The sequence below is a fragment of the Schistocerca nitens genome, chromosome 9 (genome assembly GCF_023898315.1).
Source record: "Schistocerca nitens isolate TAMUIC-IGC-003100 chromosome 9, iqSchNite1.1, whole genome shotgun sequence".
Classification (NCBI taxonomy): Eukaryota; Metazoa; Arthropoda; class Insecta; order Orthoptera; family Acrididae; genus Schistocerca; species Schistocerca nitens.
In genome coordinates this window covers 309920117-310064295 of record NC_064622.1, presented here as the reverse complement: position 1 = coordinate 310064295, position 144179 = coordinate 309920117, and the positions used below count along the sequence as shown (strand labels likewise).

At 44.0% G+C, this 144179-nt stretch overlaps 1 protein-coding gene across 1 annotated transcript; it reads left to right on the top strand.

Annotated features, from left to right (window-relative positions):
* The first annotated feature begins 62168 nt into the window (after window positions 1-62168).
* LOC126204199 (H2.0-like homeobox protein) lies at window positions 62169-135549 on the top strand. Its single transcript, XM_049938599.1, has 3 exons — window positions 62169-62175; window positions 66698-66942; window positions 135322-135549. The coding sequence occupies exons 1-3, from the start codon at window positions 62169-62171 to the stop codon at window positions 135547-135549; spliced, it is 480 nt and encodes a 159-aa protein (XP_049794556.1).
* Window positions 135550-144179: the final 8630 nt, after the last annotated feature.

The window sequence follows — 144179 nt, the reverse complement described above, 5'->3', positions numbered from 1 at the left end:
GAGGAGGGAGGCATACGCATTTGTGCTAAGCGACTGAGCCACGGTGGCGTAGTGGGTGGTGTAGTGGTCACCACATCTGCATACTTAGCAGGAGATTCAGGTTCAAATCCTTGCCTTGGTAAAAAGTTTCATTTGTTGCTTCAGTTGCAAATATACATCATAAGGTAATTATGACTGCAATGAAAATTAAATATTGAGCGTGAGAGTTAGCCAGTGAAGTCGACTGTACATAGATCAAGAATGTTCTTGGCTGGATTCCAAAAGAACACAAAAGACCGAGGCGAGCACCACATAATGGAAGGTCGGAATTAACCAGCACTGAAAATCGGATGCTAATAATTGTGATGAAGATCAGGACAAAAGTTGGGGTACATCTATTGATATCCGTTTCAAAGGCATAAATAGCTACACCTCTGTTACGAAATTGTCAGTAGTTGCTTTTCAGCCAGAAGTATGCAAAAAGAATTATAGTAGTGCTACATCGTCTCGTGTTTCACATCAATAAATGTGTTGTTCTGCAAGTGAATATGGTTCAAAATGGCTCTGAGCAGTATGGGACTCAACATCTATGGTCATAAGGCCCCTAGAACTTAGAACTACTTAAACCTAACTAACCTAAGGACATCACACAACACCCAGTCATCACGAGGCCGAGAAAATCCCTGACCCCGCCGGGAATCGAAATGAATATGGAATTGGACAAAAAGTAGCAATGCAAAAGTAATTAATGCCTCAAAAATATGCTAGCAAACGACACTGCCTGATGTGAGCAAAAATCGGACATGAAGTACCACTGGAGATGATGTCTCATATCAATAAAACGAAACGCGTTTGGTGACGAAATACGCACTTTCTTGAAATTATTGAATTCTATTAAAAATGAGTCGATTTTCCCTATAGTTCATCTCGCTGTTGCTGCTAGATCTCGCCAGGTTAGTCTGCAGACGGAGGCTGAAGTGGCTATGAAAACTTTCGTTGCTTTCGTAGCAACAACTTGCATCTGCGCCTAAGTTCAAATGATCCGGAAAAATGCCAAAGTCGCCAGCTCATCACGTCTGCTCAAAGAGCCGCGTGGTTGGAGAGACGATCGTCCATAGAGATCGTACCATGATGGCTCCTGGCTGCAGAGCAATTTCGTGCCATCTGCTTCCTACAAGAAAGGCTCGTGTCTCTCCGTTTTTCTGTTCTCACACCACTCTGATTGGCTGAACTATGGATGTTCCGAGTGCCCATCACTGAACAGTTGTCTTAAAAGACGCTGGTCTCCTTACCTTACTCTTATTTCAGATCTTCAACCACTAACAAGCTACCTAACACTTGGCGCTGAAAAACGTTGTCCTATTCTCTTTCTGTCGCTGTCTATGACCAATGAGGATGGACATCTGTAAGGACAGCCGTGTTTCACTCTTTCACTTCTAAACTATTTCCGTTACCCAACCCTAGTGGTTTTTATATCGTGCGAGGCGTATTTTTTGAGTAAGTACCGTTTTGAAATTTTAAAAAAAGACGTGCTAAGATATCTCAATAATTTTATTTTTACATGAAAGCCTGTACCTTAATCTACTTTTCTACATAATTTCCGTCAATATTGAGGCACTTGTCATAACGTTGTACCAGTCTTTTAATACCCTCCTCATAGAAGTCTGCCGCCTGACTTGTTAACCACTGCATCACCACTGTTTTGACTTCGTCATCGTCTTGAAGGCGCTGACCGCCCAGGTGTTTCTTCAAGTGCAGGAACAGAGGGTAGTCACTGGGCGCAAGATCTGGGCTGTACGGAGGATGATCTAGAGTTTTAGAGTTTCCCGTCGAAAAGATGTGATGAAATCTTTGGTCTGATTCGCCACATGCGGACCGGCATTCTCTTGCAGCAAAACGATGCCCTTGCTCAACTTCCATGGACTGTTGCTTTGATTCTGGTGTGACGTAGGCCACCCATGTTTCATCGCCCGTAACAATTTGGATTAAGAGATCATCACCATCATTGTGGTACCGCTTAGGGAGTGTCAAAGCACTGTCTAAGCGTTTGGTTTTGTGCACATTCGTCAACATTTTCGGTACCCAACGTGCGCACAATTTTCGGTAATTCAACTGCTCGGTCACAATGCCATACAAAACACTACGAGAAACATTATGAAAGTCATCCCGCAAGGAGGAAATCGTAAAGCGTCTGTTTTCTCTCACGTTATTGTCCACTTCCTGCACCAATCTTCCATTAACGACCGAAGGACGCCCACTCCGTTGTTCATCATGCACATTTGTGCGGCCATCTTTAAATGTTCTCACCCACTTTCTTACCATTCCATCACTCATAAAGTTTTCTCCGTAAACTGCAGAGATCTCACGATGAATATCGATGCTTTTGGGCCTTTAGCACTAAGAAATCTTATAACAGCCCGTACTTCACAGTCGGCGGGACTCACGATTATCGGAGGCATCTTAAACACTCAGTACACAACGTAAACAGGAAGAATCAGACTGTAATAGCGTCAGTGCGTAGATTAAGGTACAGGCTTTCATGTAAAAATAACATTATTGAGATATCTTAGCACGTCTTTTTTAATTTCAAAACGGTACTTACTTAAAGAACACACCTCGTATTAAATTATATTGCAGGGTCTACGCTCGGAGAACGTCTGCCACGACTTAGGTGTCATAATTGTGCTGTTTCCCATTCCACTTTATGATGTTATCTAAAGCGGTCTGTGTATTTCGACGAAGTCCATCTTTCTACTGATCTGTCCACAGAAGTGCTCTTTCATGTCTTTGCCAAAAATGGCACATAACTCCTACAAGACACAGTCGTTAAAGACTCTAGTGTGCCAGCAAGAAGAGAGATCAACCTTTTTTTTTTTTTTTCTTCAAAGCACAGGCCAGTTTGACTGGCTTTTGCAGGTGTTCGAGAGTGTCTTCTGCGGATTCTCCTCCGGTCGGCTGTGATGGCCCAGTGCACGTCTGCTCTCTCGCAGCCCATTGCAAGACGCTTTCATAGAGGCCTCTTAATCAGGTGAACATGTATATCAGTATGGAAATGTAATCTACATTAGAAGATTAATGGACGTTTCATTTATCGGTGGGGATTAATTGTTCCGATTTGATTTGTCTGTTTCGGGTTTTACGTCAGTCAAGGGACAGTTTGGGAAAAACGTTCGCATAGCTCTTGGTAGGGTTTTTCGTAAGTTTATTTCTAGCAGGTGCTCGAAAACACCCGCTCACATGCGAAATACAAGACCAGCATCATAGGTCCCGCCCACATCCAATTTTGAAGGTTTACAGGAAGAGCGTTCCATCTTCTGCAGGCTGGACAAAGCCCCATCCCCCAGATATCATAAAATGGCTCCAGCGTCCACAATAGACAAATGGATGAGCCTACATATGCGACCCAGTATGATTTCTTACAAAATAAAAAAATCTTTGGTTACCTGCAGTGGTGAAAACATTACTGGATAGTTGAGCAGATAGAAATATAACGTGTAACATTTGCAGTTTAGAATGTGTCGCTGATTATGGAATGTTTACAGAAGCATTTGGCACAGCATTGCGTACGCACAAGAACAGATGTAGGAAAGTCACTATCGCAACAAGCTGATTTTATACACACATTTGCAACCAAATAGTTCAGGTGAGCTGAATATGCAGAAGCCGCCCATTTCAGCTGCGTAGTCCTGTTAACGAAAAAATCGAGTGTATTCACTTAGCCTTAAGTGAAACAACAATTTCAAAAAATTTAAACGAATATCGGGATGATTACGGAAATGGGAAGCGTTACATCATGAAGCAACAGTCCTAAATTTATCAAAATTCGTGAAGATGTTCATCACATGATGGGTATTAGAAGATTAAAATCTCATTCTACTTGGGACCGATACCAATTACCAACATTAGTGTGTGGTGTAACACACACGGACACGAAAGCACCCTTATATTTGTTATGGGATGGAAGCAAATACGCTCTGAATGTCGCATTTTTCGCCATTGCTAAAATATATGTGGATATAGATATGCTTCGTGGTTTCATAAAAATGGGTGGCTGGAGGCGGGTATGAATGTGATACTTTTTATCACTTCCGAGATTTGCTCCATAGACGACAAATCAGGGGACCGGACAGATCAGTCAATGATCCTTACATTCTTCAAGGCGACTGTTCTGTGAACTGCGGTGCGGGATCTAGCATTATCCTGTTGGAGTGTGCTGTTAGGTACTCTCTTCATGAGGAGTACGGCAACAGAGTTTACCATACCCGCCACGTGTTGCCGACCACGCAGCATCCCCTCCACAACTGCCAAATCAGTTCTGCTATCATATCCAGTGGCTCCCCCCCGATTTATTCCAGGAGCCGAAGCCTGGGTTACCTTCTTTGCCTTCCATCAGGCGTCTACGTACATGTCGGCGTAGATCCGACCACCACAAACAGAAGCGAGACTAATGGTGTGCCTCTGGGTGTCCAACCGAGCTGCTGATTCCATTCTCATACACGCGACGTCGATAACCGACTTTCCTCAAATGCTGCGAGCTGTGCAGTTTAGAATGTGTCGCCGATTATGGAATGTTTACAGAAGCATTTGGCACAGCATTGCGTACGCACAAGAACAGATGTAGGAAAGTCACTATCGCAACAAGCTGATTTTATACACACATTTGCAACCAAATGGAGAGAAGGCAGCGTGTAAAAGTCGCACCAGTCGAAGGAGATGGCTTGACGATCGTTGAAATACTATTGCATAAAAAGAAGTCAACAACTTGGCTGTTTATCTGAAATCACACCGTTAATTAATGAGGGGAAGAAAACCAAACAGCTCAGAAGGAAGACTCATTGCTGACCAATGAACGTCCTAGTTGACTGGCTCTACGCCTTGCAAGTGACGGCTGTGATTTGTTGTCAGCGGTAATGACGCATGACAATTCGAAGTCACAACCTTCCACTGTTCTGTTCCTGACTGTTCACGGTGACACAGTGCATGTAATCACGTTACTGATTCTATTAACATTATCTTCCTTATACCTAGTGTAACGAAGTTTTTGAAGTGCTTCGAATGTGTCACTGCAGACATCAGAAACCTTATGATACAGAGCCGCTATTTAAATGTGAAACAATGACTAACGTACGAGGGTCGTTCAATTAGTAATGCAACACATTTTTTCTTTGGCGAGTTTCGGGTGAAAAAAGGAGAAAATTTGTTGTGGGACCGTGGAATATTCCCGCTTCACCCGCTATAGTTTCATGAACTTCCGATAGGTGGCAGCACTATCCGTACCCTTCCCCGCCACCTAACAGAAGACCTTAAAGAGTAACGAGGGACCATATGTGCGGAAATGCTTGCGCTTTACGCGCCTGGTCGTGCCAATTTTTTGTCGAACATCATCACAGCAAGACATTGCCTCCGACAAAGACCAGCAGAGTAGTATCATGACGGCCTACAGGCCCTCCCAGTAAAGTGGCATAAGGCCGTCGCATTGAACGGCGATTATGTTGAAAAACAGGGTTTTATAGCCAGAGTAGTGAGGAATAAGATGGTCTAAAAAAATCCTGAATGAAACCAACCTGCGTTCACAAAAAAAGTGTTGTATTACTCATTGTACGCCTCTCGTGAATGTCTCCAGTTGCTAGTAAGCGCAGTGCAATTGCTAGCCTTTCTTCTGGTTACGTTTGTTGTCGGTAATTAAATTTCTCCTTACATATGTGCTTAGTTTTGGACTAATGTTACGGAAAGCTGGAGCTGCAATTCAGCGATAAGAGCAGCACCTCGATGCGTTTCATTTTTACGTACAAACTGAGCCACCGAAATGCCTCGTTTCCTTCGTTTCTGTTCTCCATCGCGATATAACGCGCGTGCGGAATATACCCTTAGGAGCTTTACTGCGACAAAGTTAGCGCAAAAAAAAAAAAAAAAAAAAAAAAAAAGAAGCAAACACTGCGTATGCTTGGATGTTTGTTCCCTTGCGAACTCTTCCGTTGTCTTCAGTATAAATATTTTTTCGCAGGTTCAAGCCAATGATTATGTTCGCTACTGAATCCACTTTGCATTATTTACAGGGTGTTTCAAAAATGACCGGTATATTTGAAACGGCAATAAAAACTAAACGAGCAGCGATAGAAATACACCGTTTGTTGCAATATGCTTGGGACAACAGTACATTTTCAGGCGGACAAACTTTCGAAATTACAGTAGTTACAATTTTCAACAACAGATGGCGCTGCAAGTGATGTGAAAGATATAGAAGACAACGCAGTCTGTGGGTGCGCCATTCTGTACGTCGTCTTTCTGCTGTAAGCGTGTGCTGTTCACAACGTGCAAGTGTGCTGTAGACAACATGGTTTATTCCTTAGAACAGAGGATTTTTCTGGTGTTGGAATTCCACCGCCTAGAACACAGTGTTGTTGCAACAAGACGAAGTTTTCAACGGAGGTTTAATGTAACCAAAGGACCGAAAAGCGATACAATAAAGGATCTGTTTGAAAAATTTCAACGGTCTGGGAACGTGACGGATGAACGTGCTGGAAAGGTAGGGCGACCGCGTACGGCAACCACAGAGGGCAACGCGCAGCTAGTGCAGCAGATGATCCAACAGCGGCCTCGGGTTTCCGTTCGCCTTGTTGCAGCTGCGGTCCAAATGACGCCAACGTCCACGTATCGTCTCATGCGCCAGAGTTTACACCTCTATCCATACAAAATTCAAACGCGGCAACCCCTCAGCGCCGCTACCATTGCTGCACGAGAGACATTCGCTAACGATATAGTGCACAGGATTGATGACGGCGATATGCATGTGGGCAGCATTTGGTTTACTGACGAAGCTTATTTTTACCTGGACGGCTTCGTCAATAAACAGAACTGGCGCATATGGGGAACCGAAAAGCCCCATGTTGCAGTCCCATCGTCCCTGCATCCTCAAAAAGTAGTGGTCTGGGCCGCCATTTCTTCCAAAGGAATCATTGGCCCATTTTTCAGATCCGAAACGATTACTGCACACGCTATCTGGACATTCTTCGTGAATTTGTGGCGGTACAACTGCCTTAGACGACACTGCGAACACCTCGTGGTTTATGCAAGATGGTGCCCGGCCACATCGCACGGCCGACGTCTTTAATTTCCTGGCCGGCCGCGGTGGTCTCGCGGTTCTAGGCGCGCAGTCCGGAACCGTGCGACTGCTACGGTCGCAGGTTCGAATCCTGCCTCGGGCATGGATGTGTGTGATGTCCTTAGGTTAGTTAGGTTTAAGTAGTTCTAAGTTCTAGGGGACTAATGACCACAGCAGTTGAGTCTCATAGTGCTCAGAGCCATTTGAACCATTTTTAATTTCCTGAATGAATATTTCGATGATCGTGTGATTGCTTTGGGCTATCCGAAACATACAAGAGGCGGCGTGGATTGGCCTCCCTATTCGCCAGACATGAACCCCTGTGACTTCCTTCTGTGGGGACACTTGAAAGACCAGGTGTACCGCCAGAATCCAGAAACAATTGAACAGCTGAAGCAGTACATCTCATCTGCATGTGAAGCCATTCCGCCAGACACGTTGTCAAAGGTTTCGGGTAATTTCATTCAGAGACTACGCCATATTATTCCTACGCATGGTGGATATGTGGAAAATATCGTACTATAGAGTTTCCCAGACCGCAGCGCCATCTGTTGTTGAAAATTGTAACTACTGTAATTTCGAAAGTTTGTCTGCCTGAAAATGTACTGTTGTCCCAAGCATATTGCAACAAACGGTGTATTTCTATCGCTGCTCGTTTAGTTTTTATTGCCGTTTCAAATATACCGGTCATTTTTGAAACACCCTGTACAAATGCGCGTTAACTTATGTTCACTTTGGAGTAAAGGGGGCCTTACATACGAAGGAAATATTTCTGGCTAATTTCTCAATAATTATAACTCGAATTTTCTACCTTCATTCTCCTTGTGTTCCATTCTTGCACTTTAAACTTCCTGCAATCGTTTCCAACATCTTAGTTTCATATAACGTATGAAACTATAAGACTGACTGTAAAATATACAAGTTGCCCCAGAAATGTAGCGACAAACTTCGAAGGGCATTAGAGGGTGTCCTGAGGAACAAATCGAGGACAGGAACCCTTGTCCGGAAACAACGACGCTACGGAGCTTCGAAGTTATAGGCACTGGCCCCTGCTGCTAGGCTACCCCTTTGCCAGCAAACGTAACACTGTACATTAACTGATCGTAGACGGTATGTCTCGGGATGTTTTTTGTTCAGTGATCACGACTGATTGTTACTATCGGTGTTGCTTATGCCGAAAAACATTGGAGACTTTAGAGGGTTACAGGAGAAAAATAAACTGCAGATGGAAACCTGTGTCCCAAACTGTCATCCACTGGGGCTACAGTGCTTAGGATTCATAGGAGAATTTGTCTTTCTACGCAACAGCTAGCTCCATCTTCTCCATAGGCGATCGTGAAAATCAGTCTCTATTACTAATAATCAACAGCGCGAGACGTTCCGCCTATGGTCCATTAGAGTATAGTCACGGCCGCTACCGGAAGAGTGGTCTAGAGGCAGGCGCTCGAGCCTAGAATTTCGACGCTTTGCAGTGTCGTTGGATGACGTTTCTGGACACGGGCTACTATCCAAGATTTGTTCCTGAAGACACTCTCTACAGCCTCTACAAGTCTGTCGCAACATCTCTGGGGTACCCTGCACAGAATTCGTTGCAACGAGACTCTGTTATGCAAATTCCCCACAGGTACATGTTTCACCATTTTTTCTGCAGACAGAAACATAATATTTCCTGCGTGGCATAATTTTTGGATTCTCAATTTTCTGCTCCATTATTTTCTGTAATGAGTTTAGAATTACGTCTTTCCCCGAAAATGACACTGCAATGTCTTTTACTAGACGCCTGTTAGAGTTCAGCTCACTACATCACATGACACTGGTTGAATGCGAAAAGTAGTCGGTATAGAAGAGCTAGAGGATCCTGTATTAGAAACAGAACTTTAAAAAACACTGGAAGACTTAAAATTAAATAAGGCAAGATGGGCAGATAACATTCCATCTGAATTTTTAAAATCCTTCGTGTAAGTGGCAACAAAACGACTATTCTCGTTGGTTTGTAGAATGTATGAGTCTGGCGATATACCATTTGACTTACAGAACAACATCTTCCACACAATTCCGAATATAGCAAGAGCCGGCAAGTTACGAAAATTATTGCACAATCATCTTAACAGCTCAAGCAGCCAAGTTGCTGACAAGAATAATATACAGAGGTATGGAAAAGAAAATTAAGGATCTGTTGGACAACGATCAGTTTGGCTTTAGGAAAGGTCAAGGAAGCAGAGAGGCAATTCTGACTGGCTGGTAATCGAAGCAAGATTAAGTAAAAAAGGAGACACGTTCATAGGACTCGTCGACCTGGAATAAGCGTTCGACAATATCAAATGGTGCAAAATGTTCGAAATTCTGAAGAAAAATGGGGGTAAGATGTAGGAAAAGACGAGTAATATATAATATTTACTAGAACCAAGAGGGAACAGTAAAAGTGGAAGACCAAGAACGAAGTTGGGATTTAAAACGGTGTAAGAGAGGGATGTAGTCTTCCGCCACTACTGTTCAATCAATAAATCGAAGAAGCAATGAGGGAAATAAAAGAAAAGTTCAAGGCTGGAATTAAAATTCAAAGTGAAAGGATATGAGTAATAAGATTCTTTGATGACATTGTTATCCTCAGTGAAAGTGAAGAAGAATTATAGAATCTGCTGAATGGAATGAACAGGCTAATGAGTACAAAATATGGATTGAGAGTAAGTCGAAGAGAGACGAAAGTAATGAGAAGTAGCAGAAATGAGAGCAGCGAGAAACTTAACATCAGTATTGGTGATCACAAGGAAGTCTGCTAGCTAGGCAGCAAAATAAACAATGACGAACGCAGTAAGCAGGACGTAAAAAGCAGACTAGTACTGAAAAAAGGGCATTTCGGACCAAGAGGAGCCTACTACTTTCAAACATAGGTATTAAACTGCGGAAGAAATTTCTGAGAACGTACGTTTGGAGCACTGTACTGTATGGTAGTGAAATATGGATTGCGGGAAAACCGGAAAAGAAGAGAATCGAAGCATTTGAGAAGTGATGTTATAGATTAATGTTGAAAATTAGATGGACTGATAAGGTAAAGAATAAGGAAATTCTCTGCAGAATCGGCGAGGAAAGGAACATGTGGGAAAAACCGACAAGAAGAAAGGAAAGGGCGATAGGACATCTGTTAAGACATCAGAGAATAGCCTTACGGTACTAGAGGGGACTGCAGAGGGTGAAAATTGTAGGGAAAGACAGAGATTGGAATACACCGAGCTAATAATTGAGGACATAGGTTGCAAGTGCTACTCCTAGACGAAGAGGTTGTCACAAGAGAGGAATTCGTGACGGATAGCATGAAACCAGTCAGAAGACTGATGACAAAAAAAAAAGTTTGAATAACCATCGTAAAATTCAAAACACGTCTTTATTGTAAATAATGCATAATCGCACATCACACGCTATCAGTCAACGTTCTGCTGCTACAGAGTCTAACAACACATGTTCAGCTATTTCAGAGAATAAAACTTCCATACACCAAATGACTTCTTCATTTATTTTGTCGTAAGTAGTTTAGTGGCTCAATCCTCGCTATGAAAAGCTCATCTTCATACAGGCCTATGAATTGGAAGCATATGAAATTTCCGCCATTGTTTTCGAATTTTGTGGCCTCTTTACAGTTATTGGGACTGTGATCAAGAACTGTTGATAATGAAGCTTTAGCCTCAAAGTTGTTATGACGAAATAAATGAAGAAGTCAGTTGTAGCTGTAGAAGATTTATTTCCTAAAATATTATCACCTGTGATTCCTCAGAAGTTTGCTAGGTAAGGATGGAGACGATTACGAAAAACATATTTGGGTACTTCGGGAATTGTAGCGTATGAAGATCAACGCGAAGAGTTCGAAACGCCATTGTGGATATCGTAAAATAATGTTACTTTATGACCGAAGGCGACGGCTGCAAGCACATTCTTCCAGCTACGGTCATATAAGGAATAATGCTTATAGAATGAGATTTTCACTCTGCAGCGGAGTGTGCTTATGCTTGGACGACGTTTCATGTTGAGAACGAGTTCAGGCAGTATTCAGGCAAGATAAGACAGTTTACAGAGAAGGGCCACGCTCGCGAGGCACGAGCCGTGAACGCGCGGCGCGGCAAGCCAGTCTGTTCTGCAAACAGACTGCCCTTTCTCAGGCTCGAGGCGGACGCATACCGAGGTCGATGCTGCCTCACTGAGGCTGGGGGGCCGACACCCGGAGCGCGTCTGTTGTTGTTGCGAGGGCCCTGAGCCGGCGTTGAATGGGCTGGCCCTATTCAGCCGCGACACAGGTAAAGTAGCCAGTTAAACGCGGCCAACACGCCCCGGGGGCGCGGGCCGGATTAGACTTTGCGCAAACCCGTATAATAAACTCCCCGCTCTGTGCTATAGACCGGGCGGCCGCCGCTGCGGTCGCTGAGCAAACATTTGCCCGCACGCGGCTTAACGCTCCAATCGGCCGCTTTATTTCTCTCTTTTCCTGCTGCACGGTCCTCCCAGGTTTTTGTGGCTGTCTCGATATATTTTCTGCGCGGTATGTTTCCATCAGTTCCCCCCGTGGAACGTCTTCGGCACTTTTGTAGAGACGCAAGACTTTTGCGATTGTTAGTCCACACACATAGCACGCACAACTCAACAGTTCCGCCCTCCTGAATGCTGGAGTTTGCACTTTATTCTGCACAACACTTCCAGACATCTCGTTTCACAGTTCCCTCGATTGCCAGCAATTTATTTCATAAAGAAAATTATTTTCGTGGCAGTGGAATCAACTGTCATGCACAGTTTGAGCGTCTCCTGCTTAAGAAAAATGAAGCTATTGAGAATTTAGCAGTGCATCTTATCATCATCCGCAAGCAGTTTTTCGACTTAATATCCTGCCGTTCCCAAGACAAACTGCCACTGAAGCTGTTAACAATGAGATTGAGATAGTAGCGCATGTGCAATATACAAACTGTCCTCTTTCAGAATGTGACAGTTTCGGAAATATTTAATTAGGTTTGGTTTCCTCAGTATTTCCTGAGGAACGGTATGTGCACACCTACATAGTCCTCGTCTTAACCCTTCCACAACCTTTCTAAATTGACGCTGTTTCGAAAGTTTCTCGCCACTGCCATGGACTCTCAAACATGTTGTTTTCGAATTTAATGAAAAAGTGCGCTAGAAGTCGTTCCTAGGCAACTGAATTGGGCCCTTCCGCTGTTTCAGTCTCCTAACATCGAGTAACTCAGTGTTTTAATATTTTTACTAAAAAGGTATCAGCTTTCCAGTGTATTTTATTAGACTTCACATTTTACAAAATACCAGTACTGAGTAACGACGTGAAAACATAATGTAACGACTTAAGGCTCTGTCTCATACATTAAACGAAATTACCTACGCCGTTAATTCATGAATGAATGCCGCTTTCGCGTTGACGTTGTCCACACACATTATTACATATACTGCTGTCAGAAAGTAATATTTAATTATTTGCTGCATATATTTTATTCCGTTCTACACCTTACATATAATACCTTACGTAAGAACATCTAAAAAAATTAGATTACCTACTGTTATATCAATGAAGAATTCCATGAATTTTAAAGTGATAGATATGCATCACTGGTTTTCACATATAAAATACCGTCTGGAAAAGACATTGCTGAATACATTGGAGCATCAATCTTACGTAAGATAGCCGCCGCCCAAATATTGTTCTTTATTACTGCAGCATTTATTACGTTGCGCAGTTCTGGAAATTTTGAGCATTCGAGAAGCAAAAAGCTTTGCTCGTTGTGTGAAACCTTACAACACATCGCCACTCGCACCACTTTTTTGATAGTCAGTACTGGATGTTCTGCCAGTCTCGGAAAGAGTGTGACGCTATTTTTCTTCTGTGTGAAATTTGCCCACATGCATTTGAATTCATCGATCTCATCAGTCGGGCCGCAGTGTCATAGCTTTCTCCGCAATAGACGAGTAGCCTGCTAATTCTAAACACAGATGTTATAGCAGACAGATAAAAATATTCAATCCTGTAGCCAATTTTCCTGAAAAACTGTTCAGTGTCCTTGCTGATGGACATTCGCGCGCTGACACGTTACTTGCGTCAGCTGCTTTCCCACCCGAGCGTTGAAGTCTCCACGTGGATCCCTTTGGTGGTCGTGTAAACAAGCTGTAAACAATTCAGCCGATAGTTGCAAATGGTTCAAATGGCTCTAAGCATTATGGGACTAAACTTCTGAGGTCTTCAGTCCCCTAGAAGTTAGAACTACTTAAACCTAACTAACCTAAGGACATCACACACATCCATGCCCGAGGCAGGATACGAACCTGCGACCGTAGCGGTCGCGCGGCTCCTGACTGTAGCGCCTAGAACCGCTCGGCCACTCTGGCCGGCAGCCGATAGTTACAGCGTTACCTAATGAAATAAAATATAGGTTGTGCATCGGAACACATTGGACGTAAACTGCAATACTAAGCGCAACAACTGACGTGCAAACTGAGAGAGCACTGTCATTTAATTGCCCAGCTCACCAGATACTGTCCTTCGAGCCGTCGGAGACGGTAAGCTTAATCATTTTGCAGATTGTGCTAGGGGTCAGACTTGATGTGCACTGCGCCTGTTACTCATCATTGATGGGCTCGCGTATGCTTTACCTAGACGCATTACTTTTGTCAGTGATTGTCTTACAGACCTAGTAATTATAATACAGGGTGATTCAAAAAGAATACCACAACTTTAGGAATTTAAAACTCTGCAACGACAAAAGGCAGAGCTAAGCACTATCTGTCGGCGAATTAAGGGAGCTATAAAGTTTCATTTAGTTGTACATTTGTTCGCTTGAGGCGCTGTTGACTAGGCGTCAGCGTCAGTTGATGCTAAGATGGCGACCGCTCAACAGAAAGCTTTTTGTGTTATTGAGTACGGCAGAAGTGAATCGACGACAGTTGTTCAGCGTGCATTTCGAACGAAGTATGGTGTTAAACCTCCTGATAGGTGGTGTATTAAACGTTGGTATAAACAGTTTACAGAGAATGGGTGTTTGTGCAAAGGGAAAAGTTCTGGACGGCCGAGAACGAGTGATGAAAATGTAGCACGCATCCAGCAAGCATTTGTTCGCAGCCCAGGAAAATCGACTGTATGGAGAGTCCTACGAAAAAGCTTAGTTATGAAACCTGAACGTCAACTACCCGAGGCGATGGATCGGCCGCCAGGCAGCCCCTGACAGAGCACTTCATCGCTGGCCTCCAAGAAGCCCTGATCATACCCCCTGCGATTTTTTCTTATAGGGGTATGTTAAGGATATGGTGTTTCGGCCACCTCTCCCAGCCACCATTGATGATTTGAAACGAGAAATAACAGCAGCTATCCAAACTGTTACGCCTGATATGCTACAGAGAGTGTGGAACGAGTTGGAGTATCGGGTTGATATTGCTCGTGTGTCTGGAGGGGGCCATATTGAACATCTCTGAACTTGTTTTTGAGTGAAAAAAAACCTTTTTAAATACTCTTTGTAATGATGTATAACAGAAGGTTATATTATGTTTCTTTCATTAAATACACATTTTTAAAGTTGTGGTATTCTTTTTGAATCACCCTGTACATTTGTAGTGATCTATAATAATCTGCCACTCTTCAAAACGAATCTGCAGTTTAAATCAGTTTAGTGCTAGTTGCTTTACACCTGCCAAATCGAATCACAAACTATGCTGTAAAAGTTTCAAAAAAGTGTTGACCAATATTGTGCCAGAGTAATGCACAGACGGTGCATCGGGAGGCCAGATTCATCTGTCGCTATGGTCTTTAATACGAGGACCAACTGTAAAATAAATATCCAAATGTAATGAAAACGCAAGAGGCTACGAGCGCGTGCTGTAAAGTAAAGCTCCGAAGTTTTCATCTGAAAACTCTTAAAGCTTTTTAATAAAGCAAACTTTATTAACATTCTATATCTTTATTCTTCATGTCTACATATTTGCAGCCCCCTGCCCAGTAGAAGGCTCCGAACAGTAGCGTGCTACATGGCGCAGTGTAATGTAACTATGACGGTGCGTTAGAAACAGCGTGCTGTAATAGAGTTTCGAATTCGTAGAGTTCGTCCACACATGTGCAAGCGCTGTGACGTCTGCGACAATCTTCACTGTCATCGATCGATCTCCATACAGTACTGTCCTGGTACCATCGGATTTTTATTTGCTTCCAAGACTTAAAGAACATCTTCGAGGACTTCACTTTGACAGCGATGAAGCGGTGCAAGCAAATGTAAAATTGTGGCTGCGTCAACAAAGGCAAACATTCTAGAGTGATAGCATCAAAAAACTGGTCTCTCATTGGGAGAAATTTGTTGGTCGCCTGCATGACTATGTTGAAAAATAAATATTTACACAACAAGAATAAAGATATGGAACTTCAATAACGTTTGTTTCGTTTGAAAAAGTTTTAAGGGTTTTCGCATAAAATATTACGAGGCATTAGTTTTTAGCACGCCCTCGTATTTCTTTACAGTTGGGAGCATAGTTCCTTCTTTGGAGTGCAAGACATTTCAAAATGCGTCATACCTCACTTGTATTCGAAAAACGTGGTCCAAATGGCTTTAGGGTACCATATCCAGCAATGCACAAAGTTATTTAAGCAAGTAATGTTCTGTACACTAAGTTGGAAACAGAGGTCTGTCACATCATCTTTATTTCTGGTGGGAAATGTTATGCTTCTATTTAGTGCTCTGCGCAGCAGTTTCAAAGGCGCAACCAGCTGTTTGAGTGCTCCTTTTAGATTGCTGATGCTGGTTCGTTTGGCTCGAACAGTCGAATACATCTGTATCTGTTTCTCCGTAAGCCGCAATATGGTATGTAGCAGAGAGGACATTGTGCAGAAGTATCATTTGCCTCTAGTTTGGGCCAAAATGGTGGTCGCTATGCGTCCATCTAAAATCAGTTTTTTTTTAATTTTTCCAAAGTGGTCGTTACGCGAGAATATCATTAACAAGAAGTAAAACGTTGTATTCACTCGTCGAATAGAGTATCCTCTACGAATTTCAAGAATATTCTCTTACATGACGCACAGTACACAGTTTCTTCAAAAACATTATAATCACCGCAGACTGCGAGTTCGAAGGCCGCTTGGTGACTTTAGGTGGCGTAACGTGGAAGAAAAGTACGCAAGTGGAGCAAAGAGGATTGGGGAGTTCCTCTAGTAACGATACGGGCCGCAAATGGCGAAATTAACTGACATAAACAGCTTTAACAAAGGGCAGATTATTACGGCCCAGCGTTTAGCAACGAGCGTCTCTACATGGCGAAGCTGGTCGGATGTTCTCGTGCTATTCTCGCGAATATCCACGGAAGATAGTTGAAAGGACGTGCAGACCGGATACTTGCTCGCTTTACTAAGGAGGACAGGCGGCAGTTTGTGGCAGCTCTGACGACAGAGCACAGTGCAGGTGTAGGCACGAGTGTAACGTAGCACACTATTCAGCAAACATTGTTGAATAAGGGGCTCCGAATGTTGACCCAATGCCGTCAGTTACTATTACAGAGGGCACCGCATTATCGAGATTGAAAACGTGTCACATCGTCGGATGAAACACTTTCTTGTTACACCAGGTCTATGGTCCTACCCACGTACACCGTCATCCAGGGATATAATTGTACCGCACCTTGGACGTAGGCCGGTGGAGGCAGTATAATACTGTGGCAGGCATTCACCTGGGCTTCCATGGGGCCAGTGGTAATAATCGAAGGCATGATGACAGCTATGGAGCCGCGCGGGGTAGCCGCGCGGTCTTGGGCGCCTTGTCACGGTTCTTGCGGCTCCCCCCGGTGGAGGTTCGAGTCCTTCCTCGGGCATGGGTGTCTGTGTTGTCCACACCGTAAGTTAGTTTAAGTTAGATTAACTAACGTGTAGGCTTAGGGACCGAAGACCTTAGCAGTTTGGTCCCATAAGACCTTACCACAAATTTCCAAAAGCAGCTATGGACTACGTGATAATTATTGCAGACCACCTACGTCCCTTCACACTGTTTTCCTCCCTGACGATGATCTCATCTCTCAGCAGAATAACTGACCGTATCGCGCTGCTATGATTTGAGTGGTAGTGAATACACGGTGATGTCTTGGCTACAAAATTCGCCTGCTCTGAACCCGGCGGAACACAGCTGGGACGTCAGTGGGTGCTAGCTTGACGCTGACAAACAACAGGCCCATAACTTGAGGGGATTTTATGACCTGCGCAGAGGTATCTGGTGCCACATACCTCCACGAACGTACCAAGGAACTGTCGAATCCATCTCACGTAGAATTGTTGCTATGGTACGTTCCACAGATGAAGCAACACGCCATTAATCTGTCGTCATAATGTTTGGCTCTTCCGTGTACGTTTTCTGTAATATCTCCCATAGACAATTACTGAGCATTTCTGAAACGCTGTCGTGCTGACTGAATAAAATTCTGACAGTTCTTCTGTGACTTGTATGTGCCTCTTCTGTTCATGAAACTTCGTACGGGTCCTAGACTCACGAACTATTTTTGCTAAATGGAAAACAGCCTAATTCTTGGATGAACTATATTCCTTTATGATAACTCCGCATTCACTGACGATTCCGTCATGTAGGCTAAATGCGCTAATTGGTCTCGTCATCGATGGATTAGAAGTGCTATTGGTGATGGTGGGAGAAGGCGTAGTAGCCCGTACAATGTCAGCGGTGACCGCTCAAAAGACTGAATCACATATATATGCAGAAAGGATTCAAGTTGAACTATAATAGCAACAGTTTTTAAATTTCGTACTCTGTTTCTGATGTTTACTGTGAGACGCTCTCATAATTGTGTCAAGCAAAGCAGTGAAAGCTGTTGCATTTCTGCTTGGTTGAAGGTTCTGTATGTGAATTTTGAAACTTCACATCAACGAAGGACGAAATGACAATAACGTGGACAAATGATTCACTTAATTTCATTGCTGCCTAAATTATAAAACCAGCTAGTAAGCGCCTACCTGGTGCATATGTTTGTAGCATTTTTGTTTATCATGTTGGTTTTTCGGTTACTATAGATTTATTTTTCGATTGTCGTTTTTCATTTGTACACTACTGGCCATTAAAATTGCTACACCACGAAGATGACGTGCTACAGACGCGAAATTTAACCTACAGGAAGAAAATGCTGTGATATGCAAATGATTAGCTTTTCAGAGCATTCACACAAGTTTTCCGCCGGTGGCGACACCTACAACGTGCTGACATTAGGGAAGTTTCCAACCGATTTCTCATACACAAATAGCATTTGACCGACGTTGCCTGGTGAAACGTTGTTGTGATGCCTCGAGTAAGGAGGAGAAATGCGTACCATCACGTTTCCGACTTTTATAAAGGTCGGATTGTAGCCTATCGCGATTGCGGTTTATCGTATCGCGACACTGCTGCTCGCGTTGGTCGAGATCCAATGACTGTTAGCAGAATATGGAATCGGTGGGTTCAGGAGGGTAATACGGAATGCCGTGCAGGATCCCAACGGCCTCGTATCACTAGCAGTCGAGATGACAGGCATCTTATCCGCATGGCTGTAACGGATCGTGCAGCCACGTCTCGATCCCTGAGTCAACAGATGGGGACGTTTGCAAGACAACAACCACCTGCACGAACAGTTCGACGACGTTTGCAGCAGCATGGACTATCAGCTCGGAGACCATGGTTGCGGTTACCCTTGCCGCTGCATCACAAACACAAGCGCTTGCGATGGTGTACTCAACGACGAACCTGGGTGCACGAATGGCAAAACGTCATTTTTTCTTATGAATCCAGGTTCTGTTTACAGCATCATGATGGTTGCATCCGTGTTTGGCGACATCGCGGTGAACGCACATTGGAAGCATGTATTCGTCATCACCATACTGGCATATCACCCGGCGTGATGGTATTGGGTGCCACTGGTTACCTCTTGTTTGCATTGACGGCACTTTGAACAGTGGACGCTACATTTCAGATGTGTTACGACCCGTTGCTCTACCCTTCATTCGATCCCTGCGAAACCCTACATTTCAGCAGGATAATGCACGACCGCATGTTGCGGGTCCTGTGCGGGCCTTTCTGGACACAGAAAATGATCGACTGCTGCCCTGGCCAGCACATTCTCCAGATCTCTCACCAATTGAAAACGTCTGGTCAGTGGTGGCCGAGCAACTGGCACGTCACAATACGTGAGTCACTACTCTTGATGAACTGTGGTATCGTGTTGAAGCTGCATGGGCAGCTGTATCTGTACACGCCATCCAAGCTCTGTTTGGCTCAATGCTCGGGCGTATCAAAGCCGTTATTACGGCCAGAGCTGGTTGTTCTGGATAGTGATTTCTCAGGACCTATGCACCCAAATTGCGTGAAAATGTAATCACATGTCAGTTCTAGTTTAATATATTTGTCCAATGAATACCCGTTTATCATCTGCATTTCTTCTTGGTGTAGCAATTTTAATGGTCAGTAGCGTAGTTCGCTGTTGCTATTTGAGTAAAAGTATTGCCATTTTGTCATTTGGAGATAGTGAGTGGAGCTATGGGCGTTAGAAAATGGATGCGTGGTGCTGAAATCGGAACGTTTTCGACATATCCTTCTGTTTGTGTTCATTAGAAAGGTGACAGAAGCGGTGCCAGCCAGAAGCATTTGCCTTGTGTATGGTGATGATGCCATTAGACAAAGCACGACGTGAAAATGGGTTTCTCCTTGTAAGGGGGATCGTTTTGATATTAGTGACTCTCTGCGCTCAACAATACCTTCCGTGTTTGAAGAAATTCGTTTAAATCCATTCATTCACAATGATTCATGTTAGTGTATTTAAGAACTGACAACTGTGATGGACTGTGATCATTCCACCATTGTGTGGCGTTTCCATGCAATGGGAAAGGCTCAGATGGCGGGTATATGGGTGCCGCATGCTCTAAACCAAAGTCGCTAAAATCAGCCGTTGCCCATAAGTGCGTCTGTGATTGCTCGTTATCGATTGACTTGTCAACAACACCGAACATTCCTATTCTGTTTAGTTACTGGTGACGAGAAATGTTGCTTTATGCTAACGTAAGGAAAAGAAAGGAATTGCTGATCGCAAGAAAAAGCCGCAAATCCCCGTACAGAGATCTCTGCGCATCCACAAAAGATAATGTTATGCATCTGGTGGAGCAACGACGTTGTGGCCGGCCGCGGTGGTCTAGCGGTTCTGGCGCTGCAGTCCGGAACCGCGGGACTGCTACGGTCGCAGGTTCGAATCCTGCCTCGGGCATGGGTGTGTGTGATGTCCTTAGGTTAGTTAGGTTTAAGTAGTTCTAAGTTCTAGGGGACTTATGACCTAAGATGTTGAGTCCCATAGTGCTCAGAGCCATTTGAACCATTTTTTGAACGACGTTGTGGTGTACTACGAATTTCCGAGGTGTAACTATCACTATTGACATTTACTGAAAACAAGTGAGACGTCTAGGAGACGGAATCCGAGAACAACGACCAGGAAGACTGCGCTAAGTGATGCTACTCCATGATAACGCCCGCTGCCGCATTCTGGTACACAGACAAAAAACGCTATGCAGGACTTGCCTATGGAAATCATTCCACGCCCGCCATGTTCACCTGATCTTGTGCCCTCAGATTTTCATCTTTTCCGCTCTCTATCGAACAGTCTTCAAGGAGGTTTCTTTCCGGAAGAAAATGCGCTCCGTCTCAAAACTACGTGATTTCTGCAGTCGCGGAATCGAAAAGTTGCCGCAGCGTTGGCAGACTGTTGTAAAGAGTGAAGGAGAATATATTATTGATGACTAAAGCCTCTATTATCTGTATCTGTCGTGTTTGGTTGGAGAAACAATACGAACTTACGCATTAACCCAGCATGTAGCCACAAGATAAAACCTATCGGTGCATCGCGCGTAGAAAACTGTATCTCTTGTAGTCTTTGTAGTGAGAACATTTTGTGCGTCTTGACACTGCACCTACTGAATATCACTTGTTAACACTGTTGAAGTAACAACGGTGCTAATGTGTTTGGAAGAGCATCACTTATGTTCTATTAACTCTATCCTAAGGCATGGACATCAAGTGATTTCTAAACTTAAAAGTTACTGAAGGAATGTGCTAAACATTCAACGCGTTATAACGAAAATAAAGTGCTTTGGAAATATTTTCTATTTTATTTATTTAATTTATTGATAAATAGTAATGAATAATAATGACAATTTCTATTTGTTTCTGTGCAACCTTACAAGACGTAGCAAACAGCGCCCCTTCAGTTACGACGCTCTATTTTTCTGTGTAGAAGCGGGTACAGCACTCCGAAAGCAGTGGGGGAGTATCATCCTGTGCCGAGAAGCTGGGAGGTCGTTATGGTCTGACGTCCACAGTTCACAAGCAGGCAAGTACAGTACGCAAGGAGTGGAGACGTGCAGTCGTTCATCTTACTCCTAACAGCACATCATATGTGTCGGCAATATTTGAATTTCCGTGGAGGCGGTATTTGGTCTCTGCCACCCGGGAGCTTATTCAAATGTAAACTGTAATTTTCTTATTTATTGATGGATAAAATTTGTCTACAAGAGAACAGGAAAGGTGATGTCTGGCAGGCTAGCATGCGAACGTGATTACGGGAAGTACTAAACGTTCCGGCAATTTGAGTCTTGTACCACGTGTATGTCAAAGAACAAAAATAAAGTTTCTTTAAATAATTTCCTTGTACCTGATAATACCATAAATGTAATTTAAATAAATAGGTGGGCAATATTAATGAAAGTAATTAATTTTACAATACATGTTTGCAATGTGAGATGTATATTCTCGCCGTAGATCCATTTAGAAATACTGATTATGTGTTTTATACTGCCACAAGTCACGTATATATTTATTATCTTTTTAGATAACTACAAAACTAAGCGTTTCGAACATGTTCCGCTAATTTTCAGACGTGTGTACTTACAGAAATATGTGTTGCTTAATGATAAAATGCTTTAATTAATCTAAACTGACACACAAATGTAAGGGCTGCAATTTTATGCACTCTTCTGCAGATAAAGTGACTATTGTGGGATAATCGGGAGGAGGGGAGGGGGTTTGAGAGGACGGGGGGGGGGGGGCAGAAATCTATGTCCAGTGTTATATGCTGCAGTTATAACTTGATGTGGATCTAAGCAAGATGCATGTCGTCTGTAGAGTTGGAAAACGCAGCTTATGTGGGATGCATGCAGATAGTTGTACATCAGTTGCTATGGTGCATTACATGTGTGACTCAATTTTAACAGTTGCTCACTTACGATTTCGGCGTCCTTTAGCTTCATATGCAGTGTAATTGCTTCTGGAAATCAAGCGATATTGTTGTGTAACGTTACACTCATGCTCTGGCACTGCGTTGGGTGTATTTCGCAGCATATATTGTTTTCAGTTGGAAGTAAGCGTTACACTCTGATAGAAATATTCTAAGATACGCGCGCAAATGGATAAAACATCTGAACTGTCTTCTCAAGCCCAGGGTGTTACAACAGTCATTCTATATAAATATGAATCTGGCCCTGTAAGGTAGCTAATATTAGGTGCGAATCGAAACAAATTAATTAGAAATGCTGCTGTCACGTAACTAGAATGCATGAATTAATAAAAGTGAAAGTTTGGGATCTATTCTAGAAAGACAAAACAGCGGTTCCCTTCCTCATTCTACATATAATTTATCAACTGTGCTTTTAGGGGTCAAGTGACACTCAACAATCATGTTAAATTACTTTCAACACTCAATAACAAAATATTTAACTCTTGGACGTATCGAATTGGCAATTATTAAATCGTTATCTCTACAAATGAAAATGTTATCACAGACAAGAGTTATCAAAAACCTTCATCTATTAAATTTAGTTCTACTACATCGTAGCTGGTCAATGCACTAAGTTGGTGGAGAATACATTTACCTTTTAAATCTATGAAAAATCTCTCATGTACTCATTTTGGGGGAAAGTTAGCATCATAGCTTTTGATATTCAATGGTCAAAGCGTACGCAGGTAGGCATGAACCTTATGCCCTTATTATAGCGAATACTTTGCTACTTTGTCTACCTTCTTAATACCTAGAATGTTTCTCTGAGCCTTCAGACATAAAGTGTATTCTTTATTAAGCTCTGTTAGCTGTTGGGGCAGAGAAGAGTCAGAGTAAATTTGCTCGAATTTCTCAGCGCTAGATAGTAACAGAAACGTACGTTACTCCACTATAAAACTTTATGAGGACTTAAAGTGTCGATAATGTACCTTTGAGAAGCTTCAAGAATCATGTTGAGCAAAAGAGAAGATTTAGACCGAATGAGATGGCCCAGTGGTTAAAGACACCAGACTCGCACACGGAAGAACTGGGTTCCGATTACCCGTTGGCCTGTACACGATTTAGTTTCCCTTGGTTTGATAAATCGAGTATGAGAAATTTCGGGATTGTACTGTAGCAAACGAGACGGCGAAGTTTCTCCTCAATTCGGAGCTTCTGCATCTTCTGAAATGATCTCTTCGCTGAGAGGATGTTAAACCCAAGCGTTCTTCGTTGCTCACTTTGGAGGCATTAGGGTTTGTTCGGAGGTATACTGTTAGTCCCGTCCCACGAATAAAAAAGTAAGAGACAAAGTGACACTCCTTCATTCTGTGCCCTCTGGAGTACTCAAGCAGATGAATGGATATTTTAATCGTAACCCTGGACGTAGACGATATGAAAGTTACAAAAGAGGGTAATATTACTTGGTTTCCCAGCACTCTGTCGCTTTCTGTCACTTAAAAAATTCGATCATTACTGACACAGTGACAATGGTCTCGTAGGAAATTTCAGTTCGACCTTTTTCAAGTATGCAATACTTCTGTTGCTCTAGTAAGAAGTATATTTTTTCACCATAACCTAAAATATTTACATTACGACGTCCACCTTTTATCGTAGTTTTGTATTGGTATTGATTTGTAAGGATAATGGGAGTCACATGACTATACCGTTACCGTGAACAGCAATTTCTTTCTTTTCCTAGCTTTCGTTAGCCCGTCATCATCACCTTCATTTGCTTGCCAAGGTCACTGCATTCGTAAAATCTAGACCTTGACGTTGAACGTGTGACTCATATGACGGAGACTGTAGCCTTGCGGAAAACCACTTGCTTTTCTTGTGGCAGAGCGGAAGGAGAATTTTGAGAAGGCGCGTTCGCCGCCAACTTTTCCCATTACTGGAGAGGTCTGCGTTACACCTGGCGCTGCAAGCGGCGGCCCGTTTTGTTTTATTTATGTTGTGTCGATGGGCAAAGTTGCTGCATCTGCCGCGTGGGACGACACGGCATCAGATGCTAAAGAGATGCCTCTTTTATGTATCCTGAGGGAATCCAGGAGACACTGTGCAAGAAGTTTGGCCTGCAGCTCCAGAAAAGGAGCTACGGTATGTCGGCGTCAGCAAAGAGACAGCCTTAAGATTTGGTACCGAATACGGATTTCGTCTGACACTTGCATCTTATATAGTCCGGTAGCCCGCGCCAAAAAAAAATGCTTTTATTTTATACTGCCTGATGTTTTAATCTGTTGTTTCTCAAGACTTAACAAAAAGTTTGGATTCTAGGACATGCGACGCCCACGCACTTCGAAACCTGTCGTAAAATGTAATTTCCAGAAACTATCTTACACAAGATAAAACTTCTTTTATGCACCATTAGCGATATAAATTGTTGATAGAAAAAAACAGCCACCACCTAGTTGTGACTAATGCAGTCAGCAACTTTCCAAATGTGTAAAAAATGTTTATGATGCCACCAATTCATGCTGTTTGAAACCTTTGTCTTTTTCTTCGTTTCGCATCATATCATTATTAAAAATAACAAAATACATTTTTTACACCTTTGGAACGTTGCTGACGGCGTTAGTTCCTACTAGGTGCTTGCTGACTTTTTCTGTCAACAGTTTGTATTGCTAATAATGCATAAAAGATGTTTTAGCTAGTGTAAGATAGTTTTTTGAAATAACATTTTACGACACTTTTGTAAGTGTGTGGGCGGTACTTAGCCCAGACTCCAGATGTTTTGATAATGGTCTTTTGTTTGTAAGCACTCGAATAACAACAAGCTAAAATACCTGACAGTAAAAAATAGTTGCCTTTTCCATGGGCTCATCGATTATATTCTCAGTGAATGTAAGAGCTTTTCGTGAATCTGGTAATATTGCCGTGATAGCGGATTTTTGATTCACTGAACCGCATTGTGTGGTTTTCACTTTTTCCACGCACTCACGACCGGTATAGTAAACATTTCCAGTAAATCCTTATAAAAATGTTTATCCTAAGAACTTTCTTGAGCGAAATGTGTTTTGTTCTTTCAGAATGCTGCGGTGTAGCTAAAACAGTCACTGAAATTTCGTTTACTCCTTTGGAATATATCGAACAGGTAAAAATCGTCAAGTGTTACTAAATCTTGTTGGACAACTTGTAAACTTATTTTCCGTCTAACCAAATACATGCTTACGAAGTTCTTTTTCGTATCTGTTCTGTTAACGTTTTTTCTAATAGTGTAAGTAGGCTGTTTATGTTTTCTTATTGGCAACTTTACGTAGCGCTTTGTATGAGAATCAGTGGCTGTGCTGTGTGCGGTCTGTGGCTGTGCATTTACAATTTCTGGTAATACCAAGTTAAATACAACAAAGAGTACGCGCTGATTTACTTGCTTATAGGCGCTCACTTTTTTCCAAGTGTTTGTATCAGCGGCGAAGCTTCGTGTGTAACTCACAACAACGAACTAAACTAGACTTATGTAGAAACTGTTAAAGAGCAGCCGTTCAATTTTTACGTAGGAACTAGACAGTTAAGTTATTTCATCATTTTTAGCGTTCATATTTCCTGCAGTCCTAAACGCTATCGGTCTTTGTTTCACCATGTAATCCCTGTGTACTTTATTCTCAGTTTACGGGAAAAAACCGTAATTATCATGGAGAGGAGAAGCGTATAAGGAGCTACATACAGTCTTCTGTTCTGTAATAATTTATATAGTTTAGATATCCACTAGAGATATTAGACATGCAAAGATACGACTTACAATGCTACGCTGCTTCGAACAGTTATCAGCTATTAAAAAGCGTATCATTGCCTCTATATGAGGCCCATCAGACTGCAGATGGAAGCACAGATGTGTGGTTATTGACTGACAGCCGCTGTTCTATGGTTGATTCTTTATTTATGTTTTAGCACTGTGCCCTTTATCGTAGTTATTTACTAGATTATGTACGTGGCGTTGCTTCGTTTTGCCAGCATAAGTATTCACAGTCCCACGAAAGTGTACTCTGTGACATCTTGTTCCACTTATACGACATGCTATTTTCTGCTTATTGGGAATTTCCTTTCAAAAACTTACGGTAGGAAGTGATGGCCTGCAGCGAAGTCCCTCCAAATTAACTAGTCCATGGAAATTATACTAGGTTGGTCTGAAGGAGGTAGTTAAAGCTTATTCTTCAACCCTGTAACGAATGGAGTACTACTGTTTTAAACACAAAAACTATGTTGTCTGGTACAGACCAACATTAGGTTATAAACTGTAACGTTTTTGCAGTATTTATTAAATATCAATCTGTCTACGCCACAAAAGATTAATAACTCATATACAGACGACTATTCATGGCTCGGCTTCTTAACAGTCCTCTTATGTGCTTGCGATTAACGTTTTGGAACGACAAATGGAAAATATCTACCCACAGTGTGCAGTGGAAGAACGCGGAAGGTGTTAAACAAAACGCAACAACCGTAGCGTTCGGAATATATTTCCAACTAATGTACTCCCGGTAACTAAGTCATTGCACAGAAAAAGACGGTAGTAAAAGATAAATAAAGAATTAATCATAGAACAGAAGATAACAATTAATAATGCTATCATACACCTATGCATGCATCTGCAGTTTGAGAACCTCATATCCAGCACGCTCACAACGACAAATTTTGAAACTGTATTTTTTCTGAACACAGAAATATTGTAAATCGAATCTTTGCACTTGTACTACCTCTGGTTAAAATATTTTATTACGTTAGGTAACGTTAAGACGAATAGAGCAAGGGCACATTTTTACTGCCTCCGGCTGAAATATTTTATTATATTTGGTAAACGTCAGACGAACAAAACGAGTGCACACTGATCAACAACTACGCGTATTTTCATTTGAATGTCAGTTATTGGAGAGAACTGTCGAATGTTAAGGTAATAATATTTTGTTTTCTCGTGATGTGTGGAGTAAAATATGAAAAATAAAAGCAAAACTGAAACAAAATTGCCCTGCTAGCTGAAAGACGTAAAAGTACCGTTTTCCACTCAGTGATTTATACTCCCCGTAATTCTTCCGTAGTTGTTTCATTGGGTGTGTGCAATTGCATTGGTAAAACAATTAAAAGGAAACGTATGTGAACTTTCGAAAATAATTTGTAGAGAGAGATGGTGTATAGACAGACGTCAGAACTCACAGAGTGAAATAAATTATGCGAACTTCATAATACGAAAGAAAAAAACGTTACTATTGACACTACATTACTAATTCTGCTCTCAACGATGATATTTTGCGTTCAAATTATTTAGCTCACCAATTGTACTCTGTTACCTTGATGCCCTAATTTTATTTTGATGACACTTTCCTGGATTTTTTTCTCTGATCCGGTGCTTGCGCGCTGTCACACACACACACACACACACACACACACACACACACACACACACACAAAGGCGCGCGCGGTCGCGTTCACACACAAGCGCATACGCACATACACACTGCATTAAGACAATGCTTGCAGTATGGTTTAGAATTATTACACACATTATGAGTCTCCGAAGTGCTATAAAACTACAACAATCAAACGAACATCCTCATGATTCACGTGAACGGTTGCTTCAACCCTAATTCGAGTGGGCGGACGAAATATAAAGTTACAGGGTGTTTCAAAAATGGCCGGTATATTTGAAACGGCAATAAAAACTAAACGAGCAGCGATAGAAATACACCGTTTGTTGCAATATGCTTGGGACAACAGTACATTTTCAGGCAGACAAACTTTCGAAATTACAGTAGTTACAATTTTGAACAACAGATGGCGCTGCGGTCTGGGAAACTCTATAGTACGATATTTTCCACATATCCACCATGCGTAGCAATAATATGGCGTAGTCTCTGAATGAAATTACCCGAAACCTTTGACAACGTGTCTGGCGGAATGGCTTCACATGCAGATGAGATGTACTGCTTCAGCTGTTCAATTGTTTCTGGATTCTGGCGGTACACCTGGTCTTTCAAGTGTCCCATCAGAAAGAAGTCACAGGGGTTCATGTCTGGCGAATAGGGAGGCCAATCCACGCCGCCTCCTGTATGTTTCGGATAGCCCAAAGCAATCACACGATCATCGAAATATTCATTCAGGAAATTAAAGACGTCGGCCGTGCGATGTGGCCGGGCACCATCTTGCATAAACCACGAGGTGTTCGCAGTGTCGTCTAAGGCAGTTTGTACCGCCACAAATTCACGAAGAATGTCCAGATAGCGTGATGCAGTAATCGTTTCGGATCTGAAAAATGGGCCAATGATTCCTTTGGAAGAAATGGCGGCCCAGACCAGTACTTTTTGAGGATGCAGGGACGATGGGACTGCAACATGGGGCTTTTCGGTTCCCCATATGCGCCAGTTCTGTTTATTGACGAAGCCGTCCAGGTAAAAATAAGCTTCGTCAGTAAACCAAATGTTGCCCACATGCATATCGCCGTCATCAATTCTGTGCACTATATAGTTAGCGAATGTCTCTCGTGCAGCAATGGTAGCGGCGCTGAGGGGTTGCCGCGTTTGAATTTTGTATGGATAGAGGTGTAAACTCTGGCGCATGAGACGATACATGGACGTTGGCGTCATTTGGACCGCAGCTGCAACACGGCGAACGGAAACCCGAGGCCGCTGTTGGATCACCTGCTGCACTAGCTGCGCGTTGCCCTCTGTGGTTGCCGTACGCGGTCGCCCTACCTTTCCAGCACGTTCATCCATCACGTTCCCAGTCCGTTGAAATTTTTCAAACAGATCCTTTATTGTATCGCTTTTCGGTCCTTTGGTTACATTAAACCTCCGTTGAAAACTTCGTCTTGTTGCAACAACACTGTGTTCTAGGCGGTGGAATTCCAACACCAGAAAAATCCTCTGTTCTAAGGAATAAACCATGTTGTCTACAGCACACTTGCACGTTGTGAACAGCACACGGTTACAGCAGAAAGACGACTTACAGAATGGCGCACCCACAGACGGCGTTGTCTTCTATATCTTTCACATCACTTGCAGCGCCATCTGTTGTTGAAAATTGTAACTACTGTAATTTCGAAAGTTTGTCTGCCTGAAAATGTACTGTTGTCCCAAGCATATTGCAACAAACGGTGTATTTCTATCGCTGCTCGTTTAGTTTTTATTGCCGTTTCAAATATACCGGTCATTTTTGAAACACCCTGTATGTAATATAAAGGGCTTATACAGGCCGTTTCGTAATTACTTGTCTAAATCTTATTGAATTTAGGGGGAGCCGAGAGGTAATGACTGGAATCAGGACCCGCTTCGGAATACGAGCTGTTCCAGTAACTAGCATGAAAAACTCTTTTCCGCTACTGGTGGCAGTTTACAGTCACGACGAGGTAACTAATACAGTGGCCACGTGCACTACGAAGATACACTGAGGTGAGAAAAGTCCTGGGATAGCGATGTTCACATGTATACATGGCAGTAGCACACCGTACAGAAGGCATAAAAGAGCAGTGCATTGGCGGAACCGTCACCTGCACTCAGGTGAGTCATGTGAAAAGGTATTCGGCGTGATTATGGTCACGTGACTGAAAGTAGCTGACTTTGAACGCGAAATGGTACTTGGAGCTAAACGTGTGGGACATTCCATTTCGGAAATCATTACGGAATTCAATATTCCGAGATCCATAGTGTCAAGTGTGTGCCGAGATTACCAAATTTCAGGCATTACTTCTCACCACGGGCACCGAAGTGGCCGACAGCCATCACATTACGACCGAGAGAAGCATAGAGTTGTCAAAGCTAACAGACAAGCGTGAAATAGCCGCAGAAATCAGTTTGGGGCGTACGACGATAGTACCAATCAGGACAGTGCAGCGAAATATGGCATTAATGGGCTGTGGCAGCAGACGACCGACTCAAGTGCCTTTGCTAACAGCACGACATCGCCTGCAGTGCGTCTCCTGGGCTTGTGACCACATTGGTTCGACGCTAGACGACTGGAAAAATGTGACCTGGTCAGATGAGTCCCGATTTCAGTTGGTGAGAGCTGGTGGTAGAGTTCAAGTGTGGCGCAGACCCCACCAAGCCATGGACCCGAGTTGTGAATAAGGCACTGTGCAACCTGATGGTGGACCCATAATGGTTTGGGCCATGTTTACATGGAATGGACTGGGTGCTCTGGACCAGCTGAATCGATCATTGACTAGAAATGTTTATGTTCGATTATTGAAGATTATTTGCAGCCATTCATGGACCTCATGTTCCCAAAAGGGTTCAAATGGTTCTGAGCACTATGGGACTTAACATCTATGGTCATCAGTCCCCTAGAACTTAGAACTACTTAAACCTAACTAACCTAAGGACATCACACAACACCCAGTCATCGCGAGGCAGAGAAAATCCCTGACCCCGCCGGGAATCGAACCCGGGAACCCGGGCGCGGGAAGCGAGAATGCTACCACACGACCACGAGCTGCGGACATCATGTTCCCAAACCGAGAAGTCATGTCACCTGGCCATTATCGTTCGCGGCTGGTTTGGATAACAGTCAGGAAAATTTGAGCGAATTATTTGGCCAGCCAGATCGCGAGACGTGAATCCCATCGAACATTTATGGGACATAATCGAGATATCAGTTCGTGTACGATAGCAATTATCGGCAACACCTTCGCAGTTATGGACAGCTATGGAGGCAGCATGGCTCGTCATCTCTGCAGAGGACATCCAAAGACTCACTCATTGAGTTGCCGCACTACGCCGATAAAAAGATATTAAGATAATTCCATGACTTTTGTCACCTCAGTGTAAATAGAAATGAAGACTATTCGTGTCATATTATATACTGCCTATATCTTCCTGTAGTGGTGGCCCGCATCTCGTTGCTCTACTACATTAGCAGTGAGCAGTTGGCATTATTTGGTTGCAGATGTAGGAATTACTACAGTCAGAGTGACTTACTGTTGGGGAGCTGTAGGTTATGCACCCGCACTTCACTACACCTTACTTTGTCTTTAAAAACACAAACTAGCATTGACTACGTAGCCCCCATCACACTTATCTACATCAAATAAGTGCACTTAACACAAAAAGTATAATAATAAATGAAAAGCACCAGTTTCCTTTTGTTCTACAATATTATTTTTATTGCTAACCGGTTTTCGGCTTACAAGGCCATCTTCAGACATTTACTGAGTATTATCACCAAAGAAGTTAAATGTTAGCAGACAACATTGGAAGAGAAGTAACATATCTAGAGTGAAGTAGAAACATACAGTGAGTAACATCTTTGCAATGAAATAGTAAAAACTGAACAGTACATAAATAACAATGGAGTTGACAGGAAAACCTTTAGCACAAAATAGGAATAGCATGCCTACATAACAGTTTCTATTAATAAACAAAACTAATGTAATAAGATAAAATTAGTACTAGACAAGGCTGCATCAAGAGGTATGAAACATGGAGAGTGATACACAAACAATTAAAAAAGAAGAGACAGTTGTCAATGTAAATACAGAGTACACGAGGATCTTAAACAATATCAATAAGATAAACAGAAATTAGTAAATGCAGGAAAATTGAGGTGTTTGAGGGAACCTAGAGTTTGAGAGTGTGGTGGTACTGCATTTTAACATTAACACTATAATCAAAGCAGTGGCTGTATACCAGTTTACATTAAATAAATGAGCACAGTAAAATATGAACAGTATTTGTATTACTGTCCATGTTTAACTCCCCTTGTAGTTGTCTCATCAAATACTGTTCATATTTTACTTTGTTCATTTATTTAATGTAAACTGGTATACAGCCACTGCTTTGATTATAGTGTTAATGTTAAAATGCAGTACCACCACACTCTCAAACTCTAGGTTCCCTCAAACACCTCAATTTTCCTGCATTTACTAATTTCTGTTTATCTTATTGATATTGTTTAAGTTCCTTGTGTACTCTGTATTTACATTGACAACTGTCTCTTCTTTTTTAATTGTTTGTGTATCACTCTCCATGTTTCATACCTCTTGATGCAGCCTTGTCTAGTACTAATTTTATCTTATTACATTAGTTTTGTTTATTAATAGAAACTGTTATGTAGGCATGCTATTCCTATTTTGTGCTAAAGGTTTTCCTGTCAACTCCATTGTTATTTATGTACTGTTCAGTTTTTACTATTTCATTGCAAAGATGTTACTCACTGTATGTTTCTACTTCACTCTAGATGTGTTACTTCTCTTCCAATGTTGTCTGCTAACATTTAACTTCTTTGGTGATAATACTCAGTAAATGTCTGAAGATGGCCTTGTAAGCCGAAAACCGGTTAGCAATAAAAATAATATTGTAGAACAAAAGCAAACTGGTGCTTTTCATTTATTATTATAATGTTGTTCTACCAAGAACCGACGGAAGATTCTGTTAATATGACAAAAAGTATACCTCATGAGAGAAAGGTGGCAATGTGTGCGAAAGAAGGAAACCAATGTAATTAGTCACAAACTTTAGCTGTTTGCCTAAATTGTCTTTTCTTCTGTGCCCGTGCTGAAAGAATAGTCATATCTATTCCAAATCTGAGCTAAATAGATTTTAAATAGTGTAGATGAGAAACGTCGCACTGCACTCGAGGTTACAGAGACTGGTTATGATTTGCGTGGTGGTATTTACACGGAAGGTACTCTATTTTATTGTCTGCAAGGCTTTGTTCACAAAACAACAACTAGTAATTATTACTGGTAGTAAAAGGGGCAATAATTACAGACGAGTTTAACAGTGTTACATATAAAAGCACTCCATCTTCAGGCCACAAGTGGCCCAGAGGGACCATCCGACCGCCATGTCATTCTCTGCTGAAGATGCGGGCCGGCCGCAGTGGTCTAGCGGTTCTAGGCGCTCAGTCCGGAACCGCGCGACTGCTACGGTCGCAGGTTCGAATCCTGCCTCGGGCATGGATGTGTGTGATGTCCTTAGGTTAGTTAGGTTTAATTAGTTCTAAGTTCTAGGGGACTGATGACCACGGATGTTAAGTCCCATAGTGCTCCGAGCCATTTGAACCATTTTTTTGAAGATGCGGATAGGAGGGGCGTGTGGTCAGCACACCGCTCTCCCGGTCGTTATGGTGGTTTTCTCTGACCGGAGCCGCTACAATTCGGTCGAGTAGCTCCTCAGTTGGCATCACGAGGCTGAGTGCACCCCGAAAAATAGCAACAGCGCATGGTGGCCCGGATGGTCACCCATCCAAGTGCCGGCCACGCCCGACAGCGCTTAACTTTGGGGATCTGACGGAACCAGTGCATCCACTGTGGCAAGGCCGTTGCCCGTTACATACAAGCGCAGCCTAATTTAAAAGGGAAAGGCAACATTAAAGTATAGGAACGTGTGGGACAGTTTTCTTATTTTACAACTTCGTTTCTCGTAAGATCAATTCAGCTTTCGATTAAGTGCAGGGAAATTTATTCTGGAGTATATATAAAGCTATTTCTAATCTGGATAAACGAGCATTGTGAACATACTTTTTTGGTACTGGTATATTTCCATATGTCAGGCACCCATCAGTTTGTCCTTCTGAAAATCTTTACCATTAATTGGAAAACTTTGAAGTCAGCGGCTTCCGTTTCTGATTGAGGCTGAAACATCTCCATTATAAATAGGTGCATCCAAATTCTTTTCTTGATTATTAACTACAGTTAATAATATTAATTCTTGTGAAACGACATCAGTTCATTCCTAGTTTGCCTTGTAGCCTCGTACGTATCAGTGGACAGCAGTGGTTCTGCTATTTTGCGTCAACACGCGTATATCCGTATCTGCGTTCTGCGTGTTCTTCACCGTATTCATCATCAGTCACTGTTATATTCCTAGGAGTCACTGGTACCGAAAATTATTCACTATGACGAACAGACTTTATAGCGCATGGTAAAATGGGACACTGCACGATTTTGTTTTGTTTTTGAGGTGATTCCAACTATTTCCATAAATCAAAAAACAAAAACATGTTGGATGATCCATGGAAACAGGAAATGATGGGAGAAATTATCCTTTTAACGAGCCTGTCAGTAATCTAACACATATGAAGCAGCTTAGTTGGTAAGCCATTTATTCTACTTGTTCTCAGCCTTACACTGCAAATGCAGTTCTTCCACCATTTTGTAGAGATGGATTTACAAACTGGGCGTGAGAATTCCTAATACGTAATGCACTTCCTTTCAAACGTTACACCTGTAGAAATTATTCAACTAGGCCCTAACAGGATACCCAAAGCACAATGTTTGAATGGATTTTGATAGACAGAGGTAACAAGTTATCTCGATAAATAGAAACTGATTTCGTGTTTGAATACAGGCCTCACAATTGCACCAAAAATTCATTTGTGCTCTTTGTGACAAAAATGCGGTTGACCAGTGTAATAGAAGAGTCTGGCATTTTCCAGGTGACGTATGATTACGATTTGTTGCAGAAGATATTTCACAAGGGCATGCACGAGTCTTCATGTTCTGGTATTGCCATGGTAAATTTCGTTGCAGTGTGGGGTGCCTGATGAAACCGCATTGCTACCGCCGCGGTAATTTTCCCGCGCCAAGAAACCGCATCAGTGGTTTATTCGGGCACAGATCAATTCTTTGTACCACTGTACTTATAAAATCAGTGTAGACAGAGGTCGACAACAGTTCTTTGACCCGCCAGACAAGGTTAACCTTCTCACTGTTCCAACGTCGGCAGTTAAAACCATGTTACTACGACTACCTAAATACTCTCGGAAAGATACTGAGATCCGACCACTGGACTGGAATATATACACCGCTAACAGTTCTAACATCACCTCCTTTCCGCCGATGATCCTCACAAAGATAAAACATCAATACCGTCTCTCTCTCTCTTTGTATTTTTTTTTTCAAGTAGACTTCATCAAGTCCGTCTATTGCATAAGATCTCACCTCCAAGTAGCTAATGACTGCACGTACTTATACCGGCTTCTTCCTACCAACCAGGTGCGCGCTTCACGAACCGCGCCATTGCTCTCGAAAACCGGAAAACCGCTGAGTACTTCACACACAGGCAAGGGAAACGCATCTGCCAAATCTTTCAGTTTTCGGTATCAGAAGAAATACTTCGTTGTTGAAGGTGGATCAATAAATCTCTGAACTCAAAACCTAGTAATTCTTTGAATTAGCACCTTCACTCCGGAGAGCCCAAGACTCCAACACCAAGAAATGCTGCCTATCGACTACCTCGATTTCCCGAGCTCCAAACGAAACTGTTTTAACATTCAGGGCTGTGAGCCAATCACTCTTCAGGACAGAATGTGGGCCACTAATAGGATTTCTCTGGAAGATACTGCTTCGTGCCAATCGTTACAGTAATTTGTTTCTATCGGGTGCTGGAAAAGTCGGTCATCGTGGGACAATTACTCTCCCTTGAAACCAAGTATGTAGAAGGATTGGGGAAAAAGTGGGCTGGATCAGACCCTCTTACCTCTGCTACCAGAAACTGGACCTGGTGTCCACAATAGTGTATAGAACGAGCACGGCCAGGAAATCTACTTCTATATGCACACTCTGCAAATCAATTTGAAATGCACGGTAGAGGACACTTGCCATTATAACAGTTGTTAGAGTTCCCAACTCGATTCACGTATAGAGCGTGGGAAGAATGTTTACTTAAACGTCTGTGCACCTCGTAATTAATCTTGTCCTCATGATTCTTACAGATGCGATAGATTGTGGGTTGTCCTATATTTCTATTTTCATCATTTACAGCTGGTTCTTGAAACTTTGTACGTAGGCATTTTCGGAATAATTTACATTTATCTTAAAATGCTGCCAGTTCGGTTCCTACAGCTTCTCTGTGACACTCTCATGGTTCAAACAAACCAGTGACCATGCGTACTGTCCATCTCAATACCCCCCATTAGTCGTATCCGGTAGGGGCCCACAAAACTGAGCAATATTTTGCGATAGTTCGCACTAGTGATTTGTAAGCTACCTCGTTTGATCTTACGGATGAACCGAAGTCTACCAACTGCTAAGACTGAGCCTATGTCAGCGTTCCATTATATATTCTTACAAATTACTATACCCAGTTGACCGCTTCCATTTGTGACTCATAGGATACTATGTTTTTTTTCGGTTTGTGAAGTGCAGAATTTCCTATTTCAGAAGGTTTAAAGCAAGTTACCATTTTTTTTGCGCTGCACAGAGATCTTAAAGCGTAGCTTTTTTCAAGCAAAGATTCATCATAGAAAACAAGATACTCTGTGAGGAGTCTGACGTTGCTGTTAATATTATCTGCAAGGTGCAAGGCATTTAATATATGAGGGCTATCCGGAAAGTAAGGAACGATCGGGCGTGAAATGGAAACCACAGTGAAAATCAAAAGTGTTCTATCTGCAATAGTTAGCTACACCTTTCAGCTACGTCTCTACATAGTCGCCGCTCCGACTTAGATGTCTCCTGTAGCGTTGTACTATCTTTGCAATACACTCGTCATAGATTGCAGCCTCCTGCGTTTCCCGACAATTTTCTACACTGGACTGCAGTTTCTTGTCTGTGTCAAAATGTTGCCTTCCTAGCAAGCGGTTCATGACAGCAGAGATGAAAATCGAAGGGAGCCAAGTCGGGACAGTGATGGAACTCTTCCCATTGAAAACGCTGCAGATGGGTCCTCATTGCCTCTGCAGAATGTGGCCGACAATTGTGATGAAGAAGGAAACGCATGACAGTTACGTTTGTGGGGTTGTATGATATCAGGCGAAATCTCCTGGCAGACACTGGAACCTGGTGGAAGGCACTACTTTCTAGCCATCGTTATGCCCTCACTGTGCGCTCATAACTGAGAAGGGCGACGTAACGAGGTATGCAGGCGTACTAGGGATACTGCCCAACACATCTGTCCAAAGCGCTCGGATTTTCCCTGTCGTTTCCATTTCGCGACCGATGGTTTCTTACTTTCCGAGTTGCCCAAGTACAACACCAACAGCAAGAAATTCCAAATCCAATCACAAATTGCGCTTGATATCACATACGATCGTACTTTCGTTAGCAAGTGTACATGTGCTACTGAGTTAAATGATTTTCGGGAATCATGAAATGCTATACCCACTTGACTGCCTTGATCTACATCATCTGAAAAAAAGGGGATATGAATTACACATGACCGATGATTCCGGGATCTGTGATACCTGACATGGAGCAGGTCATTCTGTTCGAGATACCGAATTACATTTGAGTTCAAAATATGTTTTAAGATTATATGAGAGTGCAGACTTTCTCGGCGAATCTCGATGATAAAACCCTCTCGGGTTGACAGCCGTGTCAATGTGTTGTTCGGCTGTCAACTCGAGAAGATTTTATCATGTTTTTAGATTGTATAACAAGCTGGTGTCAAGGGTATTGTACGATAGTTATGTGGATCACTTCTGTCACACTTCTTGTAGGCGGATGTGACCTGGACTTTCTTCCAGCTACTGGGAACGGGTTTTTGATCGAGTAACCTACGGTAGATTATGGTTAGAAGCCGCAATTTCGGTATAGGATCTGATAGGGATTCTATCGGGTCCTGGTGTTTGCTCGATTTTAGCGATTTTAGCTGTTCCTCAATACCACTGACACTAATATCTACAGGGTGTACCAGAAAAGGTTGTAGAGGATGTCTTAAGCAAAAAGTCGAGGATAAGAACCCGTGTTCGAATTTACAGACTCCCACGCCTGCCAATAGCCCGCCCTTCGGTAGGAAACGTGACTTGGTGCGCTGAGGGTCCATACGCAGAACGTCTCGCAACCGTGTTTGTTATTCAGTCATTGCGACTGATTGCCACGGTCGCTAGTGGAGAAGATGGAGCTTGCTGTTGCACAGAAAGGCCTTGTCTCCTATGAATGCGATGCTCTGTTGCCTCGGAGGGTGACGGTTTCGGACATAGGTTTCTATCCGCAGTTTATGTTTCTCCTGGAGCCCTCTAAAATCCCCAGTGTTTTTCGGTATGTAGGAGAAAAATGAACTGCAGATGGAAACCCATGTCTGCAACGGTTATCCATCAAGGCAAGAGAGCATCGCATTCATAGGAGACAAGGCCTCTCTACTCGGCAGCTATCTTTCCATCTTCTCCACTGGCAATCTCGGCAATCAGTCGCGCTCACTAAATAACAAACAACATTGCGAAATGTTCCACCTACGCTCCTTCAGCGTACACAGTCACGTTTGCTGCCGGGGGGGTGGGCTTGTGGCAGGGACCAGCGCAATGTAACTTCAATGCTCTGTAGCGCTGTTTGATGATTTTACTGGACATGGATTCCTATCGTCTACCTGTTACTCAAGACAGGCCGGCCGCTGTGGCCGAGCGTTTCTAGGCTCCTCAGTCTGGAACCGCGCGACCGCTACGGTCGCAGGTTAGAATCGTGCCTCGGGCATGGATGTGTGTGATGTCCTTAGGTTAGTTAGGTTTCAGTAGTTCTAAGTTCTAGGGGACTGATGACCTCAGATGTTAAGTCCCATAGTGCTCAGAGCCATTTGAACCATTTTTGAACCTCAAGACAGTCTCTCGAAGTGTGTCGCAACGTTTCTGGAATATCCTGTATATCACTCAATTTTGCAACGGTGCGAGAATTAAATTGTGGCAGTATCCTAGCAGATGATGTGTTATGGTGGAAGGAAACTGATCGCACACCTTGGGCTGTAATCTTTTCCTCGCCCTGGGAAAGACTTTTTAGCGCAGCGCCATAACGTGTAAAGTAGGTGGATGCGCCGTGCGGCAGCTGTGTGAAGGCGTGGTGTGCTGTGTTGCGCAGAGTCTACGCTGCAGGCGGGCCCGCCGCTGTTCGGCTACGGGCTGTCGGGCTCGCACGGCATCGCCAAGCCGATCGCGAGGCCCGCCACGGCCGCAGCCGCCGCCGCCGCCGTCTTCAGCCCCCACCTCCACACGCTGCTCGCCTGCCGGCACCCCTACCTCACCGGTAAGCCACAACATCAACATCGCCTCTTTCTTCTCGTCCTTTGTGCATCTTCTTATTCTCATTTCGTAGATTTTCAAACACTGTCTGATCAATACTATCCGGACATCCCTAGGTGATGCGGAAATGACCGTTAGATCTGAAGAGAGACCGATATAAAATGAAACAGGGAAGTAGAGGAGCAGTAACAACAGAATAGTTCGGTCAGAAGAGCTCAGTAACTTCGAATGTGAACTAGCCATTGGATGCCACCTTATAGTTCAATTCTTTTATCTTGGCGGTTTGCGCATGACCGCCCAGACGCGGGAAATTGCTGCGTTGCCAGTTGCAAGCGCCAAGAGAAGCAGCGCCATAGTATAGTATAGTTCGCAAACTTACGTTTAGGAGGGAGCGCGCAGTTCATGAAGTAAAGCCACCATGGCCGCATTAACACTTTCGCTGCTACAGAGACGTGCTGCCCGCTTTCCGCGCTGTCATCACTGTACTGCTCGCCTGTGCAGACACATGGTGTTCCGGCTGCTTTGACACACTTATCATTCGATTTCACTAAAACTATTTGGCCCAAAAATTGGATTTTTACACATCTTCTTGACTGATACCTTCCCCCCATAAATGACTAAATTTTGTTTCGATGTTCAATGCAGTTATTGTGCAGTATTAAATGTAGTAAACCATTACACGAAATTTTGAAGAGTTTGCGGAGGTGAAAGTCCACAGCGTATACTTTCCGTATGGTCGATTTTAGTTGCCACTAGAAATTTCAAAAAATTACGTTCAAACGAATAAAATTCATGAAGTAAGACACTTCGATATTGTTTTTAAATAAAGAAGCACCGATCAAGGTTTGAACTCGGAACCTTTTGCTTAGCAGCGAAACACTTTAAACATTACGCTAACGCAGCTCGTCATTCAACAGACGTCCTTGAGGACTTTAAAGAATCACGCAAAATACCAACAAACACTGTTGGTATGACTATGAATTACTCACGTTTCGTCGAAGTACATCAGGAAATAAACAATTACCGCTGTTCTTTATTGGGAAAAAGCAGTTAGTGAGAATGAATTTCCTTGCTATCACCTGAATTAGGAAGCTTATTGCATGTTTGGTTTAATTAATTAATAGAATATGAAGCAGTTGGTATGAAGAATGCTTTTTCCAAACATTCTTTTATGGAAAGTCTGCTATCAAGACATTGCTTTTGCTCAATTACTTCATTTATGACTGAACGTTTCTAAAACTGAAGACAATCGTCCGTGTTCTGCACTGCAGTCGAACTCTAGCAACGTCGTTCTCTCTTCATTGGCTGACTGTGTTTTGTGACGTCAGATGCGCAGGACGAACCTAAACTCCGCCGCCGTCGTAAATGACGCGCACTTTAGTAACAAATACATCAGACCATTGCAAAGCTTCTAAAGCTGTCAAGATAGACTGCTGGTGATGCAAATGAGGAGTGGAGAGCCGGCCGCTGTGGCCGAGTGGTTCTAGGCTCTTCAGTGTGGAACTGCGCTGCTGCTACGGTCGCGGGTTCGAATTCTGCCTCGGGCATGGATGTGTGTGATGTCGTTAGGTTAGTTGGGTTTAAGTAGTTCAAAGTCTAGGGGACGGATGACCTCAGATGTTAAGTCCTTAGAGCCATTTCAATCATTTTAGGAGTTGAAACCCGAAGGGACAACCATAGTTGAACCAAGACTAGGCAGGTCTCATGTAATGACTGACAGAGATCATCGTGCACTCTGGAGAGTGGTCGTAACCAATCATGTGAAATCAGCGGAAAGACTCACTTTTGAGTTCCGAAGTAATACCAACAGTCCTGATAACACATTGACTGTGTTTAGAGGGTCAGAAAGAATGGCGTACAATGGTTGCTGAGCTCCCCGTATGCCACATCAGTACTATGTGGCGCTTTAGGTAATGTTCAGAACGCCCCTGGACTGTGGGTGACTGGGAACGAGTTTGGAGTGATGAATCACTCTATGCCTTGTGACAAATTGCTGGAAGGGTTACCCGCCATAATGTGTAGTGCCGAAAATGAAGGGGCAGTCAAATGGAGACCGCACACCCGCCACAACCGGACCATGCAATGATCCCGTTCAAAAATAATCACCGTACGCCTTAGGGCATTTACACTGGGAGACGACAAGATCAACTCCCGTTCCGTAGAAAGCTGTTGGTCGCTGACGGATTCACAACCACACCTGCTCTTCCACTTAGTCGTCCGACTGAAAGCGATGTTTATGAATGTCTTTCTACAGGACGCCGAAGATATGAAAATCACACGATGAAAGATCTGTGCTGTACAGAGGCTGTTGCAGGGTTTCCCAGCCAAATCGTTGAAGCATAGCCTTTGTCCGATTAGCAGAGTCGGGTCGGGCGCTATCGCGCGTGTCGGCACGTGGTGGTTTTGAGAGGTTTCGTCATACGTAGAGTTCACGAAAAGTGCTTAAACACTGTCGAGTCACATTAATGTCAACACCTGCCAAAAGCCTGAATAACCAACTTTAGCAGCACGGGCGTGCAGGAAGAGAGTCAGTAAGATTCTGGACCGTAATGACAGGGAAGTGTAGTGCCCAGCTGCTCTAGATTTCACGTCTGAGCGAACAGCCCGATAGACAGGGTGCCACAGATTCTCGATGTGGTACATATCCGGTGGATCTGGTGGCCACGGGAATATGGTAACCTCATCCTATAGCTCTTCTAACAACGCACGTGCACTGCGAGCTGTGTAGCACGTCGCATTGTCCTGCTGGCAGATGCCGCGGAAAAATAAACTGCATTCAGGGGGTGGACATGGTCCAGAAGGACAAATGACTCCTTGTGTTGATCCATTGTGCCTTTCACAGAAAGCCACGAAAACATTCCCCAGACCATAACGCTCTCTTCTCCAGCCTGGACCCTTCCGACGATTGATGCAGGGCCGTCCACGCCGACGGCGAATTCTTTGATGGAGCATAAAACGTGATCATCTGAAAAGGCCAATAGTTGTCGCCACTCAGTGGACGCTCAGTTGCAGCTGCGCGTAAATTCCAGTCTTCGTCGCCGATGAACAGTAGTCAGCATGGGTGCATGAACCAGGCACCTGCTGGAAAGGCCAATACGCAGCAACGTTCGTTGGGATCGCTGAAGAGACACTTGCTAACCTCCTGGTTCATCTGGGCGGTCGGTTGCTCAACAATTGCACGTCTACTCGCACATTCACACCTCCGCAGCCGCCGTTCAACCCTGCCTTTTATTGCCAGTGGTGCACCATAGATGCTTCGGTGCCGGTTTTCGATAGCCCTATTTTGCTATGTACTTTAACCATGGCGGCACATGAACGGTCTACAATCTTAGACATTTCGAAAGACAGTGATATACCCTTTTAGATGTCAGATGAATCGCTCCGTTTCCTCATTACAACATCGGCTGCATTGTTTCCTGCGTCCCTCGATAAGCTTTATAAACCCTCCACTGCTAATGCTGCCACCTGCTGTCTGCGAGTCTTGAACTCGAATATGGCGGTCGTGACAGTACTATGACTGGACCGTGTATAAAGGTACATTTTGTATCTGTGATGTATTACGTAGCGACTCTTCCTGATGAGGTTACTGTAGTACTGGCCGTCTCGGCGTAAGGAATCGGTCGCCGAGTGGTCGGAAAGCACCCGCCGCAGCTGCAGCCGCGGCTGAAGCCCCTGTTGACAACGCGCCGGGCAGCCAATTTGCGGCGTCGGTGCCGCCTGACGTGACGTGGAGTGCCGCCGCTGACAGATGACGTCATAGCTCACGTCGACACAATAACTGCCGCCGAGTGGCAGCGTGTTTATTGCGCGCGCCCGCGAAATCACCGCCGCCGCTTTGTGTACCGCTCCCCGCTCACTAACCGGTTTGTTTATCGAAGCCATCAAGCGATACGCTGCTGCAGCCTCGTGTAATGTGCTTCCACTTATGAAAGCAAGCTCCACGGGGCACCGTTTCAACCTATTACCTTGGTAACTCCGTTTATGACCGTGTAGTTTTGCTCAGAGAGCACGGCAGTGATGTTGCTAGCCCCGCAGCATCAATAATGACAAGGTAATGGAAAATTAAACATAAACTGTAGAACAACGCATATAAACACGAAAAAAGAAGTCCACCAGTAACAACTGTGTAAAGCACCACACAGTGTGAAAGGTCAGTTGGCAAAAACGAGCCTTATGAACAACCTAAGTGTTACTTTTTAACCCTTTTGGTTCTAACTTGGAACAGAAACGAAAACAGTATGCTATAATTTATCACAGTGACTCTTACAGGATGCAGCAAAACCTTCTTTTATTGGGCAGTGAGTCTGGTTTCAAATATATGCGCACATAGAATACCTAAATTAGATTTCATGAACTCATCAGTTCAGAGAGGCGATAGTGCAGTCGTAGGTCGTTGGTCGTCGTACGAAACTTCACAGTCAGTTGCATGGCAAGAAATAATTGTTCAGCGTGCTACTTGCAAGTGTATAGGCACTGACCGAAGTATATACTTATGTATAATCTGATGAGCTAGAAGATTATGACCACTGCGCAAAACCCCTTGAATGTTTAAAACGCCGTTAAGACACAAACTGAAATTGTAGTGCACAATGGAATGACTAAAGTGAAGAATTTATGTTCCTAGCTGTGGAACCTAAAGTGGAAAATTGCATAGTATTAAGTTTGATATTAATGGAACATGTTTTATATCAACATATTAATTTATTCAAATAAAAACACATATTAAACGATGAAAGAACTTCAATTGATATTACATAAATTGCCATAGGTAAATTATACCAAGTAACCTGCTGGTTTTCAGCGTTACTTGAAGTTAAATGACCTACATAGGCCGGCCGCGGTGGTCTCGCGGTTAAGGCACTCAGTCCGGAACCGCGCGACTGCTACGGTCGCAGGTTCGAATCCTGCCTCGGGCATGGATGTGTGTGATGTCCTTAGGTTAGTTAGGTTTAAGTAGTTCTAAGTTCTAGGGGACTGATGACCTCAGATGTTAAGTCCCATAGTGCTCAGAGCCATTTGAACCATTTTTTTGACCTACATAGGGAGAAACGCTCACCACGGTAAAATAAGGGAACTCAGACCTCGTACGGAAAGATATAGGTGTTCGTTCTTTCCGTGCGCTTTACGAGATTGGAATAATAAAGAATTGTGCAGATAGTTCGATGAATCCTCTGCCAGGCACTTAAATGTGATTTGCATAGTATCCATGTAAATGTAGATGTAGAAAGTTCCTCTGGGAGCAAAATGGACGATGTACACTACTGGCCATTAAAATTGCTACACCAAGAAGAAATGCAGATGATAAACGGGTATAGATTGGACAAATATATTAGACTAGAACTAACATGCGATTACATTTTCAAGCAATTTGGATGCATAGATCCTGAGAAATCAGTACCCAGAACAACCACCTCACCCCGTAATAACGGCCTCTGATACGCCTGGGCATTGAGACAAACAGTGCTTGGATGGCGTGTACAGGTACAGCTGCCCACGCAGCTTCAACACGATACCACAGTTCATAAAGAGTAGTGACTGGCGTATTGTGACAAGTCATTTGCTCGGCCACCATTGACCAGACGTTTTCAATTGGTGAAAGATCTGGGGAATATGCTGGCCAGGGCAGCAGTCGAACATTTTCTGTATCCAGAAAGGCCCGTACAGGATCTGCAACATGCGGTCGTGCATTATCCTGCTGAAATGTAGGTTTTCGCAGGGATCGAATGAAGGGTAGAGCCACGGGTCGTAACACATCTGAAATGTAACGTCCACGTTCAAAGTGCCGTCAATGCGAACAAGAGGTGACTGAGACGTGTAACCAATGGCACCCCATACCATCACGCCGGGTGATACGCCAGTATGGCGACGACGAATACACGCTTCCAATGTGCGTTCACCGCGACTTCGCCAAACACGGATGTGACCATCATCCGAAAAAGTGACGTTTTGCCATTCGTGCAGCCAGGTTCGTCGTTGAGTACACCATCGCAGGCGCTCCTGTCTGTGATGCAGTTTCAAGGGTAACTGCAGCCATGGTCTCCGAGCTGATAGTCCATGCTGCTGCAAACGTCGTCGAACTGTTCGTGCAGATTTTTGTTGTCTTGTAAAGGTCCCCATCTGTTGACTCAGGGATCGAGACGTGGTTGCACGATCCGTTACAGCGATGCGGATAAGATGCCTGTCATCTTGACTGGGACGAGCACGGCGTTCCGTATTACCCTCCTGAACCCACCGATTCCATATTCTGCTAACAGTCATTGGATCTCGACCAACGCGAGCAGCAATGTCGCGATACGATAAACCGCAATCGTGATAGGCTACAATCCGACCTTTATCAAAGTCGGAAACGTGATGGTACGGATTTCTCCTCCTTACACGAGGAATCACAACAACGAGTCACCAGGCAACGCCGGTCAACTGCTGTTTGTGAATGAGAAATCGGTTGGAAACTTTCCTCATGCCAGCGCGTTGAAGGTGTTGCCACCGGCACCAACTTTGTGTGAATGCTCTGAAAAGCTAATCATTTGCTTATCACAGCATCTTCTTCCTGTCGGTTAAATTTCGCGTCTGTAGCACGTCATCTTCGTGGTGTAGCAATTTTAATGGCCAGGAGTGTAATCAGTCCATTCCAATGCCTTCTGGATCATAGCCAGCTCTGCCCACTCCTTTGTTATATGAATATTGTGTACATATCGAGGTTAACACAGTGCAGCAACCCGTGGAGTGCGTATGTTTGGACCAGTCATTGTACACTATGTAATATTTCTACATGAATTTGCTATGTGTGATATTTTAACAGGTATTTGGTATTCTGAGATCGGGTGCTAACAGTAGAATAAAAGCGGGTTACAAGCTGTGAGCTGTCTGGGGAGGTTAACCGTGCGTTTACTGGGCAACTGTTTCAGCAGGTAACTCGTCTTGGTTTACCACATTACCAATCAGACTAACATTGATTATAATCTTTTACAGTCATACAACAACCGGTAATATATCTATATATATAAAAAGGAGAATTTAAATAAAAAGAAAGAAATCAGTTTATATTTGCAAATTTATTTTAAGATTGATCATCGAAATTTCAGCATATTATACGTGAGTTATAACTGAGCTGGTGCCTTATTTACGATTGTGAAAATGTGAGATTGGAATCTTACGGAACACATAAAATATGGAGCCAAGATTGGGAGACTGGATACAACACTGGATTCATAAAACAACACACAAAGAACATTGAAACACATGCAAGAGAAAGTTAACCACAACCAACAGATTCAAATTTTCAGTCAAAGAAATTACGTTCGTAGCACAATCCTGTCCGTCATGTAATTACCACACACTGGTATACTAAATTCATATTAACTCTTTGTGAAATCTTCCCAAGAAGAATAGCTGAGGGCTACTTTGATGATTACACCACATGCTTCACGTGGTCAACTTGGTTTACAGAAAGCGTATAACTCCACAATAATTTAGATAATAAAAATAAATTAGATCGAAAAGCAAATTACAAAAGAAAAACCTCGAACTGGTTACTAACGTCTTACTGTTAACCTGACGGGTCAAACAGTTATATAAGCACGTGGTACTGGTCTCACAAAGTACACCCCACGTGGGTTGAACATAAAGAAAAGTTGCTATATTCAAAATATTGTTAAGACGAGACGTTATAATCACACAAGCATTCGCATTTAAGATTGATCTTAGTTAGAGTTACTGACCAACACGTGGTTCCACTTTACTCCTAAAGTAGTGACAAAGCAACTACCGGAAAATAATATGAACTTCACACGAGAATTACACTACGCTGCAATTTAAGATAACCTTAGATATCTTAGAGCTAACCCGAAATAAAGGTGATTAAATTCTCAGTTAGGCTGAACTTAACACATCCATTGTCCTACGGACTTAGCAGACACGCGCTTCGCCGGAGATCTTACCATTTCAGACGCTCGCCACCGCCAGACTGCAACTGCCCTGCGCTACTACTCGGCTGCAACTCTCCAACTACCCAGCGTGCTCCCTGAGAGTGGCTGACCAAGACAAACGGAAGGGGCCAGAGGGGCAGCTTCCTATACCAACCTGACAACGGACCGGACCATACTAAGAATAGAAACCTCTCTGCTTTTAGGAACCGTAGCTACCTGTTCCAACGTTGGTCCTACTGTTCTCTAGCAGACAGGCTTGTCTGCTACCCTCAAGCATGCAACTACAAACACATTTGATCATTCATCCTCTCACACAGAAGGGAAGGGGGATGACAGTATCTTATCATATACAGTATATAAAAGAAAGCGGATGTAGGTTCCGTATGAGACTGTGTGACATGAATTACATATAAACTGTGTTTTAAAGTGTAGTAGTGTGACAGATCGTTCTTGTTTACGTGTAAAAGTAACACGTTCCACTACTCAGTCTCCTCCCAGATAGTCAGAAACGCCACTGTAAATTTAGAAGAGGAATTTATTCCATAAAAGACAACAAATTTGAGAAATTAAACATGAAAGGAATCCAACAGAGACCTTTCAACTACTATGTGTACGCGCTACTGACGAAGATAGCAAGTTGGTTGCGGTGTTTATAGAAACACTTTCAGTTCGTTTCTACGACTGATTTACTACAGAGAACAGGTTTGAACGTCATGCTTCGTCAAGTTTATGACAGGATTAAAAATTTATTGACTGACCTAACGCCGCAAACTTCTTTGCTTCAAGAGTCAGTCAGATGTTGATGAAGTATCAGTCTGGTGCAGGAGAGGTGTTGAGACGCTGTACTCGTACGCAGGAGGATGGTGGTTCATATCCTGGTTAGAGCGTCCAGATTTCCCTAAATCATTTCAGGTGAATGCTGTGATGGCCCCTCTGAAAGGGAATGGATAGTTTCCTTCGTCAATTTTAGCTTGTGCATCGACTGTAATGGCATCGGCATTGACGGGACGTTGAACTCGACTACTACTTCATTTCCTTCATAATTAAAAACAAAAAAAAACTAAAGTGCAACTTCATTATACGTGAAAATGATTTAGCATTAAAATTCATGATTGTTGAGTCACGACTGGGATGAGTCGTGTTATACAAATAACTTGAGTAACAATGGGAAGAGACAGTTATATAGAGTGAGTACGGTTTTATCTCAGATTGCTTTTTCTCTCTTTTATCGCATTTTCTCCGTTTTAACCGCATTTGTTTCTAATAACTTCGCATGGGCGCTGATAACCTAGTCGTTGAGCGCCCCCAACCCACACACACACACACACACACACACACACACACACACACACACACGCACACGCACCATAGTTCCGTAGATTTATCTCAACGACTCAGTTGTCGACATCGATTCATTGGTGAGATTCAGGGAAACTACCGTTTTTCCACAAAAGAAATTACATACAAAATGTTTTAATGTCTGTAGTGGAATAGTGTTGGGGTGAGTGGTATGCGTATCAAGTCGAACCAACAGGAAACATTCAATCTCTAGCCGCTTGCATGTCGAACCAGTAGAGAGCATGAATGTACAATTATAAGGATGAAGATATAACCTTCCTCATAACAGTACGTGTGCGCTATTCTTGACACAAACTGTCCGAGAAGGCAAAACAGCAGCCCGCTTTAGAAATCCGTCCACTGGGCTGCTAATCTGTTGGCGCAACGATACAACACAACCTGCAAGTGTAGTCTGTAATTATAAGAATTTTGCAAACGATTAGTAGGTTTCTCTTTACTAGTAGGATATTAATATATATCAATAAAATGCAGCCAATGTCCACGGTTCTCTGATAGCCTATCGTGGGAGACAAATGTCCCGATGGCAGGCAAAGAGCGAAGTAAAAGCATTTGCATTTTTACATATTCCTATTTAGAAATTTGTCTGTTAACTTTCGGTGAGTAATGTAACATGAAAGCTAAGAACCTCTAAAACGGTCAGGAATTGTAGCAGTTATAAGCTATCTCGATTATTAGCAATTGCTTGCATGGGGGCCTGCCTATGTGGGTGGATTTCCTGCCTGACCAGAGGACAGCGAAAGGCGCCCATTCAGAGGCTTTCAACCACAAATCCAAAGCGATTCGTGAGTGCACACACAAGGAGAAATGGCAAACCGCAGGAACTTCAGTTAAGCAAGAAATGGAAAGAACATCCACTAAGAGTAACAAGAAACCCAAATACACATGAAAGCGACCAAAAGAAACAGCATTCGCTCATTTTCACGCTCGCGTAACCGTAGTCTGCAGGGCTGTCTTCACAGTCATAATGCCGAGTGAAAAATTGATAATGTTCAATGCACAAACGATTTTACATTGTGTACACAATGACGTGTCGCCTCCGTAGCTGAGTGGTCAGCACCATGTGGAGGTCCCGGGTTCGATTCCTGGTACTGCCAGGGATTATTCTGCGGTGGGAGGACTGGAATGGGGTGCAATCATTTTCGTGATGGCAGCTGCTGAACTTCTTGAGCGATCAATAGCGGTTCGAGATCACGAAAACTAACAACGACATGGAGTGCGTATGTTGAACCCACGCCCCTGCATACGGCATCCAGTGACGCCATTGGCGGAGGAAGACATGACAGTCGGTCGATACTGATGTGTCCGCTAGGGTTGTGAACTGAGTTTATGTAAACAATGAAGTTATCAAAGATGTTCGAGCTTGTTACTGTTATAGGTGATAAATCGGCCACTAAAGCAATGTACTAAGCACTGAAGGAAACAAATTATAGTTACTATTTATTAAAACAGTTTATGTATTTATTGTAAATAAACAATTTATTATTGTTAAATTAAATCATTTTATACATCTTATTTTATTAATATTAAAATGGTAGCCATTTCTGCAACTTTAAACGTTAGCGTGATCAGGACTTAGGGTCCGTGAGAGAGGGCTTAGTAAAACAAAAACTAAAACGAATTAATTAGACGAAGAAGACTGGTATTTAACGTCCCGTCGAGAACATGATCATTAGAGAAAGAGCACAAGCTTGGATTAAGAAAGGACGGAGGAGGAAATCGCCCGTGCCTTTTCAAGGAAACCATGCCAGCATATGCCTTAAGCGATTTATTACGGAAAACCCAAATCACGATGGCCGGACGGCGATTTGAACGGTCGTCTCCTAATGTGGTAATAACTGCGCTGCCCTCTCGATGTGGATGCTAGTGACAAACTAACGAACTGTGACCTTCCCGCCGCGCGGGATTAGCCGAGCGGTCTGGGACGGTTCAGTCGTGGACTGTGCGGCTGGTCCCGGCCTTCCTCGGGCATGGGTGTGTGTGTGTGTGTGTTTGAAAGCCGGACATTTGCCACGCCGGACATTTGCCACGCCGGACATTTGCCACACTTGCTGATGTGTTGGTGAATGTGCCAACACCTTGTAGATAGAGGAGGCCGAAATGCACGCTATCTAACGCAGACGGGCGTGAATTCTGGAACAGGATAAGTAGTGAATTCTAATAAGAAAAGTATGCAGCTCCTCTAATACTTAACTTTTATTTATCCTTGTTGTGAATACAGCATTCTTGATGAGACATTTCATACGATAACTATCAAACTATGTAAGGCTAATGGCGCCTTGCTAAGTCGTAGCCAGTAACTTAGCTGAAGGCTATCCTGTCTCTCGGCAAATGAGAGCAAAGGCTTCGTCCTTATAGGCGCTAGCAACGTCGTCGTACAACTGGGGCGAGTTCTCGTACGTCTCTCGAGACCTGCCGTGTGGTGGCGCTCGGTCTGCGATCACACAGTGGCGACACGCGGGTCCAACATGTACTAATGGACCGCGGCCGATTTAAGCTACCACCTAGCAAGTGTGGTGTCTGGCAGTGACACCACATTTGCCCCTTCGCCAGGTAGCGATCCCTCAGGTAAGGGACGCCCTTCCTCATACTTCTTCTGTCCAGTTTCAGACCACCGTCTCCACATCTTACTCGATACAACCAGTACGTAAGAGACCTACTTCTTCGACATCTTGGCCAAATACAGAGCTACTTTTCCGAAATCGAAATATTTATAACTTTTGGGAAACTAAAGCAATACCGACGATTATGTCAGTATGTAATTAGTTCTGCCAAGTATAAATATAGATTCCTCTGTCTGTACGATAGCTTCCTTTCACGCTTACTGATTGCGATAGGAACAGTCCATCGCCATGGGAGCAACAAGAAAGGAACGATGTAAAGATAATGCGAATGTACGCTAATCATTTCTTTTTGATCACTGCATTTGTGCCTACTTTAATTACTACAACTGCATGCCCAAAATACAACAAGGAAAGAAGAAATGGGTATCTGAATGTTTCAAAAGAAGAACGACATACTCCACATTAATTTACTCTCTAAAATGCGATATCCCTTGCCGCGAAACATTAGTTAATAAAGTGTAGCGGGACAATGTTCAAAACATGACTGAAAATACGTTCAATAAACAGAGATAAGAACATCTATGATTGACATGTCACCTGAAGTCGACGTACAATTTTAAATAGTTAGAAATAAGGAAATTAAGTAATACAAGGTTCAAATGGCTCTGAGCACTATGGGGCTTAACATTTGAGGTCATCAGTCCCCTAGAACTTAGAACTGCTGAAACCTAACTAACCTAAGGACATCACACACATCCATTCCCGAGGGAGGATTCGAACCTGCGACCGTAGCGGTCGCGCGGTTCCAGACTGTAGCGCCTAGAACCGCTCGGCCACTCCGGCCGGCTGAAGTAATACAGAATGCTATGCTTGTAACGTACGTTGTTGTTCTACATTGTTTATCTCTGGTATTTACAGGGTCACAGAGAAAGCATCCTAGGTTTTGGAGGGAAAAGCCGTAATTGTAATGATCTGCACTACAACAGAAACAAGAAGCACAACTTAAGGAAAAATTATGTGATGTGTGCTCCAGCTCGCAAGCGACATTGAAGCAGATAGTTCCTGTGACTTAGTATGGGTAGAGGTTATATTCGCCAACCGGAATAAATTAATAACTGGCTCCTTTTACCGACCCCCGGTCTCAGATGAAACAGTTGCTGAACAGTTCAAAGAAAACTTGAGTCTCATCACAAATAGGTACCCTACTCATACTATTATAGTTGGCAGTGACTTCAATCTATCTTCCGTATGTTGACAAAAATACATTTTCAGACCCTATTGTAGATAGAAAATAACTTCGTAATTGTTCTAAATGCTTTTTTTAAAAAAAATTATTTTGAAGAATTGGTTCACGAGGCCATTCAAATTGTAAATGGTTACGAAAACACACTTGACCTCTTAGCCACAAATAATCCTGAGCATCACGACGGATCCAGGGATTAGTGAACACACAGTCGTAGCGAGGCTCAATTCCGTATCAAAGAAATTCACCAAAACTAAACGCAAAATAGATCTATTTATAAAAGCAACTAAAAATTCGGTTGACGCCTTTCTAAGAGACAGTCTCCAATCCTTACAAACTATGTAAGTGAAGACCATATGTGGCTTAAGTACAAAGAAATAGTATCAACAGCACTCGAGAGATTCATATCAAACAAATTAATAAGACACGGAACTGATCCCCCATGGTACACAAAACACTACAGAAAGCTGCTGCAGGCCATCGAAAAAGGCAAGTATAATTTAGACGAACGCAAAATCTCCAAGATTGGCGAAGTTTTCAAATGGTTCAAAGGCTCTGAGCACTATGGGACTCAACTTCTGAGGTCATTAGTCCCCTAGAACTTAGGACTAGTTAAACCTAAATAACCTAAGGACATCACACACATCCATGCCCGAGGCAGGATTCGAACCTGGCGAAGTTTTACTGAGGCTCGAAATTTGATGCGGATTTCAATGCGAAATGCATATAATAGTTTCCACAACGAAACTCTCTCTAGACATGTGGTGGAAAATTTAGAGAGATTCTGGTTCTATGTTAAGTAAACCAGCGAAAAGACTCAGTAAGCGATGGGCAGGAGAAGGAGGAGGAGGGGGAGACAAGGGACCCAACCTTTCGGAGCAGGTAGAATCGTGGCAAATGTCCGGCGTGGCAAATGTCCGCCCACCGTGTGTTTGTCCTTAGGATAATTTAGGTTAAGTAGTGTGTAAGCTTTGGGACTGATGACCTTAGCAGATAAGTCACATAAGATTTCAAACACATTTGAACATTTTTGTGACCTTCCCCAGAATCGACCGAGAGCGATGGCGCTGTGGTTAGCACACTGGACTCTCGTTCGGGAGGACGACGGTTGAAACCCGCGTCCGACCATCCTGATTTAGGCTTTCCGTGATTTTCCTAAATCGCTTCAGGCAAATGCCGGGATGGTTTCTTTGAAAGGGCTCGGCCGATTTCCTTCCCCATGTTTCCCTAACCCGATGGGACCGATAACCTCGCTGTTTGGTCCCGACCCCCCCAAACCAACCGACCAACCAGAACCAAACAATGGATCCGCTGCTGAGCGAGCGTGACGAATTACTAGCCGTCAGCTGGTGATGGCGTAGTAGAGGCATCAGCGTGCGGCCACTCGCACTGCCGGAGAGGAATGTGGGGCATTTGACGGAAGAGGCGCGCACAGCGCAGGGTAGGGCAGACCGCTATTTAAGAGGAGCGTGCCGGCGCGTCACCGGCCCCTCGGCGGCAGCGTGGCGTGAAATGGGCAGTCGGGGGAGAGGGACGGCAAACGCGGCAAAACCAGCGGAAAAACCGCCCCGGGCGCCCGAGCCGACAAACAGCCTGGCAGGCATCGGGCGGGCCACATCCCCCTGCGTATCTGCGCGGACCGAGCTGTCTGGCGGTCAAATGCCGCGCGCCTCCAACTGTTCACTGCAAAACGACAGCCGCCGCTGCAGGTACACCTTGAACTGACATGTGATTACATTTTCACGCAATTTGGATGCATAGATCCTGAGAAATCAGTACCCAGAGCAACCACCTCTGGCCGTAATAACGGCCTTGATACGCCTGGGCATTGAGTCAAACAGAGCTTGGATCGCGTGTACAGGTACAGCTGCCCTTGCTGCTTCAACACGATACCACAGTTCATCAAGAGTAGTGACTGACATATTGTGACGAGCCAGTTGCTCGGCCACCATTGACTAGACGTTTTCAGTTGGTGAGAGATCTGGAGAATACGCAGGCCAGGGCAGCAGTCGAACATTTTCTGTATCCAGAAAGGCCCGTACAGAAACTGCAACATGCGGTCGTGCATTATCCTGCTCAAATGTAGGGTTTCGTGGGGATCGAATGAAGAGTAGAGCCACGGGTCGTAACACATCAGAAATGTAACGTCCACTGTTCAAAGTGCCGTCAGTGCGAACAAGAGGTGACCGAGACGTGTAACCAATGGCACCCCAAACCATCACGCCGGGTGATACGCCAGTATGGCGATGACGAATACACGCTTCCAATGTGCGTTCACCGCGATGTCGCCAAACACGGATGCGACCATCATGATGCTCTAAACATAACCTGAATTCATCCGAAAAAATGACGTTTTGTCATTCGTGCACCCAGGTTCGTCGTTGAGTACACCATCGCAGGCGCTCCTGTCTGTGATGCAGCGTCAAGGGTAACAGCAGCCATGGTCTCCGAGCTGATAGTCCATGCTGCTGCAAACGTCGTCGAACTGTTCGTGCAGATGGTTGTTGTCCTGCAAACGTCCCCATCTGCTGACTCAAGGATCGAGACGTGGCTGCACGATCCGTTACAGCCATGCGGATAAGATGCCGGTCATCTCGACTGCTAGTGATACGAGGCCGTTGGGATCCAGCAGGGCGTTCCGTATTACCCCCCTGAACCCACCGATTCCATATTCTGCTAACAGTCGTTGGATCTCGACCAATGCGAGCAGCAATGTCGCGATACGATAAACCGCAATCGCGATAGGCTACAATCCGATCTTTATCAAAGTCGGAAACGTGATGGTACGCACTTCTCCTCCTTACACGAGGCATCACAACAACGTTTCACCAGGCAACGCCGGTAAACTGCTGTTTGTGTATGAGAAATCTGCTGGAAACTTTTCTCATGTCAGCATGTTGTAGGTGTCGCCACCGGCGCCAACATTGTGTGAATGCTCTGAAAAGCTAATCATTTGCATATCACAGGATCTCCTCCCTGTCGGTTAAATTTCGCGTTTGTACCACGTCATCTTCGTGGTGTATCAATTTTAATGGCCAGTAGTGTATTTCATACTGCCTTGACTATTATAGCAGATGTTGTCAAACATAGCGGATACCTAGTGGGTTTTCACACTGTCGCAGCAGCCTACACCCAAGTGTTTTTAGTGGTTGAGACATCTGAAGAAGGGGTGTACCACGACAACAGCCGAACACCCTCTGTATCGAGATTCTTTGGACAAGAGAAGCAACATGCGGTGTTTCGGTTATCTTGTTAAAAGATAAAGGCAGGCAGACGTCGAAACTAGGGTGCAGCCACAAGCCATGAAAGGTGAGAAAAGTAACCTTTACTGTCCAAAATACTGGTTACGCGAATCAAACATGATCGCGTTGTATATCGCCTAGCACGAAGTTAGGGGCGGGCCCTTATGGTGACCACGTGAAACGTCTTAATGTGATCAGTTCCATTGGCTCTAGTGAGCTACCTTCTGCCTTTCTATACTTTGTAGTACCGCCATTTGTCGGTGCAGCTGTGCCTTGGATCTCACGAGAAGGATGAACAGTAGAATGTTGCGTTAGACAGGCACAGACATCTTAACATTCAGGTGTTGTGATTTCTCAACTTACATTTTACGTTTCACACACCTGTGGGTATATTAAACGTATACATACTCCCATAACCCTGTGTATCACGTTTGCACACAGCATTTCTGTGTCCCATGCTAAATCTGTATGCTCCTTTCCCTACTCCTTATTTCGTCTGCTTGAGAGAGATACATACCTTGTTTCAGGGACACGAGCTCTTTGAATGCGTGGCAGTTTAGCCAACTTTATTGCAGAGCTTAAGTTGTGTTGCTCACTTTGAGATGCTAATGCGTTTCTTTCATGCTAAGCCATGATATAACGTACTGTAGAACTTATTTCATTTAGAGAGTGCTATCATACTTATTAATATTTCCTTTCTTTAACTCGATTCTCTGACCTACGGAAACTAAGCGGTTGGAGAGTGTTTTCAGCAATCTGCCATTTCTGTTAGTACGAGTCTCTTATGTGTGAATGTGCTGTGTGTTTTCTGTATGTTCGCGTTAAGATTCTCTTCCCGTGGTTCAGTTTTATTTCATTTCGCGTTTTTCGGGTTTCTTGTGTCATGTGAGATGGTGATGGTAACCACATCCTTATCATGTGGTATTCTGAATCTTCAGCTCTGCTAACTTAACATCTCTTAGTGTGACTTGTTTTAATAACTTCTGTTGGAGTGTAGTTTTATTTCACTCCAATATCATTCGTGAATTCTGTGATTTACATCGTGTTTATCTGATTTAGACCGCGTTCATTCCCGCCTCGTTGTCGAGTCCTTAATTCAACACTATTATTGTTCAGGTTCGTTACTAAGCCTACATTTCAAATCGTGTTCTAATTTGGTTTAATTCTAAATGTTTCCGTATTGTGAGCGAGTTACTGACCACGCGGTTGACCAGTAAAGCTCTCTGGGACATATCGCGTAAATTTGCCGTACGGGATTTACTTTATGGCTTCTTCTTCCTGTGTGTAGCTTATTGGTACAAATGTGCTTGTACGTGCGATTTGACGAATCTGTCCGTTTTACTCATCCCGTATTCTTTCCATGTGTTGAGATACGATCTACAAAGTCGGTTCTGTAACGTAATGTATATTAGGCATTCCTTCCGATTATGATTTTAGTTGATGCTGTTTTGTAATTTAAATCGTAAATAAATATAAAATAGTAAATAATAGTAGATCCTAACGTTTTTCAGTGCAATGCAGCCAGACTTTATATCTGGCTTCTTCAGAGGCATATAATTATCAAAGACGATTAAATGTTTCATATTTTGTGTGTTAATCTGACAGTTTTTAATTTGAATTTATTCAAATTTGGAGGTAAATTTCCAGTGATTCAGTGTAATCTTAATTGATTTAAGTACTCATCAACTCATAAATTTAACTAATTGAGACTTATTCCGTAGAAACGGGCACTAGGCTCGCTTTCAGTCTGACCAACGAGCAGAACGCGTAGTTGAAAACCGGTAAAGAGGCCTTCTCTCTCTCTCTCTCTCTCTCTCTCTCTCCCTACTTCCCTCTCTCTCTCTCTCTCTCTCTCCCTCCCTCCCTCCCCCCCTCCCTACTTCTCTCTCTCTTCTTCTCTCTCTCTCTCTCTCTCTCTCCCCCACTAGTTGTTTAGTCGATTGCGATTCTCTGTGACGCCATTTTCTTCTGACCTTCACTACCTCCTGCAGACTTTGCAGGTTGGAATTAATTATCTGTGTGATACCATCTCATCCTTTGCCGGCGACTTTTTCCCGTGCTTTTGATCTTCACTAACATTAAGGTCTTTTCCAGCGAGTCATGTATTCTCATGATGCGCACAAAGTAGGTCAATTTTTGTTTCAGTATCACACCTTTCAAGGAGCAATATGGTTTCATTTGCTGTTCGTTCTCTTTGCGGTCCATGGGTCTTAAAGGAGTTTCTTCCAACACCACAATTCAAAGGGGTCTATTCTGCGCCGCTAAGTCTTTCTTATGGTCCACTTCTCGCATCCGTAGATTACAACCGGAAAGATCACAGCCCTTACCACATGGGTCACTCTTATAATAGTTATGTGTCTATTCCTTAAAATAATGTCGAGGTTGGACACTGCTTTTCTGCGAAGTAACAAGCGTCTCTTGATTTCGTGGCTGCATTCACCATCAGCAGAAATCTGGGAGGCGATATACTGTAATTGAACGTTAAAACGTCTTCCATTGCTACTCCTCAAAAATGATTCAAATGGCTCTAAGCACTATGGGACATAACATCTGAGGTCATCAGTCACCAAGACTTAGAACTACGTAAAGCTAACTAACCTGAGGACATCACACACATCGATGCCAGAGGCAGGATTCAAACCTGTGATCGTAGCAGCCGCGTGGTTCCGGACTGAAGCGCCTATAGCCTCTCGGCCACAGCGGTCGTCTTGCTACTCTTCCTACAGGCTATGAAGTGACAGGTGTAGATAACACAATTTTGGTTTTCTTGACACTCAGCATTAGAACAGCCTTTGCACCTTCTTCTTTCATCTTCAGTAACACGATCTTTAACTCTTCTTTACTTTGCTCCATCAGGATGGAATCATTTGCATATCTAAGGTTATTTATATTTAGACCACTTATTTTAAATCGTGTTATTTCTTCATCTAACACGGCATTCCTCACAATTCGCTCTGCATAAATAAGGTGACAATATGCAAACTTGCCTTGCTCTTCTCTGACTGTTGACCCATGTATTTGCTGTGTATAGCGTTCACTGTGGCTTCTTGTTTAGAAAATAAAATCCGTGTGAGGTAAATCAGGTGATATGGTACTCCCATGTTTTTGAATACTTACCATAATTTATAGTGGGCGTCACAGTCAAAGGCTTTAGCATAATAAATAAAGTAGAGGTACACATCTGTCTGAAATTATCTTCCCCTATCCATAAAGGGGCTACAACCGTACAATTAGATATCTTAGGCGACTATTTCGTTAGTTTGGTTCCATGACATTTCTATGTCTTTGCAGTCATACCTCGTTGAAGCAAATAATCTACGTTACTTAAAAATCAATAACAGCAGTGGTCCTTAGCAGATGCTACACCATCTGGTGAGTATCGCTTCTCAATGCTTTCTGCTCCTAGTTATCAGATCTTCCGTATCTCCTTCCAAGGAGAAGGCGATTCGCCTCTTTCGCTCATACAGGAAATTGTAATTATTGTTTCATCGGTCTTCTGATGTACCATGTACCTCACACCCAAACTTCTTTTGGTATTCCCCCCTTCTTACATTCTGTTCTGGTGTGAGAGAGCCATCTGTCTCTACTTTCTTTGCTTCTGTCTTCTGTTTTAAAAATATTCTGTTCTTGCATCCATGGACATTTTTAAAAATGAAGCAGGTTTGCGCAGTCCTTCATGCATCTGAGGAATCTCGTTTCCAATGTCTGATCTATACTAACGCGTTCAGTATTCGTTACCCATGTTTTCAGACGTAGATCAAAACTTATGCAGCTAATAATTTGTAAAATTAAATTTTGAAGAGACTGCTCTAATTGGCATCGTCTCTCCGATGTTTTGTTTACATTTGTGGAAGATAATTAACAACACTCAATTTGGATACAATGTTTGTATGTGGGTGTGACGCACGTGTCTCCGAACAATACTTCGTCACTTGGGTCAACCACGGCATATCTCGCGTTTTGAGGATCACAAATTAAACTGTACAAAATGTGTACAGTATCACCCAGAGCCAGTAAATAAAAAACTAACAAGCGCTCACATAGTGAGATCAACACATGCCTGCAGCACAGACTGTTCAGAGAGGTGTGACTGACAGTGGACAGGTTGTGTTCTTTTACTTAACTGAACTATGAACGCTGATACTCTGAATTACATTTTTAGAGTACCAGAGTTCCAACTAAGAACTGACTGATCTTTCTCACTTTGGAATTCAGGGTAAAGGTTTAGGTGTTTAGGTGTAAGTGGTTTAATTCTGTACTGCGTATGAAAGGGGTGGTCTTATGTCGGACAGCAGAAATGGAGTAACCGGGAACCTATGACGGCTTATATGGAGGACGGGTTTGGAAAGGAAACGCAGAACGCGGTAGAACTTGAGCTGGCGGCCTTATCGAACCAGTGCTGCGGCTAGAGTAAGGGAGAAGGCCGTGCTGGGAAGGGGTGTGGGTCAGGGGATTGGGGGGGGGGGATGATGTAAGGAGGGGGAGTGATGTGGGGGGGGGGGAAGGCTACGGAAGGGGAGAAGAAGGAAGCGAAGGAGCAGGTGAGAGAATAAGATGGCAACAGGAGCTTCCTGGGAGCCCGAGTAACATGTTGACGCGATAACTAGACGCAGAAGTAAAGAGTGACACTTGCCAGTTGGCTGTGCGTCATATTATCCACTCTCACACTAGAGCATCGTGATTTTGAAACTATCACTTCCATCTCTTAACAAACACTCGCTCAACAAGAAATTATATATGTCTTGCTGTTTAATCTGAGAATGTACCTGACCAGAGAGTTACGTTAACTGTACCCATGCAGCTTACGCCATTTTATATATGACGTTGGCCCTATACACAGCCTGATATTAGTACCGTGTGGCCCGCGGCTACGGACAGAACTTTAGTTATCACATTGTAAGTTGAATCTGTGAATTCATATCATTGTATTTTGACAGTTCGGAAGATGCTCGAGTTGTTCGAGTGATACAGGGAAAGAAGTTTCACTAAAAAAAAAAAAAAGGCTCTGAGCACTATGGGACTTAACTTCTAACAAGGGAACCTCCCCATCGCACCCCCCTCAGATTTAGTTATACGTTGGTACAGTGGATAGGTCTTGAAAAACTGAACACAGATCAGTCGAGAAAACAGGAAGAAGTTGTGTGAAACTATGAAAGGAATAAGCAAAATATACAAACTGAGTAGTCAATGCGCAAGATAGGCAACATCAAGGGTGGTGTAAACTTTGGAGCGCCGTGGTCCCGTGGTTAGCGTCAGCAGCTGTGGAACGAGAGATCCTTGGTTCAAGTTTTCCCTCGAGTGAAAAGTTTGATTTTTTATTTTCAGACCTTCAAAGTTCAGGCACTCACACATAATCAACTTCGCTCTCCAAAATTCCAGGACATGTTCAGATTTGCTTGGACATATGCAGGATTTGACGGTCTACACACAGAAAAATTTGAAAACGTTAAAAACATATGTTTTGACAGAGCACAGGGAAAACTGTGCGACTGTGAAACTGTTGCATTCATTTGTTGCAGTTTATCTGACAAACTCTTATGTTTTCATCACTGTTTTGGGAGTGATTATCGCATCCACAAGAAAACCTAAATCGGGCAAGGTAGAAGAGTCTTTTTACCCATTCGCCAAGTATACAAGTTAGGAAGGTCGACAACATATTCCTGTCATGTGACGCACATGCCGTCACCAGTGTCGTATAGAATATATCAGACGTGTTTTCCTGTGGAGGAATCGGTCGACCTATGACCTTGCGATCAAATGTTTTTGGTTCCCATTGGAGAGGCACGTCCTTTCGTCTACTAATCGCACCGTTTTGCGGTGCGGTCGCAAAACACAGACACTAAACTTATTACAGTGAACAGAGACGTCAATGAACGAACGGACAGATCATAACTTTGCGAAAATAAAGAAAGTATACTTTTCGCTCGGGGAAAGACTTGAACCAAGGACCTCTCGTTCCGCAGCTGCTCACGCTAACCACCGGACCACAGCGCTCCTGAGCTTACGCTCTCCTTGATGTTTCCTATCTTGCGCATGGACTACTCAGTTTGTATATTTTGCTTATTTTTTTCATAGTTCCACACAACTTCTTCATGTTTTCTTGATTGATCTGTGTTCAGTTTTTCAAGGCCTATCCACTGTGCAAACTTACAACTAAATCTGAGGGGGGTGCGATGGGGAGGTTCCCTTGTAAGGTCATCAGTCCCCTAGAAGTACTTAAACCTAACTAATCTAAGGACATCATACACATCCATGTCCGAGGCAGGATTCGAACCTGCGACCGTAGCGGTCGCGCGATTCCAGGCTGTAGCGCCTAGAACCGCTCGGCCATCCCCGCCGACTCGACTTCTCACTGCTCTACAATTTTAATCCCTAGCAGTCGCTGTTACTCTGCAGGCAAATTCCTGCGCTCGCTAGAGTTAGTTTTCATTTTACCTTTTCTACTGCCTATATTTATTTGAAGTACATATTATACACGGGTTGTGTGACCGAGGGCCTTTTTGTAAACACATGTAAAGATAGAATTAAGCTTATCCTGTAATTTAAATTATTCACACAATACACTCATAATTAGCAGTGCTATGAAAACATCTAGATACTGATATAGACATGGGCTGTAATTGAAACTACTTCATGAAACCTAATGTAAAACAACGTAATACAAAAAAACACTAATGTCACAAAACTACGGCAAAATATCAGCCGCTTTTTCGGGCGTTCAGGCATACCAGTCTAAAAAACATTACTGGTTATTAAAATAATTTTCAAAAGACATAATAAAATTAAATATCAGAATTATAATTGCCACTTTTAAGGGCATTGATACACATGTTATGTATATAACATGTTATTAATGCTATTAAAACCACCTAATATTAGCGTAGATTAAACGTACCATTCAGATACGGTGACATGATTCGTCTTACGTCTATAACTATTAGAGTGCAATATATGTAGAGGAATATACATATTTATTTACAGCGTAGATATCTGGCACATATACGTATTTGGGAATACTCGTGAATTTTACAAATTCCAAGTAGCGTGGAACTTCCATATTTAAACCAGACGGCAATTAGGAAGACAAAGGACGTTAAAGGCAATGTCTTTTACGAATTCGCACCAAAAAAATCCAGAGGCGTCAAGTTTGGCGAACGAGCCGGCCTCGACACATCTCCTCCGCGTTCAAACCAACGATTTGCGAATTGTCTCTGCAACTCATTTCTAGCCATCAGCGAAAACTGTGCCGGACGCCCATCGTGTTGATACCACATTCTCTTCCTTGTTCCTAAAGGCATTTTTCCAATAACAGGCCTAATGTTTGCTGCAGAAATGTGGTGTACTTCCTACTATTAAGATTTCCTTCGATTCTGTCCTCCAGAATCCCACATTATACATTAACCGACCACTGTTTTTGGTCTGCAGCTTGCCGCAGCCAACGTGGATTTTCAGTTGCCGAATAATGCATGTTATGCAAATTAACATTTTCATTGTTTGTGAATGTAGCCTCGTCAGTAAATAAAATCAAATTAATAAATGTGTCATCCCTCTGAATCTGAAGTTGATCCCATCGGCAGAATTCAATGCGACGCATACAAGTCATACCAGTTAATTCTTGGTGGAGATTGATATGGTAAGAATTATATTTATGGTGATGCAGAGCACGAACAACACTACTTTGGCTTATGCCAGATTCCATTGCGATTTGACGCGAACTAACACAAGGATTTCGAACCAGAATGGCAAGAGTACCAATTTCCGTTTCCTCGTTAGTAGCATTCCTTTGCCGGATATGTTTCCGATGTGTTAAAGATCCAGTTGTTCTCAATTTATGACTAATCTTACCGTTCCTGTTCGTATTGTATTGCGAAACCGTTGAATGGTGTTTACATGTCAATGGCACGTTAGATGAATACGCCGTGTGGTGAATATTTACTATTTGCACGATATACGAAACTGGAATAGAAGGGAGAGCCGATAGAGGTATTCAAAGTACCATCCGCCACACACCGTCAGGTGTCTTGCGGAGTATGGGATGTAGATGTAGATGTGGATATACGAAAGAGAATTGTCAGAGCATGTGCTTCGATAAGTGCCGATGTGATAAGGAATACCACTCAATCCATGATAAGAAGATTGTAGTACTACATTGATACCAATGGTCATCACTTCGAACACCTTCTGTAAGTGGACGTTCATGCCACCTTTTTGACCTTCGTTGACCTTACCTTACTATTACACATCATTAGATTCGTCTCGATGGTCGCTATCAGATAATAAGTACCAAACTATAGCATCCCATATAAAGAAACAAAGTTGACCTTCATATATCTGACGCGACCCCACCTAGGAACAAAAAACCAACGTCGTATTATGGCCCCCGTTGTCCCATGCAACATTTCTTCCACAAACTTCTCGGCTACTCTCATACTTTCGGAGTTATTCTTGGTGGCAATAGTTAGTGACTCACCCTATATATATATTTATGGATGTGGACTGTACTTGCATCAAGAATAATTGCTTCTGTTACATAAAAGCGCAGATGCGTGGTACGCTAGATTTGTGTGGTCGTGCAGACTGAATCTTTCTCGTCCCATCTTACCGAGAATGTATTATTGGTACTTGCACATGAGTAAAACGACCACCAACACAGTCATCCGGAGTGGGAAACAACGTGTTGATGACAATGGTCGCAATAGGGGACAGACGGGGCACAGTGCAGCAAGGCGCACGCTATTTGAGTGCTGGAAGGCAGCAAGCGATGAGAAGCCGTACGATCAACAACCACCACCTGCTTGCAGGGTATAAAAGCCACCCCAAACCCCATGCCGAATTGAGCCGTTTCCACACCGCCTACATACCGCAACGCATCAGCCAGAACCCGGTGAGATGTGCATTGGCTGCTGACGCTACTGACCAGAAGGTAGAACTACACAGTGTACTGCAGAATTAGGTACAAGATTTTGGATGGGGGATGTATTGCGCTTAGACGATAGTTTAAAGTGCATTAAGATTATGGAATCTTCGACTCATAGGATGCAGGTCGGTGTCGAAGGGAAGCTTCCCGCTTGGGGAATACACATATAACGATTATAAACTATTTAATCGGTGATTAGATTGGTTCCACTTGACTTTCAGTGGTAATAAATTATCGTCGTGTACGTCGTTGACTTGACTGCTTACCTGAAACCGTCGAATCATGGACCGCTACGTGTTGATAAAGTTGCTCGATCTTGGCTAGAACAGTTTCGAGTTATTCCTCTCTGTAAATGATTTCCTGATACTTCATGAAACCACGGAGATAAAAATCAAGAGAGATGAGATTGGGTGATTTTGCAGGGCAGTTCACATGTCCATTAGGTCCTTTCGAAGGTCCTGAGTTCCTAGTCTTCTAGGAACCTCTCACTTCAGGTGAATACTGTACAGGTGCTCCACAATGCTAAGAACACATTTGTCTTCTTGCTTGAACCATCATACCTACAAGAAGAGTTAGGAGAACCAGTTGTAGAAATGCCAGATAAACACGACGGTTCAGACAGTAAAGAAAAATGTATGACCCCCCACAAGTATGCTGTCAAGCGATTTTATCTTGTGATGACTTTATGAGGCAGTAAACAACAGCTTCATTTGCAAACAATTGTCTTTGTCTATTTGTAGCCCTTTTTCCCTCTCTTACTTCGGCGTCCCTCTTCCTCTTTTCTTTTGCCCTTCTTTCGGCAATGACAAATTTATGCCCCTCGTGGAAACAGTGCGCAAAGCACACATCCAATCTGGCATACCATAATTATCCACTACAGGTGTATAAAATGTTTGCTATAAAAAGATTAAGGAAAGGCAAACCTACGTTTCTATCATTTGTAGACTTAGAGAAAGCTTTTGACAATGTTGACTGGAATACTCTCTTTCAAATTCTAAAGGTGGCAGGGGTAAAATACAGGGAGAGAAAGGCTATTTACCATTTGTACAGAAACCAGATGGCAGTTATAAGAGTCGAAGGGCATGAAAGGGAAGCAGTGGTTGAGAAGGGAGTGAGACATGGTTGTAGCCTCTCCCCGATGTTATTCAATCTGTATATTGAGCAAGCAGTAAAGGAAACAAAAGAAAAATTCGGAGTGGGTATTAAAATCCATAGAGAAGAAATAAAAACGTTTAGGTTCGCTGATGACATTGTAATTCTGTCAGAGACAGCAAAGGACTTGGAAGAGCAGTCGAACGGAATGGACAGTGTCTTGAAAGGAGGGTATAAGATGAACATCAACAAAAGCAAAACGAGGATAATGGAATGTAGTCGAATTAAGTCGGGTGATGCTGAGGGAATTAGATTAGGGAATGAGACACTTAAAGTAATAAAGGAGTTTTGCTATTTAGGGAGCAAAATAACTGATGATGGTCGAAGTAGAGAGGACATAAAATGTAGACTGGCAATGGCAAGGAAATCGTTTCTGAAGAAGAGAAATTTGTTAACATCGAGTATAGATTTAAGTATCAGGAAGTCGTTTCTGAAAGTATTTGTATGGAGTGTAGCCATGTATGGAAGTGAAACATGGACGATAAATAGTTTGGACAAGAAGAGAATAGAAGCTTTCGAAATGTGGTGCTACAGAAGAATGCTGAAGATTAGATGGGTAGATCACGTAACTAATGAGGAGGTATTGAAGAGAACTGGGGAGAAGAGGAGTTTGTGGCACAGATTGACAAGAAAAGGGGATCGGTTGGTAGGACATGTTCTGAGGCATCAAGGGATCACAAATTTAGTATTGGAGGGCAGCGTGGAGCGTAAGAATCGTAGAGGGAGACCAAGAGATGAATACACTAAACAGATTCAGAAGGGTGTAGGTTGCAGTAGGTACTGGGAGATGAAGAAGCTTGCACAGGATAGGGTAGCATGGAGAGCTGCATCAAACCAGTCTCAGGACTGAAGACCACAACAACAACAACATATTTTTATTTATTTCTTTTTTTATTTATTATAGAAATAATTTTTGTCTCTCTTACAGTAGCAGAATTCTGTAACAAAAAGAGATTCCAAACGTGGACGCAGTCGGGCAGCCCCAGAGCTCCCTCGTTACCCAGTGCCCCGTTTGACTGCTGTGTGGAAGGCCGCAGGAGCAGTGCACGTGTGTCCGTGTGTGCCGCAGTGTCGACGGCCGGCGGGGCGGGCGCGGGCGGCGGCGGCGGCGCGCCCACCGCGGTCTTCCCGCTGCCCGGTTCCTTCCCCTGGGCCAACAGCTCCAGGGGCAAGCCGCGCCGCGGCATGATGCGGCGCGCAGTCTTCTCCGACCTGCAGCGCAAGGGGCTCGAGAAGCGCTTCCAGATCCAGAAGTACATCTCCAAGCCCGACCGCAAGAAGCTCGCCGAGAAGCTCGGCCTCAAGGACTCGCAGGTCAGTCGCGCACACTGCTCCTGCTTCTCTGCACGTGCTCGCATGCGCAACATACTCACTAAGCTTGCTGCCATCTTGTGAGTTCAAGTTGGTACCTAAAAGTCGAACTTATGCACTGGTCCTCTTCGATTATCTTCACATTTCTGTAACTACGAAGCCAGTTCCCGGGCATAAGTTTCCTACAGCCAGAAGATGCACTGCTCAAAAATAACCGAAAAACTCGATTTTCGACATTTCCATTCGTAATCAAGAGCAAAAAATTTCGAGCCTCTGTTAACGGAGTGGTTCACACAGCTGCCAATCTTGGTAATGGCAAGGTAGCTGGTTAGATTCTCGCTACAATCAAATTTTTCAAACATTTCATCGATGTTATTATTATTACTAGCAATTTTCCTGTGGCTTCACCCACATGTACATTCGATACATTTACTGCATACACCTCTTCCTCCCTCTCTCTGTGACAAACTCTTCCTTCTTTGTCTGTTCACCTCATCCTCCCACCTCCATCTGTCTATCTACTCATCTCAACTCTCTCATTCTCTCCTCCTTCCCTCTCTTTGTTGCATTTCCTCAAACGCCCCCTCTGACCATACCCACACTCTCTCTTTCCATCTCCACCTTCCCCTCTTCCACACGTCCAAAACACCTCAACACCTTCCACCTGCCTCATGCGACTCCACCTCCTCCCGTCTCTCTCTGCCGACTCCCTTCTCCCCCTCCCTCTGTCTATCCTCTCCTCTTTCCATCTCAATCTGCCTCATACATACTCATCAATACATGTAGTCCCTGCAATACATTTCAGTAAAGCATGTTGACACTACTCCCACAACATGCATGTTATGCAAGGCACACTGCACGTCAGGAGCTTGAAAGTCATTTATTTGTCTCGCCATTCAAAGCAGGTTGATAAAAGAGGCTGATAACTACTCCAACACAATACACCTGTCATACAGGCTAGCCTACACATCACAACCCAGAAAACTGTTTCTTACACCTGACATATAGACTGCTCTGCAAACCAGGTTGATTTGGTGGGCCAATACTGTTCCCACACAATGTGTATGTTGTGGAGGGCAGACTTTAGACCAGGGGCTTAGAAAACCACATTTTTACATGTCTCTTCACTATTACTGGGTCAAAGTAACTAGTGCAAAGTAACTCGCTAAAAGCTCTAACTACCTGTTTATATGAACTTACTCCCTGCTAAATCAACAAAATTAACTCTTGAGCACATTATATGCACTCAAGATAAATCTATAAATAATTCATACACCACCAGACTGTAACCACTTTCACTAGAAATGGTTATCTGCAGGACACCTACATTGTACCGGAACTAATCGGAAATCATGCCGATCACAATACTATATTCTACTCTGAAGCGCCAAAGAAACACAGCATGTCCGAGGTAGCGATGAAGTGGCGATTTTTCTGTACGACCATGTGACGAGTGTACCGTGACTATCAGGAATCCAGTAAAACATCAAATCTCCGACATCGCTGCGGCCGGCTAAAAATGGTGCAAGAACGGAACCAACTACGACTGAAGACAATCGTTCAACGTGACAGAATTGCAACAATTACGCAAATTCATGCAGATTTTGATGCTGGGACATCAACAAGTGTCAGCGTGCAAACCATTCAACGAAATATCATCAATATGGCCTTCCCGAGCTGAAGTCCCACTCGTGTACCCTTGGTGACTACATGACACAAAGCTTTACGCCTCGTGTGGGCATATCAACACCGACATTGGACTGCTGGTGACTGAGAACATGTTGCCTGGTAGGAAAAGTCTCGTTTCAAGTTGTATGGAGCAAGCGCTGTTCAAGCTGGTGGAGACTTTGTATTGGTGTGGGGCGTGTGCAGTTCGGGTGATATGGGACCCCTGATACGTTTAGATACGACTCTGACAGGTGACACAGCATCCTGACTGATCTCCTGCATCCATTCATGTACACTGTGCATTCTGACGGCCGTGGGCAATTTCAGCAGAACAATGCGACATCTCACACATCCAGAATTGCCATAGAGTGGCTCCAGGAACACTCTTCTGAGGCTAAACACATCCACTGGCCACCAAACTCCCCAGACACGTTCATTATTGAGCATATCTGGGATGCCTTGCAACGCACTGTTCAGAAGAGATCTCCACCCAATCGTTCTCTTACGGATTTATGGACAGCCCTGCAGGATTCATGGTGTCAATTCCCTCCAGGACTACTTCAGACATTAGTCGTGTGCCTGCTTCCGGGGTTCTATACGATATTAGGCAGGTGTTCCAGTTTCTTTGGCTCTTCAGTGTATTTAGAATTGTTAAGTGGGTCATTATGTAGAAAGCCAACATTGTCGAATGCATATTGACTGCGAATGCATATTGACCGCATGTTACACTATTATTTACTGAAGTTTTTACAAGATGTTCATTTCACATTTGACATTTCGTGGAGAGCGACTATTGTCCTAATTTATACCAAATTTTGAGCTTGATGTCCTGTATATATGTTAATGACATAAACTCAGTCACTTTAAAATGGCATAAAATGTCGAAACTTGGGTAGTAATTAAATAAACAACAATACAGTCAAATGGCGATGTGTACATTTAAAAATTATTGTGTGACTGTTGCTCAGCAACATAAAAACTGTTTACAAAGGCCGGGGTTTCGTTGCACGATGGAAAACGAGCACCCTTGAAGTACGAAGACTGTGTGACAGTAAGCATGAAAACGTTTTAGAAACATTCATTATTACTAATGTTAAGGTAGTCAGTTTGGTCTCTTGGCTGATGAGCCAAAACATTATGACAACCAGCTTAATGGCTTTTTTGTCCATCTTTGCAACGAAATACATCACTGACTATGCATATCAGGGATCCGACAGATTTTTGGTAGATCTGTAGAGGTATGTGGCATTAGATGTCGACGAACAGTTCATGTAAATCGCGTAAATAACGGGTCACTGATTTACGTATGCTGTGATGGCGCCCGATATCGATCCAGATGGGTTACATACGATTTTCATCAGGTGAATTTGGTCGCCGAGACATCGACGTGACTTCACTATATTGCTGCCCAAACCACTGTAGTACGGTTCTGGCTCAGACATACGGCCGATTATACTACTTAAACATGACATCTCCGTCGATTACTACCATACAGGTCCCATACAAGCGCAGGAGAATGTCTCCCATAGCATAATGCTGCTCCCACCAACTTGCGTCTGAGGCGCTCTTAACGTTTCGAGCCGCCGCTCACCTCGATGACAGCGTTTGCGGAGACGACCGTCGACCTAAAGCAGCAAAAATGTGATTCGGCCGAAGAGCCAACACCTTCCCATTGATCGACGGTCTAATCCCGTTGATCCCCTACCTATTGCAGTCGTAACTGACGATGGTGTTGGGTCAACAGGGAAACACGTAGGGGGACGTCTGTGCGGAGCTCCATATTCAACAATGTATGATGAACTTTCTGCTCCGAAACACTTGTGCGTACACGAGCATTGTGCTCTTTCGGCAGAGATGCCACACACCACCATCAGTCCCACTTTACAGAGCAGAGAAACCTCCGAGCCCCAAGTTCTGACGAGAGTCGTGGACGTACAACCATTTAGCGCCTATTGGTAGTTTCAATGTCCTTGTGCCTCTTTCGGTTGATGCCCACGACAGTGGCACGTGAACTTTCGACTAGTTTCGGCGTTTTCGAGCTACTCGTTCACAGGCTCCGCGTAATAATAATCTGTCCTTTGTCAAAGTCGGCTGTCTCAATGGATTTATCACTTTGCAGCCCATATCTTCGCGAGAGTGACCCCCGTCCGTGTCTGCACAGCTTACATACTTTTAATATCGCGTCGTGTGCCCGCAACGCCACCAAGTGGCATCCAACGTTGCGGTAGGCAGTGGTCATAATGTTTTGGCATATCGGTATATATAATGTCGAGGATGATTCAGCTGCTCCTATAGATGTCGTTTTAAGCAACCCCAAGTTCTACATCTAGCCTTCAAAAACCTCGCGCGATATTTTCATATTCTCTCGGAGGCTACGCACAAGCTATTAGTCCAACAGAGAAAAATGAACAGGATCTTATTGCCACAAATTTAAATTTTCTTCTGAGATACATTTTAGATGGAGGTCGCAGTTTTCGAGTTATTCAGGAAAAACGTACAAAAGAACCTTCGGACGCACCCTCATTTCCACGCCTGGTCCCCACCAGTCAGGGAGTGCAACGAAGAACATACTAGAAATACTGATTGCTGAAGGATGTGTATGGGTGGCGTTGTGTCTGAAGGCCAATTTATTACATTTTTCATGAATAACTCGAAAACCATGGGCTCGAGCGGAAATGTAAGCGATCACATCAATTATCTGCGTAGTTATGAGTTGGGTTGGGTTGTTTGGGGGAGGAGACCAAACAGCGAGGTCATGGGTCTCATCAGATTAGACAAGGATAGGGAAGGAAGTGGGCCGTGCCGTTTCAGAGGAACCATCCCGGCATTTGCGTGGAGCCATTTAGGGAAATCAAGGAAAACCTAAATCAGGATGGCCGGACGCGGGATTGGACCGTCGTCCTCTCGAATGCCAGTCCAGTGTGCTAGGCACTGCGCCACCTCGCTCGGTCTGCGTAGTTACGAGTGCATCGTGTCGCAGATAAGTGAATTCGAACGTGAACAAATTGTTGGTGCTTGTATGGGGGGCTCTTTCCATGAACAAGGTTGCCGAAGGTTTTTTTTTTTTGTGTGTTTCAAGAGACACCGCATCAGAGATTTATTCTGCACACAGAGAAAGTGGAAAAATATCATCCACTACGTCACAATGTGACCGAAGTTTGTGGTCAGTGATCATGACAGACGGTCATTGAAGACGATTGTGACGTAAAATATGTGGATGTCAGCTGGAAAAGTCATTGCAGAACTGAATGTCGCACTCACTAACCATGTCACCAACAAAACAGCGCCAAGGAAGCTCCAGAAGCAGGGAATAGCAGGGCGAGCTGGAATTCCAAAAACACTCATCAGTGATGCAAATGCCAGTAACTGGAGGAAGTGGTGCCGAAGCCATAAAACCTGGTCTTTGGAGCCATGGAAGAAAGTAATTGCCGCGCGGGGTAGCCAACTCATCATCACTGTCTCCTTGCGTCTTTCTATCTGTTACTGTACCCTGTCTTACAGCCACAATCTCCTTTGCTCTCTCCTACTAACACTGTTTCCTCTCACTCTCATGTCTCTCTATTGATCTGTCTTACAGCTATTTTATCATTCAAAAAATGGCTCTGAGCACTATGGGACTTAACTTCTAAGGTCATCAGTCCCCTAGAACTTAGAACTACTTAAACCTAACTAACCTAAGGACATCACAAACATCCAGGCTCGAGGCAGGATTCGAACCTGCGACCGTAGCGGCCGCGCGGTTCCAGACTGTAGCGCCTAGAACCGCTCGGCCACCCCGGCCGGCTATTTTATCATTCATTCCCTCCCGATGCTGATGTCTCCTCACACTGTGACTATATCTTTCTTCCTCGTTCTCATTGTCAGAGACATTGTCTTTCATTATCACTGGCTCTCACTTACTCGCACTTCCTCCTGGCTCTCTTCTACTGGCACTTGTCTCTTTTTCCTAGCACTGTTCTCTCACAGTCAATTATGTTCCACTGCCACTATGTTGTTGTTGTGGTCTTCAGTCCTGAGACTGGCTTGGTGCAGCTCTCCATGCTACTCTATCGTCTGCAAGCTTCTTCATGTCCCAGTACCTACTGCAGGCTACATCCTTCTGAATCTGCTTAGTGTATTCATCTCTTGGTCTCCCTCTACGATTTTTAACCTCCACGCTGCCCTCCAATACTAAATTGGTGATCCCTATAACCCTCTCTTTCTCTTACACTGCCATTGATTCCCTCTATGTTTGTAAAACACGATCACGGTCTACTGTCTTCCAGAATTTATTATTTTTTCGTCTCTTTCGGGACAAACACTAGAGTATATTTTTAACTCCAGCGGAAAGTGAAAATTCATGGGTATCTAGAAAGAATTTGTAGAGGGAACACTGGCAGCAATTAACTGCCTCCTTCGTTCTCAGCATAAAAAAGCGCGAATATATTCGCATTCCAAAACTTATAGCGAAATTTAGAGGTGCTGAGGTAAGTAGAATGTGGCAGCTGGTATCCCACTTTTCAGTCAGTCTTTTATAACAGGAGCATATTAGCCGTTCTTGTTAAAAAATGTTCAAATATGTGTGAAATCTTGTGGGGCTTAACTGCTAAGTTCATCAGTCCCTAAGCTTACACACTACTTAACCTAAATATCCTAAGGACTAACACACACAGTCATGCCCGAGGGAGGACTCGAACGTCCACCGGGATCAGCCGCACAGAGCCCTTCTTGTACTGCGACAGGAACATTTTTCCGCTGGTTGCCTTCTTCCCCCTGCCACAGCAGGGCATATCGCTCATTATGAAAAGAACTTTTGTGGGGCAGTGAAATTTTGATAGTTTTGTTATGTGAAACTGAAGTAGTGCAAAACTAATTTTGCACCTCAAATCGGATTTTATGTGGACAAAAATGTTGCATCTGCTTCAGTGTTCTACAACATGGGGTTTCGAGAATCCTTCTGATGACGACGGAAACCCTTCACAGCATACTTCTCTGTGCTAGGTCACTTCATAAACTACGTTTTTCCCACAAAACTGGATTTTACGTGCGTGTTTTACGTGCACACGTAGGGTAAATTTCAACCTCTGTATCTCGAAGACGGATAAAGATTCCAAGAAAATTTTCGAGGTTGTTCGAGATCAGGTTGTTAGGAATATATCTTAAGAAGTACAGCCGTTTGCTGCGCACAGCCGTGTTGGAATCCGCGGCTCGATTTTGGTAGCTAAAAACCATGAACCAAATGAGTCTCCAAAAGCGTTTTAAGGCGCACCATAGACCACATCTAATGCAGAAAGAACCAACCGATTTCCTCCATTTGCTTAAGCTGGATCAAGTGTGTAATATTCAAACTTTTATCCTGTACTGTGGGACAGTTAAAGTAATACGACACTTCTGTTGGATACGCGTATGGTCACTTACCCAAGAGCTATATAAAATACTTGAGCCTACATTTTTATCACCATTAGAGCTCGAGATATGAACCCCGCAACAGTCCCGTTTCTGTAAGCGGCGTTTTCGAATACACTACTGGCCATTAAAATTGCTACACCACGAAAGTGACGTGCTACAGACGCGAAATTTAACCGACAGGAAGAAGATGCTGTAATGTGCAAACGATTAGTTTTTCAGAGCATTCACACTAGGTTGGCGCTGGTGGCGACACCTGCGTGGTGAAACGTTGTTGTGATGCCTCGTGTGAGGAGGAGAAATGCGTACCATCACGTTTCCGACTTTGATGAAGATTGGATTGTAACCTATCACGATTGCGGTTTATCGAATCGCGACGTTGCTGCTCGCGTTGGTCGAGATCCAATGACTGTTAGCAGAATATGGAATCGGTGGGTTCAGGAGGGTAATACGGAACGCCCTGCTGGATCCCAACGGCCTCGTATCACTAGCAGTCGAGATGACAGGCATCTTATCCGCATGGCTGTAACGGATCGTGCAGCCACGTCTCGATCCCCGAGTCAACAGAAGGGGACGTTTGCAAGACAACAACCATCTGCACGAACAGTTCGACGACGTTTGCAGCAGCATGGACTATCAGCTCGGAGACCATGGCTGCGGTTACCCTTGACGCCGCATTACAGACAGGAGCGCCTGCGATTGTGTACTCAGCGACGAACCTGGGTGCACGAATGGCAACACGTCATTTTTTCGGATGAATCCAGGTTATGTGAACAGCGTCATGATGGTCGCATCCGTGTTTGGCGACATCGCGGTGAACGCACATTGGAAACGTGTATCCGTCATCGCCATACTGGCGTATCACCCGGCGTGATGGTGTGGATTGCCATTGGTTACACGTCTCGGTCCCCTCTTGTTCGCATTGACGGCACTTTGAACAGTGGACGCTACATTTCAGATGTGTTACGACCCGTGGCTCTACTCTTCATTCGATCCCTGCGAAACCCTACATTCCAGCAGGATAATGCACGACCGCATGTTGCAGGTCCTGTACGGGCCTTTCTGGACACAGAAAATGTTCGACTGCTGCCCTGTCCAGCACTTTCTCCAGATCTCTCACAAACTTAAAACGTCTGGTCAATGGTGGCCGAGAAACTGGCTCGTCACAATACGTGACTGCTCTTGATGAACTGTGGTATCGTGTTGAAGTTGCATAGGCAGTTATACCTGTACACGCCATCCAAGCTCTGTTTGACTCAATGCCCAGACATTTCAAGGCCCTTATTACGGCCAGAGGTGGTTGTTCTGGGTACTGATTTCTCAGGATCTATGCACCCAAATTGCGTGAAAATGTAATGGTTCAAATGGCTCTGTGCACTATGGGACTCAACTTCTGAGGTCAACAGTCCCCTAGAACTTAGAACTACTTAAACCTAACTAACCTAAGGACATCACACACATCCATGCCCGAGGCAGGATTCGAACCTGCGACCGTAGCGGTCTCGCGGTTGCAGACTGTAGCGCCTAGAACCGCTCGGCCACACCGGCCGGCCGTGAAAATGTAATCACATGTCAGTTCTAGTATAATATATTTGTCCAATGAATACCCGTTTATCATCTGCATTTCTTCTTGCTGTAGCAATTTTAATGGCCAGTGGTGTATTTTAGATCGCATACTTACCTATAGCGCTGACGAAAAAGTTTCCAGATCCAAAATTGTACCCTCGGGGCCTGATGTTGACTTGTATACTATAGGTGTGCTCTGTAATACCGGCCTTAGGAGAACCAGAAAGAGTACCGGAGTGACCTCTTTTTCTACGTGACTGAGACTCATCCCGGATGGGTCAGAAAAACGGTTCGCCTATAGATGGCGACTACTACGCCTGTTGACGGGCGACAGCTACCGCCGTGCTTGTGTTGTGGCGTCATGCCCGCCCCCGGGCGCGGCCGCCTTGGAGGCCGTGGCTGGCCGTGGCCGGGCAGCCCTTCCTTCCGGGGAGTCGCACAAAGGCCCGGCGCGGCCTGGCGCTGATTCACGGCGGCGGCCGCTCGCGGCGCCGATACGCCGGCGCTGTCACCCGCACGCCACATCTGGACACAGCCTGGCCCGCAAGTCGCCGCGCCCTCCCTCTGCGACTCCTCCGCGCCACGCCGGCCGGGGTGGCCGTGCGGTTCTAGGCGCTACAGTCTGGAATGGAGCGACCGCTACGGTCGCACGTTCGAATCCTGCCTCGGGCATGGATGTGTTTGATGTCCTTAGGTTAGTTAGGTTTAAGTAGTTCTAAGTTCTAGGCGACTGATGACCTCAGAAGTTAAGTCGGATAGTACTCAGAGCCATTTGAACCATTCTGAACCTCCGCGCCACGCCGACGCCAATTACACGCCGTCGGTGTTGAACGCCGATCCCGTATACAGATAAACTGCGCGATACGAGTGGAGCAAAGTATTAAAAACGGCAAAATAAGTCAAGCGGCATTGTCTCAAATCAAAAATGAATTGGCTGCATGGGCTATTGCCCACGCAAAGCTGGAAGGCAGCGTGGAGGAGTTGGAAAAAGAGAATACCAGATTGCGGAAACAACAACCAACCAAGACCTGGGCGGCTGTGGCTGCGCAAGCGCCCACTAAGCCGAGTAATACGAAAGACACTATAGCCAAGACACGGCGGTCTTTCTCAGGACCTTGCCTGGACAGGACACAAGTGTTAAAAGAATACATGAACTCCTAACGAGTACAATTGACCCTGTCAAGTATAAAATAAAAATCAAACGCGTTAAACCAAGTCGAAACTCAGTAATTGTTGAAGTAGCTTCTGAGGAAGATAAGCATAAATTGTTAAAAAATCCAAAACTAAATGCAGTAGTCAAATGTGAGCCACCAAAGAAAAGAAACCCGTTAGTCATATTGTATGATGTTCCTACAGTAATGACGAATGAACAATTGAGTGAAGCAATAAGAAAACAAAATTTCGAGGAAATAAATGAGGATGACTTTAAAAATTGCTTCAAGCTAAGATTCAAGACGGGTCCTCGGGACCCTGATGTTGTACATCACGTTGCCGAGGTCTCCGCATCAATGTGGAAACAAATTACAGCCATGGGCAGACTATACGTGTGCTTCCACACAATTAATACGAGAGACTACATCGTGGTACATCGTTGTCATAACTGCGGCTACTTGGACCACATTCTGAGGCACTGCACCAGGGGGTCGGCCTGCTCCAAATGTGGTGAGAGTGGTCACACTCGAAAGGACTGTAAGGTCACAGGAGTCTGTATTCCCTGAAAGTCGTGGCAAAAAGTCTTGTGGAGCCACAGGACGGAACTGCCCTACCTACAGAATGCTCGAGCAAGGATTAATTTCGAGAACTGATTATGGCTGAAAGCGGCATACCGAGCAGGATGCCAAAAGCGTAAATCCCCGAGCAAAAGGAGGAGGGATGCTATGAGAGCAAGCAAATTTAGGGAATTCTTGAAGTTGCTTTCGAGCGCTGACAAAACAACAGTCGACAAATCCATACAAACGGAGTTCCCTCAAAGGAAATTGGTATCCAAACTGAGTTCCCCTTCGTGGTCAGAGCACCCTCCTCTCAAAGCCGGGATATGATGCCGACTAAAGACCCAAAACGGCAAGAGCATCCTGTGGTAGCGGCAGATAAAGCTGTACATCAACCATTGCAAGAAAATACAATAACAAGCTCCACTGCAAATTCCGTCACACAAGACAACCCGGTGGTTAGGTTGCCACTTGTAGATCCGGTAAGGGTGTACCCGAATCTGGAGTACACCATGCAAGTGGCTAGTCTGGAGCAGCCGACTACCCTAACCACTGCCTTACGACATGTGGTCCGCGTAGGACATGAGAACGGACGAAGGGTAACCTTCTCGTTGATGGAGGCTGTAGACAGAATACAGCTAAAGTCGGTGAACCTCCCCACTGACTTCGGAGCACTGCGAGACCTACTTAAAAAAGTTTTCGAAAGACGAGGAGAGAAATTTGACCCAAACGAAATCTATCAACAATCAGTTATGGCAATTGGACGACTTACATATGACTGGAACAAAACCTGGCCGAATGACCATATACACTGCTGGCCACCGTAAATGCAACACCCTGAAGGAAGCATCCGAATCAAGTGAAATTTACACCATGGGTTTGCAGCGATGAGATATGCAACTGATTAGAATTTCAGCGCAGATGCACATCACGCGCGCCTGTGGCGCCACCTCATAGCGCCATTTAAGGCTTGGCGATTTCGACGAGTGTACGTTCGGCACGTGTGTTTACCTTCTGGTTGTTTCACAAGACGATCAGTTATGCCTCGTAGACAACAGCGAACATCGTTTGATCAAGTATCCGAGTTCGACAGAGGAAGGATAGTGGCTTACCGAGATTGTGGATTATCATACAGAGAAATCGCTAGTCGTGTTGGACGAAACCAAACAACTGTAATGCGGATATGTGACCATTGGATGCAGGAGGGTACGACGGACCGACGTGGTCGATCGCATTCACCTCGGTGCACCACTGCACGTGCTGATAGGCAAATTGTGCGCATGGCAGTGACGGATCGCTCAGTGACATCCCGAACCATAGAACAGCACATTGCGTCTGTAACGCATCATCCAGTGTCTGCGCGTACCATTCGACGCCGTTTACTGCAGAGTTGTCTGTCCGCAAGACGTCCATTGCTTCGTCTACCATTGACGCAGAACCACAGACGTCTCCGTCGCCAATGGTGTGATGACAGACGGATGTGGACGGCAGAATGGAATGACGTTGTCTTTACTGACGAGGCACGCTTCTGTCTGCAGCACCACGATGGTCGGATTCGAGTATAGAGACACCGTGGAGAGAGGATGCTGGACAGCTGCATTATGCACCGCCACACTGGTCTTGCACCGGGTATTATGGTATGGGGCGGTATTGGATATTACTCTCGCACGCCTCTAGTACGCATTGCCGGTACTTTAAATAGCCGGCGCTACATATCCGAGGTGCTGGAGCCAGTTGTCCTTCCTTACCTTCAGGGCTCGGCCACAGCCATATTTCAACAGGATAATGCGCGACCACACGTGGCACGCATTGTCCAAAGGTTCTTCGTGAATAACCAGATTGAAGTGCTTCCCTGACCGGCTCGCTCTCCGGATCTTTCGCCGATAGAAAACATGTGGTCCATGGTTGCTCAACGAGTGACCCCGATTACATCCCCAGGTGCCACACCAGATGATCCTTGGCAACGTGTGGAAGCTGCTTGGGCTGCTGTACCCCAGGAACACATCCAACGTCTCTTTGACTCAATGCCGAGACGTGTGGCAGCGGTGATCTCCAACAATGGCGGCTACTCTGGCTACTGATTCTGGCAGGAACCACATGTCACAGACGTCTGTAAACGTAATCATTTGATACTTGGTCAACATGTTATCTACAAAATAAATTTTGTTGTGCTACCTCTTGTCTTTCTTGGTGTTGCATTTACGGTGGCCAGCAGTGTACATACCTATTTTCCATGACGACCAAAATAACAATCGGACAGCTCAATACTCATAACAGTCGACTGGTGATGCAGGAGCTCCGTAAGGGTGTGGCGGAGAGGAGACTGGATATACTCTGCTTGCAGGAGCCGTACTCTCTGGCTGGAAAAGTTGCGTTCACCGCTGCAACATGGCAAACCGTCAGTAGTGGTGCGACGGATTTTTACGTGCGTGCGTGCGATGCACCAATTGCGACGGATTATACGTTGCTGCTGCAATGCAATTTCTTTTATAATTTTTGTTCACCTACCTCTTTACAGCGGTAGATCTTCCCACGTAAAACTCCTGACTGCAGCTACTTACGAGATCAGAAAAGCAGTGTTGAGGAAACTGTAACCTCATAGCTATACGCCGGAGGCCGCTGTAAGTAAAATTTGCTGAAAATTTTCTATGTACCTTAAAGAAATGATTCGGAAAAGGGATGTCACTCGTACTTTAAACATGAAGTTCAAATTTAAACCTTCAATAGATCTTTATTGCCGTTAAGCAAGATCATCAGCCCACATTTACGAAAATTACTTAAGTTTCTGCTCACAGTTATCACCATACCTAAAACAGCCAGAACTTTTACCTTCCCAAATTCCGAAACCAATTACTTTTAACACAGTCAATGATCGGCCAATTACTTCTGCACACGATATTCAGTGGTTGTCTTTAGTTAAAGTTTATGCTCGCCATAAAATACTCAGTAAGAATATACTCAGTACCGCCACGCTATATAATTCAAAGTTTAAGAGGCACCCACATGCCTTGCTCATACTATGGCATCAAGCAGTCAGGCCTGCAAGATGAGTGGTCTGCCAACCGAGTGGATTCGTTCTTATTTATCGAGTAACATGAACTCTCGTACTCACAATTAAGTTCCTAATTATCCTCCTGTATGAATAATACGCAACGGAAACGCACATATGACTATCAGTAATTTACAGAACTGTGACTATTCACTACGCACTGGCAATACCACATTTTCTTTTCTTTTTTTTTTTTTTTTAACGGCTTTTATCAACACGTGGCCATCGCACTGAATATGAGTGGCGCACACATTATAAATTCTGGATATCATGACAACATACAATGCGAAGGAAAAGGCCACCAATCTTTTTCTTTTCACTATCTTATTTATTCCGATAAATTCTATAACCTAAACACACAAATTCTATAACCTACAACAATAACACATGAGAAATTCCGCCCAGTGGGCATGGCTTTACATTGGTGAATCTCTATCTTATGGTCTCGTAATTATTTAACGCTACAGTGCACTTTCTGGATAGGATGGTGGATCTTTTATTATTTCTCACACTTCGAGTCTCACAATCATCATCACGAAACTTTCCTCCAGACCGAGCAGTACAAAAGGAACACGCATAACCCACTACCTCTGAAACTACCTTGCTACTCTCCCATGCAAACTACACATACTTAAATTACATGACATACACCACACTACAACATGAAATGCAACACAGGGAATAGTCACAACATTATCACTTTCAGCTTTCCGACTTCAATTAATATTTATCCCAGTTTCACACGACACTGCCCCACTTCGTAATTCTACTTTCCTACTAAGAACTCTGGAGATATATGCACGTCTTCCTGTGCAATGCAAGCCAAGTGGCGTTGCTGGATAGACGGCTGACTCACCTTGTTTCTCTCTCAGAGTATTATAGTTTGAATCAAGCGTCACACGGAAACATATCTCGCAAAGTAACATTAAGAACATATTCATCACGCACACGAGTCCTCAACTGATACCATGGACGAATACTTCTCTTTATCCTTTGTCTCATACACAGATTGAGACTCACACAGTACTCACCACGTGGAAGTACTCGCCTCTACTTTCAAGTCCTGCACACGCTATTTCTTAAATATTTCAACTTATAGTACACACGCTAGTAATTCAGCTTAACTTAAGCACACGGAAGTATTTCAACTTATTGCTACACGTGGTTTCATTGTGACCGTTGGTCACTTCCGAAGATTACTACGATCCCATTAATATTACCTGCCTGACATTTAATTCTCCCCACAAAAGTTCCTGAAATAGAGAAATTATTATTTCAAACTACCCTTAAATATTCCACATGCATTTTTCTCTGCCTCGTGATGGCTGGGTGTTGTGTGCTGTCCTTAGGTTAGTTGGGTTTAAGTAGTTCTAAGTTCTAGGGGACTGATGACCACAGCTGTTAAGTCCCATAATGCTCAGAGCCATTCCACATGCATACCATGTCTCCACTCTTTTGTCTTTACGGAGCACACCTAAGACAGGTCTTAACAGCACAAGATCCAGCGGCAGAGTGCTGAAACATGGCCGTTCTTCAGGTTCTCTCGCACCTCTGCCGAAGTGGGGGAGCACCTTGCTACCATATTGGTCAGCCACGTTTCAGGCACTCAAAGCTCAGGTAAATTTCATCTCTTTGGTCCCACCAAAGGTGGCCAAAGGATCGTCTCAAAGATGGTCATACACTCCTGGAAATTGAAATAAGAACACCGTGAATTCATTGTCCCAGGAAGGGGAAACTTTATTGACACATTCCTGGGGTCAGATACATCACATGATCACACTGACAGAACCACAGGCACATAGACACAGGCAACAGAGCATGCACAATGTCGGCACTAGTACAGTGTATATCCACCTTTCGCAGCAATGCAGGCTGCTATTCTCCCATGGAGACGATCGTAGAGATGCTGGATGTAGTCCTGTGGAACGGCTTGCCATGCCATTTCCACCTGGCGCCTTAGTTGGACCAGCGTTCGTGCTGGACGTGCAGACCGCGTGACACGACGCTCCATCCAGTCCCAAACATGCTCAATGGGGGACAGATCCGGAGATCTTGCTGGCCAGGGTAGTTGACTTACACCTTCTAGAGCACGTTGGGTGGCACGGGATACATGCGGACGTGCATTGTCCTGTTGGAACAGCAAGTTCCCTTGCCGGTCTAGGAATGGTAGAACGATGGGTTCGATGACGGTTTGGATGTACCGTGCACTATTCAGTGTCCTCTCGACGATCACCAGTGGTGTACGGCCAGTGTAGGAGATCGCTCCCCACACCATGATGCCGGGTGTTGGCCCTGTGTGCCTCGGTCGTATGCAGTCCTGATTGTGGCGCTCACCTGCACGGCGCCAAACACGCATACGACCATCATTGGCACCAAGGCAGAAGCGACTCTCATGGCTGAAGACGACACGTCTCCATTCGTCCCTCCATTCACGCCTGTCGCGACACCACTGGAGGCGGGCTGCACGATGTTGGGGCGTGAGCGGAAGACGGCCTAACGGTGTGCGGGACCGTAGCCCAGCTTCATGGAGACGGTTGCGAATGGTCCTCGCCGATACCCAAGGAGCAACAGTGTCCCTAATTTGCTGGGAAGTGGCGGTGCGGTCCCCTACGGCACTGCGTAGGATCCTACGGTCTTGGCGTGCATCCGTGCGTCGCTGCGGTCCGGTCCCAGGTCGACGGGCACGTGCACCTTCCGCCGACCACTGGCGACAACATCGATGTACTGTGGAGACCTCACGCCCCACGTGTTGAGCAATTCGGCGGTACGTCCACCCGGCCTCCCGCATGCCCACTATACGCCCTCGCTCAAAGTCCGTCAACTGCACATACGGTTCACGTCCACGCTGTCGCGGCATGCTACCAGTGTTAAAGACTGCGATGGAGCTCCGTATGCCACGGCAAACTGGCTGACACTGACGGCGGCGGTGCACAAATGCTGCGCAGCTAGCGCCATTCGACGGCCAACACCGCGGTTCCTGGTGTGTCCGCTGTGCCGTGCGTGTGATCATTGCTTGTACAGCCCTCTCGCAGTGTCCGGAGCAAGTATGGTGGGTCTGACACACCAGTGTCAATGTGTTCTTTTTTCCATTTCCAGGAGTGTATATTCACATTCACTATCTGCGGTTAGCAGACGACCATACATTCATTCATTTCACAGATCTCATCAAACTGGATGTAGGGATTTATTTTGTGGGAGTGCACATGTGATCAATTAAATAAATAAATTGTCATTCTTTCCCACACTGGTATCCGGCTTCGCTGTATTAATTGAAATTGAGTTATTATTAGAAAATATATGTTGTTCTGACAAGAATAACGAAGAATGTTGTACCTATTTTCAATGTCGGGCGGTACTGTACCCTTTCAAGTTCACTCGCGATTTTCGTCGGAACGAATTATCACAACACTCTAAAGTATTCATAAACTGTTTCTGGTCACTACCAGATACCATTAACACTGGACCATAACGCGGAAGTCATCCCAAGACTTCATCTTACACATAATGCGAAAAGTCACATCCAGCATAACCGCCTCCAATCAAAGCTAGCTCGCGACTCTCTCACTCTCCCACTACTCAAAACTATACCTCCTCGCTAGGCGGCCAACTGTCTCGCTTCTCATTGGCTGTCAGCACTTACGACCAATGAGAACTCACTTCTAGGGCGCGGCTCGCCCCAAAATCTAGCAAGCACCAGCCACTTCTCTAGGCTCATTGACGTCATCAAATTAAGTAACGCCGGCCGCGGTGGTCTCGCGGTTCTAGGCGCGCAGTCCGGAACCGTGCGACTGCTACGGTCGCAGGTTCGAATCCTGCCTCGGGCATGGATGTGTGTGATGTCCTTAGGTTAGTTAGGTTTAAGTAGTTCTAAGTTCTAGGGGACTGATAACCACAGCAGTTGAGTCCCATAGTTCTCAGAGCCATTTGAAATTAAGTAACACAAAACTCTCTAATTAAATAAACAAAACAAAATGAACTATAAGCTTTACTCTACATCTGGAAATTTATTATGTAGTCGCAAATGTTCTGGCTGTCTTGTACATAACCATACATACTTGGACATCCGACATTCACTAGTAGGGGAACCACTAGTGGATTCGTTCCCACGTTACAGAGTTGGAGCACTTGCCAGTTCCTGTAGAGAATTACATGAATGATTTTTAATAATGCCGAACGTCCCACATACTCTCACGCACGCATTCTCATTCACACGCACCCTAACACACAATACACATATTTACTTAGAATTCTTGAAATTATTATTATAGAAAAGTCACAGAGATTTTTCTGAAACTAAAAACTTTCCAACTGAAAGTGTTATCAGATAATTGTACATAATCACTGAAGGTGAACTATTACATCACTGTATTTATTTAAATTCTTGACTGTCGGAAAATTACGTTTTTTTTTTTTTTTTTGGAATTTTACTAACTTCGAAAATACAAATATTTTTGATCTCTGATTTTGACAAATTGTTTGTTTTCACAACAGAAGGGTGTACATTAAATATGACGTTCCTCAGGTTATTCCTTTATTAGTTATAAATATTTTTAGTTTCGTATAATGTAAGTGGCCTGCCAGCGCTACTCCACTGCTTTCACACGCGCAGCTGCAACAGACGGTTGTGACGTCAGTCTGCAGGACACAACTCGTCTGTTACTGACCGTATAATACTCTACCGGCTTACATTGCAGCCCACATACATTCTGAAGTAAAGCTTTTAATAGACAAATGGGCGATCGCGCACTAGTTGCGACGCCACAGTGGGGATACCCCAAAAGCGGCTGTTTTGGTAACCATTACCACATTGCGTGTAACACCCTTATCACAACACTCCAATAGTCACTGCAACGTCGTGGAGATACAATCCCCTGCTGGAATCGTAATCCTCATTGAGAGGCACCCACATGCCTTGCTCATACTGTGGCATCAAGCAGTCAGGCCTGCAAGATGAGTGGTCTGCCAAGCGAGTGGATTCATTCTTATTTATCGAGTAACATGAACTCTAGTACTCACACTTAAGTTACAAATTATCCTCCTATATGATTAATACGCAACGGAAACACGCATCTGACTTACAGTAATTTAGAGAACTCTGACAGTACACTATGCACTGGCAATACCACATTTTCTTTTTGTCTTTTATTTAACGGCTTTTGTCAACACGTGGCCACCGCACTGAATATGAATGGCGCACACATTATAAATTCGGGACATTATGACAACATACAATTCGAAGGAAAAGTCCACCAATCTTTCTCTTTTCACTATCTTATTTATTCCGATAAATTCTCTAACCTAAACACACAAATTCTATAAATTACAACAATAACACATGAGAAATTCCGCCCAGTGGGCATGGCTTTACATTGGTGAATCTCCATATTATGGTCTCGTAATTATTTAACGCTACAGTGCACTTTCTGGATAGGATGGTGGATCTTTTATTATTTCTCACACTTCGACTCTCACAATCATCATCACGAAACTATCCTCCAGACCGAGCAGTAGAGAAGGAACAAGCATAACCCACTAATCTTTTGAAACTACCTTGCTACTCTCCCATGCAAACCACACATACCCAAATTACATGACATACACCACACTACGACATGAAATACAAAACACTAAATAGTCACAACATTATCACTTTCAGCTTTCCCACTTCAATTAGTATTTATCCCAGTTTCACACGACACTGCCCCACTTTGTAATTCTACTTTCCTACTATGAACTCTGGAGATATTTGCACATCTTCCTGTGCAATGCAAGCCAAGTGGCGTTGCTGAATAGACGGCCGACTCACCTTGCTTCTCTCTCAGAGTTTGAATCTGGCGTCACACGGAATCATATCACGCAAAGTAATATTAAGAACGTATTCATCACACACGCGAGTCCTCAACTGATACCATGGACGAGTACTTCTCTTTATCTTTTTGTCTCATACACAGTTTGAGACTCACACAGTACTCACCACGTGGAAGTACTCGTCTCTAATTTCAAGTCCTGCACACGCCATTTCTTAAATATTTCAACTTATGGTACACACGCTATTTCTTAAATATTTCAACTTATTGTACACACACTAGTAATTCAGCTTAACTTAAGCACACGGAAGTATTTCAACTTATTGCTACACGTGGTTTCATTGTGACCGTTGGTCACATCCGAAGATTACTACAATCCCATTAATATTACCTGCCTGACATTTAATTCTCCCCACAAAAGTTCCTGAAATAGAGAAATTATTATTTCAAACTACTCTTAAATATTCCACATGCATACCATGTCTCCACTCTTTTGTCATTACGGAGCACAACTAAAACAAATCTTAACAGCACAAGATCCAGCGGCAGAGTGCTGAAACATGGCCGTTCTCGAGGTCCTCTCACACCTCTGTCGAAGTGGGGGAGCACCTTGCTAACGTATTGGTCAGCCACATTTCAGGTGCTCAAAGCTCAGGTAAATTTCATCTCTTTGGTCCCACCAAAGGTGGCCAAAGGATCGACTCAAAGATGGTCATATATTCACATTCACTATCTGCGGTTAGCAGACGACCATACATTCATTCATTTCACAGATCTCACCAAACTGGATGTAGGGATTTATTTTGTGGGAGTGCACATGTGATCAATTAAATAAATAAATTGTCATTCTTTCCCACACTGGTACCCGGCTTCGCTGTATTAATTGAAATTGAGTTATTTTACAAAAAAAGTGTTGTTCTGACAAAAATAATGAAGTATGTTGTACCTATTTTCAATGTCGGGCGGTACTGTACCCTTTCATCATCAATATGTACTTCCAATGTGGAGACAGTATTGAGCAGCGCTTAGATTATCTAATGAGAGTAGCCACAGCGTTACGGGGACGCTAAATCATCATAACTGCTGACATAAATGCAAAATCCCCCCTGTGGTACAGTGGCACAAGGGGCGAAAATGGCGGAAAAGCGGAAGAGATGATTATGGCTCTCCAACTTGTGGTGGCAAATAGGCCGGGCAATCCTCCCACCTACGCGGCGGGAGGGGGGCGGGGAACAAACATTGACGTGACGCTGGTCACGCCGAATGCGGCAAACATGCTGCAAGATTGGAAAGTGGTAGACAATGCCACCACTAGTATTCACAATCTAATCACTCTCATCCTAGGAGACAGAGAGTGCCACCGGGCCATGGGGTGGGAGGTACAAATGAACTTTAGAAAAACAGATTGGGGGCGCCTAGCTAGAGAGTACGACATTCCTCCATTACCAGTAGGTGATGCACGACAAGACTTTTACATAGATGACAGGGCCGAGGAGCCGGTGCGTGCAGTAACAAGGGCGATCAAAGCGGCCGTACCGACCAGGAGGAGGGCCATGGCGGCCTCACCGTCATCATGGTCAGCCGAGCTACAGGAATTGCGCCAGTCTGTCAGAAGACTGAGGAAGCACTACCAGCACAGTGTCACCTGGTGGGAGAAGCAAAGATGGCTGTTGCTGTACCGGGAGGCAAAAGAAAACGTTCAGAAAGAGCTAGAAAAGACTGGGAAACGTTTGTAACAAATCAGCTGTCCCTTGACCCTTGGGGAGCGCCCTATAAATCAGTAAGGGAGAAGATCCGTTCCCCAATGATGCTATCAACGATCAGGCACAGGGGCGAGATGACGGAATCCTGGCAGGAAACTGCTGAGGTCCTCCTCTGGTCCCTGCTGCCTGATGATGATAGGAATGATGATACTGAAGGACAGCAACAACTACGAAATGAAGACCTTGCCAGATACGAAAATGATGGAGCAGTCCTCCCCTTCTCTGAGGAGAAGGTTGCCGCTCTCATGAAGTCACTAAAAAGAGGGAAAGCCCCCGGGCCAGACGACATTGTGGTGGAGGTGGTGCAGTACTTAGCCCCACAGCTAGTTGCGCCACGACACCCCTTTCCAATGAATGCCTCAGGAAGGGCAGATTTCCGAAGATCTGGGAAGTTGCCAATGTAGTAATTATTAAGAAAAGCCCTGAGAAAGACCCTGCCGAGGCCAAATCCCACAGACCCAACTGTCTGTTGGATGGCTTTGGTAAACTTCTGGAGAAACTACTAGCTGGCAGACTGACCGCTCACCACATGCTGCATGGGATGAGTAACAGGCAATTCGGTTACAGGCCTGGGCGATCGGCATCTGATGCAATCGCCTTGGCGGCCAAGGTCTGCGGCTCAGCCCCGTGTAAGTATGTTTTTTGCATCATAGTGGACATCAGTGGCGCCTTTGACAGACAACCTGTGGTGGCCTTCGCTCTTCTCCTGCCTCCGGGAGAAAGAGTGTCCATGGCTGCTATATGGCTGTCTGAGGAGCTATTGTGAGGATCGGGAGGTATGGCTATCACCCCCTAGCGGGAAAATCGGAAAAACTGCTATATGGCTGTCTGAGGAGCTATTGTGAGGATCGGGAGGTATGGCTATCATCCCATAGCGGGAAAGTCGGAAAACTATCACCAAGGGATGCACACAGGGCTCCGTGTTGGGTCCCCTTTTCTGGGACATCCACATGGAGCCTCTTCTGGACAGCTTGCAACAGAGCGAAGAGATGCTAGAGGTGATAGCCTACGCTGATGACCTCCTCCTGTTGGTCGGCGGCCGAAGTCGCGAGGATATAGAACCTAAGATAGAGAGAGCAATGGAAAAACTACAACTGTGGTGCCGTAATACTAAGATGACCATCTCACCTACTAAATCAACTTACCTCTTACTTAAAGGACAGCTGGTTAGAAACCCAACCGTGAGAATCGAGGGCACGCCGGTTCTTCGGAGACGGAAGACATGTTACTTGGGAATCATCATCGATAAAAGGTGGAACTTCCCAAAGCACATTAAAACTGTAACCCAGAAAGCATTACAACTATTAAATAACCTCATTTCCATTGGACATAAAAGATTTCACCTTCCGCCTCATCTAATATGGGGCTCTGTCCTCTGGATATAAAAATAAGAGAGCAGGCCGCATGGTACTGGGCTAAGAAAGACAACATTACAAAAGTAGAAGAAATTATGGGAGCACCTGTTAGGGATAAGGGTGAGATAAGGAGGTGAAGATTTATGGCAGGAGTTATGGGAGATGGACGAAACTGGCAGAAGGACTTTTCAGTTCCTACCAAATGTAAGGGAAAGAATGGGAATGAAATATTTTGAGCCGACTCGGGGATTGTTCCACTTCCTCACTGGTCATGGGTCCTATCCAACATATCTATGTCGGTTTGGGAAGAGGGCGACGCCCGCGTGTGACTGTGGCGCATCAGAGGGTACTCCTGACCGTGTGGTTTACGAGTGCCCCCTTTTCGACGATGTAGCAGCCGCACTACGACAACTGCCGAGCAACAATTCTTACGACCTACTCAAACAAGAAGAGGTCTTTCAAACACTGAACACAGCAGCCAACGAGGTATCACGAAAAGTACTAACAATATTCTTGAGAGACTTTCGTGACTAGTTGCTAATCACCAATCGCGTCCAGCACTCCGATCCCGTACCGCCTGTTCGCGGATAGGTCGACTAAACAGTTGGAATCCGCCACGTCCAGGACTAGGGGGACGTGGGTGATCTACTTCATGGACTTGACACATGCACCGAATATGACGTAGATTAGGTAGTAGTTTTAGTAGAACTGAATAGGATAGTAGAGTAGAAACCTGCAGCGACAATAAACTCCTTGCCTGCCTTGTGCCAGGGGCATACTCATAGGGTTTAGCTCTATGTGCCAGGCACCCAAGTAGGTTTATACTAACACTGGCACACATGTAACGCTGCAAGCAGTTAACACAAATCACCTGTAGTTATTAGAAAGTATGGTAACACTAGAAGTAGTCTGCCCATTAACCCATGTAGTACTGTCTGTAGTCTTGCAAATTAAATATTTAGTAGCTGCAGTTATAGTAATAACATTATAGAATATTAAGACCCACTAATCACTAAGGTGGCGGGTTACTCGTGTATAATTATTATGAATAGAAACTACGCGAGAACCCATATTTCTCTCCATTCCTATTCTAATCGTGTGTGAGATGAACTATTGTCAATCAAACCATCCCTTTCCTTGGGACATTGATTCCTAGACATTTCACGGGCGAAAACAACAGTTTGCAGTGCGCTGAACAACGGACTTTCCTGAAGATCTTTGATACTGCTGACATCTTCCTGATGCGTCAACGCTTCTCTAAGGACATCGTGGGCTAGCAACCCCCTAGAACGTGAGCTCACTCATTTGGACTGCAGTGCGACCTCGATTTTGGCCCTGGCGTAGTGCGTATAACAATTATGGATCGTTTCCAAACCATTTGAACGTTATTCGAAGCGGCAAAGGGTGTTTATGTTTTTTCACTGCTCTGTGCCAAGCCGTCCTGTGGTGCGATCATAGACAGACGCGACATTGACACAGGTAACTGTGAACAAAACGGCAGAGGTTCCCTCTAAGACCCCCAGTTTGGCAAAACGCTCGATGGCACCTGCCTACATTTATTTAGAATTTTAAAAGTATGCCTGTACATAGAAAGCATGTGGAGCAGCCCTAGGTTCCTGCAAGTAAGCAACCATTTGACGCATTTCCGATACTAGATACACTATGTAATTACAAGTATCCGAGCACCTGGCTGAAAATGACTTACAAGTTCGTGACACCCTTCATCGGTAATGCTGGTATTCAATATGGTTTTGGCCCACCCTTAGCCTTAATGACAGCTTCCACGCTCGCAGACATACGTTCAGTCAGGTGCAGGAAGGTTTCTTGGGGAATGGCAGCCCATTCTTCACGGAGTGCTGCACTGAGGAGAGGTATCGATGTCGGTCAGTGAGGCCTGGCACAAAGTCTGCGTTCCAAAGCGTCCCAAAGGCGTTCTTTAGGATTCAGGTCAGGACTCTGTGCAGGCCAGTCCATTACAGGGATGTTATTGTCGTGTAACCACTATGCCACCGGCCGTGCAATATGAACAGGTGTTCGATTGTGTTGAAAGATGCAATCGCCATCCTCGAATTGCTCTTCAACACTGGGAAGCAAGAAGGTGCTTAAAACATCAATGTAGGCCTGTGCTGTGATAGTGCCACGCAAAACAACAAGGAGTACAAGCCCCCTCCATGAAAAACACGACCACACCATAAGACCACCGCCTCCGAATTTTACTGTGGGTACTACACACGCTGACAGATGACGTTCACCGGACATTCGCCATACCCACATCCTACCATAGGATCGCCACATTGTGTACCGTGATTCATCACTCCACACAACGTTTTTACACTGTTCAATCGTCCAGTGTTTACGCTCCTTACTCCAAGAGAGGCGTCGTTTGGCATTTACCGGTGTGATGTGTGGCTTATTAGCAGTTTTCTCATCTCCCACCTAACTGTCATAGTACTCGCAGTGGATCCTCATGCAGTTTGGAATTCCTGTGTGACGGCCTGGATAGATGTCTACCTATTACATATTACGACCCTCTTCAACTGTCAGCGGTCTCTGTCAGTCAACGAACGAGGTCGGCCTGTACGCTTCTGTGCTGTACGTGTCCTTTGACGTTTCCGCTTCACTATTACATCGGAAACACTGGACCTAGGGATGTTCAGGAGTGTGGAAATCTCGCGTACAGACGTATGACACAAGTGGCACCCAATCACCTGACCACGTTCGAAGTCCGTGACGTCCGTGGAGCGCTCTATTACGCTCTCTCACGATGTCTAATGACAGCTGAGGTCGGTAATATGGAGTACCTGGCAGTAGGTGGCAGCACAATGCACCTAATATGAAAAACGTATGTTTTTGGGGGTGTCCGGATACTTTTGATCAGATAGTGTACCTGCCTGCAGGTGCCTAGGAATACCCTTGAATGTTCGAAGGTTTCACTGGAGCAGTTTGTTACTCGCAGATTTCTTCCACCTGACTACCATCATGATTAAACCGAATGGTGGAATGTGATATACGAGGGCGGTTCAGAAAGTAACCTCCGATTGGTCACAGTGCGGATTGTGGGGGGAGTAGCGACGCCATCTGTGCGTTCACGCACTCAACAGGTCAGTCGGCATCAAGCCGTGGTCGAGTGAACGTCGTACCTGCGCTAGTTTAGTTTTTGTGGCAGTTTGAAATGTGTGCTGCAATAGAAAACTCCGCCAAATGTGAAGTGCGTGCTGTCATAAGGTTTTTTACAGCCAAAGGATATTCTGCAGCAGCTATTCATCGTGAGCTTTGTGCCGTGTACGGACCAAGAGTTATGAGTGAAGGAGTTGTCCGTGAATGGGTACGTTTATTTAAAAGTGGACGAGAAAACGTTCATGATGAAGAGAGGAGTGGTAGACCATCATTGGTGACTGACGAACTCGTTCAGACAGTTGATGCAAAAGTTCGTGAAAATCGACGTTTCTCAATGTCGGAGTTGTCTACTGGTTTTCCACAGATTTCTAAGACTCTCTTGTACGAGATAGTGACAGCAAGATGCGGTCACAGGCTGGCTCCAGGCACAAGCGGGTGATTTTTATGCAGAAGGAATTTCAAAGGTTGTGAAGAGATACGATAAGTGCCTCAATCACTATGGAGACTATGTAGAAAAATAGTGCAAAGATGTAGTTGTAAGATGTATATATTAAAATATATTTATTTAACTTGGTGTATTTTTTTAAATCAACCGGAGGTTACTTTCTGAACGGCCCTCGTAACATGAGTTTCATACTATTATTAATGTATCAGTTCTAGTGGTTAGTCGCTTGAGAGTCTTGGTGCCACATACATTGTATTAAACTGGGCGCGCAGCGGGCCAATGTCCACCTAACGTAAGCATCACAGACCACGACCTTTATATTTCATGAAGATGTTTGGCTCACAAAGATAATCCTGCTCTCCCACTCACGATGCTACTCACTGTAAGCAATCTTGGGAAGCAACAAATCAACCAAGCAATATTGTAATGAAAGAGGGAGTTGTAGCAAACAAGAACACGGACCTACCGTGATAAATAAAGTATAATTCAGAGGGGCAGTGTCCTCCAATATAGCAGATATTACAACTGCATGTGATTGCTATTACAGTAATGTTTGGCACCTGTAGTTAATCCGAGAGAAGACAAATGATTGAGTATCAGGCTAACATCTTCCCTTACGCGCCTTGTGACGACATATCTCTCATTTATGTTCATAAATTATCTTCACAATGAGTCAGGCTCTATCGTTTCAGAACAAAGAAATATACATTAGCCCCTTCTAGAACAATACGTCTTCTCTTTACGTACATAGAATTTAGATACCGGTTTCACTCAGAGTTAAACAATTAATTTTGCACTGCCAATTGGGACTTCTAATGATGCAATTACAACAAACACTCGCTCGCCTGAACATTACCGCATTACACAATGAATTTAGATTCGTTTAACGGCACTCAACTCTACGGCCATCTTGCGTACAGTAAAACCTTGGAGACTTATCTCAAATTCACATCAGCACCAAGCCACGCTAGAAATAACTTACCCATGACAATGAGACTGCCTCTTGATTGCGATACGTTATTCTACCCCTGTTCTAAAGTTCATCACAGTTCCAAGGAGACCTCGTATCACACAATCGAAACCACTGCTTTGCGTATGCTTTTAGTGGCGTATAACATTGCGAAATAACCTGTCGCTACTCAACTGCTGTTCCGAACACTCTGAGCAGTGCAGGAAAGCCATCTGTACTGTAAAATATTTACTGACCGAAGAAAGTTAGCGTTTCATCGGAGCAGTTGCATACGGGTCTGTTCATCATGAAGGACCCAGGGCGATTCTCCAAAGCGAGAGCACCAACGCCAAATATTTACTGACCGAAGAAAGTTAGCGTTTCATCGGAGCAGTTGCATACGGGTCTGTTCCTCATGAAGGACCCAGGGCGATTCTCCAAAGCGAGAGCACCAACGCCAAATATTTACTGACCGAAGAAAGTTAGCGTTTCATCGGAGCAGTTGCATACGGGTCTGTTCATCATGAAGGACCCAGGGCGATTCTCCAAAGCGAGAGCACCAACGCCAAATATTTACTGACCGAAGAAAGTTAGCGTTTCATCGGAGCAGTTGCATACGGGTCTGTTCATCATGAAGGACCCAGGGCGATTCTCCAAAGCGAGAGCACCAACGCCAAATATTTACTGACCGAAGAAAGTTAGCGTTTCATCGGAGCAGTTGCATACGGGTCTGTTCCTCATGAAGGACCCAGGGCGATTCTCCAAAGCGAGAGCACCAACGCCAAAACCAGCCCTCCCCTCCACTTTATTCGTATCCCCGCATTACTCATTTTATAAACGAATGAAAGAAAATAGCATGTAAGAGAGGAGATCGTTTTCTTAAGCCCTGTCCTGAATTACGTGCTTTAGATTACATTTAAAAAATATTTTTCTTAACCTGAAGGGTTAAGAATAATTGAGACTATTTTCTTTCGACGCCGATATCTCGAAATATCGCCATCGAAGTTCTACAGGGGGGTTCCCCTCAGCATGGGGGGGGGGGGGGTGTGTTCCCCTCAGCATTCACAACTGCGCGTGCTCTCTGATACTGGAATGGTATTACTACGCTGAAATTTTCCAGAAGGCTGTAGAAACCTATCATTTTCCCGCGCAACTGGCACTGCCATCTACACGTCAACCATGATCACACCACGGGTGAGCATGGCACAGGCGCACTGAAGAATCGTAGTACCTCTCGCTGCTTCGAATCACGTCCGCGCTTCGTCGAATGCTTTCGAACGGTCCCTAGTGGTTCTGCCCTGTACACCAGGGCAAAAATTGCGGTCGCACTGCACTCCAAAGGGGTTGTATCACGTTCAATAGTGTTGCTAACCCACGATAACCTTAGAAAAGCGTTGATGCGTCAGGGAGATGGCAACAGTATGATAGATTGTCAAGAATGTTTTTCTGTTGCTCGCCACCCTGCAAACTGTTGTTTTCGAGCGATAAATGTTTTAGAATCAACGTCCCAAGGAAAGGGGTGGTTCCACTGACGCCCTTTATGCCCCCCACTGAGGGCTTCCGTGTAGATTCTGAGCGGCGGCCTCTTTGGAATGTTTTCCTCTGCCACTCATAAGAAAACTGCGTGATTTCAACGCCGTGCGTCATGGTTCGGACCTCCAATGCAGAGGCATAAAAAGAATGGGTGAAATAGCGGTAAGAGGGACTGTCACGACCTTTCCATCGTGTGACACGTCCACGGTGGGGTTGGGCAGAATTTTTGTGAAATCTGGTGCCGATGTGACGTCATTAACCCACTTCAGACGTCACACGAACTTCTGAGTTCCGGCCTTTTCTTCGCACCTTGGTGTTTGAAGCGTCGTCCAGCCTGACGATGACATCGCCGGACCCCACGCATTTACATCATTACAGAGGAAGGTTGTGGGCATCTTTGATCCAAATTTAAAGCTTCTGTGTGAAAAAGTTATCCTTTAATTCTGTTGGGCAGTGTATATGTTCCGTATCCATATATCAGGTAGTAATGAAAGCTGGAGAACAGGCAGTAGCTGAAAGAGATTGAGATATCCATTTCCCATCACAGTTGGATATCCAAAGTCAATTGCTGCAAGTGTTTCGCCTACAAATTTTTTCCAGGTATCCACGAATTTTCCGTTTGGACATTCGTGCAAAATTTTTTTCAGTGTCTGTCCGGATGTTCCGCTGACGAGTTGGTCATCATCGGTAATTCCCCACTTGTGTAGCGTTGCTTTGGTCATGTCGTGCCGAATTCTGATGCGGTTGAGGCAGCCCCATGTTTTTCTTGCTCGGTTCGCTCTCGGGTGTTAGATGGACGGATCTGTTTTACCTAACTTCTTATGAGCATGGAAGGACTTCCTTCATTCCTCTCTTAGATTACAGCTTTGTGCGGAGAGTTGGCGATTGTTTACCCCAGGTGGTCTCTTGATTTTAGTTGGATCCGTGGTAAGTTGTTTAATGTTTCATGAATTGATAAATTTCTGGATTTATCGAGTTTAATCCATTCACGTGTTGCTGCTTATTGTCATCTTAGATTTGGAGAGCAATACTGGCGAGTACTGACAGTCATGGTACTGGTGTGCATTTTAAAGTTCCTGTCACTGTCCTCAGAGCATCATTTAGATGGATTAGACAACAATATCAGCAAGTCCAGACTCTTGATAATCTGCAGGGGAGAACAGGTCCAAATCGCGGGTCGATTAGAGCAATTCGAAATCGTACATTCTTTCATCTGTCTTGGGTCAACTGTCTGTGACACGAGAATCTATGAAGGTGAGATAAGAAGACACATCACGTTAGGGCGAGTGGCTGCGAAGAAGCTCACCAAGATCTGGCGGAACAGAGTGATAACGAGCAGCACAAAGGCCTGGCTTGTCGAAACACTCGTGTTTTCCCTCTTTTTTTTTGGTTGCGAAACGTGGTTCTTTATGAAAAGAGACAAGCAGCGTATTGATGCAATTGAGCTGCGGTGTTGGAGCAGGAAGCTGCGCATAAAATGAAGTGGAATGAGAACAAACATGTTCATTATTGAGCATCTCAGTATCCCCAGGCGTCTTTCTTCTCGTGTCAAACAAAAAATTCTCCAGTTCTTGGCGATACTGTGGTAAGAAGTGGAAGAAATCCAGAGGACGTAATCAGGAATGGAAAGATCTAGGGCAGGAGACAGAGATGGAGAGCAGCGAGAGGGGAGGTAGATAAAATTGAGAAGATCTCCGGTCTTCTTCTCCGGTAGGTTCTAATAGAAACCAGAAACCGTTCGGTATGGAGGCCTATGTTCATGGGGTCACAGCGCTCTGCAATGAGCACAACGAATCCTGACCACAATAAGACCGTCAAGTACCTCCTATACGCTCAAGCTTACCTGCAAAGATGTAATAGCCCACGGGCGCTACGTTACATCTGTAATGTATTCAGCCTCTCGTGGCAATGGCTTCGACTGAAGAAAAGCATTGGCCGTAGTAGCCATGTTACTTGCTTTTTTTATATATTAATATTGTCAAAAAAGTTTCACGCTTTCCTCGGGAACGCCACACCTTTCTTTTTACTTTCCAGAAAGTGATTTTCGGTTTATAAAGTTCATTGAGTTTCTCAATAGTGTTGCTTTCACGATTTTCCATGTTAGGAAACGACCACACTACCTCAAACAGCAAAGGACATTACTATCAACACACCAGAGTAGCATAATGTAAACAACGGCAGACCTCACTTTCGAACTTCTCCGACGTCGACACGAAGACATAGGGCGAACTGAAATCTCCAGACCTGAAGCCTGGGTGGACGTCTCGCACATACTCTCTGATCTGGGTAGCTCCACAGAGAAGTATGCTTATGAGTCGACTTGAGCAAGTAGGAGCCGTTAACGCCCAAGCGCTTTCGCTAGGACGTCATTGTAAGAAACTGAGAGTTATGCTATCATCAAACTTGTTATACAGACAAATAGGAATTGTCAAACACCCTCTATATCACTATCGGGTTGCAGGCGTGTGAACACTCCAGCAACAACAAGTGGTTAATTACATATGTTGTTATTAATCAAACGTTGCTAACTCTTTTACCAAACATTTGAACGGTATTATCTGCTTCAGCATGTTTAATACTTTGCTGGTAATAAAACATATCTCTACTTTTACTATTTACTTATATTAAATTTCTGTTTTCTTATGTCAGTCAAGTTTCCCCCGATCTTATGAGTGTATTTTCGATTATAAGCTTTGTGTGTGATCATTAGTGTATGGCTCATTACATCTGTTTTTGCAGGGACAGTATTTGGCGCGCACTCTTGACTAGCTACCGCCGGGACCACCGTTAAGTGTCATAGCCACTGACCTATGCCCGTCGTCGCCAAAGTTCTGATCTCCTTGGGCAAGTTACAGTGAATTCAGAGAGTATACATGATTGTTTTGTCCAGTAAGAACGCCCTAGTACCTCCTGCTCTAGTCAGCACACAGCAAACCCAACGCAAATAATCAAGTCCCTTGCATCTTTAGTTTATATAGCTGTATAGGAGTCTCGTGTCATTGCAACCTACAACTCAGTACTGTTATGATAGTAAATTCTCGTTCCAGACGACAAAGCTGTTTCACTGTCTGGACTTCTTAAAATCGATGCTTCATACAGTTGTGGCTGTCAAAGTCTGTAACAGCGCCCAAAGCCTTTGTACTAAACACCTAGGAGTGAGAGGTCACTACATGGAGCAATTTTAATCTCTGTTGCTCCATCGTGGAGAGGGGACATCGGCTGGTAAAGTAATTGTCATTGTCAATGAAATTCACCAACAGCCTTGTAATTTAAGAAGTTATTTTATTTTATTTTGAAGGCTACCGATTTCAGCATTTCACTATGTCATCTTAAGGCCGCCGCATAATGTAAGAGTATATATGTAATGTATATCAGGATGTACGAAGAAAGCTTACAGAAAGTAACAGCGCATAAAGCTTAAAAATGAGAGTAGTGGTGTTAAACCACTTTTCTGCGAACATCCAGCACAACAGACTAAAGCATGTGTACATATTTTTCTCTTAACATGTCGACTGCCGTTGGGTTTTGCATCAAGTTGTTTTGGATGCTGTGACAACTGATTGAATCACCAGTTGTGATAGTACCTAAGCCGTAGCCGGCCGGTGTGGCCGGGCGGTTCTAGGCGCTACAGTGTGGAACCGTGCGATCGCTACGGTCGCAGGTTCGAATCCTGCTTCGGGCATGGATGTATGTGATGTCCTTAGGTTAGTTAGGTTTAAGTAGTTCTAAGTTCTAGGAGACTGATGACGTCAGATGTTAAATCTCATACTGCTCAGAGCCATTTGAATCATTTGAACCTAAGCCGGAAATGTGCATACTATTGTACTTCATAGATTACTGTGTGGCATTTTACTTTAAATGAAGATAGGTCCTCATATACACTAGGGGTTTTCTCATCTACAAGAATAAGACAGGTTCTGTTTCAACGGAGCTGCTGACTGCATACTGCCTAGTTCTGATCTTTTTAATGTTTTTGCATGTTCTCTTGTAAATCTGTGGTGTTAAATAGTTTTATGACTAACAAATATGTGCACATGTTTTGGTATATTGTGCTGGATGTACACAGAGATTTGGTTTAACGCCACTACTTTCAAATGTAGCTTTAAGCGCTGTTATGGTTACCCGTCACGTTTTGTAAGCTTTGTTTGTACACCCTGATATACACTACATATATTCTCTTTTATTATGCAGGAACCTGAAGATGGCATAGTGAAATGCTGAAACTGGTAGACTTCAAAATAAAATAAAACAACATTTTAAGTTACACGACTGTCGGTCAATTTCATGTGTTGTGGTCTTCAGTCCTGAGACTGCTTTGATGCAGCTCTCCATGCTACTCTATCCTGTGCAAGCTTCTTCATCTCCCAGTACCTACTGCAACCTACATCCTTCTGAATCTGCTTAGTGTATTCATCTCTTGGTCTCCCTCCACAATTTTTACCCTCCACGCTGCTCTCCAATACTACATTTGTGATCCCTTGATACCTCAGAACATGTCCTACCAACCGATCCCTTCTTCTGGTCAAGCTGTGCCACAAACTTCTCTTCTCCCCAATCCTATTCAATACTTCCTCATTAGTTATGTGATCTACCCATCTAATCTTCAGCATTCTTCTGTAGCACCACATTTCGAAAGCTTCTATTCTCTTTTTGTCCAAACTGGTTATCGTCCATGTTTCACTTCCATACATGGCTACACTCCATACAAATACTTTCAGAAATGACTTCCTGACACTTAAATCTATACTCGATGTTAACAAATTTCTCTTCTTCTGAAACGCTTTCCTTGCCATTGCCAGTCTACATTTTATATCCTCTCTACTTCGACCATCATCTGTTATTTTGCTCCCCAAATAGCAAAACTTCTTTACTACTTTAAGTGTCTCATTTCCTAATCTAATTCCCTCAGCATCACCCGATTTAATTCGACTACATTCCATTATCCTCGTTTTGCTTTTGTTGATGTTCATCTTATATCCTCCTTTCAAGACACTGTCCATTCCGTTCAACTGCTCTTCCAAGTCTTTTGCTGTCTCTGACAGAATTACAATGTCATCGGCGAACCTCAAGGTTTGTATTTCTTCTCCATGGATTTTAATACCTACTCCGAATTTTTCTTTTGTTTCCTTTACTGCTTGCTCAATATACAGATTGAATAACATCGGAGAGAGGCTACAACCCTGTCTTACTCCCTTCCCAGCAACTGCTTCCCTTTGATGTCCCTCGACTCTTATAACTGCCATCTGGTTTCTGTACAAATTGTAAATAGCCTTTCTCTCCCTGTATTTTACCCCTGCCACCTTTAGAATTTGAAAGAGAGTATTCCAGTCAACATTGTCAAAAGCTTTCTCTAAGTCTACAAATGCTAGAAACGTAGGTTTGCCTTTCCTTAATCTTTCTTCTAAGATAAGTCGTAAGGTCAGTATTGCCTCACGTGTTCCAGTATTTCTACGGAATCCAAACTGATCTTCCCCGAGGTCGGCTTCAATTTCATTGACATTGACATTGACAGTTGGGCAAATTTTGTTAGAGGCAAAATGTTCGATGATGCTCACCAACGACGTTAGGCGTTCTTTTGCATTGGTCATACCCCTGAGGGACAACAAGGCGTAGGCACTCTGTGGCATGCGAATGCATTGCACGTTGCCTATAATACAGTCAGGTGCTCCATATGAAAGAGGCTAGCCATAGGAAAATTAACGTTCCTGATTCGCTTTTAAAATATCTTTCTCCTCTTTCAATTTACTGAGATAGGTAGTATCCTGCACGTCTGGTCAGTACACCCTCCTACTTCGGTGAAATCTCGTCTTCCTGGACCGACGAATACTAAAGCCCGCCTGGCGTCTCCGGAAAGCTCCAGCGAACATTTTGTCTCAAACGAAAGTTGTTTCCCATGACATGATCTGTCATCCCTACACGTTTGATCCAAAGACTGGAACACCACGGATAGTCTCATAACAAGGGAAAATGTAAAACGTGGCCCTATTGAATATTCTCTTCAAAAACTCTGGTCAGACTAGGCTATGGACACCGAATGCTTAATGTGTGCGATGTTAGGAGCAGAAGTTGGCACGGATATATGAAGATAAAAATGGCATGGACAACGAGATAGTTATCTATGGATCACCTTTTCAGAGAGGAAAACTGCTTACAGTATTTAGAGAATTTTTCTGATATTCAAGTTTGCTTCGCCTATGGATATTTCTACCAGTTGGTTACAGTTGGTTCTGGAGATGTCCGAAATGGTACCGCGATTGAAATCTTCGTATCGTATACAGGAGGAGCGAGTTTCAAATTCGTCATGAGTAATCCTAATTTAGATTTTCGGTAATTACTCCAGGCGACTGCTGGGTGATTCCTTTTACAGCGCTTATCCTTTTACATCTAAGCTCCTGCTTCTCTCGTGACTTTATTGTTGATAGCAAGCTGAAGTATAGCCGTCTGTGCTTTCAGTTGTGAAGTGTATGCTGATTATTGGATTCACCGCAACTATATACAAGAAAATTTTCACTTTATGGATGAATACATACTGGCATGCTGAAAAGCATTTTAATATGTATATTCGTAATTAGGCTATTGGCAAACATGCGTATATAAATTGTGAAACGCACAACTTCACAAGTATAATTAGTCCAGAGTCAAAATAGTTTTTGTTGTTTCTGCTCCTGAGCTTTGTTAAATTGTTCAAATTTCATATCGTAACACGTGAAGCTGCTGAACAATTTATTTTTAATTGAACGACCGGTTTGGTGTCAGAGACCATTTTACAGCATCCGTTGTACAACGTAATGAATACAGGACATGCATCGTGCTAAAAAGATGCTTGAACACTATACTAAGATGCACAGAATACATACAGTCCTTTTTAATGACAGGTGTTACATATATCCCATAAAACATCCTTTTCCTCCATTTGCAAATAATATTTTGTAATGCAATGGTAGATGCATAGAGTGTCCATTACACAACCATCCAGAGAATACACAAAATGAAATGAGCTGCTATTGAGAATAGTATTATTGTTTGTACTACAATGTGACGAAACTTTTTAATACTTTTTTCGTTTCTCGATTCAAGTTCTTCAGTTAGAATTAAGTTTGGACATTTTTGTTTGTTTTGCAATTCAAGTTGTTCATTTACAATCAAGTTGGGATCTTTAGCATAATGTGAAAAAATTTCAATCTCTTCCATGACACACGTATGTCCTTGTTTTGTGTTGAGCAGTAACACTGGTTTCAATATTGTCTACTACATCCTTTTCCTCCATTTGTGTGACGAGGTCTATGGGTTGCTTTTCTCAGTGTTACAACATTTCTTTATATCATGTACATATTTTGCTACCTGTTCGTCGAATGTAAAATTTATTGCAGTTCTTACACTGTATTTTATATATGCCAAACGGGTCGTAATGGGGTATGGAGTAAAATTTATGTCCTATATTGGATTGCATTGTATTACCAGTCCGAAAACCAATTTTTATTCCTGTTATACGAAATATATAGCGAATTTTGTCAGGTATTTTTCCGATATTTGGTAAAACTGCATATTTTTGTTTCTATTTTTTCTCCCCATTTATTAAGGTTATATATCTCTTAGTTGTCTTATAGTTCTTATTTTTCTTATTTCTATAGATTTTATTAATTAAATTAGGGTTGTATCAATTTTCTGTGGCTATGTGTTTCAATTTATCTAACTTAATATCAGTGTTCTTATTAGATAGTGATGAGCGGGTTATTCTGTCTATCATGGAATGAAAAAAACGCTTTGTTTGTGTCGTAGGAGGTCATGAAGTATTATGAATTATCCCATTAAAGGCGACTGGTTTTCGGAAAACATTATATGTAATATGAGTTCCATTTACATTGTAGATAATGACATCTAAAAAGTTAATGCTCTCCTCTTTTTCATATTCAGTGATATATTGTATGTTTTTGTGAAGTTCTTTGAATTTCCGATGAAGTGTTGCATTGAACAAAATAATCGTGTTATCTACATAATGCCCCTAATTCAGTAACTTGCCAGTTAAATACTTAACCACGGACTGTAACCTTACAGGAACATTACTCAACTTTTTCTTGACCATATAGAAAATAAGCTCTTCAAAGGGCAAGTATTGCTAGTTGACATGATAATACATTAGAGATGTTATAGAGATGAAAATCAACTTTCCCTGTATCCATAACGTTGTACAACAGGTACTGGGAAAAGTTCTCTGACAGAAACCGGTTTTACAATTATAAATAAATTTTTCAGGAGCTTCGCATGTTACAATATGTCGCTTCTACAGTTTAGAATGAATTTTCGATACCATATTAAGATTCAAATATGTTCTGAAGTTCCACTGAAAGCCTAGCAGACTGATCCCATGCGTCACTCAGCTTCCCGGCCGGTGGGCCCAACAGAAATGTTTACGGGCTACACCGCTCTAAATGGACGTACGGCGAGAGACGGGTGTGGCGAAAGAGATATGACTATCGGTTATCGATTCCCACCGAATCAGTCACTCCATCCGTGAAATTATAGATAGCACATTCAACAGTGAGTGATGCAGTGATCAAATGAATACATCACACAGTTGTAAAGGTCAGACCTCATCCGCAGAAGCTAAAAAAAATTACCGCATAAAACCGTAATCTGACATTTCAGTATAGCTTCAGACATCCCTGAGAGTAATAAACTTTATTGCAATCGAAATGCGATCTCCTGCTAGCATCGAATGGACGATGGGGCTCGGCATATTATGAGGCACCATACAGGAAGTTGTATTAGTTGGACAAATGAAATTATTCAGTTGGAACAGATATTGCCACATTGCTATAACGCGAGTTTTGACAATGCTAAACGTAACATGGGCTACATGAACATCCCTGAGTGTAATTAAATAGCTCAGGCGTTTTGGAAACTCATCCATGCGTATAATGCTGTACGTAATGTGCAAATGATACATGCACAGTATGAGCAATTGTGATGGGTACATTACATGTACAAGGCGTGTACGGAAAATGGAGGTTACAGATTAACTTCCCGTCGATATATTTAACCGATCACGACCTTAGTGAAACTATCCTAGAATTATACAATGATTTAGGAAAGCAGTGGTAACCCTATATTTGGTTGGTTGCACAGAGCTAAACCTGCTGCTTTTAAATCGAATCCAGGGCCATAACCCTTACGCGATCTCAATTGGTATGTACTTTATTTGATGTTTATATCATTGCCGATGACGTGAATACTGTTAACATGATTCTAGTAACATAGATGTCTTATACCTCCTTTATTGTCTTCTCGTTTAAACAGTCAAATCCAGCATAGAAATCGCTTTTAACAGCATTTACGGGCATATACATTCCCTGCAAACCACTGTGAAGTGCAAGGCAGAGAGTACATCGTAGTGTACCTGTTATTAGCCCTTCTTCCTGTTCCATTCATGTATTGAGCGCGGGAAGAATGGCCGTTTAAACGCTTCTGTGCGCGCTATAAACGTTGTAACCTTGTCCTTGCGATAAGTAGGGAGTTGTAGTATATTGCCGGATTTATCATTTCAAGCTAGTTCTTGAAACTTTGTAAGCAGGCTTTCTCGGTATAGTTTGCGCCTACCTTGAAGCGTTTGCCAGTTAAGTTTCTTCTGCATCTCCATGACACATGACACTCTTCTACGGCTCAGACAAAGCTGTGACCATTCGTGCCGCCTTTCACTGCACACGTTCAGTATCCTTTGGAGTATTGTCCAGTGATAAGGAAAATGGCACGCTGCCACATTTGCCACGTTTCTGGAAATAAGCGAGGACGAATTCATTCATTGTGTGATTAAGTGTCATCACTTCTTATCCTGAAGTGGGAGATTTGAAAGTGATCACATTTTCAAAGCTATTTTACATCTAAACGCTGCATTTTCGGACGTAACTTTACCTACTACGTCCCCTTTGCAGTCCTTAGAAGCTTGTAATAAGAACTCTGAAGACCATGTATGCAGATTATGTAACTGTATTTTCAGTCAGCACCATCTCCTTGTATATAGGATGTTGCACATAGTGACCAACGTAGGTGTACGCATATGCCGGGTGATTCACGAATATACAGTATGAAAATATTTTAATATGTTATTCTATAAGTAAAACTAAAGAAAAAAGTTCTTATAAACAAAGGTCCAAAAATGTTTAGTTACGGCTAATAAAAGATTTTTCCTGAAATTTAGGAAATTCGCTAATATGAAGCCATCGCAAAACTGTGCAAGGTTAAAGTAAAGCACGATCTCCATTTATTTATTGGTGCGGTGAATCTAGTAAAACCTGTCCCAGACGTGTATCTGCAGTAGTTTTCCAGAACATCCAGAGAAGCAAAGACGTAATTTCGTAAAATTTTTAATATATTACCTACTTGGCCCAATTCGTTTCTTAAATTCCAGACAATTGCACAAAGTTTTCAACAGAAGTCGTAGAGAATTTAATTTTGGGAAAATATGGTAATAACGTTAACTGAAACTGTATGAATGTGTCAAATAATCTGCCTTTATTAATACCATAGCACACGTGAATTCATATTAAACTGGAAAAAAACACAGCTCAGTGTTAGGAAAGTTGTACAATGTAGATACAATTTCACAATACATTCACAATAAATGTTCAAAAATGTCTCCACCGAGTTCAATGCATTTAGCTGCAAGTGTATGAACAGATTTTGCTACTCGTTTCAGTTTCACAGGGTTGTTCTTAATTTCATGTCTGCAGCCCGTTGTCTGATGGCTAGCGTTGCTGCCTTTGGATCACGGAGTCCTGGGTTCGACTCCCGGCCTGGTTGGGGATTTTCTCTGCCGGGAACTGGGTGTTTGTGTTGTCTTCATAATTTCATCATCATTCGTGAAAGTGGCGAGATTGGATTGTGTAAAGATTGGGCATTTGTACGGGCGCTGATAACCGCGCAGTTTAGCGCCTCGCAAACCAAATATCATCATCATCATCATCTTAATTTCGTCTATTGCATTCATAATGCGCTCAAGTATTGCCTCACGTGTATTGACTTTGTCATCATAAATTATATCTGTCATCCATCCCCATACACAAAAATTCATTGGTGTTAAATCGGGCGATCGGGGTGGCCACAGACGTGTAGCACCACGACCAGTCCATTTCTGGGGGAAATGTTCATTTAAATGCGCAGTAACGGCGCGGGTGAAATGTGGAGGCGCGCCGTCATGTTGAAAATACATTTGCAATCGCATCTTCAAGCAAGCAGGGCATTTCTTCTTGAAGAAATTGTAAGTACGTCTCGCCAGTTAGACGTCCTGGGAAAATGAATGGTCCAATAAAGTGTGTGTTGATTATACCACACCACACATATATTCTAAATCGCTGCTGGAAATTGATCTGCGCTGTTGCATGTGGGTTTGCTTCAGACCATACGTGCTCTATGTAAAGTGTTTATACCATCTCGAGTAAACTGTGCCTTATCAGTAAGTAAAATGTATTTGTATAACTGCCGATTATTATTTAACCAGTTGCACAACTCCAAGCGAAGAGCAGGATCTCCCGGATGTAAATGATGCACTTTATGTTTATGGTAAGGATACAGATTATTGTACTTCAGTGTACGCCATACCTTAGATTGCGAAATGCGTAATTATTGAGAGATACGTCGTGTTCTGGTACTTGGACTACGTTGAACAGCACCCATAATATCCTCATCATCGTCTTCACGTATCGAGCGCTCGTACTGGTTATGAACGCTACGTAGAGAACCTGTCTCCTGTAACATTCGAAGTACTCCGCTAATGGTTCGTGCATCCGGAATCCTCCGAGTTGGATAACGTACGCGATATTCGTTAACTGCATCCGCAGCATTACCATCACATTTGCCGTAAATAAACACCATATCGGCGTATTCCTCTGTCGTAAATTTGAAAGGCTCCCTATTTCATAAATAATGTGCACACTACAACAGTTACTACGTGGTTTGACTTAAAGACACTGTTGTCATTATGCTCTTACACTGAACAATACAGAAAACTAACTCGTTTCAAGGTTAGGAAACGACTGAAACAAATCACTAACTGTGCCAACAATGACATAAACGTTTCTACATTCTTAATGGAAAGCAAACAAACTTACTTGTATAATAATCTTTGTTTCTCTGGATGTTCTGGAAAACTACTGCAGATACACGTCTGGGACATGTTTTATTAGATTCACCAGACCAATAACAACAAAATAAATGGAAATCGTGCTTTACTTTAACCTCGTACAGTTTTGCGATGAATTTTTTCTACAGATTTGCATACCTTCCTGAATTACCCTGCAGAGGATGTCTCACTATTATGGTACAACGTAAAGGGGTGAGAAGCGAATAGTGAAACAAGCGAATAGTCCTAATAAACATAGGTCCGGAAACCAATGGTTTCCCCGATAACAACAATGGACAAGTGCAATGTTACAATGCTGTTAATGTCCAAGGCCACGTTTATTTCGAGACGCCGCGAGTGAGACGTAAATTACCGAGTGAGAAACTGCCGTCTTTTGATTTTATTACGTATGTGGATACCTAAGTTCTGGCAAGCAGCGTTTTGACAAGTATACCGGGCGTGGCTCGCCAATACAATGGCCTCCCAGATACCCCTTTTTTAAACCGTTGGATTTTTTCTCTGTAAGGTGGTATTTGAAATCTTTGGTGCATTCTAGCCCTCTTGCTGGCGCCGATGAACTCCGGGAACACATTGCGGATAGATGTCAATGCATTCGGAACAAGCATTGGATTCTTGAACGTGTAAGGGCGTCGACGAAGAGTCGGGTTCAAGACTGCCTTCACATGAACAGTGGCCACATGGAAAACTTCCTACAATGTGTTTGTCCACAAATGCATATCTTCAGTTCGAGTCCTTGGGGAATCTGTTGTAAGCTGTTCATGTACTGTGTTGTGATACGCAGTATAGGGGAAGTCGTTAGTTTCCGGATCTACGTTTATTAGGATTTTTTGCTAGTTTCATTGTACTCTGCTCGCCCCTTTCATTTACATCTACACGGACCAGACCATTAATGTGAGCACTGTCAAAAGCCTGAATAACCACTCTGAGCAGCGCGGACGTGTTCAGGGGAGTCGATGAGGTACTGGAAGGTACTGATTGGGATGTGGGGCCATGCTGACTCCAGTGCTGTGGCCAGCTGCGCCAGATTTCTAGGTTGAGGATCCATGGCGTGAATAGTCCGATCAAGGTGGTCCCGCAGAGTCTCGATTGGATTTAAATCCGGGGAACTCCAGTTGAGTATAGTAAATGGAAATGAGCGTTTGGCGTCATTGGCCGGGAGGCCCCTTGCGGGGCACGTCCGGCCGCCTTGGTGCAGTTCTTATTACATTCGACGCTACATTGGGCGACCGGTGCGCCGGATGGGGATAAAATGATGATGAGGACAACACAACACCCAGTCCCTGAGCGGGGAAAGTCGCCGACCCAGCCGGAAATCGAAGACGGGCCCGTTGGACGGCAATCCGTCACGCTGACCACTCAGCTATTGGGGCGGACAGTTGAGTATGGTAAACTCATCCTGGTGCTTTTCGAACCGCACACATACACGGCGAGCTCTGTGACACCTTACATTGTTCTGCTAGCAGATGTCATTATGCCGAGGAAATAACAAATTGCCTGTAGTGGTGGACATAGTCCTCAATGGTAGATGCACAGTTCTGTTGATGTTTTTGCGCCTTCCAGAATGACGACCAGCCAGGAATGCCACGAAAACGTTCCCCAGACCATAACGCCCACTTCTCCGGTCTGGATCCTTCCGACGCTTGTTACAGGCCCGTACAAGCTCCAATGGAGCATAAAATATGGGTCATCTGGAAAGGCCACCTGTCGTCGCCCAGTGGACGTCTATCAGCTGCGGTACTGGCGTGCACATTTCAGCTTCCGTCACCGATGAACAGCGTTGGTGCACGAACCAGGCGCCTACTGTGGAGACCCACATTCAGCAACGTTCGCTGAACAGTTGTTGAGAAGATACTGTTGGTCGCTCGTTGGTTGATACGGGCGGTCAGCTGCTCAACAGTTGCACATCCATTCATCCTTACACATCTCCACAGCCGTTCAGCCATGTTACCTATGGCCTGTGGCGCACCACAGTTACCTCAGCTCCAGTTTTGGATAGCGCCATTTTAGAATGCACGAGATATTTTAACCACGGCGGTGCGCGAACATTTTACAAACGTAGCTATTTCGAAAACGCTTTCATCCTTGGCCCGAAAGTCAATGGTCAAGCCCTTTTACACATCAGATTAATAGCTCCATTTCCGCATTAGGACAACGACTGCACTGTTATCCAAGCCCCCCTGATACGCTTTATACAACCTTCATTGCTTACGCTGTCACCTGCTGTCTGTGAGGGGTTATTGAGCGTTGACGTCGAATATAGGCCGTGCTCGCGTTAATGCGAGTGGACTGTGAATAATAGACAAACTACGAGGGTAATCCCAAAAGTAAGGTCTCCTATTTTTTTATAAGTACAAATCTGTTTATTTCTACAACGGTTTACATCAGTTTACAGCTTGAACGTTTAGCTATTTTTCGACATAATCACCATTTCTGTCGATGCATTTTTGTAGACGCTGTGGCAGTTTTTGTATGCCCATGTCATACCAGCTCGCCACCATGCTGTTCAGAAAGCTATGAACCTCTTCTTTCACCTCGTCGTCGGAGGTGAATCGCTTTCTGGCCAAATGTTCTTTTAACCTAGGGAACAGGTGATAGTCACTGGGCGCCAAGTCAGGACTAAAGGGTGGGTGGTTGATTATGTTCCACTGAAACTGTTGCAGGAGAGCGACGGTTTGCCGAGCGATGTCTGGACGAGCGTTGTCATGGAGAATGTGTACGCCCTTCCTCTTCTCCGGTTCTGAATTGCCCGTTTGAATTTTTTCAGAGTCTTACAGTACCTGTCAGCGTTAATTGTGGTCCCAGCGATTCGGCTCCGATGAGGAGGTGAAAGAAGAGGTTCATAACTTTCTAAACAGCATGGCGGCGAGCTGGTATGACATGGGCATACAAAAACTGCCACAGCGTCTACAAAAATGCATCGACAGAAATGGTGATTATGTCGAAAATTATCTAAATGTTGAAGCTGTAAACTGAAGTAAACCATTGTAGAAATAAACAGGTCTATGTACTTATAAAAACATAGGAGACCTTACTTTTGGGATTACCCACCGTTGTGCACATAGTTCCGCGTAGTCAGCGCGTTCACAACTTTCCCAATAGAGCGCGCCCCGCTAAGCGCAACAGCGCAGGCGCAGCGCTCGTCCGTCTCCGCACTACGAGATGGCGCTGTCTTAGAGACGGACCAAATTCTGTTTCCGCCGATCCGCGTATTAATATGTAACGCAGCCAATGAGATTGCTGCTAACGTAGAACCTTTTCTCCTCGCGGATCACGCTCGCGCAGTGATACCTGAACGCGCCAGGTATTATAACGAGTGTACAGACCTCCAATTACTCAGTCTGCATTAGTCTTCATTTGTCTGCACTAGTCTGTTCCAGTCTGCATTTGTCTGTACCAGTCCATAGTCAAGTTTCAGTCTGCGCCTAATAAGATTACCATATTCCTGTACATAGCCATGAAGATAAATGAATAGACACTTTGTCAAGTATCAGAGATATGTGAGAATAAGATTAACGTACCAAGACCAAAGGCACTTCAGATTGTCAATTTTAAATAGCATCCAAAACCAAGTTAAGTTTTTTTATGCTTGTTATTATTTTAATAAATGTGTTTCAAAATTAATCAAGTTCTGTTTAAAGTTGGTCACCGTCAATCTGCTACTCTAAGCGTGCAAGTGTCATTTCTGTCGTCTGTCCTAACGGCAGAAGATAAACACGCCACGATAAGACTACGAGACGTATTGCTGACACTCGCCTACTTCGTTAGAGCGACAAGTCAAATAATCTGATGGTGTGTGTACCGAAGGTCTTACAGTACGCACACCACACCCTCGTAATAGTAAAACACATTTTGTATTCAGACTGCAGATTTTATTACCAGAGTCTGTGATGGCTTATAAGATGAAGAAATATCGTTCGAGATAGATGTAAATATTTTACATATGCCGTAGTATCCGCCAAGTGTAGCGTTCATGATAAGTAAGAGACTGTGAGGAACCGGATACAGACTTTAGCGGATGGTGACAGAAAGCTTGAGCTCACCGTTAACAGCCCTGTGTTGGTCGTGTGTGCAATTAGGGAAACCACTCGCGTGCCTACAGTGGATTAGCGCTCCAGTGCTCTGGCAGGGAGCGGCTGTATAAGGAAGGGGAGAGGGCGGAGAGGGGGAGGGCGTGTGTACTGGTGTTGAGCAAGCAGCACACGCATCTGCGGTGTCTGTGGGTTACCCGCAGAGGCGTAAACGTCAACAGACGAAGCACAGCCGTAACTGGTCTGAGCCGTATTCTCAAGGAACCAGATTCAGATCCTCACCCGCCAATTCTCAAATGATTGCTTAACCAAACAGTTTCATCGCACTTTCTGCCAGCCACGAGCTGTGGGCACAGCAGAGCATCTAGACAAGAAGCAAGCGTGACGATTAACTTCTGATTTTTAATGCCAGCAGCGTTGGACAGTTTCGTTGCCTACGTCTACGTCTGTAAGACTATTCTGCAATTCACGCTTAGCTACCTGTCAGAGTGTTTAATCGAACCCCCTCCAGATTAATTTCTCTACCATCCCACTCCAGAAGAGCGCGTGGGCGAAACGAACATTTAAATCTTCCGTATGACCTCTGATTTTTCTAATTTTATTACGATGATCATTTCTCTCTATGTAAGTGGGCGTAATAAAATATTTTAGCCCCGGAAGGAGAAAGTTAGTGATTGAAATTTCGTAAAAAGATTTCGCCACAACGAAAAACGCCTTCGTTTCAATGACTGGCGCACCAACTCGCTTATCATATCAGTGACTCTCTCCCTCCTCTTTCGCGCTAATAGAAAACGAGCTGCCCATCTTTTAAATCTTTCGACGTCCTCCGTTAGTTGCTACGAACTGTGACCTTTCTGACTGGAAATTACGAATACAGTCGCACAGCTGAGACGATACTACACAGGTGCACAATTCGATATGATGCAGCTCGTGAGGAATGGTGTCAAAAGCCTTATGGAAATCTAAAAATATGAAATAAGTTCGAGATTCCTTGTCGATAGCACTCATTACTTAATGTGAATAAAGAGCTAGTTCTGTTTCACAAGAACGATATTTTCTGTATCCGTTCATTTGTGTATGGTTGATAACTGTCAAGTTATTTTATCAGTACATTCTGAAAGGAACCTATCTGGTATAGAATCTGGACTGAAAGACTTGCCTTTATTAAATGATTTAAGGTCATTCTTTTGACGGATGATATCGACTTCTAAGTTTCTCATGTTTGTAGTTCTTCTTGATCCGAATTGTGGAATATTTACTTCGCTTCTTTGGTGAAAGAATTTCGGAAAATCTTGTTTAGTGATTCCATTTTAGTGGTGCTGTCATCGGTAACATTACCATTGCTATCGCACAGTGAAGATAGTAGTGTTTCTTGCCACTGTTGTACTTCCCAGACAATCACAATCTCTTTGGATCATCTGCCATATATCGAGACAGAGTTTCGTTATTGAAACTATTAAAATCACCTTGCATTGAAGCCTGCGCTAAAATTTGAGATTCAGTCTTGGACATTTATAATTTTTTTCAGTTTGGCATTTCTTTTTTGTCTGCGATAATGTTCTGACCTGTTTTGTGTAACATGGAGGATTAGTTTCGTCTCTTATTAATTTATTTGCTATGAACCTCTCAAATGCCGATGAAACAATTTCTTTAAATTTAAGCCACATCTAGCATATGGTTACATAGTTTGGAGGAAGTGGATGCTGTCTCTTAGAAAGGCGTGAAGCGAATTTTATCTGCTTTTTAAATACATACGTTTCGCTTTTATTTTTGGTTGATTAGGATGTTACGGTATTCAGTCTTACTGTAACGACCGTCTGGTCACTAATCACTGTACACGCCATGATGCTCCCTATTGGCTCAGTTGTAACCCTGTCAAACCGTATAAAGCGTCTAAAGGCTGGAAGGCAGATGTACGGTCCGTCTGGCGTCAAGAGTGAGTGCAAAGTGACTTGGTTTTTAAAACTGCAAGTTAAGTCTAGCAGGTGTCGCAGTAATATCAGGGTGCCCTCCAAAATAATGACTGAGGAAACTTAAGATTAGCAAATGAGACACAATTCACGATTACTTTGATTCATTCCGATAAAATGTGTGACAAAACAAGTGACAGACATTGGAAACATTAATATAGTGAAGCCTTAGTGAATTAATTTAAATCAGGAAGTGCCCAGTTTCGTTTTGTTAATTGAAAACAAATGGTACTAGAGAAGTGAATACATCTCATCTGTGGCTTGAGTTGAAAGCAGGCTTTTTATTGGCGTTAAAATACATGTCTTCAGAATGAAGCCTGAGGTAATCGAATTACTGTAAAATGATTTTAATGTCCTCACACATCGTCTCACTGTTGGGAGATCGCTCCGGACCCCAGCTTCCATCATTAAGTTCTCTGGTTCCCGCTCCTGACGAAGAATGGCCTGCAATTCATCCACAGACACTCAGATACCTCATCGAGAGTATCCTCAGCACAATCCAAGCCGTCACAAAGGTGAAGAGTGGGCGCATCCGTCATTAATTCCATCGAATAGGTGCCCAGATACTTTTGAACAGATAGTGTATGTTTCTGACAGTTCCTGGTGACGCTTTTCCAGTATCCTGTGCTAGCGTATTAGCTGTCGTCACCCATCTAGTCGTCGAAGGACACCACGATCTTTTCGCGGTGAAGTCGTTCTACAACGGCCCGTTCGTATTATTCTGCCCACACTACAGTCTTGAGTTCTTCTCGTCACTACTCACTCTAAAGCCACTGCACTACAACGAACTGTGTGATCTGCCGGTATGCTGCTCCCATGTGCGTCATGCCAATGTTTCGACCTTCCTCAAAGTCAGAAATAGTGCATGTTATCTAAAAATGGTTCAAATGGGTCTGAGCAGTATGGGACTTAACTTCTGAGGTCATCAGTCCCCCAGAACTTAGAACTACTTAAACCTAACTAACCTAAGGACGTCACACACATCCATGCTCGAGGCAGGATTCGAACCTGCGACCGTAGCGGTCGCGCGTTTCCAGACTGTAGCGCCTAGAACCGCTCGGTCACACGGGCCGGCCATGTTATCTTGGCACACTGTGTTGCCATCTCCGGTTGAAAGATCCCATTATTGTTAGACATTCCAATCAGCCATTGTACAGTCACACTATTCTACGTCTGTAGGAACAGCTTTTTTTATGCACTAGACATGCTATAAATAAACTGATGCATCTATTAACGTATCCTCGGCCTACATGACACCTTGAACTCTTATGGTGATGCTTTGAATGAAGTGTCTGGATGTCTGTGGAGGAATACCAGCCCATTCTTCATCAAGCGCCGCACTAGAGAAGGTAGTGATGCTGGACGCGAAGCAGACGTTGTAACAAATCCCAAAGGCGTTCCATTGGGTTGGATCGGGATTCTGGACCGGGCAGTCCACTTCAGGAATGCTATCGTCCACAGACCATTGCCTTAGACAGGGTGCATTGTCATGCTAATACACTACTGGCCATAAAAATTGCTACACCAAGGAGAAATGCAGATGATGAACGGGTATTCATTGGACAAATATATTATATTAGAACTGACATGCGATTACATTTTCACGCAATTTGGGTGCATAGATCCTGAGAAATCAGTACCCAGAACAACCAACTCTGGCCGTAATAACGCCCTTGATACGCCTGGGCATTGACTCAAACAGAGCTTGGATCGCGTGTACAGGTACAGCTGCCCATGCAGTTCAACACGAAACCACAGTTCATCAAGAGTAGTGACTGGCGTATTGTGACGAGCCAGTTGCTCGGCCACCATTGACCAGACGTTTTCAATTGGTGAGAGATCTGGAGAATGTGCTGGCCAGGGCAGCAGTCGAACATTTTCTGTTTCCGAAAGGCCCGTACAGGACCTCCAACATGCGGTCGTGCATTATACTGCTGAAATGTAGGGATTCGCTGGGATCGAATGAAGGGTAGAGCCACGGGTCGTAACACATCTGAAATGTAACGTCCACTGTTGAAAGTGCCGTCAAGAGGTGACCGAGACGTGTAACCAATGGCACCCCATACGATCACGCCGGGTGATACGTCAGTATGGCGACGAAGAATACACGCTTCCAATGTGCGTTCACCGCGATGTCGCCAAACACGGATGCGACCATCATGATGCTGTCAACAAAACCGGGATTCATCCGAAAAAATACAGATGGTTGTTGTCTTGCAAACGTCCCCATCTGTTGACTTAGGGATCGAGACGTGGCTGCACCATCCGTTATAGGCATGCGGATAAGATGCCTGCCATCTCGATTGCTAGTGATACGAGGCCGTTGGGATCCAGCACGGCGTTCCGTATTACCCTCCTGAAACCACAGATTCCATATTCTGCTAACAGTCATTGGATCTGGACCAACGCGAGCAGCAAGGTCGCGATACGATAAACCGCAATCACGACAGGCTTCAATCCGACCTTTATCAAAGTGGGAAACGTGATGGTACGCATTTCTCCTCCTTACACGATGTATCACAACAACGTTTCACCAGGCAACGCCGGTCAACTGCTGTTCGTGTATGAGAAATCAGTTGGAAACTTTTCTCATGTCAGCACGTTGTAGGTGTCGCCACCGGCGCCAACATTGTATGAATGCTCTGAAAAGCTAATCATTTGCATATCACAGCATCTTTTTCCTGTCGGTTAAATTTCGCGTCTGTAGCACGTATTGTTCGTGGTGTAGCAATTTTAATGGCCAGTGGTGTATAAACTGTCAACATCTCCGAACTTTTCCTCCATTATACACGGTGTATAGTACTGAAAAATGTGTTCATATTCTTTCGCATTTTATTAAGTGCGTTGAGGGGATCACACCCTAACAACGGAAAACGCCCCCATACTGTAGCACTACCTCTTCCTTGTTTCACTTTTGGCACTATAAAAGATGACAGGTAGCACTCTAGGCATTCGCCAAACACACACATCTGTCGAATTACCACAAGGTTCGATACTCCAAGTCACTCGGTTTGAGTCACCCACGGCGCAGCGGCGTCGTTCTGAAGACCAGCTCAAGCGCCGTTTAGTACTGACTACAGAAATTTGTCGCTTATGAAGAGCTCCTCCACCATTGCATCCCACTCTCTTTAACTCCCTATGAACAGTCATTGTGCTAGCCCAACTACTGGTAACGATTCGTAACTCGTCTACATCTACATCCACATCCACATGGATACTCTGCAAATCACATTTAAGTGCCTGGCAGAGGGTTCATCGAACCACCTTCAAAATTCTCTATTATTCGAATCTCGTATAACTCGCGGAAAGAATGAACACTTATATCTTTCCGTACGAGCTCTGATTTCCCTTATTTTATCTTGGTGATCGTTCCTCCCTGTGTAGGTCGGTGTCAACAAAATATTTTCGCATTCTGAGGAGAAAGTTGGTGATTGGAATTTCGTCAGGAGATTCCGTCGCAACGAAAAACACCTTTCTTTTAATGATGTCCAGCTCAAATTCTGTATCATTTCTGTGACACTCTCTCCCACATTTCTCGATAATACACAACGTCCTGCCGTTCACTGAACTTTTTCGGTGTACCACTTCGATCCTATTTGGTAAGGATCCCACACCGCGCAGCAGTATTCTAAAAGAGGACAGACAAGCGTAATGTAGGCAGTCTCATTAGTAGGTCTGGTACATTTTCTAAGTGTCCTGCCAATAAAACGCAGTCTTTGGTTAGCCTTCCCCACATTTTCTATGTGTTCCTTCCAATTTACTTTGTTCGTAATTGTAATACCTAGGTATTTAGTTGAATTTACGGCTCTAGATTAGACTGATTTAACGTGTAACCTAAGTTTAAGGAGTTCCTTCTAGCAGTCAACACTTTTCGTTATTTAGGGTCAACTGCCACTTTTCGCACCATTCAGATATGTTTTCTAAATCGTTTTGCAGTTTGCTTTGATCTTCTAATGAGTTGCAAACAACCGAAGACGGCTGCTCAGATTGTCTCCCAAATCGTTTACATAGATAAGGAACAGCAAAGGGCCTGTAACACTACCTCGGGAAACGCCAGAAATCACTTCTGTTTTACTCGATGACTTTCCGTCAGTTACTACGAACTGTGATCTCTCTGACACGAAATCACAAATCCAGGCACATAACTGAAACGATATTCCATAAGCACGCAATTTCACTACGAGCCGCTTGTGTGGTACAATGTCAAACGCCTTCCGGAAACTCAGAAATACGGAATCGATCTGAAATTCCTTGTCAATAGCACTCAACACTTCATGTGAATAAACAGCTAGTTATGTTTCACAGGAACGATGTTTTCTAAACCCATGTTGACTGTGTGTCAATTGACCGTTTCCTTCGAGGTAATTCATAATGTTCGAACACAATATATGTTCCAAAATCCTGCTGTATATCGACGTTAACGATAAGGGCCTGTAATTTAGTGGATTACTACTACTACTTTTTTTGAATATTGGTGTGACCTGTGCAACTTTCCAGTCTTTGTCTACGGATCTTTCGTCGAGCGAACGATTGTATATGATTGTTGAGTGTGGAGCTAATCCGTGAGCGACTTCTTACGCAGATTTCCTACGAATTTTTGCAGTTACCCAATGCGACGCTCGACGGTCCCTGTGCTTCACCGCATGAGACCTGCCTGGTCGTGGTTTACCTTTTGTTTCTTCTCTCATTTCCACTTCACGACCACATCACCAACAATCGACTTAGACAACTTTAGAATGGTCGAAATGTTCCTGGTGAATCTGCTACGTACGTAACGTACAGTGCCTAGTCCATTGAGCTCTCCTGAGCGACTCATTCTGTTGTTACTGCTACTCTACTGACAATGTAACACTCCCGCCTCATTTACACTGACGGGTCTACCTCTCGTGACATCTAGCGGTCAATTTCACATTACATAACGGTGTTCGGATACTTTTGACCACATAGTGTATCTAGCTAAGTATATTACAGGAATTCGGCCACTTCAAGAGCCGTACAGACACACTTCCTTCTCGCGTGTTCCTGCAATGTGATAAGGTGATGAGAAGAAGCGAAAATGATATTGACACAAAAGGGTTTCTGAAGCACACAGCGTAAGAGATCAGATGTGATCAGCCAGTGGAAGCCTGACTGTAATCCACGATATACTGAGCATCAATCCATAGATGATGGGGTTAGGGGCGGGGTCAGAGATTTTCTCTGCCTCGTGATGGCTGGGTGTTGTGTGCTGTCCTTAGGTTAGTTAGGTTTAAGTAGTTCTAAGTTCTAGGGGACTGATGGCCATAGATGTTAAGTCCCATAGTGCTCAGAGCCATGGGGTTAGGACATGGAGAGTATTTCATGTGACGGTGCTGCCGTTTTCGGTTTTGGTCCTAGCAAAAATGGTTCAAATATCTCTAAGCACTTTTTTTTCACTAGCAGCTTATTTTTTATTACCCACCGTCTAATTTCTTATGGTGGGTTGTAGCCGCTGTGACTGGGTCCCGGGTCCGGTGTGACTGAAAGTAACATCATCCCGGCACCCGTCCCCACTCACACCGTTGCCCGTGTCCCGCCACGTGGAGGCAGGCTCTATTTGTTTACATCCATTTATTTGTGCAGCATTAGAAAAACTTATAACTAATACAAAATCAAGTGAGGTATTAATAAACAAAACGAAATTAAATATTTAGAAAGAAGGAAGGAAGAGAATTGAATAGAGAAGAGATAGGTATAATATTGCCCGTCACCATGAACCATGGACCTTGCCGTTGGTGGGGAGGCTTGCGTGCCTCAGCGATACAGATGGCCGTACCGTAGGTGCAACCACAACGGAGGGGTATCTGTTGAGAGGCCAGACAAACATGTGGTTCCTGAAGAGGGGCAGCAGCCTTTTCAGTAGTTGCAGGGGCAACAGTCTGGATGATTGACTGATCTGGCCTTGTAACATTAACCAAAACGGCCTTGCTGTGCTGGTACTGCGAACGGCTGAAAGCAAGGGGAAACTACAGCCGTAATTTTTCCCGAGGACATGCAGCTTTACTGTATGATTAAACGATGATGGCGTCCTCTTGGGTAAAATATTCTGGAGGTAAAATAGTCCCCCATTCGGATCTCCGGGCGGGGACTACTCGAGAGAACGTCGTTATCAGGAGAAAGAAAACTGGCATTCTACGGATCGGAGCGTGGAATGTCAGATCCCTTAATCGGGCAGGTAGGTTAGAAAACTTAAAAAGGGAAATCGATAGGTTAAAGTTAGATATAGTGGGAATTAGTGAAGTTCGGTGGAAGGAGGAACAAGACTTTTGGTCAGGTGATTACAGGGTTATAAATACAAAATCAAATAGGGGTAATGCAGGAGTAGGTTTAATAATGAATAAAAAAAAATAGGAGTGCGGGTTAGCTACTACAAACAGCATAGTGAACGCATTATTGTGGCCAAGATAGACACAAAGCCCATGCCTACTACAGTAGTACAAGTTTATATGCCAACTAGCTCTGCAGATGATGAAGAAATTGATGAAATGTATGATGAGATAAAAGAAATTATTCAGGTAGTGAAGGGAGACGAAAATTTAATAGTCATGGGTGACTGGAATTCGTCAGTAGGAAAAGGGACAGAAGGAAACATAGTAGGTGAATATGGATTGGGGGGAAGAAATGAAAGAGGAAGCCGCCTTGTAGAATTTTGCACAGAGCATAACTTAATCATAGCTAACACTTGGTTCAAGAATCATAAAAGAAGGTTGTATACCTGGAAGAATCCTGGAGATACTAATAGGTATCAGATAGATTACATAATGGTAAGACAGAGATTTAGGAACCAGGTTTTAAACTGTAAGACATTTCCAGGGGCAGATGTGGATTCTGACCACAATCTATTGGTTATGAACTGCAGATTGAAACTGAAGAAACTGCAATAAGGTGGGAATTTAAGGAGATGGGACCTGGATAAACTGAAAGAACCAGAGGTTGTAGAGAGTTTCAGGGAGAGCATAAGGGAACAATTGACAGGAATGGGGGAAAGAAATACAGTAGAAGAAGAATGGGTAGCTCTGAGGGATGAAGTAGTGAAGGCAGCAGAGGATCAAGGTAGGTAAAAAGACGAGGGCTAATAGAAATCCTTGGGTAACAGAAGAAATATTGAATTTAATTGATGAAAGGAGAAAATATAAAAATGCAGTAAATGAAGCAGGCAAAAGGGAATACAAACGTCTCAAAAATGAGATCGACAAAAAGTGCAAAATGGCTAAACAGGGATGGCTAGAGGACAAATGTAAGGATGTAGAGGCTTGTCTCACTAGGGGTAAGATAGATACTGCCTACAGGAAAGTTAAAGAGACCTTTGGAGAGAAGAGAACCACTTGTATGAATATCAAGAGCTCAGATGGCAACCCAGTTCTAAGCAAAGAAGGGAAGGCAGAAAGGTGGAAGGAGTATATAGAGGGTTTATACAAGGGCGATGTACTTGAGGACAGTATTATGGAAATGGAAGAGGATGTAGATGAAGATGAAATGGGAGATAAGATACTGCGTGAAGAGTTTGACAGAGCACTGAAAGACCTGAGTCGAAACAAGGCCCCGGGAGTAGACATCATTCCATTAGAACTACTGATGGCCTTGGGAGAGCCAGTCATGACAAAACTCTACCATCTGGTGAGCAAGATGTATGAGACAGGCGAAATACCCACAGACTTCAAGAAGAATATAATAATTCCAATACCAAAGAAAGCAGGTGTTGAAAGATGTGAAAATTACCGAACTATCAGTTTAATAAGTCACAGCTGCAAAATACTAACGCGAATTCTTTACAGACGAATGGAAAAACTGGTAGAAGCGGACCTCGGGGAAGATCAGTTTGGATTCCGTAGAAATGTTGGAACACGTGAGGCAATACTAACCTTACGACTTATCTTAGAAGAAAGATTAAGAAAAGGCAAACCTACATTTCTAGCATTTGTAGACTTAGAGAAAGCTTTTGACAACGTTAACTGGAATACTCTCTTTTAAATTCTGAAGGTGGCAGGGGTAAAATACAGGGAGCGAAAGGCTATTTACAATTTGTACAGAAACCAGATGGCAGTTATAAGAGTCAAGGGGCATGAAAGGGAAGCAGTGGTTGGGAAAGGAGTGAGACAGGGTTGTAGCCTCTCCCCGATGTTATTCAATCTGTATATTGAGCAAGCAGTAAAGGAAACAAAAGAAAAATTCGGAGTAGGTATTAAAATTCATGGAGAAGAAGTAAAAACTTTGAGGTTCGCCGATGACATTGTAATTCTGTCAGAGACAGCAAAGGACTTGGAAGAGCAGTTGAACGGAATGGACAGTGTCTTGAAAGGAGGATATAAGATGATCATCAACAAAAGCAAAACGAGGATAATCGAATGTAGTCAAATTAAATCGGGTGATGCTGAGGGGATTAGATTAGGAAATGAGACACTTAAAGTAGTAAAGGAGTTTCGCTATTTAGGGAGTAAAATAACTGATGATGGTCGAAGTAGAGAGGATATAAAATGTAGACTGGCAATGGCAAGGAAATCGTTTCTGAAGAAGAGAAATTTGTTAACATCGAGTATAGATTTAAGTCTGAGGAAGTCGTTTCTGAAAATATTTGTATGGAGTGTAGCCATGTATGGAAGTGAAACATGGACGATAACCAGTTTGGACAAGAAGAGAATAGAAGCTTTCGAAATGTGGTGCTACAGAAGAATGCTGAAGATAAGGTAGGTAGATCACGTAACTAATGAGGAGGTATTGAATAGGATTGGGGAGAAGAGAAGTTTGTGGCACAACTTGACTAGAAGAAGGGATCGGTTGGTAGGACATGTTTTGAGGCATCAAGGGATCACAAATTTAGCATTGGAGGGCAGCGTGGAGGGTAAAAATCGTAGAGGGAGACCAAGAGATGAATACACTAAGCAGATTCAGAAGGATGTAGGTTGCAGTAGGTACTGGGAGATGAAGAAGCTTGCACAGGATAGAGTAGCATGGAGAGCTGCATCAAACCAGTCTCAGGACTGAAGACCACAACAACAACAACCTGGTTGTGGGCGGCGGCCCGGGTCTTGGAATGACCCTCAAGACGCTGTCCATCGCTCACATTGCCTTTAACATCTACCATCCTAAAAACTAACTTAACTAGAAGAGATTAGGCTACGTTTAAGCTAGAAACTAAGACTAAGACCTCCATGTCCTGGCCGAGCGATTCTAGGCGCTTCAGTCTGGAATCGCGCGACTGCTACGGTCGCAGGTTCGAATCCTGCCTCGGGCATGGATGTGTGTGATGTCCTTAGGTTAGTTAGGTTTAAGTATTTCTAAGTTCTAGGGGACTGATGACCACAGCTGTTACGTCCCATAGTGCTCAGAGCCATTTGAACCATTTTTTTGAACCTCCATGTCCAGCCTGATAAACTATTTACGATATACGGTAGAGAAGTAACTGATTTTGTGCTTGGTTCAAAGTTGCTAATGAAAGGGTACGTGTGGTAAAAGTGATAAAGGTAATGACGCTAACGGTTTGTGTTCAGCCTACAAGGTTCCTAGTAGAAAACAATAGGCGCAAGCACCTCCCGGCCCCGCCGACAACACGACCTGAACGGTGGTTTTCCCCGATCTACCATAGGTATCCGTCGGGTTGGGGACTGTGGGACTAAACATCTGAGATCATCAGTCACCTAGACTTTGAACTACTTAAACCTAACTAACCTAAGGACATCACACACATCCACGCCCGAGGCAGGATTCGAACCTGCGACAGTAGCAGGAGCGTGGTTCCGGACTGAAGCGCCTAGAACAGCTCGGCCACAGCAGCCGGCGTTGGTCCTAGCACTTCATGTCTGTAAGACGTGTCCGAAATAACAGACAACACATATATAATGAAGGTGATGACAGCCACTGATCCATTGAGTGCAGATGAACACCAAGTTCGATCTCTTATGGGAATTGAGATACCGCAAATAATGAGGCTAATGAGCAGGGGCACTGCATCAACAATGTGTGGCGTAAGTTGAGAAGTTGGGTCTAACGGGAGGCGTGCAAGGGTGGTCAGTGCGTTCGTCGTGTCCACTGTGTCTGTATGGCGTAGTGGTCAACGCATCTGCCTAGTAAGCAGGAGACCCCGGTTCGAATCCCAGTCCGGCACAAATTTTCAACTTCGTCCATTGAAGTAAATCGATGCCCACTTGCAATGCGTCCAACATATTGTTTTGCTGATATGCAAGTAGCAAAGGAGGAATAGTCGGTGTTACGTTTTGCGAAGCAGCAGAAGGACGTCAGCTGTTAGTCAATATTGACCACCAACCTCAGTGTCGTGCTCTTGCGGCTTACAGCGCCTGATCACCACAGCGCGTCCCCGCAGTTCCACGAAGCACTCGGCTGGGATCGTAAAACGCGAGGGTAGCGCCTACGCCGCGCTGCGGGGCCCGCTTTTATTATTCAGTCGGGCCGGGCGACGGCCGCCTGCTGCTGTTGATAGGTCGGCAAGTCCCGCCACAGGCCGGAAGCCAATTTCTGCAATTGATGGCGCGTGCCCGCCGCCGCGGCCGATAATCCGGGGGCGCAGGGCCTCCCCCGCCGTCTGTCTGCGGCTCCTCCCGCCTCCCTCTCCCTCCGACGTCCGCATCAGCCGGCGCGCGACTTGACGAGCCACTTTCTTCCCCCATGAATGTGTGCGTACCGTCTTCGAACACACGCCTACTTCTGTGCTACGAGTTATCCAGATATATCTTCTGTGCATCACTGTAAATTGTGATGCAGACGGGGCTTTCCATTGTACCATTTACTGCATAGGGTGCAAGGTGGCTATAATTTCGCACCTTACAAGCACTCATCTAGATACGTTGCCGTGATTTACAACCGGAATTAGTTGCTATTTGATAGGTTGTACATCGTTGTATGAATATTTAAAGAAGATTACATTGTTACGTACAATTTCTAGATACACTACTGGCCATTAAAATTGCTACACCACGAAGATGACGTGCTACAGACGCGAAATTTAACCGACAGGAAGATGATGCTGTGATATGCAAATGATTAGCTTTTCAGAGCATTTACACAAGGATAGTGCCGGTGGCGACACCTACAACGTGCTGACACGAGGAAAGTTTCCAACCGATTTCTCATACACAAACAGCAGTTGACCGGCGTTGCCTGGTGAAACGTTGTTGTGATGCCTCGTGTAAGGAGGAGAAATGCGTACCATCACGTTTTCAACTTTGATAAAGGTCGGATTGTCGCCTATGGCGATTGTGGTTTATCGTATCGCGACATTGCTGCTCGCGTTGGTCGAGATCCAATGACTGTTAGCAGAATATGGAATCTGTGGTTTCAGGAGGATAATACGGAACGCCGTGCTGGATCCCAACGGCCCGTATCACTAGCAGTCGAGATGACAGGCATCTTATCCGCATGCCTGTAACGGATCGTGTAGCCACGTCTCTATCCCTGAGTCATCACATGGGGACGTTCGCAAGACAACAACCATCTGCACGAACAGTTCGACGACGTTTGCAGCAGCTTGGACTATCAGCTCGGAAATCATGGCTGCGTTTACCCTTGACGCTGCATCACTCACTGGAGCGACTGTGATGGTGTACTCAACGACGAACCTGGGTGGACGAATGGCAAAACGTCATTTTTTCGGATGAATCCAGGTTCTGTTTACAGCACCATGATGGTCGCATCCGTGTTTGGCGACATCGCGGTGAACGCACATTGGAAGCGTGTACTAGTCATCGCCATACTGGCGTATCATCCGCCGTGATGGTATGGGGTGCCACTGGTTACACGTCTCGGTCACCTCTTGTTCGCATTGACGGCACTTTGAACATTGGACGTTACGTTTCAGATGTGTTACGACCTGTGGCTGTACCGTTCATTCGATCCCTGCGAAACCCTACATTTCAGCAGGATAATGCACGACCGCATGTTGCAGGTCCTGTACGGGCCTTTCTGGATACAGAAAATGTTCGACTGCTGCCCTGGCCAGCACATTCTCCAGATCTCTCACCAATTGAAGACGTCTGGTCAATGGTGGCCGAGCAACTGGCTCGTCATAATACGCCAGTCACTACTCTTGATGAACTGTAGCATCGTGTTGAAGCTGCATGGGCGGCTGTACCTGTACACGCCATCCAAGCTCTGTTTGAGTCAATGCCCAGGCGTATCAAGGCCGTTATTACGGCCAGATGTGGTTGTTCTGGGTAGTGATTTCTCAGGAACTATGCACCCAAATTGCTTGAAAATGTAATCACACGTCAGTTCTAGTATAATATATTTGTCTAATGAATACCCGTTTATCATCTGCATTTCTTCTTTGTGTTGTAATTTTAATGGCCAGTAGTGTGGTTGTTAACGCTTATTGCATGAAAGGTGACAGAGTGTCTTTGTTATAAAAACGGCGTAATGAATGATTGCTCATACTAGTAGAAGTTGTAAAGTCAGTGGATTTGGAACGGCAGGCGTAACTCAGGCCCTGAGTGGCAAAACCTGCACAGGTGTGTTGGTCCTGCTTAACAGTGGAAGTAGCCCTAGTTGAATGGTCGGGGCACCTGAGCGCTGAAGCACAATACAGTGGCGGCCTGCCGGTATTGCAGATAGGCCACACGGCTAACCGGAAACTCTGAAAATCTTGGACGCAGCACAGAGGATCAAGGAAGCGTTACCTCGGAAATCACGCAGGCTGGGTTTTTTCCGAGGATTTTTACTGTGAGAAGCGTACCATTGTATGAATTCCTATTTAATGGGGATAGGTATTTCCTCGCAAACATTCCGCGCTGGACGACAAAAGACTAAAATATGGTTGGTCAGCGTTCGGAAGAATGTGTAGAGAGGGAGAATATTCCGTGATTTCGAGAATATGATTCGCCTTCTGCAGTTATGCGGGAGGGGAGCTGATCTTTGCTGGGAAGCCAGCAGTAGGGAGAATGAGGTCTTCCGTTTTCAGCGCCCGTGTTTGACGGTCGCTCAGATCAGCTTTTGTTCGTACAGACGGACTTGCTGTTTCTGTTCTCAGGAGATTTTGTAGTTAGAACGGTTAGGCACTGTACTGTTGCGAACGCACACGAATCTGGACTTCGCCTCTGGGTAGGGAGTCGTCGTTGAGTACGCAGCGTTCACTGATTGAGAGCATTTGTTCTGTCTATAGTCAAGTTGAGACGTTATCTAAATTCCGTCCTTGTGGCTGAGGGTTCCCGTTTCTTGTCTGTAGAACACAGAGAGAAGAAAACAGTATTAGATTATATTAATCAGAGGACCGCCTTCTGCCGTCCTAGTGTTTGAATGAGTTGTTTTTATATTTTGCGGCTGGAATTCTTCCGTCGTCGCAGACGTGTAGTACCGTGACTCTGACGCACCGGACGCAGTACATACGGTGATATTGCTAATTGCTTCGGCTTATTAGGGCACGTAACTTTTATTTCTACTGAGGTTGCACACCACTGTAGATCTTCTTTGAAAGTAGTGTCTTCTAGTGTTTGGTACGTCGATGATGTCAGTCATCTCGCGTTATTTATATTAGATTGCGTAGCCATAAAAAGGGGCAGATTTGGGCAATTGATGAGTAATATTAATTAGGAGATTCATTTGGCCCTTTGTTGGCCGAGCGGTTCTGGCGCTACAGTCTGGAACCGCGCGACCGCTACGGTCGCAGGTTCGAATCCTGCCTCGGGCATGGATGTGTGTGTTGTCCTTAGCTTAGTTAGGTTTAAGTAGCTCTAAGGGGACTTATGACCTCAGCAGTTGAGTCCCATAGTGCTCAGAGCCAAGCCATTTGGCCCTTTTACGTCCATTGGACACTAATATATAAACATTTGTAATATAAAGGAGTTTTTAATCTACAATAAATGTATAAGCAGAAACAACATTTATCGTTTAGTAGTTACTAGTTCCCTTAATCATTCATTTATGTTTAGGCTGTAATTTATATGTTAAAAAGAAAAAATGAGGAAATAATATCACAATTAAGAGATCCTAAGATCTGCTACAGGGCGTAGTCAGACAGGGCAAAATCTTTATTTTCGCGTTCAATATTTTCCGTTGCGCACACTGATTTTACACCCGCCTGGTGTAGCATCTTGGAACTGCTGCCATCTGGAACTGTCTAAGTTGTTGGGGTGGTGTGGTAGGTGCTTTTAAATTGAATATACAATCATAAAAAAACACGCGCCACGAAGAAATTATCGGAATGGGACGGAACTCGATAGTGTGGCGTACATGTACAGCAGACAAACAAATGATCCAATTTGCAGAAAAAATCTGATGATTCGCTCAAGAGAAAGAGCTTCACGAATTGAGCTAATCAGTAATTTGTTGGTTCACCTCCTTTATGGAAGCAGTCATTCGGCTTGGTATTAATTTGTAGAGTTGTTGAGTGTTCTCCTGAGGGAATATCGTGCCGAATTCTGTTCATTTGGTTTGGTGGATCGTCGAGATTCTGAGCTGATTACAGAGCCCTGGCCGTAAAGCTCTTGATGTTCTCAAGTGGGGACAGTTACGGCGAGCTTGCTGGTCAAGTTACCGTTTGAGAAGCATGAAGACAAGCGTTAGAAACTCTCACCGTGTGCGGGTCCGCCCAGGTTGGCTTGTTATGAAGGGCAACATGGCGGGCGACAGTCAGTAGAATTATTTTCAGTCATGAGTCCCGCTTCGAACTGAGCTCTGATGAGCAGCGGAGACGTGTCTGGAGACGCGACTGTCAGCGTTGAGGTGTCAACCTGACTGTCGCCCGCCATACGACGCGGTAACGAGGAGTGAAGGGCTGGGATGCCAGTTCTTTCATAGCAGCACCCCTTTAGTTGTCAAAAAAAAAAAAAAATGGTTCAAATGGCTCTGAGCACTTTGGGACTCAACGGCTGTGGTCATCAGTCCCCTAGAACTTAGAACTACTTAAACCTAACCAACCTAAGGACATCACACACATCCATGCCCGAGGCAGGATTCGAACCTGCGACCGAGCGGTCGCACGGTTCCGGACTGCGCGCCTAGAACCGCGAGACCACCGCGGCCGGCTTTAGTTGTCATCTGCAGCACTGTAAAGCCAACGGCCTTGCCACAGTGGTAACACGGGTTCCGGTAAGAGCACCGAAATTAAGCGCTCTCGGGCTGGGCTAGCACTTGGATGGGTGACCATGCGGTCTGCCGAGCGCTGTTGACAAGCGGGGTGCACTCAGCCCTTGTGAGGCAAACTGAGGAGCTACTTGATTGAGAAGTAGCGGCTCCGGTCTCGGAAGCTCACATACGGCCGGGAGAGTGGTGTGCTGACGGCATGCCCTTCCATATCCGCATCCAGTGACGCCTATCGGCTGAGGATGACACGGCGGCCGGTCGCTCCTTTGGGCCGTCATGGCCTGTTCTGGAGGAATTTAGTTTTTAGCAGTCTTACAGCACAGCAGTATATCAACGATATTGTACGCTCCCTTTTGTTACCTTCATAGCAAGCCAACATGGGCTTGTATTTCAGCAAGATAATACCCTCCCGCACAGGGCGAGAATTTTTATTGCTTATCTTCACGCTTGCCAAATCGTACCTTGGCCAGCAAGGTCGCCAGATCTCTCCACAATTGAGAACGTTTGGAACATTATGCGCAGGGCCCTCCCACCAACTCAGGATTTTAACGATGTAACGTGCCAACTGGACAGAACTTGGCACGATATCCCTAAGAACGACGTCCAACAACTCTGTTAATCAGTGCCAAGCTGAATAACTGCTTGCATAAGATGCACACGTGGACCAACGTATTATTCACTTGCTGTTTCTACATTTCGTTAAACATTCTGACTTGTGGGATCTGAGTGCCAACTTGACGTCCCACGGTTTTAGAAGGAGCACGTTTCAGTTCCCATTCCAATTTCCAAGAAAGTTTTCTTAATGACCTTGTACTTCGACGAATTCCGACTGCCTCCAGTTCTGTCCTCAATAACCAGTCTTCTGGGACTCTGCCAAAATGGGACGTATCCCACGACCACACAACTTGCTAAAAACAATCTCCGTTTTCTCCACACAGTTTGGAGACACAACCCTTCCTCAGATTTTGTTGGGGTTGTTTCCCTTGCCAGTTTTTATGACCCACAGCGCATCCCCTTGCTTGCAGGCAAGCGGAACTTGCTTTCATAGAGGCTACTTATTTAGTGCAGGAAAATGTAATCTATGTAGTTAAGTACTGGCAATCATGAGTACTGATTCACATGTTACTTACCAGTAGACATTAACTTATTCCGACTTGATTTGACATTTTATTCAGGTTTTACATCAGTTATGGGACAGTGTGGGAAGAACAATCAAGTAACAAACGTAACATTATGAAGTAGGCATACAGCAAACGCCAGGTTGGCGTCGGACCTCCTTTTACCCCGTGTAATGCAGCAACTCAATGTGGCATGGACTCAACAAGTCGTTGAAAGTCGTCTCTAGAAGTACTGTGCCATTCAAACGGTTCAAATGGCTCTGAGCACTATGGGACTCAACTTCTGAGGTCATCAGTCCCCTAGAACTTAGAACTACTTAAACCTAACTAACCTAAGGACATCACACACATCCATGCCCGAGGCAGGATTCGAACCTGCGACCGTAGCGGTCACGCGGTTCCAAACTGAAGCGCTTAGAACCGCACGGCCACACCGGCCGGCTACTGTGCCATGCTGCCGCTGTAGCCGTCCATAATTGCGAAATTGTTGCTGGTGCAGTATTTTGTGAACGAACTGACCCCTCGATTACGTCCCACAAATGGCGAAACCATGTGCTCGAACTGTCCAGAATGTCCTTCAAACCAGTGACGAACAATTGTGGCCTGGTGGCATGGCGCATCACTGTCCGTGAATATCTGCAAATGGTCAGCAAGTAGCTGGACATAACGATTTCCCGTCAATGATCACTTCAGTTGGAGAGGGGACCCAGTCCATTCCGTGTACACAGAGTCCATATCATTATGGAACCACCATCAACGTGCATAGTGCCTTCTTAACAACTTGGATCCATCGCTTTTTTGGGTTTACGCCACTTTCGAACCCTACAAGCAGCTGTTATCAATTTAAATCGGGACTAATCTGACCAGGCCACGATTTTCCAGTCGTCTGGGGTCCAAACGATATGATCATCAGACCAGAAGAGGCGTCGCAGGCGATGTCGTGCTGTCAGCATCGACACTCGCGACCGCCGTCTGCTGCCACAGCCCATTAACGCCCAATTTCTCATCACTGTCCTAACGGGTACGTTCGCCGTACGTCCCACATTGATTTCTGCGGTTATTTCACGAAATATTGCTTGTCTGTTAGCACTAACAGCTCTACACCAACACCGCTGCTCTCGGTCGTTATGTGCAGGCCACCGGCCACTACGCTGTCCGTGCTGTAACTCTTGAAATTTAGCATTTTCGGCACACTTTTGACACTGTAGATCTCGGAATACTGAATTCCCTGACGATTCCCGAAATGAAATCCCTTGCGCCTAGCTCCAACTACCATTCCGCGTTGAAAATCTGTTGATTCTCGTCGTGTAGCCAGAATCACTTAGGACACCTTTTCATATGAATCACCTGAGTACAGCTCCGCCAATGCACCGCTCTTCTGTACCTTGTGTACGCGATACTATTGCCATCTCTATATGTACATATCGATATCCCATGACTTTTCTCGTCTCAGTGTACGTAGGGTGTTCGACAGCTGCCTTGGCCTATATGTTCTCTACCACTCTCTGCCCCTGAAAACACACCTCATCGTGGACTGACGAGAGAATGGTAGGCTACCACTTGCCTGCCATTGCGAGTGAATAACTCTGTCAGAGAGATGAAGCAAAGTGGAATGACCGGCCAGTATCTTGCCGCCAAGCTCAATTCGACACGATGCTGAGCTCGGTTTGAACCGTTATTGCTGCCACTGACAAAATTTCTACATTCTAACTTTCGCACCCTATATACCACAAGTCACCTACCAGTTTAATCAGATTTTGCTCCTTCAACGCTGTACACGTACACCAAGTAGAATTTCAATGTTTGCTATCCTCCCTGGTCTGTATTACAATTTACCAGTCAAGTGATTCTTTAAAGAACCGAACTATCATGTATAAAACAGCTTCAAACGTCTGATTATTTTATAAATGAGTTAATGTGTTAAATATTTGTCTCATTCACCAAAGAGGGAAAAAGCTGTGTAAAAGTTTGAAATAATGTTTATAGCTTGTTGGAAGTAGCTAAGTGCTCTCATTATCAAACACTGAATGAACTAGAGTCTGGGGAATTTCGGTCGATTTTAAACAAAAGCTAGTTTCTTACGCATCTCATTGATTATGGCATCATATTTTCTGAACTATATGTCGCACAGTCATATAATTTCTCTGGTACAGTAAGTGATTTGTGTAAATACTGCAACGTAGTGTTAATAGTAAAGAAGCAGTAAATTAAACTGTCAAGTCTGATGCTTTAGCTTGACTTTATGAACAAAAAAAATATTTACATTACGTTATTTATGGTGGGTGGGTGAATGAGGCGGAGGGGGGGGGGGTGTCGTGTCAGCGAGAAAAAGCTCCAGGGTTTGAAATCATGTGTGAAGTTCTTGAGCGACTTACTTCAGATTTTTACACGATACCCTCAAAAACGTTCCGTCGATCATAGGCTATATATAAAAGGGCAGAGGTTTTTAGCAAAAATCTCGGAAAGTTCTTGATCGACTTACTTCAATCTAATTTTCACACGATCCTCTAATAAACCTTCACACAGTCATACGCTACAATTTTAAAATACATGTTCTAGATCTATCTACTTCAAATGTTTACACGATACTCTATAAGCGTGCAGACGGGTATAGGCTGCACTTTTCAAATATATATATGCTACGTATATGGAAAAGATTGTTACAAAAAATCCCCAAATTTCTTCACCAATTTATTTTTACGCAATACTTTAAAAAGCATTGATACGGACACATACCACGAAATTTTTAATATATATGTTACTTATGCATATGCAGTATAAAAAGGGGCAAAGCTGTTGCCAAAAAACTCGAAAAATTATTGATCGCTTTATTTCATATTGTTACACGATATTCTAATCAACACACAGACAGACACAGGCTATATAATTCTAATATATAAATGTACGTGTAATGTATAAAGGGAGAACATAGTTATCAAAAACCTCGAAAAATTTTTTACTGCTTTATTTCAAATTTTGATGTGATACTCTACTGCGTTCGGACGGATATGGGCTATATATTTTTTAATATGTAACTGTGTATGCAATATATAAAGGGGATGCATTACCAAAAATCAAGAAAACTACTTCGCCTAGGTGCTTCAGATTAATACACAGTACTCCAGTGTACATTCAGACTGACATAGAACATCTTTTAATACATATAATATATTAATATATACGTAATATGCAAAGGGGAAAAGTTGTTACCAAAGATCTTGAAAACTCCTCGACCAATTTAGTTCAGTTTTTAACAGGATAGCCGGCCTCGGTGGTCTCGCGGTTCTAGGCGCGCAGTCCGGAACCGCGCGACTGCTACGGTCGCAGGTTCGAATCCTGCCTCGGGCATGGATGTATGTGATGTCCTTAGGTTAGTTAGGTTTAACTAGTTCTAAGTTCTAGGGGACTGATGACCTAAGATGTTAAGTCCCATAGTGCTCAGAGCCATTTGAACCATTTTTTTTAACAGGATAATGTAATGAACATTTGGTCAGACATACTCTACATACATTTAATATATAAACGCACATGTAATAAATAAAGGGGAAACTTCGTTGCCGAAAGTCTTGAAAAGTTCTGACCGATTTTCATCAAATTTTTACACGATTCTGTAATGTACAATCAGACGATCGGATAGATATAGGCTACATATTTTTGATATATGAATATATAGGATGTACATTAATGAAACCGACAAATCTCAGGGATAGCCGGCCGGTGTGGCCGAGCGGTTCTAGGCGCTTCAGTCAGTCCGGAACTGCGCGACCGCTACAGTCGCAGGTTCGAATCCTGCCTCGGGCATGGATGTGTGTGATGTCCTTAGGTTAGTTAGGTTTAAGTAGTTCTAAGTTCTAGGAGACTGATGACCTCAGATGTTAAGTCCCATAGTGCTCAGGAGCCATTTGAACCATTTGAACCTCAGGAACACATTCCTGTTTGGAAATGGAGGAAAAATAGTCCTATGAACATGTGTCCGAAAATGGTTGGTGTGCGTGCAACGACAACAAATCGCATCGGAAAATAGTACAAAGGTGCAGCTCATCCACGTCACAGCATATGTTCAAAGTGGCCCCTGTGGGATGAAATGCACGCGTTCACACTCGCAGCATGTATTTCCCCACTCTTTCGCGTGTTCTGCCTGTTTCCGAATAGCGTCACAAGCATCGTATTGAAGGGTCTGCACATCAGCATACACAGTGCTTTTTAGATGCCCCCAGAGGCAAAAATCCAGAGGGTTTAAGTCCGATGATCTAGCAGCCCATGCTGCAAGGACTCCGGGTCCTACCCAACGTGCGTGTCGGGGAAGACGTTGGGGTGTCGGCAAACTGTAATGCAGAATTGGGGTGGTACTCCGTCATGCAGACAGCACATAACCTGTCGTATTGCTGCGCCCCTGCACGTTCGTCTGTCTGCAAGGATCCGTGACCTAACAAAGGCTCGTAAAGGGCTTGAAACGTTGTGTGATGTGGTTGGTGTCTGTGGAGAGACTTGTTTTGGTATAACCGTGCTGCCTCTCGACCGTTTCCATCTGCTTCGCCGTAAACAGACACCGTCTCGGCTTGTTCCCTACGTGAATACCGGACCATTCTCCTACTTACAGAATGCTGCGTGAATCACACAGCCTGAAACGCACAAGGAACACACGGCACGTGATCAGAGAAACTTTCATTCGTTAGCTACCTCTACCCTGGCAACGATGCATTTCCAAGCACATGTTCATAGTACCCTTCGTCCTCCATTTTCAGTGAGGAGTCGGTCCCTGCAATTGGTCGGTTTCATTAATGTTGACGGTGTGTATGTAGTAGATAAGTAGGAAACGTTGTTGCGAAAATTCTCGAAAAGTTCTTGACCGCTTTACTTTAAACTTTTACACGATATTCTGATAGACATTCGGACGGACGTGGGCTAAATATTTCTGAAAAATAGTGTGCAGGTTTTATGTTGAAATTGACTCCGAGAAAGAAAATCCTGTATTGTGTTCTGTTGTGAAAATGTGAGGTTTTGTTTTCTTTCTTACAGATCGTTTCTCCCACATATATTCTTTCTCATAACATACATACATTTTAAAAAAAATTGTGTACACAATGATCTGTAATTTTGTAAACTTACAGTTGGTTTCTCAAAAAGAAAAAAAAAAAGAGAGATAAAGTAAAGAAAACCGGAATGGTTGTGTACATGGCTTATGATCAGAATGGTACTATGGCATACGAAGCAATAAAAATAAGTAATGAGGCTGAAGTTCAGAGAGTCCGCAGCTCGTGGTCTTGCGGTAGCGTTGTCGCTTCCTGCGCACGGGATCCCGGGTTCCATTCCCGGCGGCGTCAGGGATTTTCCCTGCTTCGAGATGACTGGGTGTTTTTGTGTTGTCTTCTTCATGATCGTTGTTCCCCATTACGGTCAGAGGAAGGCAGTGGCAAACCACCTCCGTTACGACCTTGCCTAGTCGGCGATGAAGGTCTCCCGCATCGCTCCCTACGGTCCTCGGAGTATGGGACCTCATCTTCATCAAGTTCAGAGGGAGGAGGAGATAAGGATGTATATCCAATTTCCATATATATTTAACAATTTCGAATCGTTGTCGGGTTCGATAGTGTTTTACTATAATCATAATAATCAGTAGTTAATACAGTTCTTTTGGTACTCCCTTCCCCTCCCTGCGGATCGGTGCCTGGCCACGGTAAGCGGTGGAAGGAAGTGGACGACTCCGCCAGTCTCTAACCGTTTGCGGAAATTGGATAGGGGCCCGTGCAGTGTTTGCCGCTGCGGCGTCAGGCGGACGGCGAATTAGCGGAGGTACACAAGGGCCGGCCGGGGGCAGCTGTCTGGCCGCAGCTGAGCGGTCGCAGGCGGCCCTCGGGGGGCAAACACCGCCGGCGGCTGTCACGCCGGCTCCTCGCAGCACGTGCTCCGCCGCTTACCAGGCCCTCACTCATCCTGCTGTCATTCTGGGCATGTTGCCCTTTGTAAGAGCACTAACACACAGTTTTCTGTGCTTCATCAATAGTTCTCTCGTTCTTCTTTAGACATTGTCCATACACTGCTGAGTGAACGGACTCATCACTAGTGGTTGGTTGGTTTGTGGGGGTTGAAGGTACTAGACTACAAAGCCATCGGTCCTCTCATCACTGTTCTTCGACTAAACTCCGGCTTTTGTCATCAGGTATCGCCGTGTTCCAGCAGTTCTCTTGATATCATCAAGCCATCTCTTCTGAGTTCTTCCACTAAGTCTTTTGTGTTTCCAAGGTACGCCGAATAAAATATCATTTCTGGCTGTATCCTCAGGCTCCTCATGTTGGCTATTCTGATCGCCAGAATTGGTTTCCGGTATCTGGCGGACAGGGCTTTTATCAAACTATGAGATAAGCGACCTGCCTATCCCTAATATACTAAACGGGTTGTGTCCAAATCCTATGTACCGGGACGACATAAGATTCTGTGACTTTCTATGACGTCATCGATTACAAGCGCCTTGTAAGGAAATTTGTAAATTTGTGGTAAGTTCCTGTGAGACCAAACTGCTGAGGTCATCGGTCCCTAGGCTTACACGTCACTTAATCTAACTTAAAGGAACTTACGCTCAGGACAACACAAACACCAATGCCTGAGGGAGGACTCGAACCTCCGACGGGGGGAGTCGCACGAACCGTGGAAAGGCGCCCCAGACCAGGCGGCTACCCCGCGGGGCCTTTGTTAGGTGTGTGTTCTTTATAGAAATCGTTATACGAATGCAAAGCAAACCGAACTTGCCCTAACGTGAAAAAATTATCCCTTAAACAGGCAGTTTACAAACCTATACTACTGGCCAATACAATTCCTACACCGAGAAAAATGCAGATCACAAACGGGTATTTATTGGACACATATACAGGGCTATTACAAATGATTGAAGCGATTTCATAAATTCACTGTAGCTCCATTCATTGACATATGGTCACGACACACTACAGATACGTAGAAAAACTCATAAAGTTTTGTTCGGCTGAAGCCGCACTTCAGGTTTCTGCCGCCAGAGTGCTCGAGAGCGCAGTGAGACAAAATGGCGACAGGAGCCGAGAAAGCGTATGTCGTGCTTGAAATGCACTCACATCAGTCAGTCATAACAGTGCAACGACACTTCAGGACGAAGTTCAACAAAGATTCACCAACTGCTAACTCCATTCGGCGATGGTATGCGCACTTTAAAGCTTCTGGATGCCTCTGTAAGGGGAAATCAACGGGTCGGCCTGCAGTGAGCGAAGAAACGGTTGAACGCGTGCGGGCAAGTTTCACGCGTAGCCCGCGGAAGTCGACGAATAAAGCAAGCAGGGAGCTAAACGTACCACAGCAGACGGTTTGGATAATCTTACGGAAAAGGCTAAAGCAGAAGCCTTACCGTTTACAATTGCTACAAGCCCTGACACCCGATGACTAAGTCAAACGCTTTGAATTTTCGGCGCGGTTGCAACAGCTCATGGAAGAGAATGCGTTCAGTGCGAAACTTGTTTTCAGTGATGAAGCAACATTTTTTCTTAATGGTGAAGTGAACAGACACAATGTGCGAATCTGGGCGGTAGAGAATCCTCACGCATTCGTGCAGCAAATTCGCACTTCACCAAAAGTTAACGTGTTTTGTGCAATCTCACGGTTTAAAGTTTACGGCCCCTTTTTCTACTGCAAAAAGAACGTTACAGGACACGTGTATCTCGACATGCTGGAAAATTGGTCCCATGCTACAACTGGAGACCGACAGCGCCGACTTCATCTTTCAACAGGATGGTGCTCCACCACACTTCCATCATGATGTTCAGCATTTCTTAAACAGGGGATTGGAAAACCGATGGATCGGTCGTGGTGGAGATCATGATCAGCAATTCATGTCATGGCCTCCACGCGCTCCCGACTTAACCCCATGCGATTTCTTTCTGTGGGGTTATCTGAAAGATTCAGTGTTTAAACCTCCTCTACCAAGAAACGTGCCAGAACTGCGAGCTCGCATCAACGATGCTTTCGAACTCATTGATGGGTACATGCTGCGCCGAGTGTGGGAGGAACTTGATTATCGGCTTGATGTCTGCCGAATAACTAAAGGGGTACATATCGAACATTTGTGAATGCCTAAAAAAACTTTTTGAGTTTTTGTATGTGTGTGCAAAGCATTGTGAAAATATCTCAAATAATAAAGTTATTGTAGAGCTGTGAAATCGCTTCAATCATTTGTAATAACCCTGTATTATACTAGAACTGACATGTAGTTACATTTTCACGCAATTTGGGTCCATAGATCCTGAGAAATCAGTACCCAGAACAACCACCTCTGGCCCCAATAACGGCCTTGATACGCCTGGGCATTGAGTCAAACATAGCTTGGACGGCGTGTACAGATACAGCTGCCCATGCAGCTTCAAAACGAAACCACAGTTCATCAAGAGTATTGTGACGACCCAGTTGCTCGGCCACCATTGATCAGACGTTTTCAATTGCTGAGAGATCTGGAGAATGTGCTCGCCAGGGCAGCAGTCGAACATTTTCTGTATCCAGAAAGGCCCGTACACGACCTGCAACATGCGGTCGTGTATTATCCTGCTCAAATGTAGGGTTTCGCAGGAATCGAATAAAGAGTAGAGCCACGGGGCGTAACACATCTGAAATGAACGTCCACTGTTCAAAGTGCCGTCAATGCGAACAAGAGGTGACCGAGACGTGTAACCAATGGCACCCCATACCATCACGCCGGGTGATACGCCAGTATGGCGATGACGAATACACGCTTCCAATGTGCGTCCACAGCGATGTCGCCAAACACGGATGCGACCATCATGATGCTGTAAACAGAACCTGGATTCATCCGAAAAAATGACGTTTTGCCATTCGTGCACCCAGGTTCGTTGTTGAGTACACCATCGCAGGCGCTCCTGTCTGTGATGCGGCGTCAAGGGTAACCGCAGCCATGGTCTCCGAGCTGATAGTCCATGCTGCTGCAAACGTCGTCGAACTGTTCGTGCAGATGGTTGTTCTCTTGCAAACGTCCCCATCTGTTGACTCAAGGATCGAGACGTGGCTGCACGATCCGTTACAGCCATGTGGGTAAGATGCCTGTCATCTCGACTGTTAGTGATACGAGGCCGTCCGGGTCCAGCACGGCGTTCCGTATTACCCTCCTGAACCTACCGATTCCATATTCTGCTAACAGTCATTGGATCTCGACCAACGCGAGCAGCAATGTCGCGATACGATAAACCGCAATCGCGATAGGCTACAATCCGACCTTTATCGAAGTCGGAAGCGTGATGGTACGCATTTCTCCTCTTTACACGAGACATCACAACAACGTTTCACCAGGCAACGTCGGTCAACTGCTGTTTGTGTATGAGAAATCGGTTGGAAACTTTCCTCATGCCAGCACGTTGTAGGTGTCGCCACTGGAGCCAGCCTTGTGTGAATGCTCTGAAAAGCTAATTATTTGCATATCACAGCATCTTCTTCCTGTCGGTTAAATTTCGCGTCTGCGGCACGTCATCTTTGAGGTGTAGCAATTTTAGTGGCGAGTAGTGTATGTGAACATCACAAACACAACACAGTACCACGCTTAATACGGTGGCAGAAAACGGTTGGCATTCAAAAGAGCCTCCAGTCGTCGCGGAATGGATAAATACAAGTCCTGTGTGATTTTATGAGGAATCTGATACCATACTTCCTGCAAAATAGTGGCAAGTGAGTGGGACATTCAGTTATGCACCAGCTTTTGCAGCTGTCGTCCTGTAATCGCTCGTCACAATCCTCTTCCACGATCGTGTGTCACGATCACTCAACACGCACATTGGTCCTCGTTGCGACTTAGCAGACGGTGTTTTTCCGCTTTCCCTGTATGCGATATAAATCTTTGATAGGGTGCCTCTTGAACACCAAGTGCCTCGACTACCTTGATTACGGAAACACCGACCGTACGCCCACCAACAATTTGCCCATGTTGTCACTTAGCTACGACGTATACACTCAGAACTACACAGAGCACTGTTCTGACCACAACCTACACTTAGAGCGTATTGAGGGCGCTGCACAAGTACCGTTCGTGGTGAAATACAACAGCGTGATCTACAGGCTTGCCTATCATCTGCATGTACGTTCAAGCATGCAATTTCTCACGGTGTTTCCATATTTTTGCCCAACACCTAAGCCTGACGTACATTTCGGAGATTTACTCAGAAACAGCTGTAGCGGGTCTGCTTTAATTTTCTGCACTCCTACACTTTTAAAAACACTTTAAATTTGGTTCACCAGCCTCGTTTTGACCTATGAGACGGGACTAAAATTGTCACTGCTGCTGTACCACTAACTACTTCCACAAAAATTCTGTGATGCCATCACCTGACTGGAACGTGTAAATAGCTAACATTTCATACATGACCTCTAGTGGAGGCAAATACACCGCATGGGCTTCAGCATCCGAAGACAGATATTCCCGGAATTTGTCTTAAGCTATTTTGGGGAAATCACGGAAAACTTAAACCTGGATTTCCCGACAGGGATCTGAACCACCACCCTCCAGATCATGAGTCGTTCTGCCGGAGTTGGATTTGGAGGCGAGCGTAATATTTACGTAATAATACTTTCTTAATATCAACAGAGCTATTCACATGTTCAGTTCATTTAGGTATATAACAAAATTACTTTATCGCAAGCCTCTTACGTAAGTAATGACTACAAAATATAATGGAAATACGCGTACTGAAAAGAAAAAGAAAAGGCGTCTCGTTAACTGATAACTTGGTATAAAAATTGCATTAAGAGTTGAAATCCGAGTCCCTCCACGAGATTAAATAAGGGGCATTCAATTGCAACCATTTCACAAATCAACTTGTCAAATTCTTTTGATTTATAATCACAGATTCTTTCAAAATTACGTGTTTATTAGTTTCTTGTCGCGTGGACTAAGTGGAGGATGGCGCAGTAACACTACCTTTAACGTTCGAGTTTCCTGCTTTGTTTACATTCAGCAGTGTGTAACGATTATAGACATTCTTTTAAAAAATCGCTTTGACCATCTTTTGTTGTTGTTGCTGCGGACTTTTAAAGAATCGTGTGGGCCGTCTTTTGTTGTTACTGTTGTGGTCTTCAGTTCGTGGACTGGTTTGCTGCAGCTCACCATGCTACTCTATCTCGTGCAAACCTCTGCACCTCCAAATAAGTACAACAACCTGCATCCTTCCGAATCCGCTTACTGTATTCATCTCCTGGTCTCCCTCTACGACTTTTACCCCTTCTCCTTCCCGCCCTCTAATACTAAACTGGTGATCCGTTGATGTCTCAGAATGTGTCCTATCAACCGATCCCTTTTTCTAGTCAGGTTGTGCGAGAAATTTCTTGTCTGCCCAGTTCTGTTCAGTACTTCCTCATTACTTACGTGATCTACTCATCCAATTTTCAACATTCTTCTGTGGCACCAAATTTCAACAGCCTCTATTTTCTCCTTGTCTAAGCTGTTTATCATCCATGTATCCCTTCCATACATGGCTACACTCCAGACAAATACATTCAGGAAAGACTTCCTAACATTTAAGTGGGCCGCGTTGAGTGGCCGCGCGGTTAGAGGCGCCATGTCACGGACTGCGCGGCCCCTCCTACCGTAGGTTCGACTCCTCCCTCGGGCATGGGTGTGTGTGTTGTTCTTAGCATAGGTTAGTTTAAGTAGTGTATAAGTCTAGGGACCGATGACCTAAGCAGTTTGGTCCCTTAGGAATTCACACACATTTGAACATTTGAAATCTCAACTGAACTTTAATTTCTAATCCAAATTTTTCCTTCGCTTGCCTTACTGCTTGCTAAGTGTACAGTCTGTATAACATCGGATATAGGATAGAACCCTCTCTTACTTCCTTCCCGACCACTGCTTCCGTTTCATGCCGCTCGACTTTTATAACTTTTGTCTGGTTTCTACACAAGTTGTAAATAGCCTTTCGCCCCCTGTATTTTATCTCTGCTAGAGAGTATTCCAGTCAGTGTTTTCAAAAGCTTTCCGTAAGTCTACAAATGCTGTAAATGTAGGTTTGCCTTCTCTTAACCCATCATTTAAGAGATATCGTGGAGCCAGTACTGCCCCGCGTGTTCCTGCATTTCTCCGTAATCCGAACTGGTGTTCCCCGAAGTCGGCTTCTACCAGTCATTCCATTCTTCTGTATAAAATTCGTGTTAGCATTTTTCATCCATGACTTATTAAACTGATAGTTGAGTAATCTTCACACCTGTCAGCACCTGATTTCTTTGGAATCGGAATTATTATATTTTTTTTTAATGTACAGGGGTATTTCGCCTGTCTCATACATCTTGCTCACCAGATGGTGAGTTTTGTCGTAACTGCCCTCCAATGGCTATTAGTAGTTCTGACGGAATGCCGTCTACTCCCGGAGGCTTAATTCGAGTTAGGTCTTCAGTGTTCTGTCAAATTCTTCTCTCAGTATGCTACGTTCCATCTCATCTTCATCTACGCTCTCTTCCATTTTTATAATATTACCTTCAAGTAAATCTCCCTTGTAAAGGCTTTCTATATTCTCCTTCCAACTTTCAGCTTTCCCTTCTTTGCTTAGGACTGGTCGGGGTCTTGATATTCATACAGCTGCTTCTCTTTTCACCAAAGGCCTCTTGACCGTCCTGTAGGCGGTATCTATCTTTCCCCTGGCGATATACGCTTCTAAATCCTTTCATTTGTCCCCTAGCCATTCCTGCTGAGTCATTTTACACTTCCCGTCGGTCACGCTTTTGGACGTTTGTATCCCCTTCCGCCTGCTTCATTCACTGTATTTTCATATTTTCTCCATTTGTCAGTTAAATTCAATACCTTCTGTGTTATCCAAGAATTTCTATTACGTCTTGTCTTCTAACCTATTTGATCCTCTCCTGCCTTCACTGCTTTATCTTTCTGATCTTCCCTTTCGTCTTCTATTCCTCTGTTCTTGTCAATCGTTGTCTAATGCTACCTCAAAAACTCTCAACAACCTCAGGTTGTTTCAACGTGTCCAGGTCTCATCTCAACATGAAATATACGCCGAAAGAGAACATTCATCTTCCGGTGTGTTATGTACATTGCTCAATCTGCTAGAAAATGCGGACTTGTGACCATGGAAAAGGCAGGCCGAGGATTACGGAAGATTAGGTAGAGGATGTGTTTAGTCAGTAACAACAGTTTCGTTTAAATCTCTACTGAGTCGAACAGAGATTAAATTAGGTAAGATTCAGTTTTCGTTCCATGGACCCAAAAATGAGATGATTCTCGCGGGTGTGTAACATGTCAGCAAGTGTGACATAAAAAGCATAAAACATTTGAATTTAATACTCACTACCCTGATCATTTGTCAGAAGATTGTCAAAATAGGTGAATACAGTGCGGTGAACTGGAACAGCTAATATTTACAGAATTTATACGCTGTCAGAATGAGACATTGCTATGCGCTATTAATAAATTTATCGTACACAAAATACCTTATCTTGATTGTTGTCACAAAGTGCTGTCAAAATTGAAATGTAACAGACATTTTTACTTGAGCTGGCTAACAGTCTCTGTTAAGATATTCATCTATAGAGTAGAAGGAGCTGCCTATCGAAAAGTCTTACAAACTCTGTTCAAACCGTACATTATCTGAAACCAAGTTTCTAATGGTTGCTGGCAGTTTATTGAAAACGTGTGTTCCTAAATATTGGACCTGATTTTAGGTCTTTATGTAGATTGTTCTGACGAACTCTAAGACAAGAGAAGAGAAAACACTACAACAACATGGTAAGAGAAGCGGAGGATGATTTCAAGCATCACAGAGCAAGGCAGATGTACCAGAATATAAAAAAGTCCTTGGGAAAATTCCCTAAAAGGGAACAGTTTATAAAGGACCATAATGGGAAAATACTTACAAACAAGAATGACATACAAGAAACATGGAAGACATACTTTACACAGCTGCTCAACTGCAATGATCCACAATATTACTTTACATTTGAAGAACCAGATACAGTTGATATACAAGTCAACACACCATCAGTAAATGAAATAAGACAAACAATAAAGAAATTAAAGAACAACAAGGCCTGTGGGGAAGACCAGGTATATGCTGAGCTTTTAAAAAATGGAGGACCACAATTGGAAATAGAACTACATTCCTTAATTGAAGCAATTTGGGAGACAGAAAACATACCGGCCGATTGGAAAACTGCAATTATATGCCCCATCTTTAAGAAGAATGACCCCCTTGTCTGTGATAACTACAGAGGAATTGCCCTACTCGATGTCACGTATAAAATTTTGTCGATGTGTATACTACACAGACTGATTCCCATAACCGAAGAACTGATTGGGGACTACCAATGTGGTTTCCGCACTAACAGATCCACTTTGGATCACTTATTCACACTGAGACAAATAAATGAGAAGGCATGGGAATTTAATGTAGATATCCATATTCTATTTATAGACTTCAAGAAGGCCTATGATAGCATACACCGACAGACACTCTTAAACACCATGAAAGAATTTGAAATACCATTAAAATTAATCAAATTAGTTAAAATGTGTTTGGAAGAAACCATATGCAAAGTTAAGACACCTGCAGGAGAGACTGAAAATTTTAAGGTGTACA

Coding starts and splice junctions, on each gene's coding strand:
- LOC126204199 (XM_049938599.1), top strand. Junction 66,943..135,321: donor TCGGCCTCAAGGACTCGCAG/GTCAGTCGCGCA, acceptor GAAATTGGATAG/GGGCCCGTGCAGTGTTTGCC.